Raw genomic sequence first — 120820 nt, 5'->3', positions numbered from 1 at the left:
ATATCCTTACATTTTTTACACTTAATTGTAATATTTTATATTCTAATCTAATATTTTATTACCTTCTTCCCAAGTTGTAAAGTGCCTGAAACCTTGCTGCCTGAACTTGCTGTAGCAGCTATACACCACCACTCTTTATCAGCTGAGGTTTGCAACAATGATGATTTTAAAAAACAGTAAACACATTTACAAGTCGCACTAATGCTATGAGAATTTGACATTAAGGTCTTAATTGTACTTTAATGTGTGTGACATTTAGGAAGGTTTAGTGGCAGATACTGAAAATACTTCCTGTGGTATCGCAGCTAATCACTTGTTATGCATTTGGTTTATGTCCATGGCTCATTGAAATACATACAAAGAAATGCTGGTTGTTATATTAGGTATATTGTGCTGCAGGTCTTTCCAGCAGAGGGCGTATTTGAGACAGTTATAAAGGTTATGTTAAGTAGAAGACATATCGGAAGTCAAACAGATGTATAGCGAGTTATGCCTGTACCATGCTGCATGTGGTTCAGTAAAAAGAAAGAAAGGAATTGCAAAGTGTTGGCCTAAATTCTTTTAATGAAGATGTAACACTTCCCATAATGTTTGTCTAGGTGTATGAGTTCTTTACAATTAAAGTCATTTGGTTTTCACACTGTACTTTCACCAAGGGCCTTGCTATACAGAGCATGCCATCTTGAGCTACCATGTTTCTACAGAATCCTGAATTTAGAAGCAGAAGATATGATGCACACATTCAAATAACATTCTGCCTCAGGGCTCAAGACTAACAGCACATACACATGCACACACACACTCTAAGGCCACAGTCACACAGGGCACGGTGCACATTTTTTCGTTGTGACAGTAATTCGCTGGCTGCACATGTAGGGTGTGGAGAGCTGCTGCACAAGGAGATGAATGGAGCAATACGTTGTGTTTTTAAATCGCAAAAGGTCAACTTTCTGTTGCATGGTGCTCTTCAGAAAGGATGGACTCAGTGGAGGAGTCCTTGTCGCAGTAACTTTTACAGTGGACCAATGTCAATGTAAATTGCAGTATTATTATTATTATTATTATTATAATAATAATAATAATTATTAATAATAATAATAATAATAATAATAATAATAATAATAATAACAACAATAATAATAATAGCTTAGATTTATAGAGCGCCTTTTACGAAACCCATGGTATTACAGTAGTCCAGGCGTGATGTAATGAAGGAATGGATGAGGGTCTCAGCGACAGAGTCAGTGAGCGATGGCCGGAACCGAGAAATATTTTTGAGATTTGATGTGTGTGTCGAATGACAGAGTAGAGTCCAGAATGACACCCAGGTTACGAACCTCCGTGGACAGTGAAGTGGTGATGTCGTCAACAGAGAGACTTTGGACCAACCACTATCAACTCTGTCTTCAGGCTGTTTAGTTGGTGCAGGTTAGAGGTCAGCCAAGATTTAATTTCCTTTAAACAGTTGATGAGTGATTGTGGAGGGAGCTGAGTGGATGGAGATGTGCTGAGGTAGAGTTGAGTATAGCATAGCAGTGGAAGTTAAGACCATGGTGGTGAATAATCTGTCCGAGCAGGAGCATGTAGATGGAGAAAAGGAGAGGGCCGAGGACAGAACCTTGTGGAACACCGTTGACTGGGGCTGGGTGGGAGCATGACCTATGAGTGGAGACGAACTGTTTGCTGTCGGAGAGGTAGGCGTGGAACCAGGACGGAGCAGTGCCGTTGAGTCCAAGGTGAGTGGAAAGGCGCTTCAGCAGAATAGAGTGGGAAACAGTGTCGAAGGCTGCGGTGAGAAGAACAGGATGTTGATGTAACCAGAGTCGGCAGTCATCATAAGATCATTAGTGATCTTAACCAGGGCAGTTTCGGTGCTATGGTGGGTCCTGTAGGCAGATTGGAAAGTTTCGTAGAGCTCATTGGTGGACATGTGATGATGAAGCTGGGCAGCAACTACTCTTTCGAGGATCTTGCTGAGAAACGGGAGGTTGGAAATTGGCCGGTAGTTATTGAGGTTGGCAGGGTCCAACCCTGCTCTTTTCAGGATGGGGATAACAGAGGCAGTTTTCAGGCTGATGGGTACAGTTCCGAGTTAGAGAGATGAATTAACCATGTCTCGAATGTGGCAGCAGACGGAGGGAAGGCAGGCTTTGACCAAAGCCGTGGGCATAGGGTCAAGAGAGCATGTGGAGGCCTTTGCCTTGGTGACCAACTCAGCAATATAGGTGGTGTCAACTGGATTTAGGGAGGAAAGAGAAGGTGAAGAGACAGAGGAAGTTACATCCTGGGACAGAGACACTCAGGAGGTAGAGGGAGACAATTGTAGCTGCATTAGGGGCCCCACCAGAGGGCGCTGCTGTGCAGGGGAGGATTATAAGCATTTATAAGTTTTCCTGTGTCAAAAATGTTGAGCACAAGTTAATAATAAATTAAACTTTCCCCGATGAAAATGTCCACAGTTTTCATTTGATGAACGCAATTTCTTCTGTAGACGCTTTATGTAGTGTAGTTGTGTAAGTAGTTTGTTGTGCCTTATGCTGCGCCTCCTCCGTTTCTGTTAGGTGGGGCACAGTCAAGACAGCCCTGTGCCTGCAGTGTTGTGGACCCCAGAGCGCTTCTCATTGGCTGATTTGAAGCAAGGGCGGGCACTGTGGTCTGTGGTGCTGAATTGGCTGTGTTGTGTGGGGTGGCTTTGTATATTGGGTGTGCACCGTTCACGCCATGAGTCGTGCATTGTGTTTTTATTGTTGTCACATTGTTGTTTCAATCTTGAATATTTGATATTGTGAGATTTTGAACACTGCCATTTGGTGGTGCTATTGATATGATAATATATGTCATCAGATTGGCATTGTTTGTGTGAAGGCATAATTCAGCTGCAATTTTGTGTCTGCGGTGCTGTGGTCCCCTCTCTCACTTGCTACGGTGTTTTTGTTGTGAGGGTATGAGAGTAATACAGTATTTGGTATTTCTGTATTGCATTATAAGATTTTCCTGCATGACCCCACCAGAATTTCTCACCACTGCAGTGGACCTTTAAGAGGCCGCAAAGCAGTGCCCTATCGGGCTGAACAATATGGGCGAAATAGATAATTGTGATTTTTCTGACGTGCTGTGACCCACAATCCCAGCCAGTTTTTGTGCTCTCTAATACCTGTACTTGAAGCTAGTGACAGTAGTGTCTTTGGGAACAAACACCTGAGTCATGTGTCTGAAAGTATGTTTATGATTAAGAAATGCAGTGACATTAACTGACAACATTGCACTGTTACAAATATGTGCTAATATACAAAACCAATTCAAAAAGAAAAATTCACACAGAAATTATTTACATGCCGAGTTCCAAGTAGCCACAATTATTCACAAATCAGCCCTTAAAGCACACACCTCAAGTGACCTTACAAAAGTGGGTTCATTCATTTGGTGGACTGAATATGATTAACAGTGTAGCTTTCTTTGTATACCTTTGCTAAATCAAATAAGAAAAATAAATAAAGTTCTCTTGTTAGAAACATAAAGTCCTTGTCACAACCCAAAAATGCACTCACTTCCCATCTCACACAAAATAATTGTGTGTAAAGTGCCACAGCCTGTCAACAAACAATTATGGATTCTACAGTTCTGTTTGTTGATTAAAAAAATTATCATCAGTGTGCCAGAAAGTTTTGAGACAAGCAAGAACCAACATATGACCCCTTGAATAACTCCTCTCTGACTGTGTCATGTCAGAAATAAACCATTACTTTATACCAAAATATTCAGTTAAAGTCACTGAAATATTTCAAAAAAGCTACACACTGTATGTCACTCAGCTGTCCAAGCTATCTATCAAAACTGAATCCCAAAAAAGGGAAAAATGCATAACTTCATATAGCTGCACAACACAAGCACAGCCTATAGTTGCAGTTTCATCGTGCAACAAATACATGGTGCCTACTTAAGACACATATTGCCTAGTCAAAACATTGATGTTTTTTTTCCCGAATGTGCAAATAAGTGAGTTGATTATCTGCCAGGTTTTGTACCAATAATTTAATCAACAAGAAAAAAAAAAGCTGCTGCACTATAGTGTCCCCCTCCCTCCTGGTCTCCACAGGAGTTCATTTTCACAAAAGGTGCACTGAATGTAACTGAACAAGCTCATATGTCCACATCGTCAGAGTCCGAGGTGCTGGATGATTGGGACTCCTCCTGAGACTCTCCCCACACAAACCTATAGTTGTTCTCTAGCTCTTGTTGCCTCTTTTGCTCCTTGTAAACGTCTTCACTGCCTCCAGTCTGGGAGAAGAAAACACAGAGTGTTTGATAACAACCGCAACCTTGATCAGTCCAAAAAATAAACAATTAGTCAATATACAGATTAATTAAGATCATAAGCTGTATCCACTTCAGTCTTTGCACAAACAGTATATTCATTTAGGGCTCAATATACCTGTACTATAAGCGACAACTCCAATCTGTCAAAATCCTATAAACATTTCATAACTATGCTAGACAACTGAACTTAAATTTAAAATGTAGATTAGGAGCGCCACAATTTGTTACATGGGTTAAAAAATAAAAACAAAAAAAACTTCTGTTGGGATGGGGCATGAACCAGAGAAAAACCCATTACATTTTGGTGATGATCTGGTTAAAGAACTTTGCTTAAAAGTTTATCTGAACACAAAAAATTAAATGAATGAATGAATATGCTTTTGGAGCAAGAAGACCCGGGTTCACGACCCGGTCGCAACAAGGGCCTTTCTGCATGTTATCCCCGCATGTGCGTGGGTTTTCTCTGGGTTTTCCAATTCCTCCCACAGTCCAATGACATGCAATTTGGGGATTAGGTAAATTGGTCACTCTAAATTGACCATAGGTGTAAGAGTGAGAGTGGATGGTTGTTAGACTCTATGTGGCCCTGCGATGGACTGGCAAACTGTCCAGGGTGTACCCCACCTATCGCCCCATGTCAGCTGAGATTGGCACAGCTCCCCCTGCAACCATCATGTGGAGGATAAAGTGGTAGAAAATGGATGGATGGATGGTATTAATAGTAATGATCAAATACTACATCTCTTTTCCTTCCTTATTGATTGTCTAATCTTTGGCAGAGGTTTGTACAAAACTTGATGGTCCAGCTTGCTATGAAAACTACCAGACCCGACAAACAAGAATCCTAATGAAACTAATTTAAAAGTTCTCATCACAACTCAAATTACCAAGAGATTTATGAGGAGTTCCCTGAAGGACTTGGTATCTTCTTCAGTCAGCCACTGATCACCTGCCTCCTCTGCATTCTTTCGTGTCAAGATCTTCACTTCAATTTTACCTTAAAAAAAAAAAAAGAAAGAAAGAAAAACAGAGAGGACGATGTGAATTGGTAAACACAAGAACTTCCAAGTTGCTCTAAAATAAGAAATGCCAAATGTTGAAACAAATGAGGATGAATATGGTTTTGACAAAACAGTTGATGGAAAAGAAATAACACACATGCCTAACAAATCTTTCAATTCTGTTGGTCTTCAAAGCCTGAGCTGACTGCAGTCAAAGCTTTGTCATCACAACCTCGAAATATGATAAAAGAAAAAAACTGCTCATTTAATAAATCTCTGACTGAAAAAAAGATGGATCTGACAGTTATGTGGTTTTTGACAAAGATGAGAAGAAAAATCCAGAACTGTACGTTCAAGATAACACACGAGAGAGAGAGAGAGAGCGAGAGAGAGAGCGAGAGAGAGAGAGAGAGAGAGAGAGAGAGGGCTGTGAGCATTTCAGGCACTTCCCCTTCATACCTTCAGCCTTCAGTCCTGCTTTCTCTAGCTGTTCTTTAACCACGTCCTTTATGTGCTGCCACTGGGGGTCTCCTTCGCCCATCTCCTGAACTTTGACCTCCCCATCAGGGCTGCTGCCCGTCTTATATTTAGTAATTTTGATCTTAACATGGTCGTCAGCCGCTTGGTCTGGGGTGACGAGACAAAAAAGGGACAAACAACACAGTTCACCTCAAAACCCATCAAACAGGGCCACAAGATGGAGGAGGTGAGAGCCAAGTACATGGAATCCAAAACTCTGTCTTAAAGCCCTAAATCTAGAGCATAAAGCACACTCAGTGTGAGTGATTTCAATTAGTTATATTTTGCACCATTATCCATGTAAATCTGTTAACATACTAAAAACATTTCATGACTACACTGAAACCTAACTTAAACTCAAAATGTAGATTTGAAGAGCTAATAGAGGTAAAAAAGACATTTATATATATATATATGTTGGGAGCCATGATGGGGGATGAGCCATAGAGGACCCTGTTACATTTAGGTGTTTCTCTGGTTAAACTATCAGATTCAGGGATTAGCGTAAAATTTCACAAAATATGACATATTTTTGAATTCTCTTTAGTTTACACCAAATTTTAACCTAAAGTCCTCATCACAACCCAAATTACTTCAGATTTGACTTAGAGTGAGTGACTCCAAATAGTTATTTAATTAATAGTAATAGTAATATTTTGACTGTATTAACTGAAAATAACCAACAGATACACCAAAGGCAGCAGAGAAAAGACACTAACTAACCAACCAAAGAAATATATATATTTTTTGACATTAAACGGAGACTATGTGTGAGGATGTCTCATAAACATGTACTGTTGTGATGGATGAAATGTGAAGATGATGGGGATGGACACAGAATCACCAGACAAGGGAAAACAGCCTGTTGCCTGTTTACCTGGCTGCTTCGGAGGCAGGCTGGGGCTGCCCCTGGTTGGATCACTGGCTCCTTCAACGCTTGGTATTTGCTGCTCTTGATCCTCTACTTCTTTCTCCTCCAAATGGTCCAGTAGCTTGTCCAGTGTTTTTTCCAGTGTTTGTGTTGCTTGAGAGCGATCAAATTCCCCTTTCAGTCCCTCAGTCTCTAGTTCCTGCTGGGCCTACACGATGGAAAAATCATCACAATACATCATGAGCAAGAGCCATTGAATAATCATCGATGTTTCAAACCATTCTGTGTGTAGAATGTGCATATTGTGTGTGGTCTGAAACCTCATTTATGATGTTGTCAAACTCCTTCTGGATTCCCTCCTTTATTTCTCTAATCTTATCAGACGACACAGACAGGTCAGCCATCTCATCCTCAAACTCCTGCAACAGGCTTTCATCTTCCTCTTCTTCGCCAAGCTTATCTGTCATCCTGTCCCTTGCTGGTCTCTCTCCTTGACTTCTGGCTTGGTTTTGTGCTTTCTATTAAAATAATGCTACAATGAACAACAATACACTGTACAGAACAACAGCTATACTCCAAGAACAAAATACTGACCTTCCTGTTACTCTCTTTAAGGTGCTGGACAAATTTCATCAGGTCTGCTGGGTCAGTGATGATTTTAAAGTTGAATTTTTCTGCTAAAAGAGATTCAAAGACAGGCTAACAAACACAGAGCAACAGCACACAAAGTAAATGATTCACTATAACAAATAACATCACTGTAATAATTTTTTTTTGTTAGAAAAGTACCACATTCTGTCAAAACTATTAACCAAAAAAAAAGAGCCAGCGGTTGTTATAATCTGGTTTGAGGGTCTCTGGAAGCAACCAGAAAACATTAAATTAGTTGTGCCATCAGTGAATAAAACAACATTAAGCTATGGGCTTTTTCAACAAAACGACCGACAATCTACACGGGCTCACCTCGACAAAAAAAATACAGAGTTGAAATGTTGTGGGGCGGGGCTTGTGGGATTTTCACGTGATTAATAGTGAATAGACTCCGCACTCACCTTCTTCCCAAACACGTGGACATGCTTGTGTTCTTGAACAAAACTAGGCTGAAATGGTAAACACCCACGGATAATCAGTTTTCACGCAATCCACCCTTTTTTGGATAAATTGCAGACGGGCCGTGGTTCAAATAAATAAACAAATAAATTAATAAATAAATAAATAATACGAAGGGTTAACCTACGTATTATTTATATATCAGATATTGACTAGATCTGAAATGAGGCAGAAATGAGTTGACCTACAAGATCTGTGCAGCTGCTGTGTTCCATATGTTTAGCAGACTGCTACTACAATGTATGATGATCGTGTGCGGGTATTAATTGTTGAAAAAAACATTGCTTCAGGTGGATTATTGATATTTAGCAGCAGATGCGGATGACATTACAACTCATCCGTGCATGTCTATCACCTATTTTACACTCACTGCTGTTTGATTTTATTAGTGATTAGATCAGTGTGACTGATCTCTTTTTGTTTTGTTTGGTTGTTAGTCACTGCTTTGATGGTCAATATTGGACATTACAGCCATGTTTTTGAGCCTAAAATGAGGTAGTACACTGTAGAATATTTAACTCCCTCCGCATTGCTGCTGTAAAAAAAAAAAGGTCGACAATTTGACAATAATTCGACACGTGGGCCTCGACAATTGACTCTCAAAATGCCGTTTCATTCCCATCCCTAGTATTAAATGATGATGGTTATGTTTAGGCTGTTCAAATTAATGGAAGACAATGCAGTGTCCAAAGAGGGACGGCGGAAATATGTGTGTGTGTAGGACAAGACCAACAACTGCATTAACCTTCATCGATATCATCTCCATTGTCTCCATTATCCGAAGGTGAGTTGTATTCATCCTCTGCATACTGTGGAGAAAAACAACAATAATCATTATAAGATGGTGAAATGGTTTCTGACGACAGCTAAACCTGGATTTAAACATTATCTTTGACCAAATATTAAAAAAAAAAAAAATTAATGAGTGCACAACTAGGAGATTAAATTCAGAGGATACAGACCACAATTAAATCCAACATTCAGTGATGATTGGTTAGTTTAATCAGCTAAAAGCACAAATACATGGACATTTAATAATTTACGATATCATTAATAAAGTGCAGTCAATCTAACAAGTTGCAGCATTTATATTAGAGCTGCATGAATACTGCATGATACATATAATAAAGACAGACAAAACAAACTTCCCAGAACACTAAACACTCATCATATTATAAAAATACTGTAAAATGTAAGTGTTTAATGTAATAATGTTTTGAATATAAATGTGTTCTGAAATACAATGATGCCACTTGGTAATTAACATATACTATAAAGGCAACAAAGGTTTACATTTTTATTTACTTTTGCACCAAACCTTATGTTTATCTGTGCTGCAAAGCCAAGAGGAGGATTTCCTCTTACAGGTCAAAGCAATATAAATTAAATTTAAATGATTAGAATGTTGCCCTCTATACCTGGCCGTCTAGTTGAGAGGTAGGTGTTTTTGATCTCCCTGGTTTTGTTACTCCCTCCCAGAAATCAGAGTCCTCTGCCTCCTCTGACACAACTTCCTCAGATACATCAGCAGGATCTGTTTTTCAAAATCAAAGCAGCCATACATTATAGATTTTAAAATACATATTTTATTAAGCTTATTTCTCCCCACAGGAAAAAAATAATGCACCTTTTCTGTCTGAAAAGTCTGAGTTATCACTGGATGCAGGTGATGTCTCTTCTGCTGTTACATCCACTTCTCCATCTGCCCCTTCTTTACCAGCCAGCATCTCATCCAGACTCCTCAGCTCCTCTGAGATCTGCTCTACTTTGCGTTTTGTGTCAGCTGGGAACAGGAAAGATATAGGATGAGAAGAGAAAGAATGAAAGAGGGAAAGAAAAAAAATAAGACAGGAAGAGTTACTCCTTAACTGAAATTACTATTCATGTACATTTATCATATCCTGCTCCAGCATCCTGCTTCAACGACCAGAGAGATAAGCAAATCCAGTCTCTAAATGCTGCATCACATTAACTTTTATTTTTGTCAACTCACAGACTTGGGCCTTGACGTAATCCATGTACTGTTGTGCACTCAGCGCTGGCTGGCACACGATACCCTGTGGCTTGGCGGTGGATGGTGGCCGCAGGAATGGATGCTGACATGTGCGACTGGTGTGAATTGTTAACACATAGCGACACGACTGGGGCTCATCCACTCGGACAATGTAGTCACCCGAGCCTTCTTCACACACAAACTGTAAATAATAAAATTAAAACTGACTAAGTGTCTATGTATAGAATTCATCATACGTCAAAATATGCAAACAAACGTCACTCACATCATTGTTCATAGTAGATAAACACATATGACATTAAACAAGCAAAAAAAAAAAAACAGGCAAAACCACACAGATTATATATTTCCTCATAATTTGAGTGTCTCACCCGGACTTCAGTCTCTCTGGGATGTCCATTTAGGTCACACTTCGAGCCATTCACGTATGTCTGACTGTGATAACGCTTCAGTCTGTGGTGCTTGGAAGCCTGGGAAATACACAAAAAGCTGTGTTAATGTGACTTATTTTGAACTGTCAAAGGCAAACATGGCTGTGTTTACCAGCATTTTAGCTCATTGTCCAAAACCACTGATAACTAGGCAACTTCAGTAACTTGAGCATTGAGCAACAAGTGTGTTCCAGCCAGGTTCATCACTTTCTTGCAAATACTGCAATGATAGAATAGAACAGACTTTGATTTCTGTAGCACCAAGACCTAAAGGCTGGCTCTTGTTATTGTTTATTTATTTATTTATTTCGGTCATGACATTTAGATCACTCATCACACAGCAGTGCAGTTCACACAATATACATAACCGAAAGGGAAAGCGGGAGAAGCAAAGCTTATCTAGTCCCGCCCCCATTATCATCATACATTTCATTTCATCTTTTTTTTGTTTGTTTGTTTTATGACATGATTGTAGGGGGTTATTGTAAGAAAACTAACTAGAAAAATAATAATTAGATGGGGATTTATTTGCTGAAATGTTGAACTACAATCTCCCACAAACTTTACAGGGATCAGTTCATATAATACAATCATGCAATTCCATCAGCAATGTATACCAGAAAGTTGAGACAAAACTGAGGTGACCGTACCTTTGCAGTTTCATTATTCCAATCAAATTCAGACTCATAATAACCGAGAAACAGAACGCCCCCTTTGATTTCTGTGTCTGAGGAGAGACGAATAACAACATCATCAGACAGCTCGTTTCTCAAAGCAGTGATAATAAAATTGAAGAAAAAAAAAACAGTGGTACCTTCAAGATGGTACTGTCTGATATGCTGACCATAACAGAACTCGTACGTCCACCAGTCCTTCATCTGCAGGAAACACAGTCAGCAAAACACTTTATATTAAGGAGACCATTAACAGACCAAAACATGAAATAGTTTATGTTTCCTTAATCGCTGATGACATATCACAGTCAATTTGTGACTTAATTTAATACATTTCTTACATATATAGCTCCTTTAAGCCATCTGGAATGTTGACCTGAGCAGTGAACATGTGGCCATGTGGCCCTCACAGATAAGCAGCAGAGGACCCACCTTTACCAGACATGGAGCATTGTGCATTGGACTCAGCAGTTCTGGGATGTTTGGTCCTGTGTAGCCTTGGGAATCTGGCTCGGAGGCAGGATCCTGGTGAAACCAAACTGCCTGGGCAGGAAGTCGACATTCATACAGCTGCTTGTACTTGTTAGACACCATCATAACTTCCTCTGTTTTGGTCTGAGTAGAAAAAAAAAAACATTCATGAAAAAGGCAGTGTTTAACTCTCCTCAATGGCAGAAACATGTATTAGCTCCTTAGTTTGATTATAACAGTGCTAATTACTTCTTTATAACGTTAAATAAAATCACAGACAAGAGGAAGTGAGAAATTTGAGATTATGTTGCTACCTCCTGTGTAAGTCACTTCAGAATTGACACCATAGTTGTACATTTAAAATATCTTATATTGTGAAATAAGAAGTACCCAGCTAACACGTTAGCTCTGGGCATACTTTTGTTAAACTACGTTGAAAGAAAGACTTTTATTTATTTGGCTATGCTGAGTAGCATAGCTAGGAAACCGTTAGCTTCGGTTCGGAGACCCTCCCACTCGCTCGCCCACCTGGCCCAGGATAACAGGATCGGGAAGAATCTGAATCCCATATCTCATCTCGTTGAGCTCCTCCAAGTTCAAGAAGGCCGGCACACAGAGCGGACATATCAACAAGAAAACGTACAGTCTCTTCAGCCAACGGACCGAGGAGGCAGCCATGTTGAGTGTGAGCTCCGCCGTTTGTCTGTCAGCAGCAAAACACTGGACGCCTGACATGGTAGTGACTGATTGGTCGATGGGTACGTACTGCTCTCTTATTGGTTGATTTTTGTGTCCGTTAGCGGGTGTACGTCGTGTGGGTGTGTTCGTTTACTACACAGGTACAAAGTGAATGGGCGGCGCCAGAACCTTGGTTTCATTGAACGTCATTATGAAAGCACTTGTATGTCTACGGAAGATATTTATTTTGTTCTTCATTTTGTTTCCAAAAAATGTTCAGCTTTGTAAAAATAATAAACTAATCTCAACTGTGGGCAAAATAACCGCTTGACCACAGGGTGTATCTGTCAAATCTTTCTAACATTTCTAAGATTCACATAACTACACAAACTCACCTGGCTTTGGTCACCATGTGACCTGTTTATACCACAAATGATCCTGAAAGGGTAACAAAAACACATAAACACACAAACACACACGTTTGTGCAGCTATCCTTGATAGGACACTGCATTCTGGCCATACTGTATACTGCATAGATATTGTTGTTTATCTTGTTTTCATTTGTTCCTGTTTTTTGCACATATTTAATCGTATTTAATAGTCTTTATTTGCTTTCCTTATTTATATTTGCTACGTTGTTGTGATTGTTGACTGCTATAATACTGCAAATTTCCCCATGTGGGACGAATAAAGGATTGTCTTATCTTATTCATTTCCATTCAGAAAGCCTGAACCAAGCTTTATCACTAAACATAACCATTTAATTCCTAACCCTGTCCTTCATCATCATTATCAAACCTTATTATCCTTCTAGGTGGTTCTCAAACTTTTTTTTACCAAGTACCACCTGAGAAAATATCGAGCTCTTGAAGTAACACCATTAATACCAACGTTAAAATACAGTGGTGTAAATAGACCGAGCACAGTCTGCTTCGGACTTTTCACAGGAGGCCAATATGATTGCTCTCTCATCCTCCTCTTCCTCACATATACTTAATTAGATTAAGATGGAACAAGAGATACGGTGACTCTAATTATTAATTAATGTATTACTATTATTTTGTTAGGTTTCATTTTCTACACACATACTGGTCAAAATTCCTCAGCTCCACTCTGATCACCTCCAAGTACCAAGCTTGTGTACCACTGGTGGTGCACGTACCACAGTTTGAGAACAGTGGTTCTAGGGGAAATAAAACTGCATTATGGCAATACATCAGACATCACCAGACAGAAAATACAACACATGCAAATGCAAGATCAGTTCAAATCAGTGTGAAAAGGTCCCAAAGAGGTTTATTGTTTACTGGTAGTTGCTGATTATTAGCACAATGTATTGAGTTGCAGGTCATATGTTGTTGATACACACGCTGTCGTGACGGAGCGTCATGACATTGTTGAGGTGCGGTCCGCTGTGCTGCTACTGATGATGATGAGGAGGGGGAGGATGATGATGATGCAGGGGAGAGTCCGTCCACAGCCTGCAGTGCTGCGATGGGGGGCTGCTGCTTCACTCCAGATCTAATCCATTTTTAGCGAAACCTCCGAGGAACAACACATTCATTGAAAGGGCTGGGCTCCTGCAGGCAGGAGGTGAAACGACTCCTAGTGCGCGTCTTTGCACTGAGGTGAGCTCCTGCTTCTTATGGTTTGACTGCAAAAGAAATTAACATTTACAGTAAAAAACATGTTTTATGTTTCCGTTTTCACAGAATTATAGGAGGAAATGTGACAGGAAATTCAGAATTGGGTGGGGGTTTTTATGCCTGGGTAATTGTCGATAAAATGCCTTGAAAGCAACGGATTACTGAATCAAGAGAGATGCGCTTCAACGTGTAAAGATACATCGCATTTGCAGGAATGGTAATTCCCCCCCCCTGCAGTCTTCTTCACGACACGGTAAGGATAATAGGCCTGTCCATTTATCCGCTAAAGGCTCCAGTGTCTGCAGCCTGGCTTTAATGCTTGCTGGCCGGGATAGCTGGACAAATGATAATAGTATAATCTTACATTTTTCTTATGTTTAAGGATATATGGGGAGTGGGCGAGATGCCAAATAACCAAGTAACATTACATCTAACACAGTTATTCATCGTCATCTTTCCTTTTTAATAATAATGCCCTTATATTTTGGCACACATGGTTTTAATGCTTCATATGTGTCTCCACTGCATGCAGGTGCTAATTATCTCTAAAATGAAAGACAGTGGTGGTTCAAGACTTTATGGGGCCATAAGATGAATACAAAATGTAAATTCAAATGTAACCCTATAAATTACATAAATTGGATTATAGTTGTGTTATTTAATCAAATCAGTGTCATTCTTGTTTTTTTAGAGGGCATTAAAATCACAAAGTGGCCCTGTTTTGAATTGTAAAAATAACAAAACAAAACAGCAAAACCTGTTTAATGGTTTTGGTTTCTTAAAACTCGTGAACAAATGTGAAAAATTTGCACTAAATGTTCAATCTCCAACTAAAAAATATTCAGATAAACAACATTTCTTTAATATGTTAAATCTTAAAGAAATGTAAGATTTAACATATACATACACACACACACATGCCAGGGGGGCCCCTGAGCAGCTGCTTAGTTTGCTGATGCATCGTGATTGGTGCAATTTCAGAATCTTTCAGAGATTATCAGATCAAATCATTCCTTTCAGTGCATCCTGTTTTAAGTGTCAGCTAAACACGTTAACATGTTCCTTCATGGCTACAATACTCAGTGCCTCCTGGTCGGTGTACAACTTCATTACATTACGTTACATGTCATTTATCAGACGCTTTTATCCAAAGCGACTTACAATAAGTGCATTTAAACATTTGGGTACAAACAAGAGCTAGAAGTAAGTAAGTGCTTCAAGTAAGCCAAACTATAAAGTGCTAGTCATAAGTGCGATGTATACAACTTTATATTTGAAACATTTATTACTGGTTTATATAAAAATTGTGACATTCATTTTTAAAGTTGATTCATTATTGTGGTTGGGCATCAACTCAACTGTCTCTTGATTATACAATATTGAAGATATAATTTTTGTTTACTGTAGTTTTCATGTTGTCTCCATGATAAACTTCTGCTGTTTGTAACAGACAAGATAAGTTTGTCCACTGTGACTTCTGACCTCTACTGACCTTGTGTGCTTAAATTGACTACATGCCATGTGTTTCCTAAAGTCGTGTTTCCACTGAGTGGAACAGTTCAGTTTGGTACAGTACATTAGGCATTCTTTTGCGTTTCCATTAGGAATAGTACCAAATTAACCGGCCCCAGTCATACCATTTTTGGCACCCTTCCCTTTGGGTACCAAAGTAAAATGGTACAGAACAGTCCAGTTGGAGCTAGACTGGCTCCACCCACGACAGTCAACTGACTGGGCGACATAAAAACATTGCTCCCTTGCAATAGGTGTAAATATCCTGTTTGTTTTTGTCGCACTGGTACAACGTCACGCTACATATTTTGCTGAAACAAACATCAGGCACTGTGCACACCCCACCTACGAAGTAAAGGCACTGTTCTCTGTCGAAGCACAAGCCTGACCCAGGGCTTTACCATTCCAAACTGTACTGTACTGTACCAAACAAAACCATACCATAATAGAAACACGGCATATCAATTACCTGATTGAGCCTTTTATATTTATATCAGGAGCAGGGTCAGCTCTAGAAAGTCCACCATTTTGGACTACCATGTTTTTTTTACAGGAGCCCACAGTGGACATAAACATCTTTTGTGTTGTGATGCTAACCGAATGCTACATAGGTTCTCCAACCCTCTTGGAAAGGAAGGGTGAGGTGAGGGATATTCAGCTGTAACATGCAACTTCATCAATAAACGTTACTAAATTGTACACACTGTGTACCTTTAAGTAAACAGAGGTGATTTTACCATTTCCTGTCGGACATAACAGGCCAGCTGATTGGCTGCTCATTACTAATCCAGTCCATCTGTTCCATGTATTGATTGTTTCTACACAATAACCTCAATGGTCTTCTGGGGGCTGTAAGACCATGCAGGCAGCTGACTCTGCGATTGCCTTGAAAAATTCTGTATACAGTGAGCACACAATTTGAGACAAAACTCATACTTGCTATCGCAATAGGTTTTGCCTCCTTTTTTTGCAAGATATTTCTCTAATTCATAAGTGTTTGATGTTTTCTGTCCATAAAGAATTTTAAAACCACAATTAACTGGTTTCTTCAACTTTCATTCAAGGGGAAAACTCAATCTGTAGTTGAGTTTTCTTAATAATGTAATGTTTTTTTATCCATGTTGCCCAGCCCTAGTATGTTGTATTTAAATTGTTTTGCCCCATATTCTTCACTGATGTAGCATAAATTGTCTTGCTTCCAGATGGAGTAAGGTGTTTACACATTTTCTGTGACCATCTACACAATTTCTGGAGATGCCTATAGGACGACTGTAATATCTTGGATCCACGAAGTAAGAGACACTCTCCAATATCTGGCACTGTTTATTCAAGCAAGTTACTCCAGTATGATCACTCTAGTCTGTTCTAGCATAAGTCTGTCTAATTACTACTATCATAGCTATGTAATCATCAAAGGAACTAAAATCAAAGGTGGCCTTTACATCAATCCATTCTCCATTTATCCTCCATGTGAGGTTGTGCTTACACTGATGGTCAAATGTGAGTAACTGAATCTGCATGTTTTTGGACTGTGGGAGAAAATCTGAGTATGCGGAGGGAGAGACACACACACACAAGCCCTCGGCCAAGCTGGGATCTGAACCAGTGACCTTCTTGCTGTAATGCTCGAATTTATGACATTCTCTTGTTGTGATAAGAGACAACTCACTTATTGTAAGTCGCTTTGGATTAAAGCGTCTGCTAAATGACATGTAATGTGATAGTGATCATGATGCTCGTCAGTGATTACAGGGAGGAGCATCCTCAGGAGAATGCAAGTCTACACTATTTCATGGTTATTTTTCTTTTAACATTTAAAATAAATATATGTCATTAGAATTGTATTTTTCAATCAGCTTTTTTGTATTTAGCGGTTGTTCTGTGGGCCTATAGTATTTCTTAGACAGGGAAATCTCCACCCCTGCACATAAATATATCTCAGCCCCAAAAGTCCACCCACCTCACGTTGTGTCACACACACAGGACACACACACACACATCACGTCATGTATCATAGTTATCAGTATCTCAAAAGCTTTTGTGCTTTGGTTCATCACATCTGTGAGGTAAGGAAAGTACTTGTTTAGTGGCAATTAAGCCTTTGTGAAACCGCCTGTTTCAACTTCACATATTGGTCTGTTTATGTTTGGCCTAATGGTTATAAGATCACTACAAGCTCTCCAGAGGTCTTCGTCTTGGCGTTTGTTGCTTTTTTTAATTACACTGTAGATGCAAGAACATGAATACGAATAACACAGCCGTATATCTACTGTACAGTTACTTCTTTATTATACAGTATTCCTCCGCGCTAACTGCCCCACAACACGGCAGCAACAAAAATAAAACTACTGCGCGCTCAAGACAGGACACTATAGGCGTAGCCATGCTAGGTTTTAGAAGTTTGTTTTCCCCTCCAGCAAGTCTAGTATACCGTATTTGATAATCTCTTAATGTAAATTATGACGAGGTTTGTCAACGATTAGTTTTCAATGACGAGACTGGAGCGACAACAGGAATACGAGAGGGGGGGAAATACAAAACTACCATTCAAACATTTGTGCCATTTCTCTTACTGCGTGGTCGACTTATGTTTAAACGTTAGCTGACAGCGAACGCCTCACCAACAGCAGCAGTGCCGGCCCAAGCCTTTATGGGACCCCAAATTGAATTTGATGTGAGGGTCCCCCTCACACTATAGAGCTGCAGCTAGCGGTTATTTTCATAAATCAATTAATCTGTTGCTTATTTTCCTGATTAATCGAGTACTTGTTTGGTCTTTAAAATGTCATTAAATGTTGATCAGAGTTTCCCAAACTGGAAATGATGATGTCCTTAAATGTCGTTTTAATGATTTCTTTGCTACATGGGGCGAATAAACCAAAAATATTCACATTTAAGAAAATGAAAAATAAAAATAGAAATGTAATAATCGATTAATTGTTGAATTGGCACCTGTTGGGTGTGTCCGTTTAAGAAGCTGTAGTGAGTTTGGTGTAACAAGGTTTTTTGACCGTCAGGTCACTACGTGACATTAGGTCGCGTTGTCTTACTGTTGGAATCTATAGATCGTTATTCACAACCTGGAACATCAAGGGAATATTTCTACGAGTCAAGCCAATTGGAACCTGCCTATACAGCTAACGACTATTCAGTGGCTTTGGAATTAAGTGTACTTTCGCCACTACAGTCATAGAAGATACACAAGACATGCATGTGATACTGAGTCAGTTGAGGCCCAGTTTACCTTATTGGTGTCAATGTAAATGTAATCAATGATGTTTTTTCATGCAGAACTAATATGTTGTCCTCTTTATTTTGTATGTCTATGTTGGTTAAGGAAAAATATGTACACAGGAATCCATTTTGCAACCACTAACTCTTTACCGTCTTGTCTGTGACAGGATTTAGAATGCGGTCTGTGAGGAAGACAGTGTTGCTTGCTATTTTGGCGTCTGTGGTGCTGGTGCTGGCCCTCCTTCATTCATGGCCCACCCGGACCTACACCACCGTGGATGTGTGGCAGCGTCCAGTTCCATTATTGGACAGGCGTCTGGAGGAAAGGCTCTCAAGCGTAGACCGCCAATTGGGCAACATCCCCTTTCATGTGAGGGATAATGTGGCGATGTAAGTGTTAAAACATGGCTCTGACTGATTTTTGATTCCACAGCACAATGGACCCAAACTAAAACCCAGTTTTCCTGACACAAATATGTCTCTGTTCAATTATGCAGTTTGTTGGCTCAAAATGGGTGCGTATGTGAGGGTGAGAGTGGAGGAGTTAATCTGCCCTTTGCCCAGCTCTTATTCCCGCGGGTGTCGGCTCAACCGCTGCACACTGCCTTTGAGGCCTCAGAGCTGGAGGAAATAAAAAGGAGACGGGCAAAAGAGTACGACAGTTTCCAGAAGAGGTAAGTAGAGGAGTCCAGAGGAGAACAGGGATGAAGCACAGGGCAAAACCATTTGGATTTGGCTTAATGCTCACATATGTTTCATGTATCAGATGCCAGACTTCGCTTCAGTCATCTTTGGCTCATTCCATTTATTAATTCATTCATGTCACCCAATCACTTGTTTCAAATACTGTGCTGTCTTTACCTCTTTGTCACTCAGGATTTTTCTGCTTTATTTCTTATGTTTCTTCTTCCATATATTCAGTTGCATCTTCACAAGCTTTATTTCTTAGAAAAGAACAAAAGCATAAGGTGACAATGGCCTTTGTTTTTTTAGCAGCAGCAATTAGACCTACTAAAAAGCTATTATTTGATTAAACATTTGCAAATAGTGCTGTGGAGTGTTTGTTGTGCATCTCCCCTCATATGAACTCATGTGTACATTTTCCCTCAGATCACAGACACCAGCAGATGTTCTCATGGTGGCAGAGGCTAACAATCCCTTACAGTATCCAACACAAGGGGTGGAGGTACGGCCCCTAAAAACAATCATCATCCCAGGTGAGACTACAAAGTCTGTGTGACACGAGACTCATATTGTACATTGCACAGCTGTTGTCTTCTTCTTTTCGGCTTCTCCCTTTAGGGGTTACACCAACTGTCCTCATGTCTTCCTTCAAAACATCCATGAACCTTCTCTGTGGTCTTCCTCTTTTCCTCCTGCCTGACAGCTCCATCTGCAACATCCTTTTGTCTAGTTGTCCCTCAAATTATGCTAATTTCTAATACTGTCACCCCCAACGAAAATCAGGCCACTAAAGGTGAAAACGTATTGGGTAGACATTTTAGCCAAACATCAACCCAGACAAGACTATCCATCTTCTACCACTTTATCCTCCACATGAGGGTCGCCGGGGGTGCTGACAACTTAACTTAACGTATGACAGTGAGAAAGAATAAAACGTAAGCCAATAAAAAGTAATCTTGCAACCTGCAAACAAATGATGTGATAATTTGCATAAACCATTGTTTTTATTTACAGCTGCCTCTTCTTCTTCTTCCTCTTTGGTGCTGATCATGCTGTTCTCCCTCTCTGCTTCCCGCATGCTTTCTCATTTGCATTCTCTGATATATCACTGATACACAGTTACAAATGTAATCTCACATTAAAGGTAATTAAAGTGTTGAACAATCTTTATTAAAGCCATTTATTGAATCTGCATGAAAATGAATGACGTGTTAAAAATTCTAATCCAAAAGCCCAAATAAGGAAGGGTGTTCTGATTTTGTTAACACCTTTATGAAAAAATATGTAAAAACAAAACAATTCTGGGAAAGGAAGTGGATTAAGTCTGTCATCTTCTGCTTTCAGGCTTGGCCTTACATGACCTTCACAGGGACCATCACTCAGTGAGTATTTCAGTGTGTTCTTGTACATGTGAGACACCACCATCTCTGCTTTGTATTTCACCCGCTTTCGCCTCCGTGTCTCCGCAGATAAACATCACCACTACGCTGGGGACACTGAACGTAGCAGCAGAGGTAGACGGGGTGAAAGTCAAAGGCGATGGTGAGATGCACATGAGTGTGTCGAGCAGCCTCCTGCCCAACCTGAACCGACAGCTGCAGTTTGTCACCTACACAAACACGCTGTTTCACCCCAGCACCGCCGACACAGGTGAGGCCTCACACGACTCCTTGTTGTTGGGGTTTTTGTTATCACTAGTTCTCTATCCTATCAAGACTGTATAAGTCTGGCCTCTTTGTATTTGCTGTCAGGGACTTTCCATGTACATGCCGGGTTGCTGTGTAACATGCCTGTAGGGCGAATATGACAGCTGTTATTATAAAGCTAGAGTGAAAACAAGTGGAAGCAAACAGGCTCGCTCATTTGGTTGCATTTGATACACAGATAGTGCACAAACAAATAACTCACACTTCAGAGGACAAAGCATCAGCAGTCATGTGTTGCCTATAGCAACATAGCTTTTGTGTAGTTTATTGTTTATTTGCTGCTTATTGCTTGAAGAGCTATTTGAGTTTTGTAGTTCAGTATTGTAATTAAACAGTACTTTTACTTGACCAGTTTATTTCCTTGAATCTGTCTTTTCAATCCTTAAACAGGAAAAGTTGTTTTGGGAAGATAATACATAAGAGTTGTACTGCAAGGTTAAGTAGTAAATAACCTGTGCTTTAAGATTTATCTTCATTAAAGACCATCATCATCGTGCACACTTTGTGTGGGATGGTGTGGTGTAGAGCTGTCAGCATAAACGGGAGCCATTTTGCTTCAATAAAAGATGAACACGAGCTGAATGACTGAATATGTACTTTATTATTCATCTTTTGTGACCAAATGTCCAAACTGCACCAGACCACAGTGAATATGCGTCAGTTGTATCCAGTTACATCAATCAAATGTATTAAGTTGCCTTTGTTGTGTCTTTTAGTGCAGATTGAGACAGAGGGGCATCAAGCTGCCTTCACTATCAAGATCCATCACGGTGTAACACCTAAACTGTATAACACCGGATCTAAAGGAGGTACAACACCAGTGTGTCCATTATCAACAAAAACTGGAACATTTCCCCTGTTTTTTATTCAATTTTTCATGAATCTGTTTGTTTTTATCATCCTTCTCTGCAGACTACAATATCAGCGCTCTTGTTACCATAGCTACAAAGACTTTTCTGCGCTACGATAAGCTCCAAGATCTTATCGACAGCATCAGAAAATATTATCCTACTGTCACTATAATAATCGCTGATGACAGCGAAAATCCCCAAACCATCTTTGGGTCTCACATCGAACACTACATCATGCCTTTTGGAAAGGTAAGGACATGCGGGGAGACGGGACGTAGTTTAATGTCCCCCTCTCGTCTGCCGTCACCGTCCATTCTCTGGAGCTCAAGCTCACTGTCGTGTTGTGTCACAGGGTTGGTTTGCCGGACGGAACCTGGCCATTTCCCAGGTGACCACAAAGTACGTGCTGTGGGTGGACGACGACTTCATCTTCTCCGCCAACACAAAGCTGGAGAAGCTGGTGGACGTTTTGGAGAGGACCACTCTGGATCTGGTGAGGGACAGACCAACACACAGTGGTATTATGGTAACATCAAGTAATAGCTTGGTAATAACTATGGAAAAAGTGTGGGGGACCTGGATGGATTTCAACTTTATAAATATGGTCATCACCCATTCTGATTCCCACTCAATAACACACTCATCGCCAATCTCTGTGTGAAGATTGGACATAGTCTTACTGTAATATTATCTCCAAACCACACTGTTACTATTGTTATGAACAAGTTGGAAATTGCATTACAGACAAGATGGAATTACCATCATTTTATGGCTGGGCAGCTTAAACCAAAGTACAAAGAGAATTTGACTTGGAAGCAAAGGGTAGCCAGGTTCAAGTCCTCGCCAGGCCAAGGGTTGGGGTACCCCTGAGCAAGGTACCCAATTGCTCACTGTTAACTGGACACCAGCCACATCCAGTGGGTACTCTTTGTGTTGGTCCCAAGTCTGGATAAATGGGAGGATGGCGTCAGAGGGGGACTTGTGCGTAAACACCAGTGTGGTGTCAATGACATCAGTGTGTGTGTGTGTGTGTGTGTGTGTCAAGGTTGGCGGCGCAGTGCGCGAGGCCACGGGCTACACTTCGACTTACAGACAGACCATCTCCATCGAGCCTGGGGAGGAGGACGGAGACTGTTTACACATGAGGAGAGGATTTCATCACATCATCCAAGGCTTCCCCAACTGTGTCGTTACTGACGGGGTCATCAACTTCTTTCTGGCTCGCACTGACAAAGTCCAGCAAGTCGGTTTCGACCCGCGCCTCGCCAGGGTAGCTCACATGGGTGAGTACCATTTTATAACCCTGGAACCTTACAATGCAACACTTTGACGAAACATACAATACGTGACACAATCCACATGATATATTCTCTACATAAAGGCTCTCATTTCACCTACCTGCATGTGAAGTCACCTGCAATACCCACGCCAATTAGAGGTTTACCATAGAAGTTGCCATGATTATAACAAACTGGGGCGGCACGGTGGGGTCGTGGTTAGTAGTGGTTAGCACTGTTGCCTCACAGCAAGAAGATGGTGGCTCAGTGTGGTGTTTGCATGTTCTCCCCATGCCTGTGTGGGTTTCCTCCCAACATCAAAACATGTGAGAATGCATTCGGTCAGGTTGGTATCCTGTGGCGACACGCTCAGTTTCAGTGGCTCTGATCAACCTTCCATCTGACCTTGAAAATTTGTCACTTTCACTATCACAATAACGATCCTTTAATTTCATAAACAGAGGAAAAACTGTCAAAATGAAAGGGGAAACAATGTGTAACACTTCTGCATTAAAATACTCTGTGTAGAATAATGTTATTAACAGTGTACTTTCACGAGCTAAAATGCTAAAAACACTCTTTTGTCCATTGCAATCAGTATTTATATTGATATTATATGTTTGCCATTAATGCCAAATATTTCAGAATAAAAGCCCTGTAGAAGAAAATAAAACAGGGAACAGAAATGCTACAGTGCTTTTACTTTGAAACTAGTACAGGACATGTTTTGTTTGTGATGTAACTTTAAATAGAAATAATTTTTTTTGTGTAAATAAAGTTTTAAATGTGTTTGACTGAACGCTTGCATTTGTTTTCCAGAATTTTTCATCGATGGTCTGGGATCCCTGCACGTGGGCTCCTGTGATGATGTCATTATCAATCATGCAACCAAAATCAAACTTCCCTGGGTCGGCCAGTCCAACAGTGACAAGACTTACGCCAAGTTCCGTTACCCGCTGGCTTCCTCTGATGCCACGCAAACAAAAAATGGCCTCCTGTTCTTCAAGAACCGATTTCAGTGTTTGACTCATAATTAGCTGCTCGTCTCCTCTTCATCCTGAGGTCCCTCGGCTCTTCTTGGGTCGCCAAAGAAGTTCTCCACTACGTCTCAGCAGATAAGATTTCGGACAAATGTTTTTGATCGCCTCTTTTTGAAAGCCTTTACACGCTTCCCTCCGTCGGATTGCAGCTCCATGGGAAGCTGGTTGATCCTTTTACAAAGGGAATGTATTAACAGTGGCGTGCTTGAGCAGTAAAACTAGAAAGAGTACTCTTCTGTTTCCACAGTCTAACCATAATAGAATTCATTCAAGTCATACAAGGAGTACGCCTTGTGTTCGTCAAAGCTTATTTGGCCTTACTCCCTAAAGATGTTTTTGGAAAAGGCAACAGGTAACATTTTGTGATCCTATCAGAAGAGTTATGTGTCCACCTTCAGTTTGCACTATGAAAAAAAAACTGAGACTGGAAAAGCAAAAGTGATCTGCTCAGAGAAGAAGGACTCCCATGGACACTTTCCAGAAAGTGACAATAGTGTAGACACAGAGCATGGGTTTCTTTTTACCAATGCTACATGAAAAAAAAACACACATTTAGAGCTTGTCACATTTGCCAAAAGTGCGAGGGATAAATCACGTGTGAATAAGAGTGAACTGCTTGTTCCCATTGATCTGGAGTCACACTTCATGTCACCTGCACTTGTTTTGTTTGTTGAAGAAAGTGGACAGAGGAGGAGGAGGCGTTTGTGTCTGGTGCACACCAACCAACGAGTGACTGCATCTTTACATGTTGCCTAAAAGAGAAGTTGGATGAACCAAAGTGCATGTTTTTTTCTGTCATAAAAACAAGGAAAGAGGGAGGATGACTATTTCAGAGGGAGAAGTGTATGAAGACAATTGTAAGTCCCACCTACTGAGGAAAACATCAAAGAAGAGAAGAAGAAGACTGTGACGGACCAGGGCTTGAAAATCCTGTTTTGGTAAAAACAGCTGCTGTGATATTCGCGCCTGAACTGACGACAGTGTTCTTTTATATCATGGCCTTTAGATGGCCGTCTTGTATCACACTATTTTTTTTCCTTTAAAACAATTTTTAACAGCAACATTTGTTATTAGCAAAGAGATTTATAAAATGATTTTTTTAAATCTTCAGAGGAATATTTTAATGATGTTATATGATTTTTTGTTGTTACATTATCTCCGTGGACATCATCGAAATGTTTATTTAAAACAGCTTTTGTGCAGTAGTGTGTTCAAAAACGTGTCTCATGTCAGTGTTTGTAACTGTTGACAGATCCATAGCATTTCTTTTTTTTAACTGTGATTTGTATTGTGAACCTGCTTTCTTCACCTAAAAACCACTACTGAGTCTTCTGATCACCACATAATGAACCTTTTTTTTTAACTTGTTACAAATGCTGTGGATCCAAATTTTAATTTGTGCGATATATTTGGGACATCAGCATGGAAACAGAGGGTTCTATGTTATGATCAAGTGTCCTTACTGTAAAACATAAAGGTGTTTGAAGCAAAGCTCGCACTTGTGTAGTACTTTTGAGTACTTTTTTTGCCAAGTGTCAGGTGTGATTAGCTCCTGTCACTTAGTTAAGACTAGTTTAATAATCATTGAGGACAGAGGTGTCAAACTGGTGGCCCACGGGCCTCATGTGGCCCCCCAACCAATTACATGCGGCCCCCCACTTAATATCATGTCATAATGAAAACATGGCCCCTGGCCTCCTCTAATAATAAATACGTTTGCTAGCAACATTTTTATAACAGTGGTGTTTTTACTTGCAGTTTTGTTATGTTTGATTTATAAGTCTATATTAATTGATTTATTTTGCATTACAAATATGCTTTTATTGTGAAGTATACATCATTCCATATCAAAACACACACCTTTACTTTGAAATTCTGTGAAATATCATCATGAACATCTTAATTGTGATATCATGATGGAATATTGTGTAAGCGCATTGTAAACTCATATTAGCCACACCCTACTGAACAGTTGTTTTACCTACCCCCCCTTTTTTATTTTTTAATCTAGACTGGCCCCCTCTTGACCAAACTAGACACTTGAAAAATGCCAAAAAGCACATCTGGAGCTGGAAAATGTGTAAGGATATGCTATAAAAAAAAGTCTCAGAAAGAGAAAAGTATTGGCTTCCAACTAGAGGGTTGCTGGTTTAAATCACAGAGTCAAAGTCAATGGCAATCTCCCATTACTCCACTGGGCGCAGATAAGTGCTGCCCACTTCTCCTGCGCCCGGTTTGTGTGTGTTCACTACTGGTGTGTAAAAAAGGACAGGTTAAATGCAGTGGTCAAAGTGTCAGTAATTAGGTGGTTAGTGGTTATCACTTATGATCATGTTTGCAAGTCACTCATTCTAATTCTAATCAGAGGGACTAATGAGCTGAAGGTTGTTGACTCCAATGAGTGTTGCAAGCCTAGAAACTGAAGAGGTTCCAGGAAGTTTTAGTCCACATTCTTTTTTTGTTCTCTCCACTTGAGGGTGCTGTACACCAAAATATTCACTGGTATGAAAAATATGAGACATATCTCCAGTGCAGAGATGTGTCTATATATCTGATTTCAATGCCATATCATATGACATTGAAATCATAAACTGAAGCAAACGACTCAGACCTGATCTCTGCAAAAAAGAAATTCAGAAAAGTCACAGTATAAAGACTGCAGAAACATTAAAAGCTAGAGATGAGTTAAAGTTGTGTAGATTAATATGGAATGATGATAAAAATATTTAAGTTACAGCAAATAAACCTGCAGGTTTTCATCTTCCTTAAGAGGAGCTCCTGTTTTTTCCATCCATCTTCTACCACTTTATCCTCGACATGAGCGTCACAGGGGGCGCCGTGCAAATCTCTGCTGACATAGGGTGATACACCATGGACAGGTCACCAGTCTATCACAGGGCTACATAGAGACAAATGGTCAATTTAGAGTGTCAATTTACCTAATTCCCAAATCTGCATGTCTTTGGACTGTAGGAGGAAGCCGGAGAACCTGGAGAACATGCAAACTCCATGGAGAAACGCCCTTGTTTCAACCGGGTCGCAAACCCAGGTCTTCTTGCTGCAAAGGCACGAGTGCTAACCACTACACCAAAATAATGATGACAAATTCCACAGGGGAAATTACTCTGTTTTTTTATTCTTATTCTTTGTGTGTATCTGGAGATTCTGGACATAACAAATCAGAGTTCTACTGGCAGGATTCCACGTGGCATTATTTACATTCATGGATGACAGTGACATATGAGCACCTCTGTTTTTTGTTTTTTTCTTTGTTCCCTTTTTCTTCTCTGCTGGATTTTTGACACACACCTTGCGGTGTGTTCACTTCCGATAACACTCGAACAATGGTTGGGTTAAAATAGCCCACCAATGGGAAAATACAAGCTATACTAGGTTATTCTTTAAGAATACAGAGACATACACGGCCCATGACACTTGTGTGAATTCAGTGATACTGGAATCTACCCAGTGAAAGCGAGGATACAGCTGTTTGAGAGTAAAAGGGACGTTTGGTCCTTTATGAAAAATATGATCTGTTAGAAAAATATCCATCAAGGAAATTTAAACGGAAAAAGTGAGAAACATATACAACAAACAAGGTCAAGTGTCCATGGTGCTGTATTTTCACGCATCCTCTGTTATCAACACCTGTACATGACATGTCGCTTAAACACTCAAATGAATTTAATCAAATCCAGATTAGTTATGAGATAACGTGCACCATAGTGGTATTTGGGAGGAATCCGGAAGGAAATTTGGGAGACGATGTGAAGGAGCTGGAACGTTAACGACTTCTGCAGTGGAGTGAAAAAGTCGATTACTGCTGAACAAAGAATTCAGTCGAGGCACTCCTACACCTCCTACAAGAAGGAAAGTGAGTTCAACCGTCATCGCTGGCCTTGAACATGGTCATCACACCCTGAGAGAGGAAAAAATACAATTAAGTAAATTCAGTAATAAGAATTTAGTTTGAAGACATGACATACAAAATCATTTTTGTAAATAAAGGTAAGTCTATGATGTATGTAAGTATGTAGGTGGGAGACTTAAATGTTCACTGTGTATTATTCAAGAGGGTGAAATTGAATTTACTAACCACAGGCATATGAGTATAAGTGCATAATTGCTTTTTAATAAAAAAATTGGTTTCCGTAGCCTGAGAGTAAGCCAGACTGTGTTCATGCACATGGAGCAATGTGGCCAAATGCATCTTCAAACCACCACCAAACGGATCATATCAGAACTGAAGACACATTCAGGATGCAGTGGGTGCGTTCAGACCTGTAATTTACACTGTCTGCACGTGGTCTGAAGTCTTAGGATGGATGTTCATACCAGTTCTGAATGGAGTCAGTGAGACAACAATGTGAAGCCTGTTCTTTCAGCTTTAGGTGTAAAGTTAACTTGTTTGCACGTCAGCACCCAAGAGCACGATGGAAAAGCTGCTGATCCAAACACACCAAGACAGAGAACAGAGCTCAGGAGTGACTTTGTGGAATCAGGCCAGATAAACCTGATTACTAAGAGCACTTTGATCAAACCATTTCCTCCACTTGGTGGAAGTGTGGGAGAAAAAGATAAAACATTAGGTCAGTGGGTTTTTCTTATATAACTAAATGACACCGGCTACAGCTTAGGTCGTCCAAGATTTTAAATCTGCACAGAAACAACAACAGGATATTTGACAAAGGCAACTGGAAAGTAATTTCCCCTCAACATCGCTGATGATGACAACAAACAGGCTCAGGCTGTAGCCACAGAGAAAACACAGCTGATATTCCCAGGTGATCTTTTTTTTTAAATACACAATTAACACTTGAACACATCCTGCTACATCTTTAACGTCAATGCATGTCATATAAGAGCAGCAGTTATACAGAGGTTAGCAGCAGAAAGGCTCATGGTTTGAAACCTCCTTCTGTCCAGACTCTTTGAAGACAGGGTCTGTGCGGACTTTAAATGTTCTTCTGTTTGTGTGTGGGGGTTTCTCTGAGTACCACGGTTTCCTCCCACAGTCCAAAGACATGCAGATTAGGGGTTGGGTAAATTGTAGACTGTAAAATGACCATAAAAAAGTCACCAGGCCAGGACTCAGCTGCCTACATCTGCAGGAAAGGGGACACTCTTTTGAGGATACAGATGTGCACATGCTCAACAGAAAAGACAGATTGTTGATAGATTGATGAAAAAAACATTTGAGAAACTATCTCTGAACAGAAGAGGTCTGTGACATCTGCCTCCTGATGCTGTTCTCTTAGCTTTCCCCAGAAGACTAAATAACTTGTCTAATTTTGCCTCATGTGACCACAGGCACATCATGTGACCTCGGGAAACTTTAAACTTTTTGACCTCCCTTAACAACGTGGACCTCTCCAACAACTGTCGTTGACTCTCAGTAGCAGTTTCAGTCACCAGACCAGGTGTTACACTGAAGCTTCACTGAAGTTAAATTCCTAGGTTTCACCACAGACTTTAAGAACTGACAAAGCCTCATAGGTAAGAAGTGAAAAGTCATCAAGAAGTCCAGCAGCTGATTCACTGACCTTTTGGATAGAGTCTGTGGCAAACTCCCAATGAAATGTCAGAGTGAGGAGGGAAATGTTCAGTAGCTCTAATGTTACGACTTCAGGGTTGAGCCTTCTTTTTCCCTGCATGTGTCTCCATGTGAGTGTGTGATGAGTTGTAGGTGTGCATGCTTGATTGAACGTGTGTGAGTATCGAGGTGGATCCAGGGAGCAGATTGGTTCTACACAGGAAGTTCTAGTTTAAGAGGTCTGATGATCCCAGCTGCAGATGTTCTGTGCTTGTTTTCTTCATGGATGGTTTTCTTGTGATCGGGTTTCTTCTCCTATTAAATTTCATCAGGCTGTACACCAAGAGGCTAAATGCTGCCCCCTGATGTTTTGGCTCTAATCAGCCAAAACATCTAAAAAGATCTGGTATATTTACACCTAGTGTAATATAAACATATTTGAAATGTATTTTATGTACCAGTCAAAATCATATTCCAGGTTTTGTTAGTAGCAAAAACAGTATTAGTTTTGTGATTATTAGTTTTGAGGGAGCCTTCAGATAATATTATTTTTGTAAATATTTCATGTAATACTGTAATACTTGTCCATGTTTGTCTCATACTGAGAGACAAACATGGACAAGACAAACAATTTTCCTTAAATACTACTAACCTGGAATATGATTTTGATTTAATTCAGAAATAAGACCATTTATATCACAATAGTTTAACAACAATATGTAAGATGCTTCTTAATGCTTCTCTTTAATCCACAAAAAAATAATTCAATAATATGAAGAATCAGCTGAAATTACTGGGATGAAAGGCTTAAAAATTATATTTAATTGAATCATGATCATATCTTATTTTTGTAATGTTATTATTTTGGCGCGCAAAGATTTCTGGGAAAGCCTCCGCTGTGAAGGATACACAAATGTATGCTTCAAAAACTGTCAAAGGTCGGCTGCATTTGTCGGCCGCATGAGAAGGAGTCCACGATTCGTGTGGCAATTGGGACGCGGCCGCGGCGCTGTGACGCATTTTGACAACATCTGGACGATAAATCCACACTTCCCAGGATCTAGACCCTGAATTGAGACACATGTTGTCTTTTGTTTTTCCAGTTTAATGTGTGGCCCGTTAAATGCAAACGCACAGGGAAACCAAATGTGAGAACGAGACGACTATTCCCATGATCCCAAACTACTGCCCAACGTCATCAAACTAGGTCTTTTGTTATTGCTTTGCTGGAAAGGCAAATGTGGCAGAAATGACATACTGTGCATTTATTAATAAAGATATTACACAGGATTGTTTATGGTATACCTTTGTTATGATATAACAGTTTGATATAGCTGTATTTATATCACACGTCTTGATGACCACTCAAAGCTGCTTTACACTACAGTTTTGCCATTCACCCATTTACGACCATGTACCTTCATGCTGTGCTGGCTGCAGTGAGGCAGACCATTGGACGTCTCTCCGTTGTGTCCCGCTTCTGTGCACAAACTGAGCTGCTGGTGGGAAGAAGGTGATGGCAGAACTTCTCCAGGTGTTGCAGCACAAGGGTTGGAAACCTTAAAACAGATAAGAGTTGTGAGAGCGATGTGTTTGTTTATGTAAATGTGTAAGTTAGTATCACTGTACACTCACCACCTTTGATGCAGGGCAGTGCTGCGGTGGATGCAGAGAGGGAAGGGAGGCGTTGAGAGACAACAGACATGGCTGCTGACGTCGGTCTATAGATGCTGACAACTGAGGTTGCAGAGCAGATGGAGAATTCATGTTTCTGCCAAGACTGTTTGACTTGCTTTCTCTGCGTTGGTACTCGATTGGGGACTGAAGGGCTACAAAGAACAGGACGAGACGTCACATTATTCATACAGCCCAAATTCTTCTTACAGCTGCAGTTTTATTGAAGAAACACCAAGCTCTGGTACCATTGAGGAAGTTCCTCTGAGTCTCTAAGATTTGGACAATGTCACTGAGCCAAGCCAGCCTTATTTCCGGAGATGAAGCCTGCACGATGAAGCGCGTCACACTTCCGTCTTTCCCCCGGGAGGTCAGGACCAGGCAGCATGGATCTTCAGTGTGCTCCTCCACACCCAAACAGCTGACCTTTGGAGGCCACACAACAGTAGTGTTATACATGAAGAAACTACACTAAACGAAATATGCATTGGAATAAAGTGTTAGTTTTACCTTGATGCTGTTTTTAAAAGTGTACCCTGGCAACAAGAAGCCTTTTTTCTTATCAATTGGCTCGCTGAAGATAACCAGCTGCTCAAACAGGAAGACCCGCCTCTCCCTCGCTCTGGACACAAAGCCAGTTTCCTGCTCACTGACAGAGAACGTATCCTGCTGGAGTAGCTTCCCCTGAGCTGTGATTTTACCCTGAAACATTAGGTGTGTAACAAAACAGTGTGTGAGACCCCAAAACACCCTGGATATATGTTTAACCTCTGTGGAGATTAAAAAAAAAAAAAAAAACATAGTTTCTCACCTCAAACCCCTGGAGTCTCCCAACATTCATCATATCGTTACAGCGTTTAGGCACAAAACACATCACCTCCACCGCCCTCTGATGAAGGAAATTGGATGAATCAATAAGTTAAAACACACAGGAAGATGTTCGCTACACACAGATTATAAAAACATGTATTTGTATTAAAACTGCAATGTGTAACCATTGGTGATTTTTGTTGTTGATGATGTACCATTATTTTTATGCTGTGTCTTTCATCTGCTATCAGCCTCTGTCAGGCAATACTATCAGACCTGAGTAAGTGAGCATTTATCCCATCAAACTACAGAATGACTGGGTTTTCTTGAGCAGTAGAAACTTTTCATGGATGCTTTGTGTTTATCAGCCATTTGCACGGACGATTTGGACCTTAATGCTTAATGGGCCAAATCGTCCGTCCAAATTGTCACCGACAGGATTTGGCATGCGTACTTCTCATTACCGTAAATCCTAGACCGTTTGTGATATCTAGAAAATTTAAAAACTATGGACTGGCGATCTGTCCAGGGTGTACCCCACCTTTCACCCTATATCAGCTGAGATTGGCACAGCACCCCCATGACCCTCATGTGGAGGATTAAAACGATAGAAGATGGATGGATGGCTACTGGAAAGCAGAGAAATAGAGCTTTGCACTCATATACTTATATACAATACAATCACAGACTCATAAGAGGGTTTTGGGCACAATGCTGCTGCTGCCTTCCTGTTCATGAAATTGGAATTGTGTGAACTCATTTGACCTTGGTTTGAAGGCACCAGACATTTGTTTGCATTTAAAAGTTACACACGACAGCTTTAATCTCACATAACAAAATTTTACCTGCAGCTCCTCAACGTCTCTTCCTGCTCTACTATAGTACTTGAGGAAGTCCTGAGAAAAAGAAAGAAAAATGAGATCTTTAATGCTTTGATAATAACAAAAACACATGTGCATTTACAGAATGACCTTTTAATTTATGTTAAAAAAAAGAAGTGTGACATTTCACTAAATAATGCTTTGATTTATGCTTCTGATAAATAACGTACTCATGCTGTTACGATCATAACCATTTGTGGTGTCAGGTTGCATAAAATGCTCATTGTTGTCAGTAAAATGCTGCCTTAATATCTGTTTCACATATATGAGAAAATGATGCTAATTTTATCATTTTATTGAAAGAACCTTCAGCAACAGTTGATACTTCATGATTCTCTGCACAGGTTTGATGAGCAGGTCATTGAGCTGCAGCCGGTGACCCAGCTGCTGCCTCAGCTCCTGTCAGGTACAATTAGAGAGAGAGAGAAAAATGTTTAAAGTAAAGTAAAAAAAAGTCATCACCAAGCTTTGCTGAAGTAAAAAAAAAGATTACTCACCTCAAAGTATGTCTCAATGTACTCTGAGACGATGTGCTCAGACCTGGGTTTGTTCTGACAGTAGACCACGTACATGTGAAGACGTCGTTCCTGGACATTTAAGACAGAGAAGCACATCATGTGGTGATTAATCTATATGCTTGTGTAACAAAGGGACGGATAAAGAGGGAATAAAACCTTTGAGCTGGTCCTGACAGTTGTAGGGTTTTTTTTCTTTCCCTGTAGAGTTTTGTGAAAGTTCATCTTTGCCTCATTATATCCAGTTCTAGTGGCTGAGTCAGACTGGTTTAATTAGGTAGTTTACACTATGCTGACGAGAGTGGGGCAGAAATGTCAAGCTAGAAATCTGCGCTGAAAGATTATGCACTCATACCACATACCAGAGATGCTACAGAGCCAATAACTGATCCCCCAGTTGCTCCAAGTTCAAATTTCAAAATTCAGCTGCTAGAATTTTCTGCCTTTCTGCAATGACTGATAATGGTCTCTTATAGAATTTGCTTTACAATACTTTCAATCACGAAACAACCTCACACCAAATGACATCAGCCTCCTTGGGCCTGACAGCCTGGGTCTTTTAAATGTTCCAGAGTCCAGTGTTTGCTATTCTGACTCACATCAGCTGAGTCTGTTGCTAGTTTTTGAAATGCATCTATAAACAGCTTTGTGGAACGGATTTCACTTCTGTTTTGTGAACTGCTGGTTTTATATGTATTTTTACTATAAAAAAAAAGGTATTTTATCTTCTCACTTATGTGTGCTCTTGTATATAGATGTGCATATCCTTGTTTGTTCATGCTTGCATGTATTAGGAACACCAGTTCAACTGCTTGTTAACATTAATATCTATCAGCCGATCACATGGCAGCAACTCAGTGCTTATAGGCATGTCGACATGGTTACGATAAAATGCAGAAGTACAAAACCGAGCATAAATGTGATCTGAGTGACACTGGATTTGGAATAGTTATTGGTACCAGACAGGCTGGTCTGATTATTTCACAAACGGCTCATCTACTGGGATTTTCATGCACAACCATCCGAAAAAGAGAAAATATCCTGTGGGCGAGGCGGTAGTTCATGTGGGCAAAAATGCATTTATGCAATTAATGCAAGACGTTAAAGGTCGTCAAAGGAGAATGACTGCTTCATCATAACAGAAAGGCAACAGTAACTCAACAGTAATAAGTTACAACAAAAGTATATGAGGAGAGTCTCTGAGGCCGACGAGTCAAACCACAGAGATTACAATCACAGACCTTTATTTGTGCGTCTGCACCTGCAGACAACTGATTTCTAAGATGAAGACATATTTGGATGACGGGGGCCAAGAGCTGCAACCTGCAATCAGCAAAGGTCAAACTCTCCTATCTACACTTGTTACTTACTGATTCGTAAACTCACATGTTTGATGAAGAGCTGAGAAAGGCTGTCTGGATCACCCACACATTTCTCCAGCTCTCCCAGGAAGTAACTGTGGGACACGAGGCAGAGAAGGCCAGAGAGGAAAAGTCATGCAGGAAACAAATCACAGGGGACATAAGACACACCAGACCTTCATGAAAAGTAAGAAACTCAGAATAATAACAGTTCAGATACGAAAGGAAGTGTCAGAGGACTCACTCCTTGTGCCAGTCATAGATCTGGTGTATGTTTCCAAACACAATCCTGTCCTTCCCTTTCATGTCCTCTGGAACTCCCTGGTTAGACATAGTGGCCATGTAGCCCTACACACACACACACACACACACACACACACACACACACACACACACAAATGTTGAGTCTGATTCTCATATATATATGTGTGTATGTATGTATGTAAATGTCAGTTTGAATAGTAGAGACAAACCTGCACTATGAGTCCGAGGTCTTCCACATACAACCTTTCTGTCTCTATTAATTCGGTCAGCACATATCTGAAAAAGATATTTAAATGCAGCAAATAAAAGACAAAAAACCAAAATGCACATCTATGTGAAGGGAATTTGTCATTTGTCATTTGCTTTAGAAATATGCTAAAAATGACTTTCATATAATGACATAAGAAGCATAAAGCCTGGATACAGGGGAGGAACAGATTGTCTGGCTCAGTTCAATTCGTTGTGTTGTGCATTGAACTTCCTGGCTCAAGTTTAACACTGAAGAGCGTCTACCAGGTAAATAATATGGCACAAGAAAGAATAGTGCAGCATATTTCACCACATATTTTTGTATCATTTACCTCTGGTTATGTTTTGCCCACATTTTTCTGTCAGTTTGTTGGACTTTGATAACACCTTCTAGGAATGTAGGTTATGAACCAAGGCCAAGGTAAAAATCAGATTTTGGTGGTGATCCTGACACAGAAATGAGCAGCCTTGGTTTCCGCTCTCCGAGTGCTTTGTCTAGGTTACATGATGGTATTTCTAATGAATTAAACACACATGATATAATGTACTTGAACAAATACTTTGTTCACATTGGACAGAGCAACATTTTTTTCCTTGTTAAGTATATCAGCACGGAAATAAATCAGTATATGTCCCAACATGTCAAAGTAATCCTTTAAACACCTACATGCTCTTCTCTAAGGCAATGCTCCTCTCCTCTTCGCTGTCCACTGTGGCAGACCACTGACTTCCTGAGTCATCAGTCACAGTGCAGCTTTCTTCCCCTTGGAGAGTGTTGATGCTGGATTTTTGACTCTGAAACACACGAGCGAGACAACACAGCATTAAATAGGCAATAAGAGAATGCTGGCTGGTACTGACGAGAATTCCAAATGGAATATAACCTTAAGAGTATTTTCATTTTCACAAAAATGTTTTTATAGTATTTTAATATTTTTTGTTGGCACATCAAACCAAAACAAACAACATTTTATTTTGTTGTTTATATTTCTTGCATCTTTTACTTTGTTACTCATTAGTACCAAATAAAATCAGAATGGGAAGACTTGGTTGTATTTAAATAGAGCTTTTCTAGTCTTGATGAGCTGCTTTACACAGTTTTGTCATTCCCCCATTCACACGCTGTATTGCTCAAGGCCACATATTATCTAGCAGAGTCAGGAATTGAACTCACATCCTTACAGTTGAAAGACAACTCGCCCTACCACTGAGCTACCATGGCTCAATCCTAACTTCTCACTTATTTAATACTTTTACTTTTAAAACTTAAGTACATTTTATATCAGAAAATAAATTTTGACACTTACAGTGTAGAGTAAATGTCACATACTTTAAGACTAGTACTTAAAAGTGACTTCAACTTCTTAACTAACTTAACCTAACTTCTTAATATATATATATATATATATATATATATACATACATACATATATATATACTGTATATGATGTCCTGATTCTGAGAAATACATCATTGGGGCAGTTTCACTGATCCTCAATTGGAAAAGTCAATCTACCTGCTAAATCTCAAGTAACCTGAGCGCAATGATCACTTTTTAATGCCGTCTTGTTGCTAAGGAAACTGTTGGGCAAAGCCATTAGGAAAAATAAAGTCAGGCCTGATGGATGAAGATGAGTAATGAGCAACATTTGCACAATTAGTCATGTCATATAATAGAGGTGGAGGGGATATGTTATATAATGCAGTACACACCATTGCTCACCTAAAAGCAGAATAATCTAATGTGATGGCTGTAATCCTCTTCACATATACTGTAGTCTCACTGCATTTTGTTCACAGCCTTGGTGTGCTGGATGTTAATCCTTCTTTGGAGGCAGTTTATAGGTCAAATATGCACTTTCTGTTTATTCTATCTTTTCCTCTTTTCTTTTTTTTGTAAGGTTTGTTCACGTCCTCACCCAGCAGCCTGACACGTTCTGCCCATGAACTGTGATCAGTATATCAGCCATAACAACTGTTCCACTTCACTCCCTGCTTCCTCTCCCTGTTTTCGCCAGCTATTCCTTAAATTTAAAGGAATAGTTCAAAATGATGGCAAATACACTGTCTTTGTTTGACAAGAAGCAGGTAAATATGTAATGTAAATATGTCACACAAGCCAGCAGCCAGTTATCTTATTTTAGCATTAAAAAAAAACAACTTAAGCTTGTTAATCAACATTTATCCATTTGTGTAATCCTGTGATGCAAACACCACAGCACAAACGTGACAATTTGATTGTTCAGAAGAAATGGTGGATTACTTTGTTTTTCTCTTATTCACACTCTGTATGAATAACAGTTAAAGATGAACTATTTAACCCACCTGTTCCCTGTTTTGTTTTAAACATATTTGTTAAAGGCCTACACATATATACAGCAGCAAGTAAAAAGAAAAAAAAGAGGCAGTTACAGAATGTACATATCAAATGCATACTTGAGGTGGGATTAAAGAAGAAAATAGATAGATAAATAAATAAGTAAGTAATGGTTGAAGCAGGGTCAGAAGCAGGCGTGAACTGCTGCGCCTACACCTAAACAAGATGAGGTGAGGGATTTAGAAGCTTATCTTATCTCAGTCAATGAGTGGCTGCCAGACTTTTGCAAATGTGGCCAAGGAGCCATGCATTATAAGTCTCAGTTTCTCAAGGCTGAGAAAGTGCAACACATCCTGCATCCATGGAGTACAGCTCGGGGGTGGGGAAACTTCCACTAGAGGAGAATCAACCCTCTGGCGTGACACATTTTGTTATTTGAAGTTTTGAACCGACTAGATTGTTATTGTTAAACACTAACCAGTTAACAGTTTTAAAGATGGAATTCCAGTAAAGTGGACAAGCTAGGACAATGAGGCAGGTGAACGCTTACAGTACAGCGGTTACAGGTAGGGTCTACATCTGGAAATATTTTTCCATGTTGTTTCCTGTTTTTATGCATTGCTGGGCTCACCGGACGCCGGGTCCTGCAACATATTTATCACACAATCAAACTTCTTATCATTTAACTCTCAACAAGAAAAGAAATAAAAGAATGTCCCAAACTTTCACACTGTTGCTTAAAGTGAAGACAAGTGTTTCTAATCACACTGTCCCAGTCAATGCTAAAAGGGAAAGAGCCAAAGTAAATATAAAAGCTGAATGTGTCCTGATATCATTTAATTCCAACAGACCCGCTGGCTGAGAAAGGTTGAAAATGAGGACAGTCATTTATTGAACAGACGTGATGGATGACAAGAATATTAGAACTCTTTAAAACCAGATTCTTCTCATCTGTTATATAAAGCTTATGAAATTTGACGCGGTCATTCCTTGGGGGAGAACTGTCCAACATCCACAGGCCTGTTTCTCACCTCGCCTGTTGGCCTCTTCTAATTTCAGAGTAAACTCCTCATCCTCAACCCTGACCCTGTTTCAGCCTCTTTCTGGCTGCTTGGCTATAGCTGATAACTTCCAGATGCCGTCCAGAAGAGCCCACAGGATTGATTCCATTCACCACCGCCTTTCAAGGAGTTCTCTCTTCAGTGTGGGGTCTCAAGAAAGATCTGATGTGGTATGTGCGTGTGTGTGTGTGTGTGTGTGTGTGTGTGTGTGAGCACACACGCAAAATATGCAACAAAATGTGAGAAACTGTTTGACTTACTTGGCAGAGTTATTTGAAGTCAAATGATGTGTGCAAATAAGAGTGACTCCACATGCTGAAACCACTCAACGGCATGCAGCGATAAATTTGCATTGTTATAAATCATGGTTTGCATGAGTTACTTAGATATTTAAAGCTCCAGTGCGTAACTTTTGGGGATTTTTGTTGTTTTGGTTGACAAAAATTATTTAACAGTATTTGTATGCTGCGTCCCTCATCTGAAAACTGGATCTGTCAATCAAAACTATCAGAACCTGACTGAGGGAGTGTTTGTGTGTATACAGCAGCAGCACAGAGGCAGGCGGGGACAGGAATTCATCATCTTGCTGTCAAGCTGCTGAACTTTTTGTAGCCTATTTCCAGGCTTGCAAAGATGGATTAAAGGACGATTAATGAACGTATGATCGTACAAAAACTGCTGTGAATTCTCAGTCCTTTCCAAGTATTTAATGTAGTCTGCACTTAAATTATTATCTTTGCTTTTTTTGTTTAATGATCCTGTTAAACTACAGCCAGTCACCCAGTGCCAGTCCCTGGATTTGGATTTGGAGCCACTATATTATATCCTCCATGGTAATAAAATGTGTGGCAATTTATATCATTGCCACACACTCAATCAAAGCAAATCAAACTTTTAATGTAACTGCTTGTTGTGTGTCTGAGCCTTTAATCCAACTATAATAAATCACCTGAAATAGTGTGAGGGTGAGTGTTTGCATTTGTTACCTCTTAAGGACCTTTTCGTCAGGACCAGTAGTCCTCATGGAGACTAAAACCTGGTCCTATTGAGGCTGAACCTCATTCCTAAGGAACTGGTTAAGTTTAGGGCTAACATTACAGTTTGTGGTTAGGTTTAGGATTAGGCACTGATTGGTTATGATTAGGATTAGGGATGAGGCTTTTTTTTTTCTTTTTTTTAAACTGTCCAAATGAACGTAAATCAATGCAGTGTCCTAAGAAGAACAGCAAACTTGTTTGCATGTTTGTAATATAATGGAATAGAATAGAATAGAATAGAATAGAATAGAGGCATTACTAGGCTGTGTGTATCTCTGCCTTGCAGGAGGTCAGGAGGGCAGGACGGTTGTGTAGGAGAAGAAGCTGCTGGACTCAACATATCGTCTCTCCACATCTGTTCAGTATAAAATCAAACAGTCATTAGACACAAACAGATAAAACGTGTTCACTCATGATGAACATATGCATGCATTGAGGCAAACGCTCTAAGTCTCTAAGTCTAACCGTGTCTCCGGAGGGGAGGATGTTGTAATTATCTTGTGGTTCCTGAGGCCTCTGCTGAGCTTCATTGTGGGAAAGAAGCAGCGGTGGCTGCCTCCCGTCCGACCTGCACATCTGCTTCTCAGCTTTCGCTGCCCCTGCTCTGGCATCAGAGCTCAGCTTGCGCACGGGGTTGCTGAGCCATCTCTTCAGGGCACTGACAGGGTGCCGTGATCCTCCAGACGAGGAGTGTGAGCAGGGGCTGGAGCTGCCCGAGGCCTGGTGGGGCACAGAGCCCACTGACGGGCCGATGCTTCCGTCACTGCCTGCCACGGTGTACGACTCTGCTGCAGACAAAGAAGAGGCGGATTTGAGTTAAAGTACAGCAGCTAATTGTGAGGCACATCCTCTCAGGTCAGATGATTCCGACAGATTTCGGCACAAAAATGTTGTTCAATTTCCTGTGCTAAGCCCAAACTGTAACTTTAAAAGCTACAGCTACTGCACCTACTGCTCCTAAATCATTATAAACACAAAAACAGGTCTGTTCTCAGGGGGAAGGAAATCTTAAACCATAGCTTGACAACTTGGATTTGTTGCACACAGTTAAAAGAAAACATCGTTCAACCAAAACCATGGTAAAAGTAATCAAGATCACACTGTTCATATCACTAAATGTGTGTAAATATAAAAAAACAGGAATTGCATGTGGTGCTTATTTATAATGTGCACAGTGATTAAGAAGGAAGCTCTTCAAAGCAACAGAATCATTCAGATTCAACTACATATCCCTGTAAAACAAAAGACTTAAAGCTGTAGTGTGTAACTTTTCAATATGAACACATGCCCATTACATTTAAACTGGTGTCATATGACTCTCGCTGTGTTAATCTGTATAGCTCTGCTTAGTTTTTACGTCTGTAGTGACACCGAGTGGAGTGTTTTCCATCAGTGTTTCCCAACCCTGGACCTCAGGGACTCACCGCTCTGCATGTTTTAGATGTTGCCCTGCTCAAACGCACCCAACTGACCATTGGGAAAGACAGTTTTACATTAAGACTGATGGAGGTAAGGTGGAAGCACAGTGAAGAGGACAGTGAAGTTAAGATTAAGGACTCAACTTCACTTTTCTGAGACATGAGTGAGGTAGTGAGATAACTAAATGAATGCTGAAAGTGAAAGGTTAGAACAGGGTTGTCAAACATACGGCCAACGGGCCAGAACCGGTCCACTGGGGGATCCAATCTGGCCCGCAAGATGAGTTTGTGAAAATGTCTTTAATAATAATGATGTGAAATACTATATTTTCAGTTCCAGATACCTGTGACTAAATGTTTTGTGCCTTTGCAGAAATCCACTGTGATCTGAAAGACGTTGTAATGCACATGTGTAAATGGTCAACTTATATTGTTGAAATTGCACTTATTTTCTTCAATAAATTTCAGGTTGTTCATAATTTTAAGTTGTGTAAAAATGTAAAATGTAAAACACTAATGACCAAATAGATACTTCATTAAATTTAAAATTTGGAGTTCTTGTTGTTTCTAGGTTATTATGGTATTGTTTTACTGGTCTGGCCCACTGGAGCTCAGTATGTGACCCAAGAATTAAGAGTTTGACACTCAGGGTTAGAATATGAAGCTAGAATTGTCCTCAAAAAGATATGAAACAACAAAATCTAACCATTTCTTCCTCAGAAAAATCAGCCCATTACTTTTTATTTCACAGACAGACAAGCGTGGAAGAAACAAATATCTAATATCAAATTCTTGCTCAGTTCAATATCAAATAAGATTGTATTACTTTTATGTATTTATTTTATTAAAACGTAGATGTTAAAGGCTTCAAACTGAATTTTTCTTGGACTTTGTGACCCCAGGGCAGTTACAGCTGAACTCTGGACTGACATCTTTCTACAACTCAGGCTGATGTGACACAGGAACTGACACCCTTTTTCGCACTACAGCTGGAACTTGTTTTCCGCTTCACGGCTGTTCGCGTTGGAAAGTGGTACATAATCCTCAACCACACTGTTTTAATCAAGCATCCTTACAATAATATTCACTTCGTTCTGCTGATCGTAGCAAAAGTGGAATCTTTCAAGGGGCCCTACTTTGTCGTTTTGGATGCCTCCCAGAAGCCGCTGTTCCCTGTCAGCACATTTATGTAAGCTGTAATCATAATAACAAGCTTTCAAGAAGCCAGTGAAAATCTGGGTCAGCCATTTGCCAAAAACTGCCTGATACAGCCATTAAACAAGACCCCATAATGACATTAAAAGACTGAGTGATGTGTTTTTCTTCCTGTTCCATTTCAACACTCTGTTTAATGGTTTTATATATAACCATCATCATATACACACATACACATATATAACCATCATCATATACACACATACATATATATATATATATATATATATATACACACACACAGTATATATAACTGTATTTAAATAATGTGGAAAATTGAAGGTTGCTGATTATGATGGCTGATTAAGATGGCTGGGAAGGATATTGCCATTTTCATACGGAAAATGGCTAAATATTTTCAGATAAATCTGTTCCGACATATCACTAAAAAGATCAATTGTTATCCTGCTGAATGAAGGCACTAAAGCAAGTAAAAGTCAGGGGTTCAGTGATGTCACCAGAATTCATTCACTGTGAATGAGACTTAAATTTAGGGTTAGGGTTTAATTGTTGACATACAATTAAATACTAATATTTTGGGATCACAGGGATCACTAGAGCAAGGTTATTAACGAAATAACATAAACTAAAATTGAAAAAACATTTACGTTCACTGAAATAAAAACTCGTTTTAAAAAAACTAACTAAAACTAGTTATTATTTATTTTTTTTCCTCTGTTCTGTTTTCAATTTGTTTTTGTTTACAATGTTGACATAAGGCTATGCAAGTTAAACATAACATTCATTATGTAGTTAATTGGGTTGAGTTGGTTCATCTAAGTGAATCAAACCTCTAGACTTTTATTGGGTTTATTGTTTTGGTTTATTTTGCTTATGTTTTTCCTCAAATTGAGTTCCTGAGACTCACAAACATCATGAGGGTTTAATATTATTATTATTATTATTATTATTCATGTTGTTATGTTCATGTGTGTCTTTAGTCTGTTAGCTATTGGATTTTTACCTGGCACACAAACACACATCCAACAGCAATATGATGCACATTTTGCACTTTTCATAACCTTGGTCCTGAGCTGCTGTCACTGATCAATGACTTCATCTCTAATACTCAATAGTGTCAATATTGACACGTGTTTTAATGCATTTATTTAGTCTTTAGACTCTTTCCTTTCTTTAAGTTTCTTTGGCAATATAGGCAGTTGTTGCTGGAGTACCAATCATTTGACTGAAGGGACCAGTATGCACATCAGTAATAGACAGTGCTCACTCAGACTGGAGCATTTATCATCATTAGTCACTAAAATTACAAGCCCGTGTTGTCACATCCACTCGGTCTCTGAACTGACCCGCAGTGGTGTGTGACGGTCACTGTGACGTCCAGATTGCCGCTGAGTTAAGGGACCCAGCTCATGTTTGCTTGAGACACTTATGTAATGTGTCATTTTCCCATGGACCAGCAGCTGGACCACCATCCGGACTGCGGGGGGGTTGTATGAGCAGATCATGCTTGCAAGCATACATGCTGTGAATGCATCCTCACATGCAGTTGCATCACCAACATCCAAGTTATATTTATCACTGTTATCTTCTGCAAAACTTGTTGTTTGAACTCAAAAATATATGAAAGGGAAACAATTTCTGTAAACGTTTTCTCTTCAGTGAGGTGGATCTGTGAGACTTGTTGTTGTTTACTGTGTGACACAAATTGTCCTGTGTGTGCAAATGGATGGATGGATTAAGGTTGGGTTTGGATTTTTTCATCCATTGGCTCAGAAAGCACAGCTAACCTGATGGAAAAAGATGACAGCTGCACACAGGACCAAACATTAGTCAGGGCTCAGGCAACCTGACAATAATCCCTGTCTGCAGTATAAGACACTGGCAGCTCAAACACAGACAGCACCTTGTACAATACTGCAGCTCAACAGTTTAATCTAAAGATAGAAACAAACTTGTTTCTGAAATGGAGTCTCTGAAAGTTTACAGATTTCTCATTCATGACTTAAAAGCAAAGGCATTGCTTGGATTACGTAGAGCTGTGCACTTCCTCCTCGCACCTATCAAGACTACACACAGCCAAAAAAGGTGTCTGTGAATCTTATTTTAGCTTGAATTGGAGTTTATTTTTAAATGTGAAGTGTACAAGTAAAGTGGGGACTTTGTGGACAATATGATGTGATGTGACTGAATGAATAACTACAGTAGTATCCCCTGGCTAAATCATTGTTGTCTCTCCCTCTCTGTCTCTCTCCACAGTTGAGTACATTTTCCTCCACTTGACTCCATAGATGGTCACAGCAGGAACTACTGAGATGCTGCATCAAACAGCAGGATGATGCATCACCATGTTGATTAAAGCTCTACACATGGTATATGTCAGGCCTTCAGCTTGGGCCACATGTGCATGGCAGCTGACTGCTGTTGCTTCATACATTGTGCATGCTAACAGATGAAAACATGATCAGATCCAGTCATTCTGGGCTCAAAATGTCTGCTTCACTTCCTGTTGAAATACTGCCAAGACATGTGCAGTGGACATATCAGCCACTGTCACAACATCCTCTGCATTCATTCAGATTAATAGAATTAGAGATTTGAAGAACATGCGTCAACTTGCTTGCTCAACGTCAAGTACTATACACATGGAGGGTTAAAAGGTACAGTATGTAAGAACTGGTGACATCTGATGTTGAGTGACTGCAAGAAAGTGAGGCATTCACCACTCACAGAACTAACGTCAACAAGAGCATAACATTGTCCTTCAGCTGATGTGGTTATTCCTTTTTCAAAACGTCAAGTCATAGTTGTGTAGGAGAGGGAGGTTAAAATATTTCTCTGACTGTCAAAATAAGGCCCTGCAAAATAGCAGCCTCAATAAAGCAATGTACCTGTCTGAAGTACATGTAAAAGCCTTATAGTAAACAATTTCTTATTGTTTTAATCTTATTATACACAGAGCCACATGGCAGATTGATGTTAATGCTGTTGTTGTTGTAGAAGACCCCTGGCTTTTTGCTGCAACAAGGGTCTTACTGCATGGAGTTTGCATTTCAAGTTGGTTGGTGAAACACACGGTTATTCAACTGGTGCTACAGACATCATGCCATGTAGATTTAACATCTGATCTTGGCAGAATGCCTTTTTATATTTCGCAGCTGAATGGAATATACTTCCACATGAGATCAAATTTCTGGATAACTTTTTGAATATTTGATGATGTATTTTGTGCTCCTTTAAGATTTTATCTTCACAACATAATAAGTTATTTCACAACTTTTGTGTGTTTATCCTTCACATCTTAAATATTTGTGATGACGTGCTATATTGTGTTTATAAATTTTTACTAAAACTATATCAAATAAATCAAAATAAATCAAAATAAATCAAAAATCAAACTCCCCATGTGGCGTGGGTTTTCTCCAGGTTCTCCAGTTTCCTACCTAAATGTTACACATTGGACTATATTATTATTATAAGTTTTATTATTAGAACTTTTATTATAAGTGCCTCCCATCATCTGTATATTTTCATTTTATAAATGTATTCTATGTTAATATCTGAGTTATTCAGGTGTTTGGATCAGAGTGGTGACCGTCAGGAGTGACCTACACCGTTGTTAGGTGTGAGCTGTTTGGGCTATGTCAATAAACAAAGACAACAATGATTATGAGTAATATCCCGTTAATATCACGTGTGACTACATCCTGCATGTTGACAGCTGACCCAGTTTCTACAAAGTCGGTGGCCGTGCACTCCTCACGCCACCACTTCCTTTTTCCCACAGCACTGCAGACTGCTGATGTGAGCTCTCACTCGTACACTGTGGTCACTTGGCTTTTTTCGTCCCACGCCCCCCAAAAATGTCTCAGTCAGTACGAGCTCCTCTCAGAGAAGGTCCCAGTCCAAACTGAACATGAGGAAACGTGGTTTCAGAGCTGCAGCAAACCTACTATGATGATATCTAGATCAACATTTAATACCCTAAATGACTGAACCTTAAATCTGCATCCTGTTGTTAGCCACTTGGGGGCAGCACAAAAACTGTTGTATATAACAACTATCAGGGCCCGAGCACAAATGCCAGGGGCTGAAGCGCCCGAGAAGGTGAAAACAAAGGCAAAATTGAGTTCCACCGAATTTCCGGAAAATTGGTGGAGAGATGTTATACATCAAGATGAACAAAAAAGTCGACCTTTTTTTCCTATTCTGCTCTGCCAGTTGCAAACTTTGTCAGCTGTTTTTTCAGTTATAGATGAAAAAAGCCTTCTGCTGCAGCTGTAAATGATTGTGGCGAGACTGAACCAAAAGTGTCGAGTTATAAAACCAGAGCCATGAGCTGAAAAAGACCCAGAGAGGTACTGAGTGCAAGTACAGCACGGCCTTAGTCTGAAATGAAACCCACCATGACTGTAATGTGGAGCATGCACGATGACATATTTATGAGCTGTGCAACTGCGCCGCTAAGACTTGAATAAATGCTGATGGACTGATTTGTAGTCTTGGGGATGACAGAGATGTGGACTGAGATGAGAGGAAGTGAAGCCCAAAATGATAATGATTTCATCACCTTATGACAGATACCTTTTAATCGTGTTTTGATGTTTTAAAGGTCCAGTGTGTAAAATTTGTGGGGGGAGGTGCACTAGCAAAAAGGTGCACTAGCAAAAATTAGCCTTATAATATAAGCCTTTTGTGTGTCCACCACTTCACGCTGTTATGTTTCTAAGGCAGCCCAAACAAACATGCGTTTAGCATTTACTACACAAATGAAGAAGAATGGCTCCATCCACATTAACCTCATGCATAAACAAACAAAGCAGAGGGAAGGAAATGGCAGAGACAGTATGTGAATGAAAGAGAGGAGACACTTGTGACAGAGTGTTTACAAATGCACATTAGGGATGTAAACACTAGACAATGACAGAGGGTGTGTGTGGAGGAGTTTGTTGCACTTTGCAGACTCACCATTTGTTGTCACTAATTCTTACACACAGGACATTTAATACATTGTGTGAAACACCCAGAATTGACAAGCAGGATATTATGTCCTTGCTGAACCCTTCTGCTGTGTGAGATTATATATAACTGATGAAGACCCAGTGTGTAAGAATTTGTGGCATCTATTGGTGAGACAGACTGTAGATTAAAAATAAACGGAGGACTCCAAAGCCATGTTTCCATCATGGTACAGTATGGTCCAGTTTCGAATGGTAAAGCCCTGGGTCAGGCTTGCGTTTAGACGGAGAACCTTTACTTGTTAGGCGGGGTGTGGGCTGTGCCCGAGATATGTAGTGTCACATCGTACCGGTGCAAAAACAATGAACAACAATATCGAATGCAATACACCAACAACACAGCTCAACAATAGAGGACATCCAGCTGATGTTTTTTTCCTGCTCGGTTTGTGGCTGTTTGTCTCAACAAGACGTCAAGCTTCGTGTGAGAAGAGTCAGCGGGCGTTGAAGAAACACCGGCCGCAGGAGAGTGACTCTTTTCTCTTTTTGCCCAATCAGCTGACTGTCGTGAGTGGAGCCAATCTAGCTCCACCCATACGTAATATTACTCTGGTACCCCAAAAGAAGGGTACCAAAAAATGGAACAGTTGGGGCCGGTTGTTTTTGTATTATTCCTAATGGAAACGCCAAAATAATGGTACCATATCAAACCGAACCACTCCACTCGGTGGAAACACGGCTCAACATTCAGCACCTCCTTCCACGACTGAGTCAGGGAAATGCAGGGGTCTTCACAGACCAGAAAGGATTAAAACACTCTTTCACAACTCTCTTTATTCCCCCATTATCCAACTCCTTCTGCCATTTCTCCTTCTTTGTGTGGTTTATGCATAGTTTATATGGGCAGAGCAATTCTTCTTCATTTGCACAGCAAGCTGCTGCCTCAAAATGCAAAATTACAGCTCTTGCTGGTTTGTTTGTTTGGGCTGCTGTAGATACATGGCAGTGCAAGATGGTGGCCTCCATGAAGCGATGCCCTTGCCTAAAGTACATTTCAGAGGCTTATTATAAGGCTATAAAAACTAAACAATATCAATTTTAAAGTGACCTTACGTTTGGAGACATACTCATGGGAAGTGCAGTCAATTTATGTCAATAAACTGTCCCAGTTGTTACATACTGGGCCTTTTTATACAAATCAACTTGAAATGAAGATCATCCAATCCTCTGGTTCCACTGGTGTCTCCAATATTCAAACAGAAAACCCACAGTCAAATACAAAAGCTGATATTCAGTCTACTGCAGACAGTATGTAGGTGCTCCGTGTACTAAACTAAGCTTGTTAGTCACCGTGTTTACTTCTTCAAATACTGGCAGTGATGACCTCACACACACTGGTGGGCTCATGGATTATTAGTCATGACAGGTCCTGAGCCAGAGTGATGTTTGGTTATTGAGACAGTGCAAATGCTGGCAGAGCTTCTGGGTAGAACTCTGAGCCAGTTTCCCCAAACATACTTTATCTGGAGGTGTTTCTGTCTTTACAAAAAAAGATGTTGGACATTTAAAATTAAACAAAAGAAACAAAGCTGACAACGAGGATGTTATAATAAGAATGGCTTCAAGGAAGGAATGAGGAACATTAAGACTCTGCAGTTATATCATTCCTACAATCATGATTATGGAGGAAGAGGTGCACTGATTAAACTGAGAAAAAGAGAGCCTGTCCTACTGTGATTGCTGCTTCTACAAACACATAGAAAACTCATCCACAGACTAAAACAGAACAGACACGCTGTATTTTTAGAGGCAGATGGAAGAAAACACCCTGAAACAGTGAATCTGACATCACACGGGTAGTTTTTGTCAACAAGGGTGAGAAAGTGAAGCGTCTCAACTCAAGCCTGTTGTCATTTTCACATTTCACACGTCTATTTCAAGTGTGTGTGAGAGCAGAGGAGCTCAGAGAGGAACTGCTCTGTAATCACTCCACCAGCAACTGGAACAACAGAGGATTTAAGGGTCGGGGCAGTAATGGGACATATTTGTGTGTGTGTGTGAGTGTGTGTGTGTTTGAACATGTTTATGTAAAATAGCTGAATTTTACTTTGAAATGTTCAAAAGGAAAAAGGTTGTTTTTTTGTATCTTCAAAAGTGTAGATAAAGGTAAGTGGACTTGCTTTAATGTAGTCGAAGATGTTTCACCTCATATCCAAGAGGCTTCTTCAGTTCTTCAGAACTCTCCGAGGGCAATTGCAGTTGCTTGAGTTTAGTTCAAGATGTTTCACCTTTCGTACAAGGAGGAATGAATGAGAGGTAGAAAGTCTTCAGCAAGTCCAGCTGCAAAAAGACCAGGGTTCATGACCCAGTCGCAACAAGATTCCTGCCCGTGTGTGTGTGGGTTTTCGCCGGGTTCTCCGGCTTCTTCTCACAGTCCGAAAACATGCAGAGGTTAATTGGACACACAGTTAATTCACTGTAGGTGTGAATGTGAATGGTTGTTGGTCTCTATATGTGACCATGTGAAGGACTGGCGACCCGCCTTTCTCCCTATGTCAGCTGGGATTGGCACCATTAGCCCCCGCAACCCTCATATGGAGGATAAAGCAATAGACAATGAATCAATTAATTAATGTCCAGCTGCCTATATCTAAACTTCATCTTGTTTTTCTTAAAGCATAAAAGTCCTGGACAATTGAGTTGTTTTCTCATAAAATTAAATGAAAAAAGAAAGGATTGTTGAAGTTCTTGCTAATTTACACATATTTTATATGTGTACAATCACTTGGTTGTATGAATAGTTATTTTTCACTATCCCAAAAATCTGTCTTTTATATTTATGTCAGGATTTGGGTCAGCTCCACGGAGGCCATGATTCCATCATGGTACGGTTTAGTCTGGTACAGGTTTGAAACAGTAATGCTCTGGATCAGGCTCGTGTGACGGCCGTACGTTAACTTGGTAGGCCAGGTGTGAGCTGTGCCCGATGGCTGCGTCAGTGAGATACATCGTGTGACGTCCTACCAGTGCGACGACAGCATACGTGACACAGCAGACAACAAACCTGCTCGGTCTGTGGCTGTTTGTTTCCACAAGACATCAAGCTTTGCATGAGAATTAAATGCAGGGATAGACACTGTTGCATGTGACTTACGTTCTTCTGTCGCCCAATCAGACTGTTGTGGGTGGAGCTAGACCAATGGACTGTAACGTAACATTTTTACTCTGGTAGCCTAAGGGAAGGCTGCCAAAAATGGAATGGTCGGGGTTGGTTATTTTGGTACTCCTAACGGAAAATGCAAAAACTATGTACCGAATCAAACTGTTCCACTCAGCAAAAACATGCCTTAAACATCTTCTACGTTTTGATGCTAACTGAAGGCTACAAAGGTTCTCCAACACACTTGAAATGGAAGGGTAAGGTAAGGGATATTCAGCTGCAACATAAAACTTTAACAAAGTTGCGGTATATTACACACTATAACTTTAAGCAAACAAACTAAAGTTTTGCCAGGACAGAGTCACTGACTTCCATGGTTCAACAGCACGGTTTCAGAGATACTGCAAAGATCCAGTAGTGAATCTATCACTCACTAGTCGCTTGTGTTGTACCTGAATCACAAATCCAGAAATTTTACTGTGCATGAAAGCTGCTGATAATTGTGAATATAAATCTCTACCATGTCTGCAGGTGAATAAATCATCAGGCAAAGACATCACTGAGTCATTTCTGATTAATATCCCTTTCATGCAGTAAAGCAAGCTTCACGGCTAAAGGACTAATCCACTGCTTTCAGCTCTCTGTCTCCTGAATGATAGACACACAATGATCAATATAGAGAGCAAAGTTCATAAGCACAGCTGGTGTCACTGATCCAGAGCAACTCATGAGTCCATGTTTCTGTCCACTGCGGTATAGTCTAAGTTCACAACTTCCACTTCAATCAGAGATGCACTTGCCACACAAATGTACAACGCATGCCACACAATAAACAGCACACATACATTTAACATTGTGAGTAACTCTTTACATTATAGTCGGAGTCAATCTCAATTGAAAATGCACACTAGTGTCACACGTATATGTACATTTTGTAATGGGAAAGTAATCAAATTTAAGGGTAGAAAGAAAAATCAATCTGCAATAAATTGTTGTTGTTTTTTTATGTTGTTGTTTTTTAGATGACTTGAAGGCTCACATTTGTGCTGTCATGATTTCAGAGGCTCTTTTCATTTTGGCCCAGCATTATATTTTCTTTTCTTACTGCAGTCAGTCAATGAACACTGAGTAGGCAAAACTTGCAAAACTTACAACACTTTATTTTCTACTTTACTTGACCCAATATTATTTTGTTTTATTCAGTTAATATAGACTTCAGTCTGACATGCAATATGCATTGATTCTGGAAATGTGACCTTTGGGTTACAGAAGGAATTCTTTTTTCTCAAGAAATGTATCAATTAATTTTGGTTTGCAGAGGAAAATGATCGATATAATCCAATCGAAATACTAATCAAATTGGCACCAAACCAGTGATGAAGACAAAGGCATATAATCCAACCCTAATAAATTGGTAATATCATCTTATTTATATAGTATTCACAAGTAACAGCTTGTGAATAACAAAATAAATTTAAATTTTATAATGTCATTGTGTGAATTTATAATATCAATTTAGATTCTCAAACATTTCCATGTGAAGGTCTTTACACTGATTCATTCTAATTAACAAATTATCACCTGGATATTGCTTTAAATCACCACGTTATGCCTGTAATATTATCTTCTTATTACAACAATATTACTGTTATTAGCAAGATGGATATAACATTCAATATCAGATGATATTAACATTATATTACACGATTATTGCGAGACTATTACCCCATTACTATCATATTATTGCCATGTTGTTTCTGAACAGTGTTTGCAGTGTTTGCCTGGTTGTTAAATGTGACTGAGACAGTTTCTAATAGTTGTGAGTCTGCAGAATTAATATAGGGATGCTTAGACTTTGCAAGGTCTAATGAGCATTGGAAGCAAAGTGCACTGAAAAAACATAAAGTCTAAGCTGTCAGCAACATATTTGGGAAGTCAAATAAAAAGCCTAAAATACTGAATATGTCATGAGTTAAAAGAAGAACATTCCACAGTCAGACGACCTCCTCCTGAGGAGCCGAGCATCTACGTACCTCTGACACGGACCATGCAGCAACCACATTTGCTGAGCAGTTTTCTGAACAGGTGCTGACACCCACACCCACGCTGGCGGTGACCCCCTCTCATGATGAGCGGCTCTTGCTGCTCGACCCAAGACGATCAGATGCAGACATGGTGCTGAGAGACTCACACATAAGAACACATGTACACACACTATTCCTGTGATAATCTCCAGATGAGATGAGCGTGCACAAGTGTGCAGAGAGCTCCACAGTCATAGTCCAAATGTGAGCAGGAACTCCTGAGACTGAAATGCTGCCTCTATCCCATGATTCGAAAGACAAGCAGCAGCAGAAAACCAGGAGAGGTTGTTCAGTCCTCTCCTCCACTCCTGAGCCTCTTTGAGTGGTCAGAGAGTGGGTGAAGGTTAGGAGAGGAGAGACCAAAAGTAAGTGAGCGAGGGACAGAGAGCTGGGGGGGAGGAGCTGAGATAACGGACTGAACAGTGAACATGCCACGCCGTTGTGCCAGCATCTGTTTCCCAGTCCCACCTCCTCTCACATCACCCTCCTCCCTCTGCTGTTTCCCCTCCCCTCCATCTTCACACATCCCTCCTCAGATTCACTTCTCTTATATTTTATTATTATTATTATAATAGATTATCTCCCCATTCTGTGTTTCATCTAGATAGATAGATAGATAGATAGATAGATAGATAGATAGATAGATAGATAGATAGATAGATAGATAGATAGATAGATAGATAGATAGATAGATAGATAGATAGATAGATAGATAGATAGATAGATAGATAGATAGATAGATAGATAGATAGATAGATAGATAATCATTAGCAAGTGAAACAATTTCAATTACCCCAAAAGAAGAATCCTCTCTCGACCCCTGACTTCTCATTATCATGAATAACCACGTGTACAAAATGAGTCAGAACTACATTGTGTACAGATATTCATCCTCAGGGGAAGAATGGTCAACTTTGGCTCTCTTGCCACTGGATGTTTATGCCTTTGTGAGAAATGTCTCAACAAATTCTGGATGTATCCTTGTGCAGTTTGATACACACAGTCATGTTTTCACAATTATTGACTGCCAGACTGTGTTTTTCCATATAGTGCCACCTTCAGGTCAAAATGACAAATACTGGCAAAAAGAAAATAAGGATATTCATTTCATGCCAGGATTCCCCCCAAGAGGTGTCAAGACATGAGTGTGAGCACAAATACTAGAACAAACTCAAATCCTTCTGTATGTAAGTGTGTAAATAAAATCAATCTAAGTGTATGCTTTTTACCTAAAGGGGCATTCTGTGTAAATGAGCAAAGCAGTTATCTGCACCATTTACACCACCACAGATACCAAAGCATTTCCTCTGCTGTAGACAAACCGACATGTGGAAATATTTTACACACACACACACACACATCAAACTGGGCTGACAGGATTGAGGCAAACCTGATTTAATCTCTAAGCAAAGATTAAGTATTCATGACTGGATGATCTGAGCACAGCTGTCCAGGCTCGTGGCAGCTGGTAGTGTGGAGATTTATTCATAAACTCATTCGAACCAAACATGGACAGAGTGAGTGAAGAAAGAGGGGGGAAATGTTTTTGTCCCTATGTGTGTTTCACAATTGCACTCAAACACACACAGATAAGTACGCAGCCGCGTCACAGGTTGACCCACACAAACAGGGAATTTCAATCCACCACTTGCAGATTACAGCCATAAAAAATATCAAAATGCTCCTGCTCTCTTGGCTGTCAAATTAAGCTTTTAAAAAATGCTGCTAAATTGATGATCTCTGTGAGCTGGAAAGCACTGATCCCGCCACAATGTGGGATTATTTTGGCGCATGCATGTACATATATATGTGTGTGTGTGTGTGTGCGTGAACACATGTCTAATTAGTCATTTTTAAGAAAGACTTATCACCATCAGCTAAGATGTTGCTGAGCATTTTAAATATACAGTATATTATAATTGTGTTTTTGTGCCAAGTGTACAAATCTGTGATGCGGAAACTGCTCTTCCTCTCTGTCACACAGCTCTGAGATATAAGTCACAGCAAAAAACATAAGTTTTTAAGTCACAGAAGGCATCGGTACTGCAGATAAACCCACTGTGTGTGTTACCTTTGCATCCTGCAGTCACACTGGATTTCCTGTGCCACTTGAACTGTGTCCTGGTGTCCTGATTGTTTTCCTCAGACAACAGTTTCTCCTGGCTGGTGACTGACATCTAACACAAAAGACCAACATAAGTAAGTGAGTCAAGTTAAAATGAGCATTTTTAAGTTAAATTAAAAAAACACAATTCAATCTTTATCAAAAACACTTAATTCTGGCTGATAGGTTTTCAGGGCTTTTTTAAACATAGCAGGAAAAAGTAAAGAGCTAATTATACCACTTCACTCCGTTGCACCGTTCTATCTCTCTCTCTGCTCTTTTCTCTTTCTATTTTTGCTTCGGCCTAAGCAGTTTCTTATCTTATCTGAGGAATTTCTCTGAGAGGACTAAACTGATCAGGAGACAGAAAAACCTTAGGTCAAAGAAGACAAATACAAACGAGTCATGTCATCTTAAAGGAAATACTTCTGTTTATAAAACACAAACAAATGTGAAAATATGGCTTAATTTTCAGGTAATTATCATTTCAATTTAAGGAAAATTCAGAGCTGAAATGTTCACATAAATGAAGGTAAATTATTCAATTAAGTTTAGAGGATATGTTGAAAAATGTTTTGCAGCTTGTTCAGCTCTGATGGTTTTGTATCAGAAACGTTATATTTATACTCAAAACGGAATGAAAACTGTAAGCCTTACATAAATACTTAATCTGGCATCACCAAACCTCATACAATACACCTCAGTTTTCTTTTATGTTTTTAAACATGTGTCAGAATCACAGACCATAGACACTCACTTTATCAACCATGTATCCCAGAAGCTGTTCAGTCCTGCCTTGCACTTTGGCCAAAGTCTTCATTTTGCACTTCTCCCTTTTCTGCTCCACTTGATTTTGTTCTTACGTCCTTTTTGTCACCTTAGAGTCATTAAAGTCTGTCTCAATTTCTCTTTCCTCATTCAAGCATCCATGTCCAATGCCTTAATTTTCGTTTGATGAAAAGAAAAGTTAAAAAAAATGAAAAGGCTTCAGAGAAACATCTGTGCTACCCTCACTTCACGTCCAACTGAAGCACAAAAGGAGACAGTTTATACTTTGCACTGGAGCCTTTTCACCTCTGGGCAGATGAGGACAGCTGGACAATTGCAGTGTCATCCGTCTTTTGGCCTGTCTGTTAGACAATGTGAAGGACAGGTCCAGTCACGTCCCATATATGCTTATTTCAGTCTGTGACCATTCCCAAAGCAGGAGTCTCCACTAACTTATCAACACAGGGTAGAATCAGCTGTATTGTCTATATAATTGTCCTTATTGTGTCTTGTTTTATATGATTTAGATTTAAATTATAACCTTGGTCTCAGTTTCTACATTTTATACAAGACTTTCAGTCAATATCCTGACTGTTGAAACATAGGACACATATGATCACGTTTATAAAGGCTGAAGTCAGCGATTAGAGCCTGAGATCGGTGTGAGAGATCCCCAGCCTGTGGTAAATGTGAGAAATGCCTTCGCTCAGCCTCGACTGCAGCCTTCCAGTTATGCTTTGTATAGTTTAGAGTATGTCCTGTTTCTTCAGAGCACATCAGGGCCTTCTGATAATGTTTAACTGTCTGTCAGTCGTAACAGTTTAACAGATTCTTTAGCTGAAGTTGTTTCAGTACTCAAATGAGTCAGATAGTCACATTTGAGTCAGATTTACTAATGATCAGGAAGTTATAAGATGGGGAACCTACTTGTTTTCCAAATGGCAATGAACTTAATGAAACTCTCCTTAGTTTTGACAAATAAAACCATGTACAGTATATCAGTATACAGTATATTTCAGTGCTGAAGAACTGAACAAGCCTCTTGGATGAGAGCTGAAAGGTCAGGTTGCTACTGTGACCTGGATGAATAAGAATCTACACAGACATGTACAGTTAATGTAACAGGTAGTAAGGAAACTATTAATGCCGCGTTGAAAAATGAACATAGCCAGAGCTAATCCTCTCCATAAAGCTGTTGTAAGTGGGATAAGCTAAGCACAGGCGCTGAACACACAGTGTCTTCTGTGAAGACTTTGCAAAGACTCCTCCTCCTCCTCCTCTTCTTCACAGTTTTGTGTCATCACCACAACATGTGGGATGGAAGTGGGTAATGTACCAGGAGGAAAATTGTGACTTGGGTGCTCTAAAAACACACAGTGTTGGAGGAAGTCAGAAGTCGTCCACATCCAAGTGACAGCGCTGTGGGATGAGCAGACTAACGTGGGGATACTTCGACTTTTATAACTGAATGATTACACTTTTTGGTAAGTTTGTGTAGTTCATGCTCATATATCAGTGTGTTTTGAGAGCTGCAAATTTTTCCTCACATTGCATTTTTATTTCATAAAACCAAGTTGGCCTGTAGTGTATAAGATTGCTCATGCCTGTTTTCAGAATGCACTAAAGGTAAATTAGCTTTCTTGTACACTGACATAAGCAAGAGATGATTAGTAAAGTGGATCAATGGTACAGGTTTCTTAAATAATTCCACTGAACAATCATCTCTTGCTTATTCCTAAATCAGTTTTGTTCTTCTACTAATTTTGCCTGTGCTAGATGTACCTTTAAAAATACATTAAAAAGCCAAATTGAGTCAAAACAATAGTTGACTCAGGCCACGTGTTGAGGTTATTTTGAGGAAGGTTCTTCCTCATTTAGCCCTCCTGTGTGTTCAGCAGGGCTTTCAGATCTTGATCCAGTTACTCAACAGTCAAGGCACGTAGAGCTCACACAGCCACACCCCCTCTGTGACACACACTCATAAACCCAGAGTGACAGACTCATCCGTGTCAATGTGTCAGAACACTAACTTTTGATCTGTCACTGTGGCAGAGCCGAGGCCGGACATACACATACGCATACACCGACAACTTTGTGCCCACCAAGAGGAGATTATTTTAACTTGGCATTATGTGTAATTGTGGAGAGCTGCGTTCTGTGGAGGGAAAATTCCCCCTTGCTGAGTTTCCTTCTCCAGAGTGCACCTGATTACACCTTTGTTGCTATATACAACACCCAGGAGTTTCTGTCCAACTAGGTTCTATTTTTAGTCTTCCTTTAGATGCAGCCATAGGACACAACATAATCTCACCTGTTCTGTTGTTGGAAGATGGCTAGAGCAGCAGAGGATCGCCACCTGGGCTCAGGCCCCAACGAGGACGACGTTTCTCTGTCAGGGAGGGAATCCGATTCAGACAGCATCCTCTCTGATGACTCAGTGCTTCCAGACTACACACCGCAAGTAACAAACAGTCGTGTGGCTTCAACTCTGTATAAAGCATGTGCTCATAATAAAGCGCCATGTCTGCAAAGATTCCTGGACAGAGGAGTCACAAAAGAAGAAGTTATGGAGCTGGACATCAATGGCTGGGTGAGAGAGACTCATTCATACTCTTACTTTTGCAACTTTTTTGTGTGCATGTATTTAAATGTCACTTTTACGACTTCAATCATTATTATTATTATTATTATTATTATTATTATTATTATTATTATTATTATTATTATTATTATTATTATTATTAGGTGTTTTATGGCAGTCGACATCGATAATATTGCCTCCTTTCAACCTTTCCGTTAAGAATAATATAACAATAACTCAGAACCTATTTCAAATCTTTGACATGCTGAAATATATCTTTTGTTAATGTAACTGATTCTTATTCTTACCAGAATGGCTTGATGGTGGCGTGCTGTAAAGGTTTCGTGGACATTGTGCATGGACTTCATGGCTGTCCTTTTATTGACATAAACCACCAGGACAATGAAGGCAACACTGCACTGATGATTGCAGCCCAAGCTGGTAAAGACATAAACAAAAAAAACTTATAAAGCAACACCAACAGCTGAACAATTTCAGTAATGGAGTATAAAGTTCTGAAGATAAAACAAAGCATTATGTGCATTATATCAACTCATCAGAACCACTTTGTCTGCTGATTTAAGCTCTGAATCGCTGTGTCTTTGTCTCTAGGTCATGTCAACACAGTTATGTATCTCCTAAACTACTATCCTGGGATAGACTTGGAAATCAAGGATTGTCGTGGTTTCACAGCCCTAATCAAAGCAGCGATGACTGGCCGCAATGATGTGGTGGCTGCACTCGTTATGGCCGGTACGTAAAGTCAGATCTCAGATAACTCTTACCGTTGTCTTGTCGGGACTCAAGGAACACAAACGACCCACTGACACAAACAAGGCTTATTCAGCAACCAATAACAGGATCTGTGACTAATGACGACGCTGTACTCACACAAAAGCTTCTGTACTATAATATTATTAGATCCTTTTTTTTAAACCCTGGTATTAGCTCATTACGAGGACTCTTATAGCTCTGAATGAACAGTTATAACACCGGTGGTGAGAATAGCTCACCATGGCTGTCCATAATATGAAGCCTGCTTTCCCTGTTCACAGGTGAATGCACCTGTGACGCCAGACTGGTTTAAGAGATCATTCTGAGGACATTACCACATTATCTTAACACAACCTCCAGTAATCTCTCTGTTTCTAGTCTTAAAGGCTGGTCATAGATTAGGTATTTACAGAGCTATTTTTAGATGACACGCGTTTCCTAAAACTCATGACATTATATATACTATAACAATATCTGATTATTATTCTTTACTTTTGTAATTTCCTTAACAGTATAACCATTCAGACCTCTGGATTATGTTGATTGAGTGTTTAAAGAGATCAATGTGTCTCTTTTTGTTAAATTATATGCAATTTTGCCTAATTATTATTTTATAAATACATAATAAGTTTCATTTGGTAAGACATCTACGATGTTGGTAACTGTAAATAAATGCTCTAATTGATTATTTTAAAGAAAAGAAGACTGCACCCTAAGCTTCAGTGGTTTTATTATCTCAGTGTCTCATCTCTTGTCCTCCACTATCTACTCTTTAAAAAGGCATTTACCTGACATTTCATGCTGCAAGATCAAACTGTTGCCATTTCACCAAAACTTCAAGGCAAGCCTGTAATCCTCAGACTTTTGAACAGAAGACATTTCAAAATGTCACAGGAGGAAAAAAACGTCCTGGTTTTGTTGCAGGGTATCTCACAATCACAGTCTCATGGTTTACTGGGACACCTGAGTAAAATAAGTCAGAGAGTTCCATTGGTGATGTAAATTATCATTCCTGGGAAAAGCCAAACTGCTCTCAAGGTTCATAGAAGAAGAAGAAGAAGAGGAGAAAAAGCAACCATTAAATGCTTAATTTGTCTTCTCTATAATCTTTCTTTTTAGGTGCTGACATTCACACAGTTGACTCCACAAAAGGAAAATGTGCTAAAGACTGGGCACTGAAAACTGGCCGCTATGAAACCTTGCATCGCCTGCGTCGCCTAACTATGCAACCAAGAGCTGAGCAGTTCTGTGAGAGTTATGTCCCTGAGTGGCCTGCACTCAGGGAGAAGGTAGCCAAGGCCATGGCTGACAAAGGTGCCAGGGAAAAGATTACCCAGCGAATAAAAAGCACATTGGGATTCAGATTTCCTCGTGACCCGGAGGACAACGGGGTGTTGGACCACATGGTGCGAATTACAACCAGTGTTCATAGTCCACTCATTTCAACTGGATGTCGTCCACTGTGCCCTACAAGTCCTCCAGAGGTAGGGAAGAGGAGGTTGGCTGTGCCAGAGCTGGCAGGAAAACATCCACGTAAGGAGCTAGAAGAGAGGTCTGTTTGTCACAGCAATGGCTCTGTGTCACACATTATTCCCACAATCCACTCGGCAGAGTCCAGCCCTACGATATGCTGTGTTGACACTGAGCGACGAGGCAGCATCCTGTCTGTAGCCTCCACCAAAGTTGCTAGTACATTTATTCCGCGCAGTATGGCGAGAAAGAACAGTGTGTTCCCCTCTGGCTGCATCCCCCAGGTCAGCATCTGTAGGCCCACACAGGCAACGCCAAAGAAAGAAAAGAAAAAGAAAATGAACAGGGCCTTTCTGGAGCCACCGATATGGAAGTACAAGGAGGCCAAGGAGGAGAAAAAGAAGAAGGAGAAGAAGGCAGAGAAGAAGTCTGAGAAAGAAAAGAAGAAAAAAACTGACAGCAAAAAGGCCAAAAAATAGTTTTGAAAAAGGTTCTTCTGCTGTGTAAATCCTTTCAAACATAAATGTTCAACTAATATAATAATATAATAATATTTAATTATATTTTGAATTAGAATAGCAAATTACATTTATTTTTCCAAGACTAAATTTGAGGTTTATAGCATATAAACCATATAAATTATAATACTGTGCATTGAATCCATGTTCACTTCTTTCAGACTCACTCAGGTGCTAAAGAATTCATTGTATCTACCTCATCATTCTCATAATCCACACTGTAATGGAAATCCATCCCCTTATGCACAATGGAAAATACGCATATACAGTTGTAATTGCTCATTTATATCATTATATAACATTGTATATTTTTGTATCTGTATATTTGAATCTGTCATACATTATCTTTTGTAAACAGTCCAATTTAATTGTATATACTGCACAGCTTTTAGCAAATATGTATGCACATTAAAGACCACCACTCTGTTCAGTTCTCTCAACTATTTTTTTGCCATTATCTGAAGGTGCCCAGACCACATTCACATGATCTTTACTGCGATTACTTACTGTGAGTAAATGGATTTAATGTGATTGAAAATGTATCAGTCTATTTGTGTTTAAAGTCATTTTTTTCTATCCAACCTCCCTACAGTTGGGTCTGTAATATAGTACATACAGTATTATAACTAAAAATGATATATAAACTAAATATTTAATACATGAAACAGGGGAGCAAAAAATAACTTAGTTAAATAACCTTTTCAATCGATATATGCGTTTAACGAGTTTCTGGGAACAAAATCAGCCGATGCTGTTTATTTAATGGAATACACTGTTAAAACTGAGGCAGCCTGTTATCTGTTTCTCTTTTCTTCCAGCCTAATTTGTTGTTTGTTTTTTCTACAATAACACATGTATGAATTAAATATAGTGGTTAATTTATCTTAGAGGTGACTGGTTTAACTATCTAAAATAATATTGCTGTGTTACAGAAAAGGCAGTTAACAATAGTCAGAAACACAAATATTTTAGTGGAAAAGGTGAGCCATTCTCAACCACTGTGTCTGGAAAATTCACTTAATAGGTCCAAAAAATATATTATTTAGTCAATAATTACGTAATTGTTCACCGCTGGTGCCAGCAGTGCTGTGACTGGTAGAGTAATACTCCTCCATGTCAGTAGGTGGCAGTAGAGAGTGTAGTAGCCTACAACTGTAAAACTGTATTAGGCTGTACTTAACATTTTGGTTTGAGCTGGGATTTTTCCTAGTCAAAAAATGTGCCTTGCCTCAAAAAAGTTTGAAAAACTGCCACAGACTGTACATAGTCTTAGAATTTGTATGTCTAACCACCAGGGGGCACAATTTACAAAAAGAACTCTAGAAGCAAAATGACTTCTACTTCTCAAGTGATTTTCAACATCATTAGGGGGCTCAGTTGTTAGTTTCAGGTGTTCTTCAACGGCATATGATGTAAAGTATGCAAATAAATGAATGTTCCCATTTAGAGGATTAGAGGAGGAAAGATGATAAAGCACTGCACACACATGAGGGTGCACCAGTGTTACTGACATCCAGTATTGCCCAACAGGTGCCTGTTTACAGGTAATGTTTGAGAATTTCTGGTTGCAAAAACACCAAAATGGTGCTGGTTCAATCTCCAGTCTCAATGCTTCAAAGTAAGACTTCAGATGCTTATGGGTGACCGGATGACCAGTTGCCAGATGGGTGCTGCTGATCACATTAATGATGGCTCTGTTCAGTTTATGTAGGCTACATCAGGGCAATTTAACAGTGAAGCAGCATGCACCCTGAAACTGGGGAAGCTGAATGGAACTCATTAAGTCATCATTAATTTGATAATTTACACCTGTGACCAGACAAAATGGCTGCTGTCAAAAGGCCAATTGGGTTGAAATAGTTTGCCATTTTTAAAAATGGGTCCCCATCTAGGAAATGTGAAAAACGTTGGTGATAATGGTGTTACTTTGACAGCTGAATATTTTCTCAGGTTTGTATAAAAAATTTGAGAACCACTGCTTTAAAACAACCAAATTGTGAGAAAACGGTGGTGCCGATGAAAGAAAATAAAAATCTGTGAGAGACATATGTGACGTTTGCACTCACCTGTCATCTCTGTTCTCTGTGTGGGTGTCTCTGTGTTGCCCCCTGCTGGTGGAGTATGATAGTAACCTGGCAGCCCAGTTGGCTGGCAGCATTATCACAGTCTTCTCAGTACATTCTGTAGACCATAACTTCTACTTGTACTTAAGTAAAATGCTATCACAATAGTGATACTTCTATTTGAGTTGTATATTCCAGTACTCTGCCAACCTCTGGGAAGAGGAGGATTATGAGAGAGCAAATTATCTAATTGGGTACAGCTGCCTCCTTCATTCGCAGCTGAATTCAATTTGCTTGGCCTATTTACACCACTGTATTTTAACGTTGGTGATAATGGTGTTACTTTGACAGCTGAATATTTTCTCAGGTTCGTATAAAAAATTTGAGAACCACTGCTTTAAAACAACCAAACTGTGAGAAAACGGTGGTGCTGATGAAAGAAAATAAAAATCTGTGAGGGACATATGTGACGTGTGCACTCACCTGTCATCTCTGTTTTCTGTGTGGGTGTCTCTGTGTTGCCCCCTGCTGGTGGAGTATGATAGTAATCTGGCAGCCCAGTTGGCTGTCAGCATTATCACAGTCTTCTCAGTTCACCACATCTAACGTTAGCCAACTAAATGCGTTAATGCGATGAACCGGGAATTTATTGACCATGGCTAACCTTCGGATTTCGTTAGCCGTCGCGGTATTCCAGGCTGTCCTGTACAGAAGCTCCGAGGGTGAGTCAGTCAGTCACTGTTTGTTTTGTTCATGAACAAGCCCGAGGGCCACCGAGCCACCGACTGCATCAAGGCGAGCGAATGTGGAGTTAGCTGCCAGGCAGCTAACTTGAGCTAGGTTAGCCAGCCTAGACAAACAACATATTCTGCTAAGGCACAGTTGAGAGGCCTAATTCATGAATACTGAAACATAAACCCAGGCTTTATTCATGTTCTTATCTTGTCAATGTAACTAGACTCGTGCTACCGTGTTGCCATAGCTGTCAAACTGGTTATGCTAGCTTGAGGCAGCAGTTACACGGACCGTCACTCTAGTCTCGTCAGTGTTTACTTCTCTACGTTACAGACACATTTAGCATGTAGCTCGTGAGATAATGATAGTCAATATATTTGTGATAACTCGTGTTTGTGATTTCAAGTACCCGAAATGTTCATATTTTAAAGTGGATGTGTTCAAACTGGTTTGCAGGCACACATCACATCATTATAGGCCCACATTACTCACTGTTTACAATGTTGTATTGGACCGATTAATCAATTTTGTGCCATAGTTTTATTATTACCTTAATGTATTTTATCAGAACAGAACTGGCCAGAAACACGAACATAAAACTGCACTATATCAATCATTGGCGGCACTCATTTTCAAATAAAATAAGCATATGAACATGACATATTCAGCATTCCCTTAAATAAGTTAAGGGCTGCAATTAATAATTACATACAATACCTTTTAAATAACAGATTATCTTAATATTTGTCAATTGTCAATAATTGTCAGAAAATACTACACGTTATGTCTTAAACCATTGTTATACCAGTATGGAACCCACAAATCAGGCACAGGAGCAGTGGGCAGCACACATCTGCACTTGGGGAGCAATAGGGATTGAGATTCTTGCTGAGGTGAACTTCAGGTTTCAAACCAACTAGCCCAATTTACTTCCAGTTTTCCAACAGATCTCCAAACAAAGCAATTTCCATACTGGGAATCAAACCTGGGTCATCTGGGTGAAAACCAGGAACCTTAACCGATGGCTCTATGGAAGCTATTGGTGGCAGAAATGGACACAATCAGAGGAATAGTTATCAATGAGCTGCAGCAACCTCCTGCAGCGTCAAATCCACCACCATTAGGACAAAGAGAAATAGTTCCTTGTCCTACTACATTTTGACTGGAAACAGGAATACTTGTTGGTGAAATTGACCCACTGCTGAATTCTAGTTTTGGCTGAACCTTTTTATTCCCCTTTACCGTGCTGGAAGTGCAGCAGCTGTTATAAATCTTATGTGATTTTAAAACAATCAGGCTAGTTTGGATCAAGTCTGTGGAATTTATAGCCATAGAAAATCTGAAATGCCAGTTCTATTTTACTTTTTTTGTATTCTGTTTCTAGCTTCCGCATTTCCATTTGTCTTTTGTGGTTGTTTTGTTTCTCATTTAGACCACCATCATCTGCCAAGTAGGTGTTGGCTTTGTGTGAGTCAACACCGCAAAGCATGCTGTGACACATTGACTCTATATTTCCCCTATTTGATGTTGATGAAGCTGAAGTTTAGCCTCATAAATATGGGTTTTCCAGCAATAACATCTCCCACACGGGCTCATTTTCCACTGAGAATTTCAGTCTCTTCGTACAAACAATACGTGATGCAGTAGTAAATTGTGAATTGTCGATTAAGGTAGACATTGGGATGTTTTTTGGCAATAAATATGCATTTAATATCCACAGCATACATTAAAAGCCAACAGTGTATATTATCACTCTGCTTCTAGTATTATATTTTATTGTTATGCTAATTTGTAGAGATTTTATTTTGTACTAGTATGAATTTGGGGCACAACATAGATGCTACTGTCTTTAATTCTTAAATTAACTATATGGTCCTGTACAGCTAAAAACACATTAATTAACTGATATGACAACAAATTCATAGTCTGAACACGCTTTTCATTTATTTTAATTTTGTTTTCACACTGTTCCCTCTGCCTCTGCAGCTCTTTGGTGTAACTGCACCACTGCCCAGTGTGAGAAGACTGGTTCCCGATGTGAGACAGATGGAGCCTGCATGGCTTCTACGTCCTTCATTGATGGCCAAGAGCAGCACATCCGTATCTGCATCACGCGGGACAATCTTGTGCCCCCTGGACAGCCTTTCTACTGCCTTGGAGCAGAGGGCTTGCTCAATATCCACTGCTGCTACACTGACTACTGCAACAGCATTGACCTCAAAGTTCCTTCAGGTGAGAACCTGTGAATTATCACACAGCTTTAGGCCAGGTGTGTTCTGTCAATGAGTCCACAGGTCCGCCATGGTCAGTGAGAGTTACTTACTTACATATGAGAGCACCTTTACATTTGTATCAGACTGCACATGTCCTTTTCTCATGTAAGTCATTTCCAGTTTAGTTGGTGGTCTTTATGTTGAGTACATACATTTAGCACATGACACGCTAAAATCTCCTGTGAACTTCACTATTAAAAAAAACTACAGCTGAATAAAATGATCATGAGGGGGAATAACAGTATTGGGATCATGTTAATGTTAATGCATATCAGTGTCACATATTATGTTCTCCTTTGCTCTTTTCAGGAACAACTCCACCAGGAGTAGACAAAGGCTATGGCCCAGGTGGGACATGGGGACTGGTGGAACTAGTCGCTGTGATTGCAGGGCCGCTGTTCCTGCTGTGTCTGCTTCTGTTAGTGGGCATGTTCCTGTATCAGTACCACCAGAGAGCCTACAACCATAGACAGAGGCTGGAGGTAGAGGACCCCTCCTGTGACCACCTTTACCTGCCCAAAGACAGGACTTTACAGGACCTCATTTATGATCTGTCCACATCTGGTTCAGGCTCAGGTGTGTTGACAATGTGATTATAAATCTGTTGTTATAATACTTGTGTTGTAGTTTACAAAGGTTGTGTATGGTATCTCTCAGGCTATTTTCAGATTAGGGGTGGAACAGGTCACAGTTCAGTGCATATCACCGTTTTGGTGATACTCCACGCCTCTGCCATGCGTTGGTATGGATCTTAAGTCATGAATCGACCAAACCAAACAGTACACATGTGCCATGAATCGTCACATGCATACCAAACGAGACAGATTTTTTTTGTGAATTGCTCCACCCCTAGGTCAGACTGCAGGTAAATCAGACCAGATTCTCAAATCAGATCTTTATCGGCAGAAGTGATCAAATCGGATTTATGTGACCAGGCATAACTAAACTATCTGCATGTGTCACTGTGGTAACAATGTTTGGTATACACATGATTTTTGACACACACACAATAAAAAAACGATTTGAGCTGTCAGAGCATTCAGATTGAGACACAGCTGTGGAAATCTGATTTGAATCTTTAATTTAAATTTAAATTTTAATTTTAATTTAATTTAATTCATATTTAAAACCTTCTCCGAATTTTAACAATGGTCTCCATTCTTGTCTTCTCTGACCAGGTCTGCCTCTGTTTGTCCAACGGACCGTGGCCAGAACTATTGTCCTGCAGGAGATCATAGGTAAGGGGCGTTTCGGGGAGGTGTGGCGCGGACGTTGGAGGGGTGGCGATGTGGCGGTGAAGATCTTCTCATCTAGAGAAGAGCGCTCCTGGTTCCGTGAGGCTGAGATCTATCAGACCATCATGCTCCGACATGAGAACATCCTGGGCTTCATAGCTGCTGACAATAAAGGTCTGTGCACGTCTTCTATCACATGTCAGATTTAGGGATCATTTACTTTTTTGAGAACACTATTTTTGGCTTATTTGCAGTTGAGTAATAATTCTGAAGATAACTTTTGATATCTTTTCCTTAGATAATGGCACATGGACTCAGCTGTGGTTGGTGTCAGACTACCATGAGCATGGCTCTCTGTTTGACTATCTGAACCGCTACTCTGTTACTACTGAGGGAATGATCAAACTAGCACTATCAGCTGCCAGTGGCCTTGCACATCTGCACATGGAGATACTTGGAACACAAGGTAGGGTTTCTTTACATTTATATTTTAGGTATAACTTTCAATTTTCCTAGTTTCCATGCAAAGGTTGATATAGGGACACTTTGATATAAAAATTAAAACACACAGGATGTTGCAGTAGACCATATGCTTCCCTACATTAAGTACACAAGTATTAGTTTCTTTTTAGTTTCTCAAATATTAAAGTAAGAGGTCAAATAAATAATGTCATGTTAGTTTTTCAGTCAGTTGAGCTGCTTTCACAGTCCCATAAATGGGACTCAGTGTTGCTTTAGGTGTTGGTAATTTATATAAAAATATCATTTCCAGAGAGCACTTCACTTCTGAGTCTGATTAATTGTAACGTCATGTAAAATAAAACGGAGGTTGAATAATTATCGTGTACATTTGTGTCTTGACAGGAAAGCCAGGCATTGCCCACAGAGACCTTAAGTCTAAGAACATCCTTGTGAAGAAGAACTGCACCTGTGCTATAGCTGACCTGGGTCTGGCTGTCCGCCACGACTCTGCCACTGATACGATCGACATTGCCCCCAATCAGAGGGTTGGCACCAAGAGGTCTGTGTCCCCATATGCACCTGTTTACTAAACTCTGAACGTTAATTCTGCATTATACCTATGTTGTAATTGTTGTTACGTCCCACAGGTACATGGCTCCAGAGGTTCTGGATGAGACTATCAACACGAGACACTTCGATTCATTCAAATGTGCTGATATCTACGCGTTGGGGCTGGTTTATTGGGAGATTGCGCGCCGCTGCAACAGTGGAGGTCAGGCTCTTATTGTTTTCACTCTGGATATTCCACTTGGTTTTGGGTGTTTAATTGAAGTTAACACCCATAATGTTGCAATGTTGTTTTTTTTTTTTTTTTTTTTTTAAATCAATGATTTAATCCCAGCTCACAGCACTGGTCTGATCTCAACACTCTCAGGTATCCATGAAGACTACCAGCTGCCCTACTTTGACCTGGTACCTTCTGATCCATCCATAGAGGAGATGAGGAAAGTGGTGTGTGACCAAAAGCTAAGACCCAACATCCCAAATTGGTGGCAAAGCTATGAGGTATGATAGTGCAATGAATTATTCAAAACTACAAAACAAAAATGATGTTATTACCCTTTAATATTTATGCAGGTTTTATGGGGTTAAAAATTTAGTTGACATTTAGGTGTTAAGTGTCTCCTTTGTTTGTTACGACGCCACCGTTGTAACAAACAAAGGAGACACAGGGCCTACGCAGGACAAACGTCGAGTCATAATTACCACCTCTCTCCGCCGTTGACGTGAGATTTCATGCAGAACAATGAACGAGAAACATTACGCAAGACAGAGCAAATTACGTGACGCCTGGGAAATGCAAATTCCCCTCTCTGGCTCACCAAAAAAAGACGGGCTTGTCCAAGATCCCAAGGACAATCACTTGGCCAGATGCAGATCAATGAAAGTGGACGCCATGGGCGATTAATAGATTTATAACTTCTTATTTCCTTGTTCTCTTTTTCCTCCTGCTGTTCCAGGCCTTGCGAGTCATGGGTAAAATCATGAGGGAGTGTTGGTATGCTAATGGAGCCGCTCGCCTGACAGCCCTGCGAGTCAAAAAGACTCTGTCCCAGCTCAGCATTCAAGAAGACATTAAAGTCTGAGTGAAGACGGCGGAGCGCGGAGAACGAGCACTGAGCAGAGAGTCTGGCTCTACACTATAGGCCAGTGGTCAGAAGGGGGCGGGCCCTTCTATGGTGAATGCACAAAGTAAGAGAATATGATGAAGAGTGGCACTTTGTAAAATATTAGTCCATAGACATTCCTGCCAGTTTTGAAGCCACTTGATTTCTGACAAACCCTACCTCGCTTACCCAGCCAAACTACCAAGAACACCTTTTCCTGTGTTGTCCACAGCTACTGCTGCCCTTCCTGAACCTTTCTGTTCCTATCTTGAATGCAGTCAATTCCGGAATATGTAATTATCCAGTTAAGTTTTTAAAAGTCAGTTGCTAATTCAGAGTTTCTTTGTTTGGTTTTGCTTGATAGTTAATTATTAGCATTCATTCTTATTGTCTCGGAGGGTTAGGGGTGTTTTTAACTTATTGTGTTATTTAAAATGACTATAATATATAATATATGGGTGTTTGTGAGGCTACTGTGTAGGTTTCTCTATGCCACACCTCTCTCACACAGGTAAATGGCAAACAACATATATATATATACGTATATATATGTGTGTAATTCAGTGAGAATAATCCACTTGGTTCTGCTGCAGCGCTGCGGTGTCGCAGATGTACCATGTAAATAAGGCAATTGAGATGGTTTGTGTGACTCAGCAAGGTGCTCTCACACTTTTTAAGTCACTGGAGTTGTAAAACACGAGTGGACCTTTTCCATAAATTGTTGTAAACCTCAGGTTTTTTATTCATGGTCAGCAATCAACACGTTTTTTTTTTGTCCAGTTCAAAAAACAAACTGAAGCAAAATACACATTTATGGTTTGTTAAACAAAATAGAATTTCACTCAGATTTCTTGCGCTTCTCGTCCGAAACTGACACAACCAGTGGCTTCAGATTTGGACACTCTTCATGAAAAAGACTACATGCAGCATGTTGCACAGTGTCATATGTAGTAATATGTGTTATATATTTGTGTCCTACTCTGAAGCTGCTGCTGTCGCACCATAAACCCATAAAGCAGAACCTGCCATGAGTGCGTATCCTGGCTCCAGTCCCTCAGATCAGCTGGTCTACACTGATAAACCTTTGCAGCAGCCAACACTACTGTATTTACACTGTACACTACATTACATTACATTACATGTCATTTTATCCAAAGCGACTTACAATAAGGTAATGCAGATGTATTATTTTCTTTACTTTAAAAAAAAAAAAAAAAAAACTTAACTCCGGGAATCTGAATAATTTCTTTTAATGTTTTCATATTGTCAAAGCATGTCCAGTGTTATTTTTGCCCTCAGGGCTCATTTACCCTGGCCGTGTACAACTACTGTGCATAAACGTGCTTTATATTCATGCATTCATTGTCTGCCGTTTTATCCTCTACATGAGGGTCGCTGGTGCCAATCCCAGCTGACACAGGGCGAAAGAAGGGGTGCATCCTGGACAATTCGCCAGTCCATTACAGGGCAAACAGAGACAAACAACCATTCACTCTCACATTCACACTGACGGTCAGTTCAGAGTCCACTTTACCTCTGCATGTTTTTGGACTGTGGGAGAAAACACACAAACACACACACACACACACAGGGAAAACATGCAAACTTCATGCAGAAAGGCCCTCATTCTCAAATCAAACACAACTTGATTATGATTATGTACCAGTCTCCACTTTTAGACCTATGAATGAACATTAATCATGTGTCAGACAAACTCCTTTCTTGCTGTTGTTCATCGGACAGCAGTCATCAATGTTTTCCCCTCCTCTGTGTGCTAGGAAAAGTCAGAAATCAGTCCACATTTTATGTTTTCAGGAAATAGGTGCACTTTTTTTTTTTTTTTTTTTTTTCATTGTATGCAACTCCAACAGGTACTGTTTGTTTTGTGTGCGTATAGTCTTCCCTATGTCCTGTGTATGTTTGTAGGCTGTGAGTCCCTATGAAAGCCTGAAAGGCCACATGTGCACTACTACTGACCTCACAGCATTTAAACCAAATTATTCTCAGAATCATCTCTGGTCATGAACTTAAGTGTTTATTTAAGATCACACCACTGAAAGTGAGAACGTTTACACAAATCTTGGCAATCTGTTGCAGTCCACTCTGGAGAGAATGTAACGCTTTCTTTAAGTCACTGGGAAAAGAAACGGAATACTACTGAAATGATTCAACGCTGTCTCAAAAGTGTTTGACCAGCACTTTTTGATTCAGAATCCCTTGCTCACCTGCACTGTATTGTTTAAGTCTGGAGGGATGTTTATATTACAAGAGACAGACTGCACTCCATGCTATTGTTTTTGGCCGGAAAGGACTGGACAGCTCTGTTGTTTAATAAGTGGTAGAATATTATCCATATTTATACACTTAAAAGGTATGTTTGTCCAATTGTATCTGCCTTACAATGTCAATATAAAAAGAACGTCATATAGTATTTAAGGTTTTTAACACGTTGCTCTAAAAGTGGGATGTGATTCAAAGTAATGGAGTATTATACAACAAGTTGTGTTGACTTCCAAGTCTCTGTCCAATTAAGGCAAAGGAACAAATGCATCTATGTACAAATCCCTTCAGGACTTCAATCATGTACCTTCTAATATAGAGTAATAAATATAATTGTTTTCCAAGGTTGTGTCATTTTATTTCTTGGCTGTGCTTTCCCTTTTGTACCAAGTCTGATCAGCTGTGTATATATATTTGTACATGCATATATATTATATTATACAGTATTATTTGTATATAAAAAAGTCATGTACTCATGACCGCTCAGCTCAACTGAGTAGTTGGCATCTTTTTTTTTATGCTCATTGTTTTGATTTTCAACCAACAGTGTAACCTTTCTGGTGCTTTTACACTGCTCTTTAGCCTGCAGCTGTTTTCATAAACAGAGAACGCTCTAAAAACTATTGTTGTACCAAATAGCTGAAAGTTATTGTTTTGCTTGTGAATACAGAGGTTAATTTAGCAACTACAGAGACAGAGGTGGTGGAGGCCAAATGAATGGCAATTAATAAGGGAGCCAGAAACGAGCTTAAGTGACTGATAATGTTGCTCAATATCTATTTATAAACAGACGAATAATTGCCATTGGCCACAAGGTTTTCTTTTTTTCCATCTTTTTAAGACCCGTTTCCATCCATCTTCTACCCATTTATCCTCCACATGAGGGTAGCAGGGGGTGCTGTGCCAATCTCTGCAGACACAGGGCGATAGGTGGGACACAGAGACAAGCAACCATTCCCTCTCACGGTCAATTTAGTTTGTCCAATTTACCTAATCCCCATAGTGCATGTTTTTGGACTGTGGGAGGAAACCAGAGAACCTGGAGAAAACCGACAACCGATTGGGTCGTGAACCGGGGTCTTTTTTGCTGCCAAGGCAAGAGTGCTAACCACTACACCAACAGCCGTGCAGCCATGACCTGTTTCATATACTTAATATTTAGTTCATACATTTGTATTTAATACTGTATGTAGTTGTACTGCAGTGCACACAAAGTGCAAATTGGCGAGAAAGGCCATTATTTTTTCTAACAATGAACATTAATAAAAATAACTGCTAAATATATGGGACAAAAAAACTGCATCAGTTATTGGCCATGATCTGCCTTAACTTCTAAAAATTTGCCAAAGAAAAAACAAAAATTGTCTGACTTCTATTTAGAAGGTTAACATTTACTTAATGAGACGCTAAAGAAAACAGTCCTACCCAGTAACAGCTCTGTGTGACACACAATATACAACCATAAAAAAATTACAATTTAAAACAAACTCAAAGAGCCTTTATTGCTCATTCTTTAAATTATAACCTCAATGCAGATTAGTACAAAATTTGTGCATTTAAGTACAGTCGAACACACCGTTTCACGTATACCAAATAAGAGAGTGTGAGGTGCCTGTTGCGTTTAGAAAATAGGAAGGAAATGCTGGTATTTAGTGATTGTGATAAAGACAAAAAAACAGCTAAATGAACCTAGAAAGTCTGGTTTTCTGTCGTCAGCATAAGTGAAGGACCACATCTCTGAAAAAGCTGATGAGGAAGAGAAGAAATAACAAACCCTGGGTTCCGCTAACGATGCCAAACCCAAAAAAAGTAGCCACAAAACCAGCAAAATGAAATCAAGTAAAATGTACATCATGTACATTTAATTATTCATGACAACACAAACTAAAAAGTGAAAGATAAAACCCATGAATCAAAGTCTGTACATTCCAACAAAATAAGAAAAATGATTAACAGTTGTCTTCAACAGATTAAACCAATGCTGATCTAAATTAAATCCATGAGGTCATGAGGCTGTTCCACTTTGTAAGGTTATTGTTTGACCACACACAAGATTAAAACTCAAAGCTCTTGGATTCTTCTCACACAAATAACTATTGATGTACAATTTACATCAATGCATTTTATTTGCTGTTCAAATTCATCCAGGGCCATTTTTGGGGAATCAGAAGTCCTGAAGTTAACATTTTTCAAGTCTTCATAAAACGCAGTGTGTGTGTACAGTACAACACAAACAGATACTGTAAATACTTAAGTAACTACATATCCACCAATGTCATTGGAAACTGTACAATGCAGTTGTTCAAGTTAAAAAAAAAATTAAAGAGACCAACAGTTCAATCCAGCAACTGTTTTTCAAAATGAAGCAAACTGGATATGAAAAAAACCTAAAAGAGATCATGTCAGTGGAGTAACATCATAGTACAAACAAAGAGCAGAGCTTGTGAACATATTTGACATGCTTTGGTGTGTGTGGCGTTGTTGTCTAAGAACAACCTCACATGTTACACAGTGTTTAAAATGACCATTAAAGAGGCTCAATGTGCATCTAAATTTCAGCCTTATTAGAGAAATGAATCACTGCCAACAAAATGAAAAAAAAATAAACCAATCAGTTTCCCATAAGCTGATCACTGATGTTTGATTTACACCTGGCACTGATTTGATATCATCTTGAATATCACTCTAATCAAAACTACAACAAAAAAGCCAAGGAGGGAACAAACCTGAGGGGCTACAGCTTTCTGGAGACGTTTCTTGTGCTTCTGCATCTTTTTTCTTCAGATGGTGGCGACTTTGGGAATTTGGCTCAATGTTAGAGGTGCACCTAACACTGTCCTATATTACTAAAATGATATATTGATGGGTTGCTAAAATGTCAAATTGTTGCTATTTTTGTGAAGAGTGCAGTCCTTGTTAGAGGAGAATTCCTTTCTTCTGTTCTTGTTCTCCCTTTGACCCTTTGTCCTCTTCAAACTGCGTAGCCTTGTCAGTGTCCCTTCCTCAAGCAGAGACTGTGGATAAAGAAAAAAATACATTATGTTGGTTTCGATTCAAATGTATTGCAAATGTTGACTGAATTTTAAAGTTGAACATTTTAACTGTGTTTCCATTAAATGCTGTAAATCAAAGATGATAGTTTTCTGAGAGAAGTGGTGTAAAAGTCCATGTCACCACTGAAGGATGACGAAAATAAAACTCAACCAGTAACCGTGGATTTATGATGGTGTTTCGCTGCTGCTTCACTGTTGTGCTGTTGTGTAGTAATTTTAGTTTAAAGTTGAGGAATGTTGTGGTTTCCTCATCAGTCCACACATTCCTCCTCACCCGCCGTATCCGCTATTTTTCCAGTGTGGTGAAATGCTGTGACGTGGTTTCTAAACATCCTCTTTTTATTCGCTGAAACTGTTTCCATTGCACTCATTCTCTTCTCTCTTTTATCAATTTTCTGTGTTTTCAAACGTGAACGTAAACACGGGCTGATGGAAACACAGCTATTGACATGTTTCGGAAAATATGTGAGTATTTTTACTACGACTGAAATACTTGCGTGTTCAATATGCTCCTCACAAACAACTGTACTTACCCCCGTCTCTGTCAGTAAGCAAGAGAGCCTGGAGAATATCTGAGAGAGAGACAATTCCCTTCACCACATCCTGCTCATCCACCACCACCAGCCTGTGAACCTGAGCAGCACAGAAGATGACCGGCAATGTCAGTTTTACACTTGCACACATTTGTTGTTGTTGTTTTTTTTCATTTTTCAAAACTGTGTGTGCACACACAGCACTGATGACATAAATAGGACAAAGTGGCTGAGAACTTTGACACAGATGAGAAACAGATATGAGAGTTATGGCTGGCTAAGGTCTCGGTGTCAGGAGAGAAAACCTGAGCAGAGTTCAGTCTCATGCATCAGTGAATAAATAACTATAAATAATTTATTTATTAAATGTATAATCACCCGATTGTAGGAATTGTTGTTGTTCATTTTCCCAGAAAGAACCTTTAATATTCAGATCAAGAGCCGAGTCGGCACTATGGAGGCCGTCTTTTGGACCACCATGTTTTTTTACAATAGCCCAACATAGACAAATCTTTTGAGTTTGATGCAAGCCGACGGTTCTCTAACGCATTTGGACGGTAAAGGTGAGTTGTATCATGCAACTTCACCAGTAAATGTTGCTAATGTTTTTAGACTGTACCATTATATAATCTTTTTACTTCACTAAATGTTGTTTTGATCAGCCACAACATTTAAAAACAGCTCCTGTACATTACAGAGATGTTTTTTCATCAGTTGTCTTCTGATGAAGAATGCAAAGTACATCTCAGGTCCACAATTAAAAAAGCTACTTTCATGATGTTGGGAAGAAGAGTGGGATCATGAGAATTGCTGTTTTGTTGTTTCTTTGGTTCCCCTGTGTGTTTGAGATTTATGGGGAGAGCTTTGTTGGCAGAACGTGGAGCAAATGGCGGTTAAGTACTGTAGTCAAGAACATTTTTGGCACTTTTCCATTATACAGTTCAAGGACGACTCGGCACGGCTAATTTTTTTGGGATAGTACCTGGTGCTTTTTTAGTACCTGCTCTTGTGAGGTTCGAAGCGAGTTCAGCCGATACTAAAATGTGGCATCGACAGACTGCTGATTGTCAAATTGACACTGACTGGTCAGAGAGCCTCGTCACTGGAAGAATCATGAGTATGACATTGGACACAGGAGTCAAACAGAACAATGCCGAACTGTGGATCAGTTTAATAGGCTTAAAAATCATGAAAACATGCGTTAATCTCTAACATTTAGCAAGGAAAGTTCTAAAATCTCAACATTTAACAGAGGAGTCTGGTGTATTTAGTGACAGCACTGCTGAAAGCCGGCTATCGTGAGCAATGAGCCGCATCACAACCCCTTCCACTGTATTTCATTTCAGACTCTGGGCTCCGCTCATGCAGTAAGTACTGAACGATACAGTGAACTTATCTTTGTAATTAACTGATTCTAATGATTCAGCCATGTTATGGCGACCCTGCCCACGTTGAGGAGGTGCTATGAAGAAATGGAAAGCGACGTAACCACTCGTGACACCAAACCGAGTCAAGTCGAGTAGTGCTCAAACTGAATAATGGAAAAGTGCCATTCGTGTTGAATACACACAATTAAAAAAACAACAGTTACTAAATGGTTAATACAGAATATTTTCTTGGAAACATTTTACATAATGTAATATGTTAGTGCAGAAATGTTACATATCACATCTTTAAAAGGTCACAAACCAGCTACAGGAGACAACCACACACACTGCTCACCTCAGCCTCCACCAGTCTGTTGATGATGGCCTCCAGGCTTTCATGTCTGCTGCAGGTCAAAACTCCTTCAAAGTACTGAGAGCGGTGCTGCAGTGCTTTGGTCACAGTAATATCCAGGTTGTTGTACGTCTTCTCTGCTGCCAGGTTCTGTTTCAACAAAAGGCCTTTCATTAACCATGGTGCCTTTATACTCAGACCCTCATGACTTTCTTCATGCTAGTTTTTATATTCAGCATATTTCATATGTTTTGTAGCACTTTGGGATTCGTATTTGAAACGTAAAGTGCATTGTAACTAAAATGTAATATTATTATGGATGTCTCTGCATCTTAAAACATTCCAGTTTTAATATTTGAAACATTTACATATATCATGATAGGATAGTGTAAAATGATAAAGACATTTTAATCAAAATAATAACCATTTGAAAATGTTTTAGGCTAATGCAACTGATGAATTGTTCAATAATGAATCCATCAAAAAAGCACTTTTACTCATTAACTTGTGACAACACATTCTAACACAAGAGGGATGACTACCTCACTGAAGATAAGAGTAAAACATTTTTGATTTGTCTTCCATGACAATGATTAGAAGATCAATTTATTGACAGAACATTTTTGACAAAAGTGCCATTTCACGCTCCTTTTGTAAACCAATATTCATATAATTAAAGGGTAGAACATCCAGAGAGTGAGTACTTACTATAACATCAAACTTTGAGTATATATCCACCACTCTACCTGCAAAAAAGACATTAAAAAAATCAAGAGGTCTGTGGTCATTTATGCAAAAACAACAAGGGTGTAATTTCACACACCTTTGTCGTCCACAACGGGGAGCGCCGACACTCGCTGCTCAACAAAAATACCCAGTGCTGTGTACAGTGGTGTGTCTGCACGGACCACCGCTATCTTCTTAAAGGTTCCAATGTTCAGCTCCTCTAAGGTTTGTTTCAAGAACGAGGGTATTGGCATCTCTGATATCTGAAAACAGTAACAAGAAAATACACACAAGATCAAAAATGTGAGCGCATGAATGTCTTTTTAAAGCAACAGTTTCCATAACTCTGATATCTCTGCTAGTCATTTGCAGTGTTACTGTTAAACTACTGCAGATGATTTCCAGTACTAGTGTAGCAGTAGTGAGGAGAGAAGCCCTTAAATCTTTTTAAAAAACTTACAAAAAGCTTGAGGAACTTGAGAATCCTCTTGTGTGTGAGGATATAGAGTGTGTTCCCTGTCAGGGGGTCGATCACAGGCAATCTGTGGATCTTGTTCTTCAGCAAAGACGACACCGCATCAAACAAACTGTAACACAGAAATGTTCAGTGGAGATCAGGTTAATCAGGTCCCCAAGGACACAACATGGGAGATAAAGAGAGTTATGGGAAACTGTTGTTAGTGTTAAGTGTTTATTCTTTGCTTCTTGGCAGGAACTGTTCACTTAAACCTTACAGTGCGCTCCAAACTGCTCAGCACTTTCCCCCTGTGCAAGTAGACTTTAAAAACTTTGAACATTGAAATGGTGGCTTTGTTGGTTAGTGTTGGTAAACACACCATTCATACTTTCTCCAAAGGCAAGGATAGAGTAAGCACAGCAAAATAAGAAGAGGGATTACTTTAATATGAGTCGGTGTCTTGTTTGTTAATCCAGACCAATCCTGCAAAGTGTGCCTTTAACCAAATCAAACAGTTCATGCCACAAATTAAGCATCACGTGACATCCTGCTTTGGTGTATGCCAGTATGCAACTACCATGTATTAAAGTGACAATCGACACCAAAAACAACACAATGCTGATGCATGAAAGTACTACTGCCAGTTAAGCATTATGAAAAAGAAAGAAAACCACTCACCTTTCACTGGGAGATATGCTAACCAAGGGCTTGAAAGAGTCTTGAAGGTAAAGCTCTATTATAAACATAAAAGACAATGCCATTTTGTGTCTAACATTACCAGTGTAGTAGACAGGAAATACAGTGCATATTCACTTAACATTCTCACCTCTCCATGTTTCAATTTTGTGTTCTTCCAACTCGTATATCTGAACCTGTTAAAAAGAGGCAGAGAGGATAAACTTTGAGGAAACATGAGCACATTCTGTAACATACAAGTTAAAACTCTGCAGAATAGCTGCAGAGAACAGCTACAATATGTTAAACCTAATTTTAACAATGGAAGGACTAAAACCATCTTACCAATGGAGATTTGTAGTAGCGATGAAGAATGTTAATGAAGTCTGTGATTGTCAGCATACCTGCCAAGAAAAATTAGAAACATTCAATCAATTCATTTATTCCCATTCAAAGAGTGACATCGGCAAAATAAAAATTACTCTTACCAACAAAGCACTGCTTCTTACTGTCCCACAGAGGTGCTGCTCTTACCCCATTAGAGACAAGTGCAAAGAACGCCTTTTTCACCTGTGACATTAAATTCACCATAACGTTCACTCTGCATTAGCTAATGACAAATACTTTCCTTTTTTTTCATTTTAAATGTGTTGTTTTACCTGAAGTGATGTATCAAATACAACCAATTTGGAGCTGGTAGGTACAAGATCATAACACCGGTGGGACTTCATAAACCTGGTGTATACATTGTGCTCTGGGTCTGAAGGAATACAAGAGAGGAGACTGTGCTTTCAAAATCCTGAGTGTTAATCAGTCACACCTAATGGTGAGACTGCAGACTGCAATAGCGCTCCAGACATTACGTCACTTGGTTTCTATGAGCCACCATGTTGGCATCCTCAGAAGTGGCAAAATGAATGGGACTGGTGCTGGATTCAACCTGTCAGAGTTCACTGCACACTTTAAATCCACATATATCGACCGATATATGGCAAGATTTGACAAGCTGAATATATCCTGATAATGCCCCTGGCATGATTTTTATGAGTTTAAAAACAGCAGGGGCTGCAGTATCCTGACATTGTCAACTTCCTGATGAACTTCTCTTCATCTTACTCCAGAGAGTCACTGAACGTTTACAAGTGCCTTGGGGGAAACAAATGGACGCAAAACTTTACAGATTTCGCCCAATTGGCTGACCTTTAGTGATAAACACTCAACTACAGAGTCTACTGGCTAAAGATAGCATTGTTGGCACTGGACAAGTAAATGTTGCATTAGCATAACATTACCAACGGGTAGTGTAATGTAAATAGATGCTCTGTTAACGCTGCTGTGCAGACCTGTCAGTTAGACCAAGTCCTTTATTTACAGAGCTAACCACAAAATCTTTTGCTTGTGTTTGTTCCCATCTCTCCGTCTTCTTCTGCTCGTCTCATAGCAGTGATTCACCTCCACCGTCTCTGTGGGGATCTGGTAAAAAGTTCTCCTGTTTGCCTGGTGTCTCTGATCCTGGGGCACCATATCAATCTACAATCTTCACTTTCATGATGAAAACTGCCAGCGAAGAGATGGGTTTTCTGACATAGAGCCTGATTTGTGTGTTATCTACTGTATACGTCTATGGGATGGACCACGTTGTTTCCTGCAGGGGGCGTCTCGGAGGTGTTACCTTGGTTGCAGGGAGCCATTTATCTCTGTTTTCTGTAATAAGGTTATGCTTCAAAATGCAAAATGTATGCCTGTTCATGCTGCTGAAGAGACATAAAGGAAAAAGATGACAGCCTCCATTAGGAAATTAGATATAAATGCCCATTTGTAAAGCTTAAAAAACCAAATGATTTATCTTCTGAAGCAATTATAAATGTATACTGATATACTCATGAGTAGTACGTTCAGTTATTGCCAATAAACCCTCCACAATGTGTTGACCTTTATGTGTCACTGTTCTCTATTTAATAAGTCACTTACCCTCAACAACTGGGTCCTTTTTGCCCTCTAAGTCATCAATAGATAATGGAATCTGAAAGAAAAAAGTTTAATGTCATTGAAATTAAACTTTTCGAGACAGTTTCCCATTAACATAAAAAGAAAAACTCTGCCTGCATAACATATCTTACTAATGCTCAGTCATTTTACAGTCAAAATGAAAACAAGTTATCTGTATAAATATTGTGGCTGATCAGTGTAAATCTCTCTTACACATTTGATACACATTTTTTGTTTTTCTACATAAATTACTATTCATGTGGATTCAGAGGTAAATCAAGATATTGCATTAATAACTTGTTAGATTCTGCACATGACAACACGTACACCTGACCTCCATCGAATTTAACTAAAAACACTGCGATTATGTAAAGCGGGATTACCGTCTGTCTACGTGTGATACTGATATGTTACCACTTAAGTACAATACTGGACCTGGACCTCGCTTGTTTTTGTCAGGGTGAGACAGTGTGTTACTCACCGCTCACCTCAGTAAAACTTGGGACATTTAGCTACAGCTGGTAACGTCCTCCGTGAGCAGTAACTGACTGTATCGTGATTAACGATAATCGCTACTTCGACCAAAACATTACCATTAACCAAGCGTTCGCGTTAGCTCACGTTAATATTGACATTATGTATCTAACGACGTGGCTTTTAAGTTTCTTAATTTGCGCCAATTACACTGTTAAGAAATTGTGAGGGAAACCGCTCTTATTTATGCATCAATTATTTGCACTGTTACCGGGGCTGACTCCATATTTACGATCTCACAATTCGGGTGCCCTCCAGACGGTGAGCTGGGATAACAGTGAGAAAGCTAACCTAGGCAAACCTGAGTTAGCTCGCTAGCCGCTGGTGCTAGCGTGCTTCAGCAAGTCTCGTTAGTAAATAAATATTGGGAAGGAAGCTCGGAACTAACGAATACTATATATAAAGGTTAATTAAATAACTTACACAGTCCATATTCCACCCGCAGTTTCACCTTTCAGTGGCCGGGTTCGTTTACCGCAGTCACTCTTCCGCCACAACTCTTGGTACAGTCCTTACCGTATTAACCGTAGGGTTAATGCAGTCACTCCTCCGCCAAACCGTATTACTCACAGTGTTAGCGCAATCATAATCTCTTAACTGAAGAAGACGACCATATATTCGGCTGCTGTGTTTGTGTCTGTCTCTCGCCTGACACCAGGGTGAAGTGACTGGAGATGCTTTTAAAAGTTGTGAGAGGACAACCTTTTTAGAATAAAAATAATAAAAAAAATAAAAAAAATAATAATAACAATACATTTTATTTGTAAGCGCCTGCCTAACACTCAAGGTCGCTTAATAAATTAATGTTACCATAGACTAGCTTTAAAAAGGCTAAATAACCGTAGACAGCTGTCGCAAAGTTACATGCGAAAGACAAAGACAAATAACGTGTAGTACAGCATTTACCGGTGGTGTGCACAACATTTCAAAGGTCAGGGCGAAAAATGAAAAGGTACCTACTGCACAGGTGGGGCAGGCACCACTAGTACATCATTTCCCACAGTCACACACCTGTGCATACCTATACAGGGACATATTTTACAGCACAGCGTTACTTTCCATCACTGAAATGGGCATTTTCTATACAGCACTAAATGATTTCCTCTAAGGATACCCACTGGGACACTGTCATATAGGGGCAGTCAGAAACTTCTTAACGACACTCTTTTTGATTTGATCAATCACATTTATATTTTGTCTTAGACTCTACAGCAAAAACTTCATAAAGTATGATTGCCCTGTACACACCATTGGCATTCAATAGCATGAATGTATTCATGAGTTGAAATCAGTAGAGGCAGGCACATACAGTATGAACACCTGTCTGTGACTCCCATCTCCCATTTCCTTTGCTTGGCTTCAGTACAACAGGGCAGTTCTACAATCCTCCAGTCATGTGTCTCCTCCAATCAGTCATTGTTCTTAGTTGTTTCCTTCAGGTGCTAAACAAAACTTGTACCAGCTGAGTTAGACAATAATGCAGACAATGAGGAGACATGTGGTGTGTTACAAGTAAATAAATATATCTCAAATCTGAATAAAGGAATAAAAAATAGTTAGCAAGAAAACAAAATAAAGCAATTCCCCCCCAGTAATTCTGATACTAAAACATTTCCCCACTTTGTATAGGCAACCATACTATTGCTATCTAAATAATGCAGACAAAAATGGCACAATGACACATGAAATGAGTAACATATTTATTTATATACAAAAAATGTTTACAGCAAGATTTCTGGATTAACACCGACCCACAGGAGAATATTGGTGTTCCGGTACACAACACCACCTGCACCAATGGCATCTAGTTAACAAAAGAGAGTGAAAAACCTTTTGAAGAGCACCTTGAGTCATGAAGGGAAGCAAAAGAGGGAGTTTAAAGAACTGTAAGGCACAAGACACAGCACCACCAACTTTTCTGTTTTACCATCATCAATTATCCATCAGTTAACTACTTGATCAAAGCACTTAAAAAAAAAAACATGATTACCCACTACAGGTGCAGAGAGATTGTGGGTAAAGTCCACAGTGTACATTTTCTGAAGACTACACAAGCTAAGAAAACAAAAAACTTGTGTTGGGACATACTTCATGCAGGTCCATAATCTAAATTAAATGGAACGCATGCCATCCTGACTTTTACGAAGTCAGCATGAATCACCAAATCAAAATCATGAGTTCAAAAATGACTAATCTAACATTGGCTGTCGGCCATTTAACTGGTCTCACACAGTGTTAAAATGCAATTCAAAATTGCTACTTAACAAAGTTCATAATAATAATGTGCTTATATGCATATACTCTACTTATATTGAAGGGAGGGCACACCTGCATCACTCAATATATAACCAATATTATCAAACCTAATATTCTATTTATGGTATAAAAAGGTATAACTGGTGCATACCCAAGATTTTGTTTCAATCCATACTAAACTTCTCTGAGCGTTGCTCACATGATAACAACTTAACAGTCAGAGAGGAGAAATTAAACTGTAGAGGGATGCTGATCTGCTTGGCAGAAAAGCTTAAAATGTTGGTAGTTAAATATACAAATAAATTCTTCTATCAGGAAGACCACAGCTCAAGAGTTCATTGATGAACTGTACCTGAAGATGGGTTATTAAAGATTTACCATGAGAAGAAACCACAGTGAACTTTCTCATCAGAACTTTGACTTTGGGGTGTCCAAAGAAATCCACCATTTGTGAAAAATACTGACAATTTAATGCCACATTTAAAGCAATGTGAACTGTGACTCTCCATCATTCAATAATGATCTGCTGAAATGTCACTTTTTTACTCACTCAAAGAGCTGTGAGACAAAAGCCAACAATGTCTCAAACATTAGAGATAAAACTAGTTATTACCATAACCCATTCATGCAAAGATTCAATGTAGTCATTTGGGACAATCTTGTTTTGTCTTCTGAGCATTTCTTTTTTACTCAAATATCAAGATTTCCATTTTTTACAATTTAAAGAACATGTTTTCTAAAGGAGCCTCTTTGTCTAAAAAGATTATTCTTGCTCTCAAAATTCTCCCCGTGGTCACAAGTGGGATTCGTATATAAACTGTCGGAGCAGTTCCATCACTATGTAAATCAATCTGACATCATAATGGTTAAGAAGAGTTCCACTACAGTGTCTTGGTTTAGGTGAGGTCACTATTGGCAAGCCGGTGAAGTTGTGTCTCCTGTCTTCAGCAAATGAGCTTACTGATGTCCTGGATACACGTTTACATTACAGCACATTTCTTCACCTCTGGGGTAGCATTTCCATCGGCTTTCTCGATCTCCAAAATAATTCGCTTGAAAACTTCCACAGCAGTCTGTGGTGCAAAAACATTGTCAACAAATGTCAGTATATGTCAGGAATACTTTGAACAAAATACTTTTATTCAAAAAGCTAATTTCCACCAAGTGCAGCAGTTTAGTTCAGTTCGGTACGTAATGCAATCATTTTTTAAGTTGTGACGGATATCAATTCATACAATCACACTTTTACCTAGCACAGACTCACTGCAGTCCACTGATTGGCCACTTCAGGGCGACAAAAGGAATGGAAAGTGAACAACACCATTTTGAAATATACTGTGCATTGCGAAAGAGAGATGATTCACAACCATTCGTGTTTCAAAACACTGGATGTCCTCCATAATTGCCTTTTGTTTACTGTGCCACATTCTTCTTCACGATTTACTGGAAGGCTACACACTTAACAAAAAAACACAATCTGGGTTTACCATTTCAAACTGGACCAGGGTGAGCTGAACTGCCCGATGCCACTTGGTGGAAATACAGCTCAAGAAATATCTGACAAACCTCATTCTCCTTGGCGGAAGATTCCATGAATACAGCACCCCAAGAATCAGCAAGTTTCTTTCCCTCCTCTGCCTTGATAACCCTGGGGAAAATGAGAGTGAAGCAGAAAAGTCACTTATAACACTCACAAAAAGGTAGACTCCAAAACAGTTTAAGTAACAAAAGCAAAAAATGCAGGATAAGGTATTTGGAAAGACAATAAACACATTGCAATACTCATGTCCATCATTACAAAGATGAACATGAGGCCACCCAAAGCAACATCGTGGCACAGTGATGTATTTCATACTAGTTTTGGGAAGACAGTCAAGGCCTTAGTCACAGAAGAATAGGCAACAACAACCCAACTGCCCAAGCCTCCCTTCTGACTGGCTGACTAACCTTGATGTCAGAAGGTGTTCCTGTGACGTACAATGTCACCTCTGGCTAGTAAGAAGACTGAGCATGTAGTGTGAGGTGTAAAGTGACTGAAAATTGAGAGATCCACAGCCAAATAGCTGGTTTTCCAAATGCAACTCAAAATGCAAATAGAGAAAGCTCTCAGAGAGCTAAATTTGGATCCATGTTGGGGTCACAGCCAAAACTTATCATTTATCCCATGGGCCATAACCTACAACCCCAGACAGTTTCATCAAATTGTGTCCTTTCATTTTTGAGTTATGCCACTCACAAACAGCCGTATGGACAAACTTAATGGCTGTACAAATAACCTCCCTAACAGAGGTTAAAAGACAGTTAACATGTTTCAGATCAACACTCAGTCCAGTGGGCTGTGCTAGTGACAGTATCATAATGTCCTCACCTTTTCACATTACTTATTTTAAGTCCATATAGCTCATTTTAGAGCATGATTTGAGTATGGGCCCATGTCTTTCTCCGTGGATGGAGCAATTTGATACATTACCAGTATTTATACAGCATCTAAACAAGTTTTAAAAGCATTCTACAACATGGAAACTCTGACTTGTGACAGGACGAGTAAGTGTTGATTTTCTCAGAGTGACAAACACATGTAGTTTTAATTCACAACATTTTTACTCTTGTTGATTACCTTTCCATGTGGAGATCTTTTTTGTTCCCTACAAGAACAGTTGGAACCCTAAAATGAAAACAATGGTGTTATGAAAGAGAATCACAAAACAGGGAGGGTTGGTTGGGTTTAGCTGTAAACAACTTTTATTTTTCCAAACTTAAGACTGTAACTAACTATAATTTAACTCATTATGAAAAACCCAATTATGAAAGATTGAAAAAGGAAATACGGAAGCAAAACACACAAGACTTTTATATTTTACTTACTGAATCTTTCCAACCATGTCAAGCAGCTTGTCATGTAGAACCTGGACAACTTCAAAACTGAACAGAGAAAGATGTCAATGTACTTTCAAATACTTATTTATTATGACAATACACTGGCAGCCTAAAAAGCAGAAGTCATACTTAAGGATATTTGAAGTCAAATTTAACACCAAAATCTACAGACTTGATAATTACCTTACTTGATTGACAATATAAACAATATAAACCTGAATATATGATAAATCTATTGTGTTGAATTAAACCTCTGATATGATTGTTAAATCTTTATACATTGTTTTGAATAATGTATTATGGGAATACCTACTGTACAGTGTGTTAAGCCTTAAGATGACCATAATTAACCCTGCAGTTGAATAAAACACAAACACACACTCACCTTTTCATGGAAGTCACTGAATAGACAAGGACATAGCCATGGATGTCCATAGAGTGGGACTGTGGAAAAATTGAATACTCATCCTAAAGACAGAGAGGTATGAAAATGAGTTAATGTATATATAAAAAAAGAAGAGTTTAATGCTTCTGTCAGTTATGGTGGTGGATGAATGACTCACTTGACCAGCTGTATCCACCAGCTGAAGATTGAAGTCTTGGCCATTCACACTGACCAGTTTGTTAAAGGCTGGGAAAAGATGAAAACAAGTGTTTAAAAACATTTCTTTACACTGTGCAGAATCTATTGCTAATTTTCTTTGCGATGACACAAAACAAACTAATGATGACACTTACTGTTTTCAATGGTGGGGTCATAGGAGTCAACAAACTGCCCTTCCACAAACTGTATTGTGAGAGACGACTTTCCTGTACAGGGAAAAAACAAAACAAAATTAGTTTTTCTACCGTTTTATTTTTTTTACAACACATTACTACGCCCATTTACATTAAATGATATGCTTTTTAAACTCAAATCATGCTTAAATGCAATAATATCACAAATCAAAATGATTTCAGTCAGGGTATTTGAGTCAGGAAAGATATCCACATCTTATCTACATGCTAAGAAGGTGCAATTACTGGCCAAGTCTGTTACCAGTATATTTGATTAAATGTTTTGTATGAAATAGCAATATACACTCACCCACCACTGTATTAGATACACCTGTTCAACTGCAAGTTAATGCAAATATCTAACCAGCCAATCACATGACAGCAACTCAATATATGTAGACATGGTCAAGAAGATCAAACTGAATATCAGAATGCGGAAGAAATCGGATTTAAGTCACTTTGAACATGCCACGGTTGTTGGTACTAGACAGGCTGGTCTGAGTATTCCAGAAATTGCTCAACTGTCTGAAAAATAAGAAAATATCCAGTTCTCTGGGGAAAAATGCCTCAATGCCAGAGGTCAGAGAATGGTCAGACTGATTTTAGACAACAGTAAATGGCACGATAAATGGCCCTGAATTAGTTGCGATACAGCAGCAGAGGACCACATTGGTTAGCTTCTTTGTTAACTTAGAAAATTAAACTGAGGATAGATTTTGCACAGGCTCACCAGACATTTTGAAAACCTGGTCTAGGTGAGACTTGCTTGCGACATTCGGATGGAAAGGCCAGAATATGGTGTAAACAACTTGAAACCATGGATTCATCCTGCCTCGCATCAACGGTTCAGACTGGTGGTGTAATGGTATGGGGGATATTTAGTTGGCACACTTGGTACCAAATTAACATGATTTAAATACAGCAGCCTATCTTGAGTAATGCTGCTGATCATGTCCATCCCTTAAAACCACAGTGTCACAGGCTACTACAAAGCTCATGATGATTTCTGAACATGTCAATGAATTCACTGTACTCAAGTGACATCCAAAGTAACCAGATCTCAGCCCAATAAAGCACCACAGAGATGCAATGGAAAAGAGATTTGTATTATGGATGTGCAATCGAAATCTGCCACAATTGCTTGACGTCATCATGTGTATATGGGCCACAATCTGAAGAATGTTTTCAAGATCTTGGTTAATATATTAACCACAGAACGAGCAGTTCTAACGGCAATGGGGGTCCAACCCCAGGTGTACCTAATTAAGTGACCGATGAGTGTGGTTTATCTTTTTCACATAGCTTGCTGGAAAATCGACGCAACTGTGTTTTGATTTGGTAGGACGTAAATATTTTATTCATATTTCGTGCGTTTCATGTTTCACATATTAGACTAATCGTTAAGACAAATTCACCTCTTTGTACTCTACAAGGATATCACAGACTGCTAACTCTGAACCCGTTATCAACTAGTGACACGGTGAAGTCATAGCTACAGAACAAGATAGTTTATGTGGGTGTAAATTCGTGTCAAATATGTAGAAAACACGTGTACCATATGAAAAGTGTACAAAATGTGAACTATCGTTAGTGGTGAGACGGACACACTTGGGCGGAAAACAAAGCCAGGATGTTAGCACGTTAGCCGACTAACATTAGCCATGCACGAGCTCGCGTGCGCTACTCACCTACAGACCTGTAACCTATGACAGCGATCTTTCGATGTTTTGGTTGAGGCATTGCGAGACTGTCGTCAACGGATAAAGATGATGTAATACGCCACCTAGTTTCAATATCTAATCAAACTTTTAATCGTCACATTCGCCTGGCGTCACGTGACAACAACAAACTTTTTAGCGCTGCCGCTCGAAGCTCAACACTGGGCCTCGATGAGAAACTTCAAAGTTCACTTGTAGCAAGTCGTACTAATATATCAACACTGCTCACTCTAGTTCGATTGATTAAGGTAATTTATCGTAGGCCGATAGTTTTCAACGGTGGAATCCGTGTTTTGATTCAATCTGGAAACGAGAAAAACGCTTACTCCTCCAGAGCGGTTACGACTCGCGAGTGAAACTGACGGAAACTGTCATTGTGTAAGCAGCACACCGTCGTAAAACTGAGGGCACGTCAACGAGCACTGTGGAAAGATTGTACTGTAGAGGACACTCTTCACTGTTACACACAGCTCAGCACTGAAAATAATAATGACGATAATAATAGACAAACAGACCAAACAGGATACTCAAGGACATAAATAAGACACACAAAGACAAAGCCAAAATATACAGAACACAAATGCCAATATAAATAAGAGCAAAGGAGAAATAAATACATGTATTCAAAGAAGTAAAACTTAGGATAAAAATGTTTTCATTCGTGGACCCAATATGCAGTATGGAAAAAAAAAATGTTAAAAAAGAAATAACAGATTCCAAAAAGTCACAAAACATTCATAAAACTCAGTATCTAAAAATAGCCTTTCACTCATCAACCACTATTAGCTACACCTGTTCTGTTCCAACTGCATGTTAATGCAAACATCTAATCAACCATTCTCATGGCAGCAACTCAATGTATTTAGGCATCAAGATGGCATGAAGTTCAAACTGAGCATAAGAATTGTAAAGAAAGGTGATATACGTGACTTTACGTGACTTTGAAAGAACCTACTGATCATACAATATCCAATGGAGCGGGAGGAGGTGGCGATGTGGAGAAGGTCGGAGAGATATGGAGGGGTGAGGTTGTGGATGGCCTTGATGGCATGCAGGAGGATTTTAAATTGAATTCTGAGATTGACCGGGAGCCAGTGGAGTTGTTGTAGGATGGGGGTGATGTGGTGGAATGAAATGGTTCTGGTGATGATGCGGGTAGCTGAATTCTGGACCAGTTGAAGTTAATGGAGGGATTTGTGAGGGAGACCAGAGGAAAAGTTACAGTAATCAATGCAGGTACCTATAAGAGATACTTGAATAACAGTACAAGTATTTTAACAGAAAATTACTTTGGTAGAAGTTGAAGGCACCTTTTACAATATTACTTTGTAAAATCTTAAAGTACATGACATTTACTGTACTTAAGTATCAAAAGTAATTTTCTGACATAAAATGTACTCACCCCACAACCCTCCTGTGAAAAGGGATGGATGCAAAATCTACTCAAGTTTTAGAAGTCAAATTCCCGGCTCCACTAAAATACAGACCATTACCATCGCTTCTTCTGATTTTATCTGCTAGTAGCTAGTAATGAAGATAGTTAGGGGAAATGTATTGGAGTAAATTTACATAATTAACTTAGGAAATTTAGTGGAGTACAACAACTTTGGATTAGGGCCGAAAAGGCTGGGAAGGGATTTCCCTCTTCTTTTCTAAGATGTGTAAGTTGCTAGAAATACAAATAACAAATAAAGTAAAGATAATTTAAGTATTTGTACTTCGTTACGTTACAACACTGGTGTAAATGAACAGCTTGTAGCAATAACGATCGGAATTGGGGCAGTTCGCCATTAAATAAAAATTAATGAATCTGCTTGTTCATGTAAGAAGTGATCCACCTAAATTACCCTGACAACTGCACTGTGTAACATTTAGGAAGTTTTATTGGCATTAATTGAATACCATAAGTATGTTTATGATTGAGTGTACAATTGCTTTAAAATAAAAATCACTTTAATTTGTTTTGTTAAAGGCCTTGCTTACAGAGGCTGCCATCTTGTACCACCATGTTTCTACAGTAGCCGATTGGACAAAGCAATCGGAATGTTTCATGTTTCGAAACTAGTTTACTACGTAAAGAAAAAAATAAAGGATTGCTCTCCTACATGACAATGACCTCAAACCTTACAAACTGAATACATAACACTTTAAGCCACCAGTTAACAGACTGGTGCGGTTACTCGAAGCCAGTATTTACTTTACTTTGTTATTTATATTTCTACAAACTTTTACCTATACTCCAATATATTCCCCCTAACTATTGTACTATCAAACAAGTATAAGTGTTTGTTTTAATTTACAGTTCACAACAAAAAACATTTATGATGCAAAATGAATCTGTAAATAACAAAAACAGACAGAAATAAAATAGAATCAAAACATTAACTCAAAATAATATGTTGACCATCGTAATTAAAACACTAGACAAGCTTATATGATTACATGTTTCATTTAATAGATAAACAGTAAATGTCATATGCTTTAAGATTAATATTGTAAAAGGTGACTTCAACTTCTACCAAAGCCATTTTCTGATAACATACCTGTACTCAAGTATCCCTTTTAGGTATTCTGCTTGAAGCTAATCGAGTAAAGTTTGACGTAATATGCAGTTTCACCATTAGGTGTCACCATTTCTTTCAGCGGCACCTTTAACCACCGCAACTAAATTCGCGACTAACAACATTCAATAGACTGTTTTACATAATATCCCTGCGGACTTTGAGTATATTTATTGTGTTGTCATTCAGATTTATATGTCCTGTTTGCTGCTGCTTGCTCTCGGGAGACACCGGAAATGGCTTAGGGCAGAAGGTAACTGCTGCCGGGAGAAGCGGCCATAAACAGGCAGATGAAAATACAGAAAACGCTCACTGACACGGCCCTGCCAGAGAGGGACAGGTAATGCAACAGTTCCTAGGAAACATTTTAACCACTTGTGTATTCGCCTGCCTCTTCTGTGTTGAGTTTTTGATGTCAGCCTCGGGGTTCAGAGAGAACAGGCCAGCTAGCGTGCTAACCACTAGCTACGTTAGCCATAGCACGACGAGCGGCGGTGGGTGCCATAGCAACGGTGTAGGAAACATTGGCTGTGATGCTAGCTAGCGTACAGTAGCTCGGGTTAAGGGTGGTTTGTTACGCTACTGTTAAAAAGGCACCGATATTTCAGTTGCCTGAAAAGTGATGAGTTGCAGTTAGTCAGCACCATCCACTATGCGTCACTGCACCACTTTATTCACTGTCACTTAACTTTGTGCGTTTTTCATGAGCTGTCAGGCACGAGAGGCTGTTACGTTACAGTGTTATGTCGAGCTGAAGTGGCTAACGGTCCATCACATGCCGTAAGCTAACGTTAGCCACCTAGGCCGATGTGTGAACATTGCCTCGACGAAACGGTTCTGCGAACTGGATCTATGACTAATCGTTCTCAAATGAGGTTAATGTAATAACTTCTCATCACGAAATCATTTTCTCGGTGTTGTCATTAGTCAACACAATTTGTACCGAGTCGAACAGCTGATCTGCAGCTCCACAGGCTAAATTTAACGCTAACTTAGCCGCTGGTACAATTAGTGCAAATACTGTACCAGCATATGTTAATCTTAATAACATTTACCGTCAGCTAATGTCACTGTGAAATGAATGGTGCAGTTTAAAATCCATGTCTTTGTGTGATGTCAAATTTGACCTCCGCCCAATCTACTGCATGAATATTTCCTGTCATTTTAAAGAACGTTGCACTGTGTTAATGTTTAAGTGAAGTAGTGAATGAGTTTGATCTTAACTAGGGCTGCAACTAATGATTATTAACATAATTGGTTGATCTGTCAAATATTTTTCTCAGTAAGTTGTTTGGTCCCTGAAAGTCAGAAAATGTTAAATTGTACATTGGTGTTTCCCAGACTTAAAATTATCTTCTGTAATGTCTTGCTTTGTCCACCAATTGAAATGTATTCACTTTTAATTATTATTTTTTTATCCGGAGCAAAGAAACTGGAAAATACTCATTTGTAAGATGCTGATTATGAAAGACACTTGAACCTGGTTATTGTCAAACTACACTGCCTGTCAAAAAAACTTATTTGCAGCGTATAAAAGGGTCACACATTCTAATATTTTATTGGACTGCCTTTAGCTTTGATTACGTCACTCATTCGATAAGCTTCTGCAATGTCTCAATATTTATTTCCATCCAGTGTTGCATTAATTTTTCACCAAGATCTTGCATTGATGATGGGAGAGTCGACCACTGCGCAAAGCCTTCCCCAGCACACCCCAAAGATTCTAAATGGGGTTAAGGTCTGGACTCTGTGGTGGCCAATTCATGTGTGAAAATGATGTCTCATGCTGCCTGAACCACTCTCTCACAATTTGAGCCCGATGAATCCTGGCATTGTCATCTTGGAATATGCCCGTGCCATCGGGGAAGAAAAAAATCCATTGATGGAATAATCTGGTCATTCATTATATTCAGGTAGTCAGCTGACCTCATTCTTTGGGCACATATTGTTGCTGAACCTAGACCTGACCAACTGCAGCAACCCCAGATCATAGCACTGTCCCCACAGGCTTGTACAGGAGGCACTAGGCCTGATGGGTGCAGGTGGTGAGGTTTTTTTTGGCCAGGCAGTGTGGTAAGAGATTAATGTAGTCTATTAATTGTTGCAGCCCTAATTTTAATCGCTGACAAAACTGTCATTTCAGTATTCTGCTTGAACTAGTATGGATGTTGATGACTGTAATGGCCGATCTTACATATCAGGTAGTACTCCGCTATTTTGAAGCACAAATTGACTTATCTTCTCTAAGTGTTGACATGTTCAAGTGACAGATCGTGCTTGTTTTTTTCTATGTTTGTTGCAGCTAGTGGAGACTCTTCCATGGAAAGAGAGTTTTCTGGGGCCCTTGGAGGTCCTACAGTGAGCACCCCAAACAGCAAGGAGACCTCTCCTAGCCGCTCCCTCAGTGGTCAGTGAGAAAATCTCATTTATTTTGCATCTGTTTTGTGATTAGTTCCCAATCTATCTAAACTGTAACAACTGCCGTGTCAAATTTGAGATTATTTTTAGGGTGTTCATACAGTGTACCGTATATGTATATATATTTTTTTTACCATTTAGATTACACATAATATCAATTTGAGATCACGATACTGAGAAAGCCCCACCCCAATCACATAAATCTCTATCTTTTTTCAGTCTGATATCTTGTGAGGTACCAAACTCATCTAAGACATTCTTTATTGTTGCTCTTGCACCTCTAGCAAACTCCATTAAAGTGGAGTTGTACAGTGATGAAGACCCAGGTCGCAGTACTGAAGATGAAAGGGGGGAGCGGGTAGAAGGAGGGGGGTCAGAGCCAGGATGTGAGGTTGTTGGCGGCTACAGGGAGCTCACCAATCCTGAACCCACGCCAACTGGAGCCACCAGGCTGCCAAATGGAAAGCTCAAGTGTGACGTGTGTGGAATGATCTGCATTGGGCCTAATGTGCTCATGGTGCACAAACGCAGCCATACAGGTGACTGTGAGAAAACATTTATTTTTTATTAAATGAAATAGGACAGATATAAAATATGTCTTTTGGCTTCTAATTGGATCATACATTTTTCATTAGGCCTCCCTAGACGTTTTCTTTTGGAATTATATGCACTATAGAGGGGGAAATACCATCTTGAAAAATGTTGATTATGTAGAGGTGAAACATTGTGCTTGTCCAAATGTATTTCTGCTCAATAATCAAGATGAATAATCTAACACCATGGTTCTCAAACTGTGGTATCTTCCTCTAGTGGTACAGAAATACTGTTCTACTGTATATAATAGGGTATGTGATCGGAGTGGAGCTGAGGAATTTTGGCCAGAGTGCATATAAAAAAAAAAAAAAGACACCTTATCTCTCGCTCCATCGTCATCTAATTTCACTATACCAGTGTGTGTGAAGTATATGTGAGGAAGAGGAGGAGGAGGAGGATGATGAGAGAGTAGATCTGCCTCCTGTAAAAAAACTCTGTTAATGTTGGCAATAATGTTACTTTGAGGGCTCAGGTGGTACTTCATATAAAAAAGTTTGAGAACCACTGATTTAACAGATGTATCCAAGTTTAAGACAATGTGCCAATCTGTCCCCAGGTGAGCGACCATTCCAGTGCAATCAGTGTGGTGCGTCCTTCACTCAAAAGGGTAATCTACTCCGACACATCAAGCTGCACTCAGGGGAGAAGCCCTTTAAATGTCCCTTCTGCAACTATGCCTGTCGGAGACGAGATGCACTTACTGGCCACCTTCGCACTCATGCAGGTAAAAAAAAAGTTCAAGCCTTTTTAAAATAAAACATTTGACTTGTATGAACAATAATAATGCCACATTCCAACATTGTCCCCAGTGTCTTCTCCAACTGTTGGGAAACCGTATAAGTGCAGTTATTGTGGTCGGAGTTACAAACAGCAGAGCACCTTGGAGGAGCACCGTGAGCGTTGCCACAGTTACGCACAGAGTCTGGAGTCGCAGCAGCCATCCAGTGCACAGAATCCAGGTATGTGTTTTCTTTTGCATATCAGAAATATAGAACAGTTTCCCACCCACATAAGACTCAGAATCAGATTATTGTGCTGCAAATATCCATATCCAAATGGACTACTGTTGTTGTATCCATTGAACAAACCTCCAGTTGTCTCCCAGTTTTTATTATATTCCCAAAATTTGGATTAGATTAAATACATCTTAAACCTTCGGAATGCTGTCTCGGTAATAAGAAAACCCCAAATATAATAACATTACAATTTGTTTGTACTTTGTGCAGGAGAGGAGATGAAAGAGCTAGAGTTTATAACAGACTCTGTACTGCAACCCTCTGCAGACAAGATGACATTTATTGATCGGCTGGCAAACAGCATCACCAAACGCAAGAGATCCACACCACAAAAATTTGTAGGTGAGCATTTGGTCTCAGTGTGGATGGGTTCCGGAAGCGTAGAGGGTCGCATTAATTGCTTGAATTGAATAGCGCACGCTTTAGGGCTTATTTTTTTGAGATGTGATCACCAGCTTTTTTAGGATTTTATTTTCATTTGTTTTTTCCAAGTTGCATGATTTACACAACTTGCCACCCATTATTAAGGCCTGATTTCACCTATAGCTGCGGGACTAGACTGGGAACAGTGTTAAATTTGACTGTTTTTGTGTATTCAACAACAGCAGAACTACCACTGTCCGGTGGTCAGGTAGTTTACTTACCTGGGCAAGCTTTCCAAAGGATGAATCTCTTATTTTAAATGCAGCCGTTGACATCTTCCACAGAGGTTTTCCATTTTACAATATTATGAGATTGTTTCTCTCCATTGCAGGACAGAAGCACATACGACTCAATCTTGGAGATGCACCTTATGAGCTCAGTGCCGGTTTGGATAAAGATGGTGAGATGCACGTAGACCTCGAAGCTCAGCACTTTACTGGTCTGGGAGGAGAATACACAGGCATAGCAGGTAATGGAGGAGGGGTATCAGACACACTGAGGCCTCTTCACCTTCCCACCACTCACCCTTCATGTCTACCAGAACTCCGGCCGATCCACAGCTCCTCTCACACCCCCATTGCTTTAGGGCCGAGGCTGGATTGTTCAGGGACAGTGACTGGGCTGGGAACAGCAGGTTTAGGGGGAAGGGAGGCAGCAGAGGGTCATGAAGACCTGCCTGTTGGTCGAAGTCATGCACCTTCACCTAGCAATGGTTGCCAGGACTCTACAGACACAGAGAGCATGCCAGATGAGCCATGCAACAGTACTGCTGCGACCCCAGTGCTGCACAGTAACAATGGTCACCACCTCCTCTACTCTAACAACCATAACCCAGTGCCTCCTCCCGTTGCACACCACAGGTGTCGGGACAGACATAGTCCCAGCCACGCCAAAGAAAGAGAGGTGGAAAGAGAGGATGGAGGCCACACAGTCCCACCACCTCCTGCCCTCGCTCCCACTCCCAGCTCACCTGCAGCGCCCTCCTCCACTTCTAGGGAGGCTTTTCGGGTTGTAGATGGGGAAGGGCGGGCTGTGCGCTCTTTCCGTTGTGAACACTGCCGTGTTCTTTTTCTGGATCATGTTATGTTTACCATCCACATGGGCTGTCACGGTTTCCGCCAGCCTTTTGAGTGCAACATCTGTGGCCACCGCAGCCAGGATCGCTATGAATTTTCTTCTCACATCGTCCGTGGAGAGCACATCCTTGACTGAGGATAAAGGGTGAACAATCTAAACCTATTTTTAACAGGCGAGGACCTGGCATAGTTTGGTCTGCACACACATTAAAGGGGAACTGTTTCAATAAGCATGTACCAGCAGCAGTAATATAAATTTTGCATGTGTGTTTCTAAAATTACGATCGTGATCCTTTCTTAAATGCACCTCGAAAAAAATACATTTAAAATACACTTTTAATTGAAGGTATTCTAAAGTAGATGAAAAGCTTATTCACTTTTTCATCCAGACGTGCCTTGCTCCAAACTTCACACCTGCTGCACAAATCACAGTAGACAAATCTGATTTTCCATAACATGAAAATGTCTCCTCCTTGTGCACTTTACAATAATAACATTTAAAATGGAATCTATTAAGTTTTTAACACCTCTTCAGATTAACGATTTCCTAACAATGACTACTTTTTCTTTTTTTTTTGATTGTGAAGTGCAGACCAAACTCAAACACCAAGTCCAAGCTGAATGGATATGTTAAAGGAGTACAAGACCTAGAAATGCACTTTTGGTTCTAATGGAGGTTTGGCTGACAGGTCTGAGTGTGTGTGTGTGTGTGTCTGTCTGTGATTGTGTGTAAGAGAATGTGAGGGACCCCGTGTGTTGTTTTGAAAGTCAGTTGAGTAAATAGGTGGAAAATGAAGGCCTTTACTTGTGTGAATGCCCAAAGAGGCTTTGTGTGAAATGTTCTTTTTGTTTTTCTATGACTGCTTTTGTTGCACTGATATTTGCCAGAATACTATGAATATATTAAACTATTTTATAGAATACATTAATGACTGCACATTTCTCTGAAATTTGAGGAAAACTGATTAAATGTTCTTCTCACTTGGATAGGAGTATCACTGCCACAGCTTTAGAGATTACTCAAGAGGTTATTGGGTCTTTACCAGTCCCTGACATTTTCCCTTTCATCACTTGATATCAACTTTCATCTTTTAGTTCCATGTTTAAACATAATTTTAACTCATTGTATTGTGCCTTTCTTCACCCTGTTCACACCTTGTTGACTGGACTGAAGGACACGAAGTCTCATCTTGAAAGCACTAATTTCGGGTGATTTATAAAACAAATGAGGCACTCAAATTGTTTTTAGACAGTCAAGTCTCTGGCTTATGGCTTTGCAGTTTGCACATCTGTTTATCCTAGATGTTTGTATTGTATCGTGTTGGCAAAGAACCAGTTCTGCTAATTTATCAAAGACTTAATGTAACACTGCATTTGGCTCATGCTGCTATGACATGAATGAGTGATGTAGCAGTTTATAACCCTCCTCCCAAGAATGTCTGTGTATTTGCTCTGTTTTTGGACACATTTCAGACTAAAGAATCACCAGGCACAGTCTTGGTAAGATTGTACGGAGATAAAACATCAGAAGAAACAGTCATTGTCAGCGTTGAACTTCTGGCTGTTTACGTGGTAAAACAACATTGATGCGTTGTTTTATTTTAATTTTAATATTTCTAACTGAACACATCTTGAGCACAATAAGTTGTTCTGTCCAAAATGTCATTTGCAAAGTTTACACCACAGAATTGAGTGCAAAAAACTGATACGTGTGAATACGCGTTGCATTTGTAGATGAGATCGATCTCCCGTCATAAATTACCTCAAAAGAAAGTTTTGGATATTTATGGAGCGCTGATATTCAAAAGGTTTATAAATAAAATATATGTGACAATCAACAAAATCATCAACCAACTTAATCCCATTAATGTTTTTTTGAACAAAATGTCCCCTTTATATTTGTCTAAACTGATATTTTGTCATTTCATCGTAGTGTAGATGTATCCCACTTTGATAAACATTGCTTTTTAATTGCAGGCTTAACAGAAACCACTGATTTTTCCAAGGTTCATTATGTCACGTGTTGAATTGTCATATTTTTTAGTAGTGGTCTAAATGTGTGAAAACTCACCAAATGATGTTTTTGTCCTGTGTGGCTAAAGCGAAGAATCACAGTTCGTCCTCTGTTAAGCACTTTATAAGAACAGAATCATGAAAACTTTTAATGATCATACTATGTACGAAGTATGAACTATGATATTAAAATTATCTTGGTTTAGCAGAAGACATTTACAGAAAAGTCTTCCAAATTATAATTTGGAATTTCCATGTGAAAATGTTAACCTGAGTTCAGTTTTGTTTCGTTTGACATTTGGTGAGAAAAGTTGCTCTGTTATTTATCTCTGTACAAGTTTTTGTAAAAGAGGAAAAGTCACTTGTTGGCACAATGAGATTCTTTGTCTGTAGTAATCAGAACCCTTAAAAAGTGATTAAAATGTCTGTTTGATATACAAAATCAGATGATCACGCCTTAATGTATGAACAGACTGTTAGGTCGTGGTAGCTGTCGGTTTGTAAACTGTACAACACGGAAGCCTGAGATGTGATTTTTCTGCAACCTGAACTAGAAATCATGATGTGACTTAAGTGTAAATGATTTGACAACATTGTTTTAATTGCAAATGAAACTGAAATTATTGAGTTTACATGGACAAAAATGCTTTGATGCATCATGAACACCATACACCTATCTATTGTGTCACAACAGTAAAATTCATTTTGTTTTTGTCGCTTGCAGAAGACATTTGAGTTAAGATTTAAAAATGTTCAGGTTTACATTTCCTGTGAGATGTTTGAAGACCTACATAACATTTTATTCCGTCTTCATATTGGTTCACTTTCATCAACAGGGTTCGCAGATGAATCCTAGATCCCAGTTGTATAATGCTAAACAGTGAATCTAAGAGGCTGTCAAAGAGTCATCCATGTGATAACATTTTGGCTTTAAACACTAGGCACCAAACTAATTCAGATTTCAAAATTCTAATAAAATCTGAATTTGTTAAAGCTTGTCCTATTATCACCTTTTGATCTTAAACCCACATGTCTTCAGCAGTCAGAAAAATAAGGCATTGGCTTTTTCATTCTTTCCCTTTACATGGACTGTATATTCTGATTTACAAAACTAATTCAAGCTTCAGGTGTGATTATCTGGTGCAAGTATTTGGCTGTTGTGCCTTTGGCCTGAGGTCCTGTCTCCATTTCATTTCTAGTGGTTTGAATTCCCATTTTCTGGCTGCAGCCTTTTTTGGCCATCTTGGAATTTTTATTCTTAAACACTTGTAGAAAACATTTAATTCACCAGTAATCAGTGACCTTGGCCACAACCAGATGACCATTGATGCATCATTACTTAAGTAATGTGGGAAGCTAGTATCCAAAGATGAGGAGCCAACTTAAAAAAAAAAAAGTTTCTGTGCACCTGAGCCCAAGGCTATTATGTTGAATTGTAGAGCGGTTTATGATGTAGAATATTTTTGAGTCCCAGTCCTGAATTCAACTAACCCCGTTGAAATGTGTTTAAGTCACAGGTTTTGTGCAAAGCAGGTTGATTTTTCTCCCCTTCAAAAATTGTGAGTTTGGATGTAGTGCTATATTTCTCTGTGCTACACTGGGCAGTAATGTGCTTGTCAATCCAATGCATGTGGTACCAATGCTCTTTGCGCCTCACCGTGCACCCTGGCTTTCTGAAGGACAACCAAATAAACTGCTCCAATTCAAGACTAAAGCAAAAGAAACCAAGCCTAGTTTTGTGGTATTTTGTGTTTAAATGTTTTCCTTGTTGCTCTATTTGCTCTCTTTGGTTTTACTGTTCAACATTCCCCTCCTGTAAATGGGCTGATATTGCTTTAAGTAACTGCAGAGCCTTTTCAAATGTATCATATGTAATTATGCATTTGCATAATCTGATCTTAAACTACTGTAAATTTTGTACTGTAAGAGTCTATTCCAAATAAAAAATACTTGACAGGCCTCTTTCCTGTGACAATACAACATGCTCAGATGGAAATAATGTGCTTCACACTTAAGTTCTTGTAAAGATTTTTCACTTTATTCAGGTGAAGCACATCTTCAATTCTTTTACATGGGCTTCTGAGGAGGTCTTGGTGCACCAGCCTGTCAAACAGAAAAAGACAGATTTAGATTCATACAACTTCATTGTTGCCTTATAATTACATTAAGTAAAGTTTGTGTGTTCAAATAGGTATATCAGTCCTGGTGCTTTAGTACAATGTATGCAAGTCTTCACAGTAAACCAAAACCCCGCTACAATTAGTCCCATTAATCCCAAAGCAACAATACTTAATAATATAGCTTTAATGAACATAGTGAACAGAGTGCAGTGTTATAAATGGTACTCACAGCGGGCCTGAATCTGGGTGGTGGGGTACGGTCTTTCCTGGCCTCACAGGAGCGGTTCCTCACCACTTTACTGTGGATGGCACAGCTGACACAGTAGTGCAGCTTCACATAGAGCTTGGGCAGAACATAAGCTGCAGACAAGACACACACACAAGAGAGATGAAGTTATGTTGACAGGACTCACAAAAGTGTGTCCATATGTGAAATGAAAAAATAAAATGAATATACTCACAGTCAAAGACACTGGCTTCTGTGATGTCTCTCACGGCTGCAGCCTCCACGATGTTCCTGATGACAAACTTCTTGATAGCTTTGTCCTTGGGGACACAGCGGGCACAGTTGGTGCAGCGGATGGGCTGCACATGCCCACGGCCCTTCTTGGCACGACCGTTATTCCTCCTTTTCTTAGTCTGTCAAAAATACAGGACACATTATCAAACGCAGGGTTAAACGTGCCCTTCTAGATTTACATTTGAAAAAGCATTTCCATATAAAATCTGATCTGCTTCCTGGTGAGCATTAAAGCTCTGTATCAGAGGTAATTTATATCGATAAACACACATTACATGTTTCACATGACAATTTGTGCACACTGGGCAAATGCATAACAGTGTCAACAGGAAGCAGACTCTCATACTCAGTACTTTGCCAAGACAAATTAATTAAATGTCTTGAAATTGAAATATGAAAAATGATGGGCCATTTTGTTCACAACTTATAAACAAATCATGGCCAATGTATTTGGAAGTGAATCTGGGCAACTGCATCATTGTTTTAAAGTCACAATCTGAAATGCAGGGGTAATGAAAAGGCAAATCTGAACTAAGAATTTATGCATTTCTTAAGAAACATAAATGTGGAACGAAAAATTCAAAATGTTACTAACTAGTCACATATTCATGACAATTAAGATCTTAAGCTTGTTACAATAAATTAGAGGTCAAGGTAAAAAAAATGTAAATTAAGCTAGAAGACTTAAATATATTTATGTATTAAATGTAATACATGCAATGGTATGGCAGGATCTTTTACTACGATGAAAAAAATAGTAACGTAAAGCATACATTACTATTATTTTTTTCATCGTAGTAAAAGATCCTGCCATACCTCACGTTATTGACCAGTGTAGCTGTAGTAATGTATGTACTACGCAGCACAACCCAGGATTAACTGTCAATGAACAAATCACTTCCGTGATTCAAATTAATTTAGTCACCCGAAATTAGCCTGTTAAATCTATGGGAAATATATATGTTTTAGTTATTTTAAAAAAGCACTTCAATAACCCTTAGATAAACCGGATAAATTCACAATGTCGATCACACATATATTCTACCCACACATCAAACGAGCGTTTGGCATAGTGTCACGAAAGCGAGTTAACTGCACAATTAAACGTATACTATTACGGGCCATTTTAACTTAAATATATAACGTTACGGAGACGTTTAATTCGCCCATGTTCCGTCACACGGCCTGACCACACTTTATCACCGGCGCTCACACGAACACATGCACCAAAAAGGCTAGCCTGCAAACGGCTAGCATTGGGCCCGGACTCTTTTTCTGTCCACTTAAACCAGAATCTCACAATAGTTCTCCACACCGTATGTTCTATATGTGTTTATAACACCCCACAATAAACAATTGTGTGTGAATGTTCGAGTTAAATATCATTTTGTTCCGTTTTTGCGACACGGCCGCACCGAAACACACTTACCATGTTGCACGGGAAGTTGAAAAGAGGACCGGAAGAGGAGTGTACCGCGAGAAGTAGAACGAAGCGCTCCGCCCTCTGAATTCCTTTATGTACAAACACCAATTTTATCAGCGTTATTTTTTATTGTTTTCTATCCACTAAAACACCTGCTTAGCTTAAAACAAAAATAATAATTATTAATAACAACAAGAAACACATTAACACAGTTTTATTCGCGGAGTGATGTCAGTAAATGGATGTTTGAAACCAAGCGTCCCGGAGCGAACGGAGCTTACTCTGTGTGAAATGCACCAATTTAAAGGAGGCACCGCCGAGAAACGCCTTGAACTAAAACAAGCACACCCGTGCTTTTTAGTTCAAGTGATATGGACAGTGTGTTAAAATATGTGATTATTGAAACCGTCTTAAAATAGATGCGTAGACACTGTCGATAAAATAATAGTTAAGAAAACTAGATAAGTCATAGTCCTTGTTTTCACTTATGTGCTATTCACTGTGAAATTCCACAGAAATGACCTATTGACAAACAATCCCAGCTAATCTCCTTCTCCTCTTTGTCCTGACCAAAAAAGAAACACACTGTGACGTATATATGGAAAAAGAAAAGCAGCTGCATATGCAGTTTTGTTTTAATTAAAAAACACATACAAATAACCTTTTTTAAGATATATATGAACGAGGGGATAGTTGTTTATCCGTTTTGCACATGTAATATGTAACTTATACTGTGTTAATTATATAGACAGTATATTTTGTTTTGTTTCATTTTTTTGTCCTTTATCTGTATACATAGTTTTATTTATTTTACATATTTGTTCATTTAAATCCCTTTTCTAAAGAGTTGTCACCTTTTTATTTGTCATTGAGTGACACTACAGTATCTGAATTAACTGCCCGTTCCACTATGGATATAAACAAGCAGATTCTCAGCAGATTCTTTCACAAAACACCTAAGGTGATATGTTACACAATGTCAATAAAGCAAACTGCAGGCAGTTTATGAGTTTAGACATGAATGGAGCCACCACCATCTAATGGAGCAGAGACATTTAAAAGTCTGTCGTCCTGTGCTTGTGAATACTTCAATCATGTTTATTGCCTTAATAAATATTTTGTGTTTGTTTGTTATTGTGAGAGCTTTAACTCAAAAAGTAAAGAACAGATTGGGATGTAGGTTTTGGTACAAGGAAAGAATGATTGAGGAATGGCACACACTGATCTTAAACACACCATCATTCCACGGCAAGAATGTCATCAACGCTAAATGAGCACAAAGAAGAATAAATACAATTTTTAAAAATTTATTTAAATAGTTCTGTGCTTGTCCTCATTTCCTCTTCTTCTTATCCTTTGCCTTCTTCTTGCTTGGCTTCTCTACACTGGCCTTTTTGTAGAGGTAAAGTCCAACCATGCCGAGCAGAGTGGGCACCAGAGCCAAACACAGGAGGGGGAACACGTCATTGACCATTTTCTGCCACGGCGTCTGCTGCGTCAAAGACATCACCTCCACCTCGAACTGAAGAACAGCATCACCTTGGAAAGATCCAGGTTGAATCCATTGTTTAGTTATATAGTGTACATGTAGGCCATGAAATTAAGTACAGTGCAGTTCAGTACAGTACAGTACAGTAATCGGAGCAGACCTAGCTCTGTGCCCCCTATGTGATCTCTGGGAACCATGGCTGTACAGTACAGTACAGTACAGTACAGTAGAGTACAGTACAGTACAGTATAAAATGGTTTGCTATACAGTGCCATGCAATAGGGTACAGTGCAGAGCAGTACAGTACTATACAATACAGTACAATGCAGAACTATACAGTATAGTTCACTATAAGTGCAGTACAGAATGAGTCAATATTATACAGTTTAGTGCAATAAAGTACACGATGTACAGTACATTACTATACACTGCAGTAAAGTACACTGTTTATTGCCTTCAACACCAACTAGATTTCTCTGTGTAAGTCTGGACACGTGTGCCATGACACTACATAGATATACATGTATGTACATGTACGTATCACACAGACCTGTGCTTTAGTATACTGCACTTTCTGTCAATGTGCACTGATTTCTGTGTGTGTGTGTGTGTGTGTGTGTGTGTGTGTTCAGTACCTGGAATCGTGGGAGGGTAACCCTTTTTTCCATATGCAAGGTGAGAGGGAATAGTGGTTTTGATTTTTTGCCTGAAGAAAACAACAAGAAACATTAACTATTACCTTTGATCTTTTTTAAATCCATGTGACTGTAAGACCTTCTACTTTTCACTCACCCTTCACACACGCCAATCAAACTTTGTTCCAGGCCTGGTGAGACAATCACACAGAGAATGTCACATCATTCACAGTCTAAGAAACAAATCTGTGACCACATCAGTGAGTGCATTTATTCATTTACCAGCGATGACTGTCCTCTTCCCCAGCTCAACAACAAGAGGATCCCTGGACAGAGACGAATCAATCACCTTTCCATCCATCAGTTTGCCCTGGAGAGAGAAAACACGAAAAAAACAAAACATTGACATTGCATTGAGTTGACTGCTGTTGTCATGGGGACAGCCAGGTTTGAGGAGTAAATGTACAAAAACTACTTGAATATGTTCGGCACAAAGAAGAAGCTGTAATTCATAAAACTTAAATGATGCACAATAAATATTAACAGTACAGGTACGTATCTCACACACATTTGTCATCGTAACAAGCTGCTGATTAAAGACAACGTCCCCATTATTGTTAGCTTAATGCAGCAAACGTGGGGGTTTTGTTTCTGTCTGATGAATGTTTTGGCCCAAATATTCAATGGCTCACAAAAACTTTGGCCCTTGACCACATTTACTTGCTGATCCCTGGCATAAAGTCATAAAAAATATCTCTTCTGGCTTTGTCGTCCCACATGAAAATAAATGTGTTGCCAACCACCTGACCACATTTGAATGATTAAAAAAGTGTTGAAACATTTGGTTTGAAATCATGACATTTTTGGTGATAAAGTGTGCTGAGGGTTTATATATTGCTTCAATGTTTAATGTGCGAAGAGGACAATTTAGCTTTTAAGATACACATGTGTGCTGCTGACTGTAAACAGTCAAACTCAAGTGACCTGGGGGCCTATGAGCATCTTGTCTGGTCAACAGGGGGAGACAAAAAGTGGGGGGGGAAACAACTGTTCAGTAGCAAGTGAGCAATATGAGCTTTAAAATTATAACACAGTATTTGTTTAGTAGTTGTTCATTAAATCATGATATTAAGTGGTGTGCTGTAGGGCTTTAATTAATCACCTGGAAATGGTCTCAAATGTTATATCTTTCCATTGCTTTGCTGATGATGTACACATTTATCTGCCGCTTAAATGGGGAAACAAGGATTCTCTCCAGGCCTTACTTGACTGTGTTAATGAAATTAGAACATGGATGACTCTAAATTCTTAACTTAAACTAGAATAAAACAGAAGTCATGGTGTTTGGTCACCCTGATAATGGGTGCTTTGGGCCCTTGAGCCTTTAAAAGCCTTTTGACAGTGCTTTTAAATTTCATAAGCAAATCTTCAAATCTAAAAACTAAATTTTCATAACATCTCGGCTGGATTATTGTAATTCTCTGTATGTTGGCTTAGAGCTGTCATCTATCCAATGACTCCAGCTAGTCCACAACGCTGCCACTCTAGAAAAAAAGAAGAGAGACATCACACCTGTGTTGCGCTCCCTCCACTGACTTCCTATTCGTTTTAGGATTAATTTTAAAATGTTATTGTTGGTTTTTAAATCTCTTAATGGTTTAGCCCCATCTTACATCTCTGAATGTCTTCATCTTCACTCCCCATCACAAGCTCTGAGATCAAATAAAAGGTTGCTTTTAGAGCAACCTGAGGACACCGAGCCTTCATTGTAGCTGCCCCCAAACTATGGAACGATTAAAGGTCATGGTATACCTCGTGTGTCGCAAATCGTGGACCCTAGTATCAGCCAGTTTGAGGGTCGCCAGGTCGAGGCTCGGTTGACTATCCTTGGCGACTACTTCTTCTGTTGCCAAAATGTTTTTTCTGCTTGGTAAGCGGGGCTTAATCGATTATCAAAATAGTTGACGATTAATACAGTCATCGATTAATGATCATCGATTGCCTAGTGGGCAGCATGTGGCCTGCAGGCCGCCAGTTTGACACCTCTGGGTAAACCATGGATGAAGAGGTGCTGCTCATTCACTCACTCACACACTGACTGAGCAGTTAGTGCTGACGTGTTGCGTTGCCTCATCTCTCCAAAGGTGCAGAAGCGACCGACTCACATCACAATAAAACACACACACACACACACACTCACAGTCTGCATACCATAAATAAACACATCTGCGGTGTGTGGTTTTAGTGTGTGTGTGTGTGTGTGTGTGTGTGTGTGTGCGCATGTGTTTCCACACGCAGACGTTGCCACATCAGCTGGCTCCTTCTCCTCCACTCACAGACTCATGTACAGTTCCAGGTGTGACACATCTGTATATAACTGTAACAGTGACGCTGAGTTTCTCACCGTGTAGTGGATCTGCAGCGTGTCTCCCAGTGAAGAAAGTACAGAACAAGTTTCAGGTTTCACCTTAGACCAGAGAACAGAACCGTTAATCAGAGCAGTGGAGGCTGTTGTTGTTGTTAAGAGCTGCTGCTGGACTGTGTTACACTGTTTTAATATCGTACACCAGTGTCCCACTCACCAGGGTTTCCACCTGAAGCTCCTCGGCATCGTTGTCCTCTCCCTGAGCGAGTCCACGCGTGAAAACTGCTGCGAGCAGGAGCAGAAAAATACTGGTCTTCATTGTGAACTTGTACCACAGATGTTTCTCACCGACAACTCCCGCTACTGTGTGTGTGTGTGTGTGTGTGTGTGTAAAAGAGAGAAGAGGAGCTCGCGGACAGTCGACTCTTCTGTCCAAAATGGCTCAGCACAAGCTAACGCTGATGTGTTATAATACTGTTAGAGATAAGGACTCGCCGTGCGTGGACGTTGTCCCAGCACCTGGGTCTCCCCACAAAGCCCGCCTCACACATTCCGCCAGCAGCATCCCATTAGGCCAAGGGAAGCGGAAGCTGCGCTGTGTGTGCAGAGCCGCTGGGGGGCAGAGCTGAGCAAGTCAGTCAGGAGCAGACAGCACAGACGCCACGTCACAGACAGACTCCTCCTCCTCCACACTGATCCCAAAGCGTGGACCGCGGCTCCCTGCTGGGCCTTAACGGTACTGCAGATGGGTCCCTTTCAAGTACACGGCACACCCACAGACCATAATATAAATAGTGATCGTCCAGATTGCCAGTTGAAGTTCACCAGGAAGTAACAACACACTGAATAGCCACCAGTGGGCGTCGGGTTGCAAAAGGAATATAAGTCTATGGGAAAATGAACCTACCTCTTATTATCTCATTATTTTAATAATGGTCCCAATCTGTAGTTTCAGGTCTTCTTTGATAGGACATTTTTGTAAATTCTGCTCCCATTTGTAAGAAAATAGACGATAAAACACAGCACATATGAGTGGGACACCAGTGTGATTGACAGCTGGTTTCATCCAACAGGTTCCTGGTTGCAGGTGATGTCTGTTCATTTCCAGTTGCATAAACTCAACGCAGCACTGACCAAATTGCAAACCTTGAGGCTTCAAACCACTTTTTTGAAACAGAAATTAGCAGTCAAATTGTGTATGTTTTTAAGAAATGTTCTCAGCATCATCACTGGTGTCAAAGTCAAATGTCCTGGGGGCCAATGAGCATCTAGTCTGGTCAAGAGGGGGCCGGTCCAGAGAAAAAAGTAGGAAAAAAAACAACTGTTCATAACAAGTTTGAAGTTATAACACTATATTTCTTTGTGATATTTCACAGAATTACAAAGTAAAAGTTCTTGTTTTGATATGGAATGATGCAAACACATACAAGTAAATGTATTATTATCAGAAACAGAGAAATACATCTACAATGAATTAAATAATAATGTGGACAACTGTAGTTAAAACACTAAAGAAGCTTTTATATATTTAATTCAATGTTGAATGTAATACACTTACATAATCATGCGATAATTACAACTCAATGTTGTTATGTGTATAACATGTGCCACCTGTGGGGCAAAAAGATCTTAGAACTGGTAAATGAATCTCATAGTAAATATTTTAAGTATTTTAACAATTTACAGATACTACACTTTCACCTGGAAAACAAAAATGTGTATAAAACACTCTTATTTCCAAGTGTAATAAGTATTCTTCGCACCACAAAGTGACCTCTGAGCTTTTCATCCACAACTGCAATAAAGAGCAACTGATGTAATTAACCTGGTCTATGTCAATTTTACTGTCTCATATTTTTTATAATATATGAAATATATAAAATAATTTTATTTATGTGTTGTTTGCATCTTTCTTTATATGATTTTAGGTTGGTGAGAGACAAAATTCAATCTACCAATCTATTAAGTAATATATATTACAGTAATATACTGAGAAATACAGTGACAAGAGTGGCATCCAGTGTGGTCTCCTGCTGCTGTAGCACATGTGCTTCAATGTTTGATGTTTGTATGTTCAAAGATGGTCTTCTTCATGCCTTGGTTGTGGCTGTCTTTTCAAACTATTCTGGTCATTTTCCTCTGATGTTCTCCCAGACAATCGCCACTCACTGGATATTTTCTCTTTTTCAGATCATTCTCTATTAACCCTAGAGATGGTTGTGGGTGAAAATTCCAATAGATCAACAGTTTCTGAAATATTCACACTAGCCTGGGTGGCACCAACAACCATACCACGTTCAAACCATGTGTGTATGAATGAGTGATTATATAAAGACTGCAGATTGTCACAAACATAAGAATCTCATGTTCACCCCTCGATTTCCCAAGCAGGGAACTGGTGGTTTTTGCATATCAGAAATGATGTGATAATGTAAAATGCAAAATGCAAAATGCATACTCTGGCTGATTTGTCTATTTGGGCCAAAAAAGGCATCCTCTGCTCTGCATATTTTTTTCCCATTCTGATGCTGATTTGAACTCCAGTGGGTCATTTTGACGATATATCAACATGCCTCTTGCAACTTGAACAATCATTTGGTAAAACCTCTTGAAAACCCATCTCAGATGGTTGGTTTCAATGAGAGAAGCTGGCAATTTTGTATTGTGACTGTTACTGTGTGTGAGAGTGCACTGCCAATTTGATGTTTGATGAAGATGTATCCTGATGATATAATGGCTTTAAAATGTTGTCATGTTGTGAGTCACTTTTGTTTAAATCCCGCCATTTTAAGATCAGTGTTTTCACATAAATCGCTGTGCTCATGCTCGTACTGTAATAAAACTACAGGTGTGCATAATATAATTAATGACAGCTGGATTCCATTTAGCTGTTTGGGCATCAGGGTCTTTGCCTTGTCCTCTTTGAAAGTCTCACATCTTGATAGTGTAACTAACACTATCAAGACGCACTGAGACTTTCAAAGAGGACAAGGACATTTTTAATGCTGTGGGGGAGAAGAGGACAGAGGACAGATAAGTAAAATACTGGCTAACATCTCACACCCTCTCTATGACGAGCTGTAGCAGAGGGCACGCACATTCTGTCAAAGGCTTTACGACACTCCTTTGTGCTGACAGCTATTGGACTATATACAGTTGGCAATATAATCAGTCCCCCCAAACCTGTAAATGTATCATTTTAGTTTAATTTCTTCTTTTAATGACTAGTGAAAATACCTGACTTCAGGTTTGGAATAATAATATTATATGAAATGAAACCATGGGTTATTAATGAAACTATAATGATCTTTTTTAAGATCACTATGTATCCTTAGTAACATGGTTTTTGTTTGGTCATGTGAGAAATGTTTTTATTTATAACAACAATAGTTCATATTTTTCTTCTTCTTGGATATTTTTTATATATTGATGCATAATTAACTTGCGTCACTAATGAATTACCAATTGTTGTCTCACTTATATTACAATACCACTGCTGTAAAGATATTATAAATAAACATTGTTGTGAAATGTTTTAGCTTCCGTTAATACAATTAGTTCCAGACACGGATATGGTATTAAACCAAATCATGTGACCCATGGTTTCATGGTTATACCATGGGTCACTAGTAAAATAGTAAAAAAAAAAAGCTCATTGTTTGCTGTATAAAAATATTCATATTAATCATGTAAACAAATTAGTACTGAGATGACAGCGTCTAAAAAAGCCCATAGAAGTGGGTCAAAACAATGAACAGAACCCGTGTCCTTTTGATTTGGTTTTTGACGTGGACTCTCGCGAGATTTCATTTTATGCCGAGTTGTCCCCCTGAAAATATCGTGAGACATTGAGTAGCGGACTCCCCAGCTAAGGTAAGTGAGGACAGCGGCACTTTCCATCAAATTGATAATATATACTCGTACATTTGAGGCTAGCAGGTGATACAAAAACATGTTGTGCTCGATGTGTGTCCCGCGGCCGTCGCGTGGCCTCGTTGTCGCCGGGTTAAAGCGTCGGCGGGCGGCTCTGAGGCAGTAGGATGCCCGCTGAGGACGGATGGACGGATGGATGTATAGGGTGGATACTCGCCACTAGCTGCCGTTATGCCTCGTCGGTTACAGCGTTTACTGCTAAAACAAACCGTCGGATATATTTACAACAGATAATCCAACAAGAAATGTATCAACACTGTGAACGACAACAACCCCGAGTGTTTATTTTCGCTGGAGTCGGAGGATGAGCGGGCCGTCACGGCAGGTTAGCGGTGTCGTCATCTACCGTAGCACCCGCGGCTAACGCAACCGTAGTAAACCGGGGCTAAATGAGCAGTAAGAGACCGGCACGCTGCGGCCCTGCTGTCACACAACATCACCATTTTAATGAGCTCATACTGGACACTTGATCACAGCTGGTGTATCAAGTGAAGGCCAGTGTGTTAATCCTCTTCAGCACCATGGACAGGGAAGCTGCTCCTACACTATTATCTGTCAGGGATGAGACCGTGTGTGAAATACTCGAGATTAAAAGCACTCACAATATGTTCATAGTGGTGAATTCCCATAATAAAGTGAATAAGGGAAAAAAGGTATTTTCATATTTCGTATATTTCATGTGAGTGATTTAAAAAATACTGTCTAGCTCACCAACATACAATCCCAGTGATTTATTTTGAAGCGCCACAAGGGGGAGTCTGCATCTTTCCAGGCATTCAAAGACCTTGTGATTTATATGTGTTTAAGAATGAGTAACATCTCATGGTGAGTTTGCATATTGTAACAAAGGGATGACTCCTCCACTCACAACTGCCAAGTGCACCAGGCCTTTGGATGCCAAAAAGGTGATGTTGTTCTTGTTATACAGTTCTAGCATGACTCGGCTTGGCTCGACTCCACTCGTGTTTTTTGTTTTTTGTTTTGCTTTTCCATTAGGGATAGTACCTGATGCTTTTTTAGTACCTGCTCTGGTGAGGTTCCAAACGAGCTAAGCCAATGCTAAAATGTGACGTCGACAAACTGCCATGAGCACGACGTCCGACACATGAATCAAACCGCAAAATGCCAAACCATTGATCAGGTAAAAAGACTTTTAAATCCTGAAATCTATCGGTGATCGTGAGCCGCATCACAACCCATTCAGTCGTATTTAATTTCAGTGTCAGACGGACTCTGTGCTTCGGTCATGCAGGGAGTACTGAACTAATCTTTTTAATGAACGGATTCTAATGAAACAGCTTTGCTTGTCACTAGTTTGTGTGTTAGTGTCACGTATAAAATGTCGTCACGACAGTTTCGCACAGCCCTGCTATGATGACCCCGTCCACAATGGCGAGGTACTATGAAGTAATAGAGAACGACTGTCTGGTACCCAAACAGTGGAGAGTCGCACTATAACTGTACAGTGGGAGAGCGCCAATAGTGTCACAATATGGCAGCCTCCTTAGTTGAAGTGCTAGTCAGCGATTTTGCACTTATAAAAACATACTTATGGATATTACATTAGCTTTCTGCCAATAAACCCTCCTAAATATTCCACACAGAACCTTTAACATTCTTGTTTGTCACTTTAACAAACACAATTTTCTGTCACATTAGTAACATTAGTTGACCCTTTTCTTCCTCTGTAAGGTTTCAGTGTACATATTCTGAAACCAAATGACAGACAGGAGGTGCCATCCAAGAATAAAATAAAACATGACAGGAAGTCCCCCCACGCTTATAGTCTACTACTATTATATTTATTTTAAGCTTATTTGACCAATTTATTGTGTATATTGAATGATAAAATCAACATACCTTTAAGCATGGCTTGAAATTAAACACCATTTCACACATATTAAAAAAATGAAACCGTTTTTCAGAATAATTGTGAGTGTGTGTATGGGCTCTCATATACACACAATACTGGCCACTCAGTGATGCTTTCATCTACAAGTTTCTTCAATGATCCATGTTTTTACATGCACGTTTTACCTAATGTATTCATTCTTTCCCCCATTTATATATTTTTACTATAGGTCAATCGCTGTCTCCGTACTTGACATCTGTTCTGTGTCTCTCCTGACAGCATTTGTTTTTCTAAGTGTTTAAGGGCTTTTCCTGATCCATATTAAAGGTGTAAATGGAGAGGGTGTTCAGACTGAGTTGGAATGTGTTGTGTACATTTTTTTTGACATGATTTGGACGACAATATTAAGATATTAGACAGCATTTAAACATATTCAGAGGTACTGTTCAGCATCACTCTGGACTACAGGGTTAATGTAGTCTTTGTCTTTGTCTCTCTCTCAGACCAGTTGGCTTTGTGGTAGATTTTGACTGAACATGTTTAGCACAGGCCTGGTTATGTAGGCCATTTCTGTGTGTGCTCCAAGGGCTTGGCATTGTTGCAGTTTAAGATTTAAAGGAGGAAAAAAAGGATGTGAAACCCCCAGTCATCATGTCAGAGCCATGACTCCAGGCTACAGTTAGCATAGCTTTGCACCTGTCTTTGAGACTGTATGTAGAGGTGAGACTGTGTCGGAGTGTGGTGTTACTTAGACAGTGTGAAGAAGGTCGTCAAGAGAATATTCTAATCCTGTAATATGTGAGACTGTTTAATGCTTTCCAGATAAAAAAAAAAAATCATCACATGTTTGTTTCGTTTGTTTCTTTTCAGCCTTCCTTTGTAATTTGCCACAGTTCATCATCTTAGACCAGGATCTAGCAAATTTAGCTGCACTCTGAAGTTCAGAGACAAGATCTGAATCATGGGAAACATATTTGGGAATTTGCTGAAGAGCCTCATCGGGAAGAAGGAGATGAGGATCTTGATGGTTGGGCTCGATGCTGCAGGAAAAACAACAATCCTCTACAAGCTCAAGCTGGGTGAAATCGTCACCACAATTCCAACCATTGGTAGGTGCACAGAATAGTAAAGTATCTTCTCATTCACTCATAATTCCGTAGTGTTTGCTTGACATGTTGTATAACCTTGCTCCTGTTTCCAGGATTTAACGTGGAGACAGTGGAGTACAAGAACATCAGCTTCACTGTGTGGGACGTGGGTGGGCAAGACAAGATCCGTCCTCTCTGGAGACACTACTTTCAAAACACACAGGGTGAGCAGAGCTAATTGAGGGTTGATGTCAGCCAAAATGAAGCACTTATTGTCGTTTTGTTAAGCATGTTCTTTCTCCTCATTGTTTCAGGTCTAATCTTTGTGGTCGACAGTAACGACAGAGAGCGTGTGAACGAAGCGCGGGAGGAGCTGATGAGGATGCTTGCTGAGGATGAGCTGAGGGATGCAGTCCTCCTTGTGTTTGCCAACAAACAGGCAAGAGGCCGCTGTATACACACATACACAGTACACAACTAATACGCAACTGGTTTGGAGTTCACAACCTACTTCTATCACTCACACAGAAAATCCTGCATGCCAGCAGGGAAATAAGGAAAACTTGATTTTTAGCTAGTAACAAAAGACTCACCAAATAAAATGTATGCCTACCTCTGAACAGGATACTTACATTTGTGTCATCTGCTCACTCCCAGCACCAAAGAAAATCATCAATTTTACATACAGGTGTTGTCCACTGTTAATGCACTGATGCCTCAAGAAGTGAGATCAAACGTGTTATTTTGTGACTTTGTAGTTACAAATCCTTTGTTCATATTAAACAAAGTGACACAAATTTACCAGACCAGGCAGCAGTAAACCAGCAGCTCCTGTGTCTCTGCAAGCTAGAAAGGCAGATTTTCTCTATAGACTTTGGTGTGGAAGTGAGTTGGTATAACTAGCTGGAAAAGTGAGATAATGTGGCCGATGAACCAGGTTAGATTCCATCCCACACTACTCTGTCCTATCAAATAAAGGGAAATATGCCCCAGAATATCTTTACAAATATCTAGTAATTGACTATGGGTTAATTGGCATATGTGTACTCATCCACAGTTAAAGCATACATGCATCATACTATATAATCTAAAGCTCAAATGAGCATCTAGTCTGATCGAGAGGAGGCCAGTCTAGAGAAAAAAAGGGGGAAAAACAATATGAGCTTAAAATTATAACATTGACATTCCATCATGATATCACAATAAAGATATTCATGATGATATTTTACAGAATTTCAGAGTAGACGTGCTTGTTTTGATATGGGATGATGTATACTTCACAATAGAAACATATTTATATATATATATCAAAAACAAACAAATTAATCTAAAATAATGTAAATAATATAATATAATATAATATAATTTAATATAATAATATAAATAATAAGTAAATAATGCAAAAATTTAACTAAAATACCAAACAAGCTTATTTATATGCAGTTTAATGTTGCATGTACTGTAATTCATTTAATAATGTGATAATTACAACCAAATGTCTTATTGTAACTATTGTAAAAATATTGCTCACAAACATATTTGGTATATATTATTAGTATATACAGTATATACTATTATATTAGTATATTTAGTTTAATATTCTATCACCTCACTGGCAGCTGTGCCTTAGCCATACCGATTGTGTTTAGAGGAAGAAGAGGTCGTGGGCCAAGTTTTCATTTTAACCATGTCATAAAGTGGTGGACCGCATGTGGCTCATGGGCCTCCAGTTTGACATCTCTGATCTAAACCATAAAACAAGCCTATAACTGTCTTTCAGGTCACACACCAGCCTTAACAGTGGCTCATACTTTGCATTTCTGCATTGTGCGTATATGCATGCGGTTCAACTCATACTTAAACAAGGGTCTGCATCAGTCTAGCGTTCAAGTGCGTATTCAACCTCACATTTCATTCCCGTAGCGGCAATTTCTCATCAGGGGTTCAACCTGATTTGTATGGTCTCGTATTCTCTGAGCACTGAGTTGTAGGAGAACCTCAGGCAAGTTTCTATGGTTACCATCTTCTTCGTCGTTTTTTTTGACCAAAACAAGAGCTCGCCACCAACTGAACTGGAAGAGTGTTGTGTTACAGGGAACATGCACAGTCACGTGGACCATAGCAGAGCCCCTTCGAACACACAGAGCTTAACTTTCACTTCCTCCTCACTGACCTCTCACCTCTTTAACAGGACTTACCAAACGCCATGAACGCGGCAGAGATCACAGACAAGTTGGGCTTACACTCCCTGCGTCACCGCAACTGGTACATCCAGGCCACCTGCGCCACCAGCGGTGATGGCCTCTATGAGGGTCTTGATTGGCTGGCCAATCAACTCAAGAACAAAAAATAGCAAGACACCGTGGAAACATCAGCTGGCAGCCACACCCATCCACCATTCTAATTGTTTTGAGAGTGGGGCAGTGATATTGGGGCAAAGGTTTTGGTTGATAGGTGCAAAGCAAGTTTCAGAGTGTGAGGCAGGTTTTGGGTTTAATTTTCAGTCTGTTCAGGTTCATTTTTAATTTTCAGCTCTTACAACAAACAGATTTGCACGTACTTTATACCTAATCCCTCACACACACTTACATACACACACATGCTCTCTCTCACACACACACACACACACACACACAAACACAAACAAACCCTAACCACAAGCAATCCCAGCAGACACTTGCTTTTCCTGTGCCCACCTCTTGTCCATAGCTATACTGTATGTTAGTCTGTAGGTGCTGTACTGATTCATATGTGTGACTCCACTGAGTTGCCAGTGAATCAAATATGATTTTTTTTTGTTGATGTGTTTTTTTTTTAGCTGTCAGAACTGTTCCGTGTCAGTTGCACTTCTTGTTCCCCCCCCACACACACACACACTCTCTTGTGGAGTAACAGAGCCATGTTTGAGAACAATCACAGCTGGCAGACTCATGTCATGTCCTGTAATTCACTTTGCGCTTCCTTTTAATTTGTGAGCAACGCTGAGGCATTCTGTTACTTAGATACATGTGCATGTGTACTGTGTTTGTGCAAGCAGTTTAGACAATGTGAATCACAAACATCACGTTCTATTACTTTGTCTTTGACGGCCTGAACTGCGCGCACCGTGGTAGATGCCACTTACATGGCTTCATACTCTTTCATCCTCTGCATGATCATCATGTTCTGGTGCAGAAACCAATCGGACAACACGTCCTGCTTATTAGTTGTCAACATGTGCTTGTAACAGTGTAGTCAGCTTTATGAGGATACTTCAAAAGGTTCTCAGCCTCACCTGGATAACGTCACAGGAGAACGATTGTTCTTTCAATCAGTCTCCATTAACGGCAATGTACCTCGTCCACCGATATCCAAGCCTCACTCTCCCTGTGCAGAAGAAGGGCTCCAGATTATCCCCAACAGTATCCATGTTTTCATTATCACTCTGAAAACAGCCTTTCAGTTTGGGAAACAGTTCAAAGCCACATTTGCATACTTCTGCGATCTTCTTGTCCATTTGTTGGTTTGTCTCTCACCTACAGAATGATTTTCAAATAATGTTGACAGTAATTGAATGTTAGAAAGCATATGTTAAGCTGCCGCTAGGCATTAGCAGTACCCCAAATACAGACACAATAACTAGTCAAAAGTAAAATCAAACAATCTTTAATTTCAAAACGTGAAATAAATGACTCAGTCCAAAAACAACAAAAAAATTACAGCAAGGAGTGAGTGAGTGGTGGCAATCTGAGTAATATGCTGCAGGTGAGCTAGAGGGAAACCAGGTAAAGGGGTTTCTCCAGCCAGACTGCAGGGAAAAAAACAAGCAGACAGGGGGAAACAGACAGACAGCCATGTAACAGGAGGGGAAAGGGGAAGAGAGACTTCTTCTAACAGTATACAGTTCTGCTGCCGTCGTTCCTAAGTGAGGCCAAGACCTTTTAGAAGTACTCCCGTGTAATTCAGCAGTATATAAGTTTACCTGCACATAAACAGCACAGCACACATGACCTGCACAGAAGCTGCTTGTCTGCCATCTTGTGTGCATATGAGTATAAGTATTCAAACTGCCTCAGGTTGTTCTCGCTGTATATGTTTGTTTGTTATTCCTCGGAGGGTTTCCGGTGATTCTGTTGCCAATACATCTGTGTTCCTGAATGTGAATATTGTCGATGAGTCTATAAGTTGCTGTACTGATATTTATTTGACATGCAGTTTCCTCTGTGTTTGTGTAATTATGTGAAAGGAAGCAGAGTAAGGCGACCAGTATGTGAGTGTTGTAGTTTTTAGAATTTCACCCACACATCCACAAACTCACCTCTGAACAGCAAAGGAATTCCCGTGTCACCTCTGATACCAGCAGAATCCACAGATTAATGTCAATAAAACCATATCTGTGTGCCATACATGGGTACTCTCACTCACACAGTGGTGACAGTACAACACCTACTCATTAATGAATTGTTGATAGTCACCATCTATTCCATGTTAAATCGTGTCTTTTTAAATTTGGGTTTTGTGGCCTTATATTCAGTAACGACTTCACGTTGATTTCCTCCCAGCTCGTTTGGCTCTGACTCAGTCACACATACAGTATTTATCATATATTTATCTACAGTTTGCTATAAAGAATGATTTCTCTTTTGCCCTCCACAGGCAGGTTTTGCACCGCAGTTCGAGATAATTAGGCAAAGGGTTTTTGTCTGACAGTATCTTCTGTTTTGCCTGTTTACTTGATTCATATTTGATGGTATAGTTTTTTTGTTTGTTTGTTTTGGGGTGTAATGAACCTTCGATGTAGACTGTCTCTGTGAAATGACGATGATCAGTGCAAACAACAACAAAAAAAAGGGAAAAAAAAGTACCTCTGATGATTCATTCTGTACCGTTACAGTTACACTAGTAGATTAAAAAAAACAAAAAAAACGATAAAAGACTCACTGCTGAATGCATGGGAACATCTGTATGTGACGATGTAAGACAAACTAAATCCTGCTGTATTACAAATAAACTCATTTTCTGTATGACCCGTCTCATCAACTATGAGTGAGTGTGACTGATAAATGACTTTATTTCATATTTATACTTTCTATTCATGCTTTTGAACGAGGACTAGTGTCATAGAAGGCACAGGCGATGCTGCTGTTACAAGATTTAACCAGAAGGGGGCAGTCTTTAGCGGCACTCTCTCTGTAACCTGCTGTATCTACTTGCTTAAATCCACAGTGACATGTGGCAGCTTTATCAGTCTGATTTGTGCTTTAAAAATGTGCTGCGTTAAAGGATGCATCACACCCGTTTAACCACAGTCAAACCAGTGCATTTATAATAAATAAAAAAATAAATGCATTTATATTTCATATTCTTTGCATCTGTGTTTAATTTATTTTACACAGTAGTGCCCAACCATACACTGTGCATCTGTGATCTTTGAGAATATATTAGCGCTCATTGCATGCTGTATTAAACGTGAATGTTTCTTTATTTGGTGCAATCGCAGCACTACGGACTCACTTACATATTAATGTACAGTAAGTTCACTTTGTGGCAGATTTTAGCAATCACTTCTCTTCATAGTGCGTGTGGGTAATGGTTTAATGAATCAAGCAATGAATGATAATTTTATACAGTTATTTGAGTTAAATGGGGGAAGTTGTTTGCACCTATGACCTCAGCATGTCTAAAATCTTGGCAGGATGTGGTGCAGTGTTAGTTCATTTAAGATCAGAAACATTTATATGTTTCCCCAAACTGTGTTTGTGCTTCAGCTACAGGAGGAAGAGAAATGACTTCCCGGTCATGGTGGAATATTAACCATTTGTTTTGAACGTCTCTTTTACGTGTCACATTTTTCCTCAACTTTCTGGAGACATTTTACCGTCCGATGTATAATTCAGTGTAATAAGAGTCTTCCAGACGAGAGGACATTTTCTCCTACGTGAGTGTTCAGACTGGAGCTGCAGGCAGAGCCAGTTTCTTCAGAGCAGTTCAGCTGGCTCGCCCACTCTCACAGGCAGATAGTGTGTGAGTGAAGCCTGGAAGTGACAAAAAAAAGATAAGATGGCAGCAGATTAGACCAAACCAAACCAGATCATAGTCTTAGATCTTAAGAGGAAAACAAAACGCACATCCTACTGTGCAACATGAAGTAATTTATTCAACATTGGAAGAAACTCTTTGCTAACACTTGACCTCCTGTTTCTGCAGATTGAATTGACGGCTATAAAATCACGCAGCAATAAAATAATCTCACATTTCCAGCATCAGCACAAAGGAGTGGAGGGGGTCAAAGTTTCCCCGCTTAGGCCACATAAGATCATGTGATTACAGTTGTTTTTTGATTTTGTGCAAGTACATGAGTGGATATAAAGATTCATTTTAAAGGGGAGTAAAAACATTTTTAGTTGGAATGTTGCCAGATTATGAGGACGCACAGGAAATGACTCACCTGTTCTGACTGTACAGATTGATTTAAATGTACACACTAGACGCTAAACTTTGAAAATTAAAGGGATAGTTTGGGCTTTTTGAGGTGAGGG

General features: G+C 39.6%; 11 protein-coding genes across 22 annotated transcripts; 5 read left to right on the top strand and 6 right to left on the bottom strand.

Moving 5' to 3' along the window:
• Positions 1–3208: 3208 nt before the first annotated feature.
• Positions 3209–12162, bottom strand: os9 (OS9 endoplasmic reticulum lectin). 3 transcript variants are annotated; one of them, XM_058632379.1, is made up of 15 exons: positions 11937–12160; positions 11370–11552; positions 11078–11141; positions 10914–10990; positions 10204–10302; positions 9812–10013; positions 9446–9601; positions 9237–9352; positions 8564–8627; positions 7303–7385; positions 7029–7226; positions 6715–6916; positions 5778–5945; positions 5205–5314; positions 3209–4278 (listed from the first exon to the last, which is right to left on the bottom strand). In XM_058632379.1, exons 1-15 carry the CDS (start codon positions 12141–12143, stop codon positions 4141–4143), a joined length of 2067 nt encoding a protein of 688 aa, XP_058488362.1. In that variant the 5' UTR covers positions 12144–12160; the 3' UTR covers positions 3209–4140. The 3 variants fall into 3 exon arrangements, with proteins under 3 accessions (XP_058488362.1, XP_058488363.1, XP_058488364.1); XM_058632380.1 differs by having other exon boundaries at positions 7303–7382; XM_058632381.1 differs by lacking the exon at positions 5778–5945 and having other exon boundaries at positions 11937–12162.
• A 1256-nt stretch (positions 12163–13418) lies between these two features.
• b4galnt1b (beta-1,4-N-acetyl-galactosaminyl transferase 1b) lies at positions 13419–25763 on the top strand. 4 transcript variants are annotated; one of them, XM_058632401.1, is made up of 13 exons: positions 13419–13715; positions 13800–13986; positions 16448–16537; positions 18647–18869; positions 18977–19153; positions 19590–19696; positions 20508–20545; positions 20633–20813; positions 21586–21678; positions 21782–21969; positions 22073–22213; positions 22766–23003; positions 23817–25763. In XM_058632401.1, exons 4-13 carry the CDS (start codon positions 18655–18657, stop codon positions 24032–24034), a joined length of 1596 nt encoding a protein of 531 aa, XP_058488384.1. In that variant the 5' UTR covers positions 13419–13715; positions 13800–13986; positions 16448–16537; positions 18647–18654; the 3' UTR covers positions 24035–25763. The 4 variants fall into 4 exon arrangements, with proteins under 4 accessions (XP_058488384.1, XP_058488383.1, XP_058488386.1 ...); XM_058632400.1 differs by lacking the exon at positions 13800–13986; XM_058632403.1 differs by lacking the exons at positions 13419–13715; positions 13800–13986; positions 16448–16537 and adding an exon at positions 16898–16919.
• Positions 25764–27153: 1390 nt separating this feature from the next.
• arhgef25b (Rho guanine nucleotide exchange factor (GEF) 25b) lies at positions 27154–57848 on the bottom strand. Of its 3 annotated transcripts, XM_058632388.1 has the most exons (17): positions 57716–57848; positions 54604–54709; positions 40205–40527; positions 39999–40094; positions 35992–36119; positions 35285–35351; positions 35056–35159; positions 34837–34906; positions 33433–33522; positions 33242–33334; positions 32900–32950; positions 32056–32133; positions 31755–31946; positions 31493–31670; positions 31206–31399; positions 30989–31129; positions 27154–27956 (listed from the first exon to the last, which is right to left on the bottom strand). In XM_058632388.1, the coding sequence occupies exons 2-17, from the start codon at positions 54707–54709 to the stop codon at positions 27918–27920; spliced, it is 1950 nt and encodes a 649-aa protein (XP_058488371.1). In that variant the 5' UTR covers positions 57716–57848; the 3' UTR covers positions 27154–27917. The 3 variants fall into 3 exon arrangements, with proteins under 3 accessions (XP_058488371.1, XP_058488372.1, XP_058488373.1); XM_058632389.1 differs by lacking the exons at positions 54604–54709; positions 57716–57848 and adding an exon at positions 52482–52967; XM_058632390.1 differs by lacking the exons at positions 54604–54709; positions 57716–57848 and adding an exon at positions 52482–52967 and having other exon boundaries at positions 40205–40524.
• Positions 56715–61177, top strand: ankrd33ab (ankyrin repeat domain 33Ab). 2 transcript variants are annotated; one of them, XM_058632438.1, is made up of 5 exons: positions 56715–56888; positions 57734–57994; positions 58297–58426; positions 58598–58738; positions 59879–61177. In XM_058632438.1, exons 2-5 carry the CDS (start codon positions 57734–57736, stop codon positions 60706–60708), a joined length of 1362 nt encoding a protein of 453 aa, XP_058488421.1. In that variant the 5' UTR covers positions 56715–56888; the 3' UTR covers positions 60709–61177. The 2 variants fall into 2 exon arrangements, with proteins under 2 accessions (XP_058488421.1, XP_058488420.1); XM_058632437.1 differs by lacking the exon at positions 56715–56888 and having other exon boundaries at positions 57440–57994.
• A 2157-nt stretch (positions 61178–63334) lies between these two features.
• LOC131461275 (activin receptor type-1B-like) lies at positions 63335–71806 on the top strand. The gene is made up of 9 exons (XM_058632404.1): positions 63335–63532; positions 65532–65777; positions 66128–66394; positions 66997–67227; positions 67352–67519; positions 67918–68074; positions 68163–68287; positions 68450–68580; positions 69036–71806. Exons 1-9 carry the CDS (start codon positions 63466–63468, stop codon positions 69159–69161), a joined length of 1518 nt encoding a protein of 505 aa, XP_058488387.1. The 5' UTR covers positions 63335–63465; the 3' UTR covers positions 69162–71806.
• Positions 71807–73297: 1491 nt separating this feature from the next.
• Positions 73298–81727, bottom strand: prkag1 (protein kinase, AMP-activated, gamma 1 non-catalytic subunit). Its single transcript, XM_058632460.1, has 13 exons — positions 81572–81727; positions 80597–80648; positions 79285–79385; positions 79114–79195; positions 78971–79029; positions 78777–78822; positions 78629–78683; positions 77954–78080; positions 77591–77756; positions 77476–77513; positions 76771–76917; positions 75049–75148; positions 73298–74476 (listed from the first exon to the last, which is right to left on the bottom strand). Exons 1-13 carry the CDS (start codon positions 81578–81580, stop codon positions 74466–74468), a joined length of 993 nt encoding a protein of 330 aa, XP_058488443.1. The 5' UTR covers positions 81581–81727; the 3' UTR covers positions 73298–74465.
• Positions 81728–82834: 1107 nt separating this feature from the next.
• On the bottom strand, positions 82835–89163 carry rhebl1 (Ras homolog, mTORC1 binding like 1). The gene is made up of 8 exons (XM_058632470.1): positions 88747–89163; positions 87020–87091; positions 86845–86912; positions 86667–86749; positions 86270–86326; positions 86022–86069; positions 84971–85052; positions 82835–84477 (listed from the first exon to the last, which is right to left on the bottom strand). The coding sequence occupies exons 1-8, from the start codon at positions 88796–88798 to the stop codon at positions 84385–84387; spliced, it is 555 nt and encodes a 184-aa protein (XP_058488453.1). The 5' UTR covers positions 88799–89163; the 3' UTR covers positions 82835–84384.
• A 2273-nt stretch (positions 89164–91436) lies between these two features.
• Positions 91437–97789, top strand: LOC131461271 (zinc finger protein Eos-like). 4 transcript variants are annotated; one of them, XM_058632395.1, is made up of 8 exons: positions 91437–91677; positions 93481–93538; positions 93640–93744; positions 94040–94300; positions 94906–95073; positions 95159–95308; positions 95576–95707; positions 96120–97789. In XM_058632395.1, the coding sequence occupies exons 2-8, from the start codon at positions 93499–93501 to the stop codon at positions 96998–97000; spliced, it is 1737 nt and encodes a 578-aa protein (XP_058488378.1). In that variant the 5' UTR covers positions 91437–91677; positions 93481–93498; the 3' UTR covers positions 97001–97789. The 4 variants fall into 4 exon arrangements, with proteins under 4 accessions (XP_058488378.1, XP_058488380.1, XP_058488381.1 ...); XM_058632396.1 differs by having other exon boundaries at positions 91439–91677; positions 94040–94294; XM_058632397.1 differs by lacking the exon at positions 93481–93538.
• Positions 97790–100893: 3104 nt separating this feature from the next.
• LOC131460592 (small ribosomal subunit protein eS26) lies at positions 100894–102687 on the bottom strand. The gene is made up of 4 exons (XM_058631200.1): positions 102667–102687; positions 101459–101636; positions 101227–101357; positions 100894–100980 (listed from the first exon to the last, which is right to left on the bottom strand). The coding sequence occupies exons 1-4, from the start codon at positions 102685–102687 to the stop codon at positions 100945–100947; spliced, it is 366 nt and encodes a 121-aa protein (XP_058487183.1). The 3' UTR covers positions 100894–100944.
• A 1544-nt stretch (positions 102688–104231) lies between these two features.
• fkbp11 (FKBP prolyl isomerase 11) lies at positions 104232–107993 on the bottom strand. Its single transcript, XM_058632468.1, has 6 exons — positions 107647–107993; positions 107469–107531; positions 105347–105434; positions 105222–105255; positions 105065–105135; positions 104232–104479 (listed from the first exon to the last, which is right to left on the bottom strand). The coding sequence occupies exons 1-6, from the start codon at positions 107746–107748 to the stop codon at positions 104274–104276; spliced, it is 564 nt and encodes a 187-aa protein (XP_058488451.1). The 5' UTR covers positions 107749–107993; the 3' UTR covers positions 104232–104273.
• Positions 107994–111238: 3245 nt separating this feature from the next.
• Positions 111239–117977, top strand: LOC131461307 (ADP-ribosylation factor 3). The gene is made up of 5 exons (XM_058632471.1): positions 111239–111302; positions 114085–114323; positions 114416–114526; positions 114617–114741; positions 116494–117977. The coding sequence occupies exons 2-5, from the start codon at positions 114176–114178 to the stop codon at positions 116653–116655; spliced, it is 546 nt and encodes a 181-aa protein (XP_058488454.1). The 5' UTR covers positions 111239–111302; positions 114085–114175; the 3' UTR covers positions 116656–117977.
• The last annotated feature ends 2843 nt before the right edge of the window (positions 117978–120820 follow it).

Source organism: Solea solea, chromosome 6, assembly GCF_958295425.1.
Source record: "Solea solea chromosome 6, fSolSol10.1, whole genome shotgun sequence".
NCBI lineage: Eukaryota > Metazoa > Chordata > Actinopteri > Pleuronectiformes > Soleidae > Solea > Solea solea.
Note: the sequence above shows the minus strand (reverse complement) of the source record. Positions and strands in the feature narration are given on the sequence as shown.

What these genes read in the sequence shown, in the direction of transcription:
- LOC131461275 (XM_058632404.1), top strand. Translation starts at nt 63,466, where the DNA reads ATGGCTAACCTTCGGATTTCGTTAGCCGTCGCGGTATTCCAGGCTGTC. An exon ending in GGAGATACTTGGAACACAAG is followed by an intron (nt 67,520 to 67,917) that starts GTAGGGTTTCTT and finishes GTGTCTTGACAG; the next exon opens with GAAAGCCAGGCATTGCCCAC. An exon ending in GCGCCGCTGCAACAGTGGAG is followed by an intron (nt 68,288 to 68,449) that starts GTCAGGCTCTTA and finishes CAACACTCTCAG; the next exon opens with GTATCCATGAAGACTACCAG.
- LOC131461307 (XM_058632471.1), top strand. Translation starts at nt 114,176, where the DNA reads ATGGGAAACATATTTGGGAATTTGCTGAAGAGCCTCATCGGGAAGAAG. An exon ending in CACCACAATTCCAACCATTG is followed by an intron (nt 114,324 to 114,415) that starts GTAGGTGCACAG and finishes TCCTGTTTCCAG; the next exon opens with GATTTAACGTGGAGACAGTG. An exon ending in CTACTTTCAAAACACACAGG is followed by an intron (nt 114,527 to 114,616) that starts GTGAGCAGAGCT and finishes TCATTGTTTCAG; the next exon opens with GTCTAATCTTTGTGGTCGAC.
- rhebl1 (XM_058632470.1), bottom strand. Translation starts at nt 88,798, where the DNA reads ATGCCTCAACCAAAACATCGAAAGATCGCTGTCATAGGTTACAGGTCT. An exon ending in TGACCCCACCATTGAAAACA is followed by an intron (nt 86,913 to 87,019) that starts GTAAGTGTCATC and finishes ATCTTTTCCCAG; the next exon opens with CCTTTAACAAACTGGTCAGT. An exon ending in TCAGTGACTTCCATGAAAAG is followed by an intron (nt 86,327 to 86,666) that starts GTGAGTGTGTGT and finishes TTCTCTGTTCAG; the next exon opens with TTTTGAAGTTGTCCAGGTTC.
- b4galnt1b (XM_058632400.1), top strand. Translation starts at nt 18,655, where the DNA reads ATGCGGTCTGTGAGGAAGACAGTGTTGCTTGCTATTTTGGCGTCTGTG. An exon ending in GTGAGGGATAATGTGGCGAT is followed by an intron (nt 18,870 to 18,976) that starts GTAAGTGTTAAA and finishes TCAATTATGCAG; the next exon opens with TTTGTTGGCTCAAAATGGGT. An exon ending in AAAAACAATCATCATCCCAG is followed by an intron (nt 19,697 to 20,507) that starts GTGAGACTACAA and finishes TTCTGCTTTCAG; the next exon opens with GCTTGGCCTTACATGACCTT.
- prkag1 (XM_058632460.1), bottom strand. An exon ending in TCAAGTTCCTCAAGCTTTTT is followed by an intron (nt 77,757 to 77,953) that starts GTAAGTTTTTTA and finishes TACTGTTTTCAG; the next exon opens with ATATCAGAGATGCCAATACC. An exon ending in ACTCAAAGTTTGATGTTATA is followed by an intron (nt 76,918 to 77,475) that starts GTAAGTACTCAC and finishes TTGTTGAAACAG; the next exon opens with AACCTGGCAGCAGAGAAGAC.
- LOC131461271 (XM_058632395.1), top strand. Translation starts at nt 93,499, where the DNA reads ATGGATGTTGATGACTGTAATGGCCGATCTTACATATCAG. An exon ending in ATCCAGTGCACAGAATCCAG is followed by an intron (nt 95,309 to 95,575) that starts GTATGTGTTTTC and finishes TACTTTGTGCAG; the next exon opens with GAGAGGAGATGAAAGAGCTA. An exon ending in CACACCACAAAAATTTGTAG is followed by an intron (nt 95,708 to 96,119) that starts GTGAGCATTTGG and finishes TCTCCATTGCAG; the next exon opens with GACAGAAGCACATACGACTC.
- fkbp11 (XM_058632468.1), bottom strand. Translation starts at nt 107,748, where the DNA reads ATGAAGACCAGTATTTTTCTGCTCCTGCTCGCAGCAGTTTTCACGCGT. An exon ending in CGCTGCAGATCCACTACACG is followed by an intron (nt 105,435 to 107,468) that starts GTGAGAAACTCA and finishes TTCTCTCTCCAG; the next exon opens with GGCAAACTGATGGATGGAAA. An exon ending in GAAGAGGACAGTCATCGCTG is followed by an intron (nt 105,256 to 105,346) that starts GTAAATGAATAA and finishes TTGTCTCACCAG; the next exon opens with GCCTGGAACAAAGTTTGATT.
- arhgef25b (XM_058632388.1), bottom strand. Translation starts at nt 54,709, where the DNA reads ATGTCAGTCACCAGCCAGGAGAAACTGTTGTCTGAGGAAAACAATCAG. An exon ending in TCCTCCCCTCCGGAGACACG is followed by an intron (nt 40,095 to 40,204) that starts GTTAGACTTAGA and finishes TATACTGAACAG; the next exon opens with ATGTGGAGAGACGATATGTT. An exon ending in ATTGCCTTAGAGAAGAGCAT is followed by an intron (nt 35,352 to 35,991) that starts GTAGGTGTTTAA and finishes TATCTTTTTCAG; the next exon opens with ATATGTGCTGACCGAATTAA.
- LOC131460592 (XM_058631200.1), bottom strand. Translation starts at nt 102,687, where the DNA reads ATGGGCGAATTAAACGTCTCC. An exon ending in AGAAGCCAGTGTCTTTGACT is followed by an intron (nt 101,358 to 101,458) that starts GTGAGTATATTC and finishes TCTTGTCTGCAG; the next exon opens with CTTATGTTCTGCCCAAGCTC. An exon ending in CACCCAGATTCAGGCCCGCT is followed by an intron (nt 100,981 to 101,226) that starts GTGAGTACCATT and finishes TCTGTTTGACAG; the next exon opens with GCTGGTGCACCAAGACCTCC.
- ankrd33ab (XM_058632438.1), top strand. Translation starts at nt 57,734, where the DNA reads ATGGCTAGAGCAGCAGAGGATCGCCACCTGGGCTCAGGCCCCAACGAG. An exon ending in AGCTGGACATCAATGGCTGG is followed by an intron (nt 57,995 to 58,296) that starts GTGAGAGAGACT and finishes TATTCTTACCAG; the next exon opens with AATGGCTTGATGGTGGCGTG. An exon ending in GATGATTGCAGCCCAAGCTG is followed by an intron (nt 58,427 to 58,597) that starts GTAAAGACATAA and finishes CTTTGTCTCTAG; the next exon opens with GTCATGTCAACACAGTTATG.
- os9 (XM_058632379.1), bottom strand. Translation starts at nt 12,143, where the DNA reads ATGTCAGGCGTCCAGTGTTTTGCTGCTGACAGACAAACGGCGGAGCTC. An exon ending in TTACGTCAAGGCCCAAGTCT is followed by an intron (nt 9,602 to 9,811) that starts GTGAGTTGACAA and finishes TCCTGTTCCCAG; the next exon opens with CTGACACAAAACGCAAAGTA. An exon ending in TGGAGATGATATCGATGAAG is followed by an intron (nt 7,386 to 8,563) that starts GTTAATGCAGTT and finishes AATCTCTTTTAG; the next exon opens with CAGAAAAATTCAACTTTAAA.